We start from the raw sequence: 136,008 nt of genomic DNA, 5'->3' as shown, positions 1-136,008 counted from the left end.
TTCTCACGGCTGACGGCTTTCACCTATAATTAAGGGTAATGGAGGGATTATAGTCTCAGTTGGAAAATGTTCAAACAAACAACGCACTGCTCCATGTCGTGTTATTTCTCTCTGAAATAAGTGTGAGAAGGATGAGACAGAGCTCAAACTGTCAATACTGTATGATCCTGCTCTTGTTATTGTTTTTTTTTTCAGTGTTGAGTAAAATATGTTTGTGTGTGACTGTCAGTGCAAAGACAGAGACCGAAGGCAAAAACAAATTGAGCAGATTAAAGTAGTTTGTGAATACACACTAAACCAAGGCGCTAACTAAATGTAGCTAATTAAAAGTAATTAAATGTCAAAATAAGAAACATAGTAGAAATAGGGCCATTAATGTATTCTTTCAAAAAGATTTTCAATGGACAAATATGACCAAGTATAACCTTTGAGAAACTCACTTTGCATTCATCAGCAGAGAGATTGTGGTAAAGCGGGCAACCTGATACAGCAAAATGACGTTCATGTTTTCCTGTGAGGTGGCCTGAACAAATTGAGAAAAGCAGGTAACTGATTTTAGTACAACGTCATTATGATAGCACAGGACGTCACTCAATATAAATAAAATTCATTGTGTTGAGATGAACAATCAGAGGTAGCCTTGATGACATTATGTAAAAAGTTTACAGAAGAGCAGGGGTTTTACCAAGTGAATTGCATCCTGGCGTAGGGCATTTCATGTTGAAGTTGTAGGTCTCGTGACAGCGACGGCGCTTGGGTCGATGGGAGAGGTCCTTATCTGAGTCTCTGTTGGCTTGATCTTTGGCCTGGCTTTCGTCATGGGAGGCATTGGGGCTAGAGATGTCCAGCTCAGATTCAGAGGAGGGGGCATTTCCTGTGGGTGTCAGTGGTGGAGATTCATCGTGGTCCACAGCCCGCTTCAAGTCTGGTGTATCTAAAGCAAAAGAGTCACACCACCAGTTGAATGAACAGCTGAGTTGAAGAACACTGTATAACCTTTATATATTGTCTAGATGATATGTGGCTGACCCTGAGAACTTTGGCTAAGGCGAGTGGAGGCTCTGGTAAGGCGCTGTCTCTTTGGAATGTTCCCATCGCTTTCTGAACTGTTGGTCTGTTCTCTCTCAGCGGAGGAGTCAGAGTCTTCAGTTCCATCTGAGCCACTCCCAGCCATATGTCTCTGTCAGGGGAAAGAAAATTAACTTAGAGCTATTCTGTACAAACTGAAAATGGAAAACAGCAAGTGTCGGTCATGTACAGTAAATTAAACATGACAACAACAAGGCTCTGTCTTACAAAGCACAATGAGTGGGATTAACTTGCTAATAGGTGTTGATTTTGGAATCATAAAACTAGCATGCCAAAATCTGGGACAACGGGGTGTTTGAATAACATGAACGATTAACGGGTTTGCCTACCGGTATTAATCTAGCTAAATCTATGCTTCGAGGTAAAGGCCACAGACAGCTGACTGCTCGCTTTGAACTATTAGCTCTGATTGTGGCAGGTTAAACGGCTGTTACTAACGTTCCCGGCTAACTATTATTGTATAAGTTAGCATTTAGAACTTTTCAAAGAACAACTAATCAAATTGTGTAACAGGTGCAAGTAACAGTAGTAGCTACACGTTAAAATAGCTAACCTGGCTAGCCCTTCAGAAACCTATTATTGTTGTTAGCTAAGCTGCTCCCGTTGTAAATACGGAAAATAGACTGTGGCACCAGACTGCGCTTACAAATCCCGCAGTTCAAGATAAATTGGCTGTTGTGATGTTTCCTACCTGTACCAATTTACATTCTATTAAAACAATACGATTTAATGTGGTTTTATGGTAAGTTCGGCGCATATATGACCCACTAAGTATCGTTCAATTTCAGTGATGTCCACGGTTAAATTACAGATTTGTCTTAGCTAGCCGTTTGTTACCGCCCACCAAGGTTTATTGAACTTACTCTAACGTTAACTGGAAATATTGCAAAATCAAAACATGATACCAATACATTTTAAAATCTGTGACAGTGTTAAATTGCCATTGGCGTAGTGAAGGGACGTTCAATTAAAGCCATTTCTGTGCATGCTAAACTGTGAGATTAATGAATGGAATATGGTGGAATATTTTACCCTTTCGGAGAGCAGAACACACGATTGCTAATTCAGCTAACATTACCCTTTTGAGCGACCTACATTTGTTCTTACCTGTCGTCTACGAGGCATTTTCTCCTTGATGAGCGGTGCTTCCTGCCGATTTGTAGTCACAAAAAGGAAAATTTCCCAGATAAAAGGACGAAAGACAACTAGTTACTGCTTTTTTCCACAGAGAAGTTCATATGTACACAGCGTTGTCTGGGCCTCTCGCGCCACATTCCCCGAACAGACGGTTTAGAGAATTGCATTTCCGGTGGGGAATGTATGGACTGTGAGCCTCCGGACCAGCAGGGGGCGACTCTTCGCCGCACTCCAAAACCCTGTTGATTGGGTAAGTAAGTAAGCCTAGTCCACGTTCCCAGTAATGTAGTTTACATGAATTTGCAACACCTTGATAATAGACGAAATGCACTGAAATTTGCGTAATGTTTTTTTAGTTAATAACATTACATTCTCTCAGCAAATTTTACAAAAAAGGAGAAGCTCCACACAAAGCTTTTCTGAGAGTATGGTTGAAAGATAGAAAAAAGCTTGCTCGACCTTGTTTTAATACCATTACAACAGTAATTGTCAGTGCTGTGAAACCTACTGTCCTTCATTACACAGAACAAAAAAGAATCCAATTAATCTCCCTCACTTCTCTCAATAAAATGTAGTGATGTAATGTAGTCCAGCCTACATGTGTTGTGTTGTGTAGATTTTAAAATATCCCATTTGTTGACATGTACTTTTCTGTTTTGTGTTTCCCTGCCCCCTCACATTCACCCTCTGAGCAGCCAGTCGGGGGAGGCTGAAGTATTGGAGAACCCAGAAAATGCTTCTGTGTTCCCAAGAGTTCCACTGACACCCACACAGGACAGGGCAAGGGGTTGTGGCAATCAAGTCTCTCAACAGCTGATACCAGCTGCTCTATATATAGCCTCCAGGGCCTGGTCACGGCAATAGAGCACACAGTCTGAACGAAGAAGCCGCATGCTTTTTACTTTCTGTTAGCCCAAGGAATAAGAAAGTAGTTTCTTTTTTAGTTTGTAGAAAAATTAAAATGAACAAGCCTAAAATTGTCAGACCAGAGGAGAGGTAAGTGACCAACTATTTATGAGCAGTTTCACTTTTGAAAAGAAAGCACTACAAATACAAATTCTTGTATATTTGAACCATGATAATACTTTCTCTCTGTCTTAACAGCCAGCCAGCACCTGCGCTGTGGTTTGACAGAAAGAAATATGTCACGGTAAATTTTGTGGTTCAGAAACCTAAAGATGTCCAGGTGGATATCCAGCCAGACAAAATGATTTTATGGTGAGTTTAAACATAGGTAGCATTTTGTTTCACTGTTATTAAAATCTTAACTGTTATTGAAATGATAATATGGACAGCCATTTGTGCTGCAAAACTATTTTTTAATAAATTCTTCCCTCGACAACCATGTCCTGTCTTCACAACAGCTGCAAAAACAACACAGATGATGTGTTCTACAATGAACTACACTTCTTTGACAAAGTTCAGATCCACGTGAGCATTCAATTTTTAGACTTGATGAAACCAATGGAATATAGTTCATTTTATATGATGTATATTAAAATATAGTCAACGAGATACTAAATATCACCGTGCTTTTATCTTTTCAACACCTTGAAAGGACTCCAGAGAAAGAGTTTACGAGCGCACCATCAATGTGATGCTGAGGAAGGTAAAGCCTGACTATGCATGGCCTCGTCTCCAAAAGGATGAAGCTAAGGTAAGTCTGTACACACACACATATATATACTGTGTGTGTGTTAAAATTTATCAGGCACGTTTTCAACACTAACAGTTGTCAACATTGACCTCACACACCACATTTAGGTTTTCATGAGAATTTTACTGTATGTTTGTAATATGTCTTTAAGATTATGGAGGGGCATTTAAATGTACTCTAATAGTAATATTATTCAGAAACAATTCTATGAAGAATCCTATGAAGAACTGGAAGTAACGTGCGTCCAAAAAGTACTATTAAGTTGACTGCAGGCAAATATACTGAACCCACGGCAACTGCAACAATACAAAACAGGGTGCCTCTGCATCATCTGCCAACCTCACTTTGCTAAATAAATTAAAAATATGTTGTTGTTTCTCCTTCTTTTTGAAGCCCAGCTGGATTTCTGTAGATTTTGACAACTGGAGGGACTGGGAGCATGAAGAAGATGAGGGAAAGGAAGAGTATGATAGATATGTGGATGTGAGTACATGCAATGTGTCCAGTAATGAGATCGAATATTCTCATAATCTTCAAGTACTTTAGTATTTTGCAATATTCTCACTGTTTCTCTGACACTTTGGATTGTGTGTGTGATGTGTGTGTAAACAATTGGCTTTCCTTTTTCAGATGATCAGAGAAATGGCTAACAGTAATAAAGGAGAAGCACCAGATATGGGTGATCTTAGTGATGTAAGTTCTGCTAGTTTGGGAGGTTTCTTTTAAAATGAAATATTAATTATTTTTCTTTTGAACAAAAAACTGAACACATTTTTCCTTTCTTCAACAGTAAAAATTGACCTTTGCCTATAGAATAATGGATAAACTTGTAATTATGTAAACCAATCGCTTTTATATGCTTTTACAGCCTTCTGAATGATCATGGCTTTAAATTCCATGAAGTATAAACCATAAATTCACTCAAATACATAGAATTTCATATTCTGATAATATTGGATTGAAACTAGAGAAATGAAAACTCATTATTTTACTAATTATTTAAATAGTGAAACTGCCTGCTTCTTTTCTTCTCCTACAGTCTGACTGAAACCCTCTCTCCTGTGTTGGATGCCACTAGAACTTTATTGCTCAGGATACTGAGGACAACACTATGTTTGCTAAGGCTTGTAATGTTTGCAGATGATTTGATATATTGTCCAAAATACTGTTTTTACATGTGTGATATTTTCTATGTTATCATTGACATATTATTGTCCACTGTACACTTACACATCACTGTCAATTTTAATAAAAAAATGGTTTAATCAACCACGGTTTGAAAGTTTATGATATGGTGCTTGGGGCCTTGTGGCTATTTGGATTTTCACCATTAAATAAAAATGCTTTACATCGGATTATGTGGGAGGGAGGGGAAACACGGTTGTTTATTTTAATAAATCCAGAAGATGGCAGTAAAACAGCAATATGGATGCAAGCTTCGTTCAGTATGTTTTCATTCTTGGAATAGCAGCAAAAATAAAAACAAGAAAGATCCTGTGTGCAGGTTAGTAAGTTACGTAAAGTAGGTTAGGTAAGTTCTATGTTTCGCCTGCAAAACAAAATTATATTTAAAATTATCTACACCTGACCTTTTACATTTTTAAGCGTTTGTGTGATTTTATACCAATATATAATCAATATATATGTTTTAATATATTTCCCTTTTGAAACAGCTCGAAGTCGGTGAAACCAATTTTGGACTGTGTTGCTTGCCATACTTAGCTGATGTTGTCAGCATATGTATGAACTCGTGTTTCAGATAGATCAGTAACACTCCAAAATGGCTTTTCAGTGTCAGCGAGACTGCTACATGAAAGAGGTATGAAACTATTTGAAGACAATTTATTACCTGACGAACATTTACGGTTCATTCCCTGCTGAAGTGATTAGCATGGTTGCTAAACTAGCAGTACGGTCGGAGCACTAGCTTGTTACTCACTGTAATGAATTACTCTTAGCTAACTTACGTCGTTTAAGGTCAGTGTACATTTAGAATATATTGAGGTGTATAAAGTTATGACAAAGAAACAGCTTCAGGGTAGCCAGCGGTGTATTGCTAGCTAGATGCTCACATTCATGTTGTCAACCAGTGTCAAAATGCGGGACTTTCATTTTCATTACCGCATTGTAAATAATCGTATGTACTTCATACTTCAAAATCCACGCATTTGTGTTTAGAAATATCTCTCATTATGCAAACTCAGACTTGAGTAAAGATTTACAAAAGACTGCACCCACTCACTAACAGCTGCGTGCCACTCTCACTATTCCTGTAAAGTACACTTTTTCGTTTCTCGGTTTTCCTGTTAGTTTGTTACCTCTGTGGTATCCTGCGTCCCAGCTGAGCTCAAACAAGAAGTGAACGGGAAGAAAGAAACTCTTAAGGGCTTCAATGTTAAGCTCCAAGACACCATCTTGTTTCCTGAGGGAGGCGGTCAGGTAAGATGTTTCAAAATCGGACTTGTCTATTTCAGTTATAGGTCATGCAAGTCCTATCAATGTTCAATGCAAGTGTGTGCATTAATGATCACCTGGCTTACCTTGGAATTGTTAGCATCAGAGGTAATACTAAGATCCATTCTGTATGATATGACTTGAACAATTTGCATGTTTGGCGTTGTCCTCCTGCAGCCTGATGACCATGGGCTTATTGGAGATGTTCCAGTTTTGAGGGTGACGAGGCAGGGCCCTGAAGCCTTACACTTTGTTAGCTCACCTGTGGAGGAGGGTCAGGAGGTGCAGGTGAAGGTGGACTGGGAGAGGAGGTTCGACCATATGCAGCAACACTCAGGTGAGTAACACTGAGCCAATAAGGCCGGAACTATGAATGCATGACTGTGATTCCATATTTGCTGTTACACACTTGTTCTAAGCTGTTATTTTCTTCCTTCTGCCCCAGGTCAACATTTGATCACAGCTTTGGCAGATATGCTTTTTGGATACAAGACCACATCCTGGTACATCACCATTTCACAGATTGCTTTCCCTGTGGCCATAAAAACTTGTGGGTTTACCTCTCTTCTTTGTTGTTGTTTTATTTTTTCAGGGATCTGGGGCGTCAGAGAAGCACCATTGAGCTGGACACTCCCTCAATTAAGCCTGCCCAGCTCCAGGCCCTGGAGGAAGCTGTAAACGAAAAGATAAGAGCCCATGTCTCTGTCACCGTTCAGCTTCTCTCTATAGATGATCCTGCAGTGGAAAAGGTGCACATATTGATATTATATTTACGGTAATTGTTGCTAAAATGTGGTCCTCTTCCTTTATAATCATCGACTCAAAAGATTCAAAACATATTGTCTGTTGAACATGCTGTATATTGACTAGAGAAAGAGATTTTGCATGTGTAGTATGTTACATGAGTTGCATTTGTGTGAGCCAGGTGAGGAGCCGAGGGCTGCCAGAGGACCATGCAGGGCCCATTCGGATCATCGATATCGAGGGCATCGATGCCAACATGTGCTGTGGAACTCATGTGTCTAATCTCAGTCACTTACAGGTTCAACTTCACACACACAAGAACTTAGGTGTGCCTCATCTGACCTTTGGGTCACTTTTAAGACTTCTGAAGTCATCAAAGTGTACATACCGGTATACTACTTCACACATATTTATATGTGTTATTTGTAAGATTAGATCTTAGATGTAAGGATAAATACATTACTCATTGCATGCTTCATTTCTCTATCTAAACTTTAGGTCATAAAGCTACTGGGAAGTGAGAAAGGAAAGAAAAACAAAACCAACCTGATCTTTCTGGCAGGAAACAGAGTATTAAAATATGCAGAGAAGAGCTACAGCACAGAGCGATCACTGGTGTCTCTCCTGAAGTAAGTTCAATGTTTTGATTCATGAAGGTGTCATCAGTGTGATCTCAGCTCATTCACAAAGTTGGATGTGGAAAAAAATCATGTTTTTGAACAGAACTGGACCTGATGAGCACGTTGAAGCAGTTGACAAGCTGCAGAAGTCTGTTAAGCTACTACAGAAAGTAAGAACATTTCACTAGTGATTTCTTCTCTAGATACATAACAAATTGCAGATAGACTCCCTAACCATCATAAAAATGACTTGGATAGACTAACCTGAGCCTGCTACGAGACATGGCTGTCCTCATCGCACAGAGCTTCATGAACAACCCCCAGAGAGGCAACTTCTTCAGCTTGCACAAGTAAGAGAGTTACTTACAGCAAGTACAGCATTACACTACATTTCCCCAACCTAAAACATCTTGATTCACCCACAGCAATTACCCAAACATCACTAGAGAGAGACCTGGTCAGGTTTAAAGTACAACTGTCAATATGACTATTGCAGAAAGACAATGCTGTCTCTTTGTCTACAGAAAAGAAGGTGACAACGAGTTCATGAACATCATTGCCAATGAAATAAACACTGAGGTAAGATTATAACCTGATGGCTTTGTTCTTTGTATTAGCAGTTAACTGTTTGGTGAGCCCAGTTTTGTCTGCTCTCAGGAAACTTTGGTTTTCCTGACTGTTGGAGAGGAGAAAGGACCTGGTTTGTTTGTGCTGGCTGGACCCAGTGGCCCAGTGGCTGAGCTAGGACCACAGTAAGAGAAACCACTACCTAATTATTTATCCTCTTACTCTAAAAAAAAAAATAACGTAAGCTGGTACTCAGTGATTCTCTGTTCTCTCCAGGGTGTTGGAGATTCTTCAAGGGAAAGGAGCAGGAAAAAACGGACGTTTCCAAGGCAAAGCCAACAGTCTGGCACGAAGAGGGGAAGCGGAGGCTCTCCTGCAGCAGCACTGCAAACGTCTCACCTCAGGGGAAGAGTAAAGCCAGCAATGGATAAATACAAATACATTTTATATGATGGGGAACTATACATTTAGATGTATTGGTATTTTGTAATAAGCACTAAATGTGTTTAAGCACACATACCAAGAATGGATAACTGAAGTAAAAATGTAAATAATTGGGACCTCTGTACAACATGTGCTGTACATATCTGAATGTTAAATGTCATGAACTGTTTTATTAATTTAACTCTTAATCTTGATTAAAAACCTTATCATCTGATTAGTTTTCCATTTAAATCTTTTTTTCTTCTAAGGAACACATGGAGGCTGTATTGTGCCTGATTGAAGGGCAACTCAGTCTGCAATGCAGACACAGACAATAAAATTTCTTGATAGACAAAATCCAATTAAGGTCCTGTTGTGTGTTGTTTTGTACATAGACATGGCATTACATGCATTTCCCCCCCTGCTAATAAATAGGACACCAACGCTTATTGAATTGAATATATTTAAAATTTCTGTGAAAATGTTTCAAAAACTGTTGATGTTGGAAAGTTGTTTTTGCAAGAATTATGAGTGACCAGAAAAAAACAAAGCCCTTGTACATTGTAAAGCGATTAAGCACAACAGTCGTGTACTACCTTGATAAGCATAATCATTTGTTGTTAAATCCCCTCATTTATATACTCTATGCCAAAATATTAGAAACAGCTCATAACGATGTGCAATCCCAGCGCAACAAAACCACAAACGACAGCAACAAAAATTCCCTCCTTTTGCACACACCATCACCAACAAACAGAAATTTGAAGTGCGGATTACAGGACTGTTGGACTGCATTAAAATGTACATGGGGTTCTATCTTCTAATGTGTGTGCGTGAGTATGAAAATAACAATGGTTTAGAAATAAATGTTCACAAGTTTAGCAGTGTAGCTCATGGTAAAATATGACAATACAGTGCAAATGTGCAAGCACCCCTTCCCATTTAACTAGACATCAATAAAATACTATAGGCAGTAAAAAGATATTGCGATTCTTTTGCAGTAGTTGTGCTAAGTGTGAACTGTCCTTTTCAGTTGTTCGACTGCTCCTTGTCCTCTGCTGAGTTATTTTAGAGGTTTCACTATCTTCATTGAGATGTAGTTCTGGAAAAGGCAAAAAAGAACCATGAAATTACTGCTTCTCTGGTCATGACTAAGTACATAAGGCATATTGCATCACAATTTGACATCAACACCTGCCACACAAGAGCATATGTGAAACCACTGAGTGCACTTTAGGTAATACTAGTTGGAGCAAATGACTTCAGAATATATGATCACTACACTCAGGTGGTCCACCTTGTCTGTGCTTACCGGCAGAGAGTACAGCAGGATGGCGAGGAAAAGAATCACTATGATGAGGATGATGAGTCCGATGAAAAGGCACCTGAACCTTCGCCACACAATGAACTTCATGGTTTTACATGGGTTGGTGAACCAAAAGAATGATGTTTCCGGGCGCCTGATGGTTAATAAGAATGAAAGAGGCAAAGCGTATTTGTTAGACAATATGGCCCATGTGTTGACAGCAAAACACTTCTCCTGAATCATCACGATTTTTTATTTAGAGATCAAATGTGCACAATGCAAAATAAGCTACGTTTCACAGTCATACTTGGGAGGGTCCAGTTTTGGGTTCATGTTGGGTTCGTCCCTGCCTTTTCCTGCAGGTCTTTCGTCTGCATGTGCTTCGCTTACAATCTCCAGTGTCATCTCTACTTTTCCCTGAAAATGTAAGTTGAGCAGATATAATGAGCACAATACAACAACATAAAATGAGAATCTGTGGCACATACTCAAAGAACTAATGATATAAACTGTTGTATTTGGAGCTCTGAAATAAAAAGGGTCATGTGTCCAAATTCCAGTTAAATTAGTCTTAATAGGGAAACTATGTGACCAACAATTACAAATTAGAAGGTAAAGTACCGACATTATTCACATTTAAGTCAACATTGTCCTCAATGTTATTCCAAAATTTCTAAAGAGAGTCTACTACAAAAAGTCAACTAATGTTGAATCTTTTTTTCATCCAATCACACTGTTGTTCATTCAGTTGCTCAATAGTACTGGTTTGAACGAGGCTCAATACCTCAAAAACTGTATTCTTCTATCAATGGGTCTTTTCTTTACTCATACTTTACTCATTCATACTTACACCAAGGACCTTCTTCCCATCCTTTTCAATGGAACAGGGCCACCAGCCTCTGACTGACTGCTGAGCAAACAAAGACTTGGCATGCTCGGTCTTGCGTGGGGCTCCGATCTCCAGGTCGTCCATCATCGTAAGAGAACACTTCTCAGGGGTCTTTGAGGGAGCAATCAAGTTACGCAAATCGAGCTCCAGCGTGCCTGGGATCACACAGTACAGTACTGCAATGGTCATATTTTGTGATCGTGGTCTCTGGGTTAACAAAACACTTAAAATAAGTTCTCCTGGTTTAAATAGAGATTTACTGTCTTACCGAGGTAGTCATCCAATGAGAATTTGTCGTTATCCCATATCTGAACAATCAGCCTGGGGGGAATCCTGAACTCTGTTTTGTCAAGACTCCAAAAATGCTCCTGTTGAATGGTGAAAATGTAAAAACACATTTTTATGAACAATTTCAACAATGCTGCCTTATTTTTTCTTATGGGCAGTATTAAAATGGTCTTTATTTTATTGTAAGAAAATTTGCTGACTGGCCCTGACAAGCTTCACCTTCTTGGACACGAGGCAGAGTTGTTCAGCAGGCAGGAAGTCAAACTCGAAGACGAACCTCCAGTTAAAGTTTCCATCTCCATCCAGAGATCTGTAGTGGACATCAGTCTTCTGCTTGTCCTCCTCCATGCCTGGCATCCAGCTGGCAATGGGAACAAAAGTTGTGAGCATTCACTGTCCCAAGTGGTTCCGTAGTAACTTAACTACTGCACAGCAAGGCTTTTTAGAAATTAAGTAAAATTAATATAAATAAACTTAAAGATGATTTTAGAAATGGCTGTTGATGAGCAACAGGATCTTAAAAAAACCCCCAAAAATACTCAAAATTTTAACAAAATAAAGACATGTATGTCAAACAGCGTATATAAATATTCAGAGCCTAAGTTTCATTTGAATGATTCATCAGCCACACCCTTTGACATAAATGTCACTCATGTGTTCTCCTGTGATGCTGGTCTCATCTAAAGTCACTTCTGTGGTGTTCCAGATGATAGCCCGCAGGAAATACCTAAACAATTAAACACAATCAAAGTAAATTATTGTGGGCATCTGATGTGATCCAGTGATGAAGTGCTGAAGAGTTGCACAGCACCCACTTTTTAGGTTTGCGAGGTGTGATGTCAAACGGAGGCCCTGGGATACCAATGCTTTTGGGAAAAACATCTACCCACATCTGAAGACTTCCCTAAATGAATACAATACAGAGGTTTTAGAAAATAGTTGTGTCAGAGAGAATGTGATACAGATACAGTATCTCTGAGCTGTGACGTCTAACCTGAGATAGATTAGGCTGGAAGGTGCTGTATAGGGTCCTGGTCTCCACATGTTCAGGGACAAGTCCCTGTTTTCTGAGCACATGCAGACAGAGTCGTTCTCGGGCTGGGCCCAAGTGCTGATGAATTTCTTTATTGTTCTCTGAATGTGAAAACATAATGCACCTTAATTAGATTTAATTAGACATCGTAAGTCATTCTCACAACCGATTGTCCAATCAAAATCAGATTCTGTCGCTCTCATTTACACTAATATAATTTAAATCATTGACATTACCAAATTCGGCCAGCGTGTACTCTTTGCCATTGAACGTGAGTGATGTGCCGTTGTCTTCAGTCCTGGGTTTGGACAAGCCTTTCATACGAGCCAGGTTCTCCAAAATCTGAGATGGCTTCAGTTGGTCCTGCCACTGGTTGATACCAGAACTAAGATAGCAAAAGTGAATGAATGATTTTCATCATTTAAATGCATTTCTCCCTCAACTTTAAAATTGCCCGCATCCAGATTTCCCTACATGCAGTAGGTTTGTGGCAGGCCACAGTAGGAGTTATATCGGGACAGGAAACGGTTCTCCAGGTCAATCACTGTCTCGCCGACCTTCTCATCACGGGTCAGGAGGTCATGGTCATAAATGGAGATTTTCAGGTCCTTGTCCTGGGGCAGGAAACACGTCATCTCAAACATCCTAAACGAAAAAAGGGAGCATTGAAAAAGTGGTAAGGTGAACTGGATTTACCCTTGAAAGATAATATGGTCCATATTATGCTATCCATTGCCTCTTCAAAACATTTACCTTCCAAACACAGGGTTTGTGGTGTTGGGTAAGTAATGGTCTCTGTCATCAATCGTATTCTTTCCTAGTGATATCTTTATGTATGGATCACACTGAGCAGAAGAGAGAACACATGTTCAAGCTGAAGATGCTGACTGGGCCAACCTGTGTTGAAATCTGCTGCTTTTATTTCTGGTAATAAAAAAATCATTCTCACACTTCCATTGTTGTCTTTGGGCTGCAGGTCTATACCTCGGACCACATAAATCCTGACCAGACACTCCTGAGGTCCACTGTCTGGAAGCTCTCTGAACTGACGGGGAGGAGGAGCAACACTTGGGTCATCTGGCAGAGGGTAGAGCTTGAACGAACCCTGGAGACACAAAAAGATGCACAAATCATATATGACTTTTTCTCTTTAATAAATAATAAGAACCAGACTTGTTCCTGAGTTGAGATTCAGCCCATCTAATAGTATTTAATAAATTAATAAACACATATTAGCAAAGTAAAATCTTTTACACAATAGTGTCAAACTACCTTCAATTCCCCAACCACAGTGGGGTCGTCATCCCCATTTTCATTTTTGCCTCGCTGCAGTTTGAAGGTGTCGCAGAAATCAGTCAGTCCTTTGAATTCTGGGACATTCTCCAGTTCACCGTCATACACCTGAGAATACACAGGAGAGAAGCTTCCATACAATTTCCAACACAAAGTGATGATCATTATTTATGCAGCCATGACATACAGCAATACACAAGTAAATAAATACTGGAAAGTATGCCATGTGGGAAGAAATAAAGCAAACTTACTTTGAGGGTGTCATATCCTTTTTTGAGGTAAGGGCCACATCTCTCCTGGTCTCCAACTGAAGCGTAGAATTTACTCCACCAATCAACCGTCTCTTTTTCCTAAGGATTAAATTCGACATTTTTAATCTCCATATATATATATGGTTCTCTGGATTTGGTATAAGAATCTGAATTCTTGATCATACTCTCTCTTTAGGCTCACCTTCTCTACATTCTTTGGAGAGAGACGATGAGACACAAAGCAGAAAAGACGTCATAGGTACATACACAAACAGAAGTGACATAAATGCAAAAACATAGTAACACGGAATAACAGAGTAACATATACGAGAATCTGAGAAACAGAGTAAAATAAATGGAAAAGAGATTGATAAAGGGATCACAGTTGCAATTTCACGATTGACGGTAAATCTGAAAACAAGGGCGTAACAAAGGTAATGTGCAGAGTATGCAATTGCACTGGGACCCTGGACCTCTAGGGGGCCCACCAACACCACAGCTCCCTTCCCCTGCAACATGAAACCAGTGGTTTAGTGGTGTCCACGCCTACTATGGGTGAAATGTGGCTTTGAGTTACGACCAGTGTAATGATTTTGATCTTGTCATTTATAATAGTAAATTAGAGGAACAATAAATCTCCTTTCTCATATCATATCAATGATTATTAAGTGATTTCTTGTCCGGCAGCTATGACACCCCTGTTTAATTCCTGACCAAAATAATGTTTTCGATCTATTTAAAAAGGGGCTTATTTGTTTTCTTGTCATGAGTTAAATAAGAAGTTTTATACCACTGTGCTCATGTCTGCATGACAAATATGAAGCTACTGTCTGCAGCTGGTTAGCTTAACTTTACACTGGGGGAGGAAAAAGGAGACGGCCAGCCCGTCTCTATCCACAGGTAATAAAATCTACCTTTTTGGCATTTCTAAAGCTCACTAATTAATACATTACACCCCATTAGTTTAATCCATATAAAAATCCATGTTTTGCCCTACTGTGTTGTGTGTTGCAATGGCTAGTCCTAAAAGGTCTCAAACCACGATCTTTTCCTAAACCTAAACCTCTAGTTTTGTGACTGAAAACTGCAACTGAAAACTGAAAGTAAGTCAGTTGCTAGTAAGTATAAAAATAATAAGTCATTGTTTGGTTTCACATAGGACAGAGTCTTTCCAGTCTTGATGGCAGACTGACCACCTGGTAGCAGTAGCTTCACAGTTAGTGCCAGACAGAGTAATATAAATCTTCTCATCTAAGTCTTGGCAGGAAATTGAAAAAAAAATTCCTCTAATATCTAACTTTTGTTTTAGGTAGAATAGCTGTCCTTCCAGCAACATCACTGATGGATTTGATCAGTCAGTTTCCATGTGAGTTTGCTCCAGGGCACATTTACATGTTACGCCCCTGCTGTGAAAAAAAGTTATTAGATGTGCCCATTAAAGTAGCATCAATTAAGTACAATCCCCACAATGATTAGTGACAATGTAACATCATTATGAGGACTTTGGCAAGCACTGCATTGTGGATTAAGTGATATCAGCCTTTCAGTGTCATTGGTGCCCAGCTTTGTGAATTAGAAAGCTATAATAAGTAACCATACATACAAAGTAGGAGGTGGCGGTAGCCATTTTGTTGACAGCAGCTGACATGCTGTACATGAACTGTAAGCCAAAGTAATAAAGTCTTTCAAATTTGACAGGAGTCAAATTATGCACTATTTAGTGGGTTGATTTGGTTTTAAGAAAGAAGAAGAGCTATGAACAACATGAAGCATAAGTCATTTTGTGATGCAGTGGCAAAGTTTACCTGAGCCTCTAGCAAAGGCCTTGTTTCTTCCATATTAATGGAGACATGTTTGGAAGGAGTAGCCATCATCAGAGCCACTGTAAAAAGTGTGAGGACACCATTAGAACAAGGACTTTTGTCTTTCTGTCTTAGCTGCATGAGAATATTGTCACTTTTGCCTCCTTACTTTTGGAAGACATGGCTCCCTCTGCAGTGATGACATATGGGTCACATCTGAACTCCTCCAGACTACTGATGGTGCACTGACCCACCACAGGCTTCCTGCCAAATGGACGGTGGTCAATCACCTTGAGCACAATGGGAGGAGTGTACATCTCATCCTTTGGAAGTAGCTGGATGGAGAGTACAGAAGAGATGTCAGATATTTCTAGTGCAGAAGATTTAATGTCTCCATCCCAGCTTGTGTAACCCTGCCATTACCACTTTGATGAAAAGAACAGAACTGGGGAAATTTGGGCTCTTCTTCATGTTCTTGATGACAGCTGACTCCACCCTCTGCCCCCCACACTCCACCACCAGGCTGGGCGAAGACACTGAGGCCAGCTGGTACGGCTTCATGTTTCTCAGGCCCCATGCTAGAATCTGCATACATACACACAGAGATTTAGAGACATTATGTAAACCATTTCACAGAGACAGTGTGTAAATGTTGTGTGTTACCTCTACAGCAGTGAGCTGCACCACAGGCCGGATACCCTGAGGGACCATGTAGAGGTTCTCTGCTCTCTTTGGGGGCACAATGGGAAGGTCTGACTCACCCGACTACACAGAGACGGAGACAGGAGTTTATGATCATATATTATAATTATGCTTACCTTTATGTTTTTCCAGTATTGTTACATCTAATCACACTGGAGTGCCAACTGAATGAGTATTAGTAAAGCCTCATAACGTGAGAAGATCACCATTAATACGTAATATATCAGTCTATGTTTGATAGAGGTTGTAGTGGGCGACCCGTTGTATTAGTAAAACATCAGGCAACTACTGTACAGAGCATAGCTGTGTTGTTTATATAAAGCAGCCTCACCACCACTACTTTCAGGGCAAACCTTGTCTTTAAGGATGAGTTCAGCAGCCACTAGTGCCTCCCCCGCCTTGTGACCTTTCTGGATGATGGGGTGCCACAGCAGTTTGGGTGTCTGATCCATGCCTGGGTTCAACTTCACCATCGGTGCACAGATGCTGCGACCCAGCAGCTCATCCTTCCCCTGAGCAGAATAGAACATGTCGCAGTTATATTTTTACACCTCTAGCTGACGCTCTCATTAATTATTGAGAATTCAATAGTATTGAAAGTTTCCCAGATTATGCATATTAAAAATGAAGAACACAAAGTCTGCATGATCTTTTTTTTTTAGATTACAGTTCAATTTTATAAGGCAGACATAGGAATATTTCTGCAGTACTCCACAGTTAAATGTATTATAAGGCACTTTCTAAATACTGAAATTACACATACTAGTTGTTCAGATGCTTTCACTACACCACAACCTACCACTTGGTCACTGTCGTAGAACTCCAGTACAACATCAGGGGGCAGGTGAGCAATGCTCTGTGGGTCTCCATAAATCTCCACATCATTGAAAATCAGAGTTTGGTCCCAGGTTGGGTTCAGCGTTGCTCGCAGCTTCTCAGTTGTCTTACTAACATGCAGGAAGGAGACATGTGCATATGGATCTATGAACAAAACAAGAGGTGTTTTAATGGTCATGTGTAATGGTTTTCATCGCTTGTTCAGACTCATTTCATTTGACAAGTAAAACTTTAACCCGTTTGACAGGTTTTATATTGATATTAGAAATTAATCAGTTAATTATATTTTTGACCAGCAATTAGAACCTCACCAGAAAAGCTATCTTTGTCCATAGATGCCAAGTTCCGTGCCTGATAGATGTAGACTCGGAGATGGTATATATGTGACCCTGTGGAGGGGAAAAAAAAAAAAACAAAACAGTCACATATATATGTGTATATATGTTTTTATGTGTATGATGTCACATGCATCTGTGTCACTTTATGCATCACTCACTGTCAAAAGAGCAGGATACAGTGGGTGTGTTGGCACCAAACATCTTGGTGGCATCCACTTTGGAGCCTTTCTCTTTCGCCTCAGTATCAACACCCTGCAGAGTAAACCATTTTTATCTGTTCATGCGTCACACAAACACACTACCCAAATTAAAAACACGCCATGGCACTGTACATACTCTATGTTTAATACATAAGTCAATATTTGAAACCATTTGCTGACTCAGTAAGCTCAAATCCGGTTCACGGCTTTCCTCTCCTATGCGGACAGATGCTATTAAAGCCACAGTCAAACTGTCTTCAAACTGTCATGAACTCAGACTGATTCAAATTAGATTAGATTAAACCCTTCATTTTTCTTTTGTTACTCACCAGCGCCCCCTCCAGTTGAAAGATGGCAGATGCTCCAAGCCGGTCCTCTGGTGCCATCTTTCGCCTCCAGCGCCTTCGACGAAATGTGTCTGATGAACGCTCCTTCCTGTGAAACTTCCAGCCAATCAGGGAAGAGAATTCCCAGCCCTCTGGGTCTCCTTGGTCCTGTCTCTGTGAGCAAAAATGAAAATCAAAGCGATACAATCGTTATTAATGCAAGATTGTACACTGTGACACAAAACTGGAATCCATAGACACTTGAATATCGGTCTAACGATCTTTGTAAACTTAATGTTGTCCAAATTCAGCTTCCTATTTAAAAAAATGTTTATGCGCTACAGTATGAAGATTATCACTGTCCTATGGTCCTGTACAGACCTCCAGAGTTGCTCCTGTAGGGAGTGCTGCTCTCTTTCGAGGTCGAACCAGCCTCCTCCTGCGGTGGACATGGTACACCTTCTCTGCAGGGATCCAGGACCGAGGCTTGTCATCCGGGGGAATGGTGACTCCATATTCCCAGCCTGCAGAGTGCGCACACACAGGGATACAAATGATTTTCCTTTGTTGTATTTTTGTTTGGATGAAAGAATATAAGGTTTAAATTTCACCACATGAGTTTAATTTATTATTATTATACCTAGCAAGAATGAGTCAGAGCCCTGTAAATAAGGCGCAACCAACACAATCAATCTTCTTTTTTGAATAACTACTTGTGCCTATGAACAGCTTGAAAAGCAGATTTTAGCTGCTGAGTCACCTTGATCGTCCACAGCTCTGTTGTCATCTACAGTCCACTCATCCTCCCACACCCAGCCTGGAGGACAATCAAACTCTCCAGGGTTACGGCTCTTCTCCCCATTCTGTGCAACATAAAACTCTTGGTTACACACAAGTTTTTTGTTTTTTTTTTCAAATTGTTGATTTTCTTTTACTCTTCCATCACATGCATGTGGAGAAAAGCTGAGATAATACAAAAACACAATAATGGAAAACAGCTGCTACTCAATTCAAGGAAGAGTGTGGTTACTCATGCATGTGTTTGTGTTGTGTGTCTCAGAAACAAGGGATAATATGATCTGCATTTGAATGTGTGATGTTTGTGATGCTTGTGCACATTATTTGCATGTGAGTGTGCTCTACTCACCACATCAGTGAAAGGTTCAGAGGCAGGTTTCCACTCTCCACCAGGGAAGCGAGCCTCGTTTTGGAACACCTCGTCCATGAATTCAGTATGTCCAGCATCTGCCTCAGTTAAGAGACTGAAACACAGAGAGAAAAAAAAACAAAACACACATGTACCATCCGTGTGTGGAATAGGAAAACACTTTTACCAACTGCTACCACTTACTACTGCCTCAAACCACAATGTTTGAAAAGTGACACCCTCAGTGGTAGCATCAGAAAAGACATCCTGGTACAACATTGCGTGCTGGAAGCCTTGTAGAATACAAAAAGCTTAGATGTTGGGAGGAACCCAACTGTTGACCATACTAATGTTTATTCAGATCAAGCTGTTAAAATGTCTACTCCTTTTAACATTCCACTTTGGCAATTCATAAAATCAAATTTATATATTACAATGTTCGCTTATGAAGTGCAGATGGGCGAGAAATAAAAATAAATAAAACAACATAAAGATGAAAGAATTTGAATTTGTCACGTTTCTCACTTTATTTGACTTTTTCCTTTACTTTCTTATCTGTCTGTGCATAACTGAGGTACATGACATTAGTAGTTAGTGTTTGAGAAGCTCCCAGGCATGTACTGATATTGGCATGAAAAAACAAACGGTTATTCTGGTAAATTTCCACTGATGAGCGGAGTCCAGTTGTACTTGAGTATTTAAAAAAAAAAAAAAAAAGGAAAATCACTTCCAGCTCACTGGCACAGTCTGTTACTTTGTCATAAGTCTTGGTCTATGGCAAGAGAGGAATGTAAACAGTACAGAACGGCCACTTCCTCTGCAGTCCACAGAATGTGCATGTTCAGAAAGAGCAGTGCAACTTCCATGAAATTATCTTCTAAATGTCTGAACTCTAAAAGAATGATTTGCAAGGTCCTTCCTCTTTTGCATTTTAGAGAGCTACTACCATTATACTCACGCCTTCTCTGGGTCGATGAACCAGTCTTCCTCCCACTGCCATCCTCTTGGGGGCATGAAGTACTCTTGTTTCAGCTTCAGTTTGCCCGTTACGTCTGAGAATTTGTGGCGTCCCACCAGTCCTGTAGTACCCCACTTCCCAAACATCTGGGCTTGGTTCTCATACTGTAAAGCACAGGAAGACATGCTTACTTATAGAGGGTGACTTGAAGATCTTTAACATTTTCCAGCAATACTTAATTTTATTTATTATTTATTTAATTTTATTTTACTGTGAGAGACATACCAGCTCAGCAAAGACACTGAAGGTTCCCTCAGCAAAGGAGTTGAACTTCTTCTCATGTGCAGATAAACCGAGCCACATGTTGACTCTAATCTGAACTGGCACTTTTAAGCCCTTGGTCTTGTCCATGGGGTACTGAGGGTAATTGAGAAAAAAAATATATCACACGAGCATTATAATTTTAGAGATATTAATTCTGATGCAGTACCTTTTAAGTGCCAACAGCAAAGTAGCTGTTTAAAATGATACATTTAGCTGACACGCTAAAAGCTGTTCAGACATATAATTCAACAGATTACTACATCAGTTTTTCAAACTTTCTCTTATTCATACATTTATTTTTCTATTATAGATGTGCACCTTGAAAAAGACAGTCTGTGTCTTGCCACAGTGTTGTCCACAGGCCTGCTCACTATACGTGGAGTAGAGGATTTGGTGTGCGGGCATGCGACTGTAGGCCACCCTCTTTTCGCCCCGCAGCATCCAGATGATCACATCAGGCATGCTGTTCTGGGGCTGGACACAGTGAGGGTAAAAAAAATGTGAACAAACTAATTATGGATTATGAATTATGACAGGATCAAGGACAGTATCCTGCCTTGATTTTAAATATTTTTGCATCATTTCCCCCAAATGTAAATGTCAGACTGGTTTCATTTTAGATACTGTGAATAATCTGTGCAGCAGAGTATATTTCTGAACTGCTATCCCAAAGTCAGGTCAGTTCAGAGATGGCTCTCCTTTCACCCCCAAACAACAATCACTGAAAAATCAAGCGAGAACTTTGTCTTTCTGTGTTTGTACCTCCTCAGCCAGCACTTTCAGTTTATCTGCCCAGGACTCGATGTCAGACAGAGTGTCCTGGATCTCCGTGGCCTCCTCTCTCATGCGTCTGGCTCCGTCCTTGATGGCAGTCAAAGTGTTGTCTCGCAGCTTCTTGATTTGGATGTCCAGTGTCGTAAGGTTGGAGCGGCCCTCTAGCTCAGGTAATGGTATGCTAAAAGAAAAGCGAGACAAATATGGGTCTTAGTTCACTTTAGTCATTACACAAACTGAGATTATATTAAAAAATGAGTCAGGAAACTCTTAAATCCTATGGGTTTACTACTTGTTTTGTCTAACTCTCACCATATCCAATAAAGGAATTCTGATTCTGATCATTTCATCTAATTTTTATTACATCAAAAAGGTACAGACAACAGAAATGCATTTTTCCACACCATATCCTCCATTTACCTTTCTAGGTCTTCAATCAGCTGACTGAGCAACTTCAGCCACACCTCTACTAGCTGGTTATCAGAGACTTTTGCAGAGATGGCAGTTTTAAATGCTTCCAGGTTGGATTGCTGTTACAACAACAACAAAATAAGGGTCAGGATTAATGCGCCTACCTTAAACCCTTTTGAGTGATTTTCACATTGGCACAAGCACACAGTACAATAAAGTATGCTGTAACAGCTGCAGACCTACAAGCAATGAATAATAAAATCTGATTTTAATTTTTTAGGATTACAGAGAATAATGCAGTATTACCAGGCGATTAGCAATGTAGAGGATGATGTTGACACTGTCCAAACGGTGGCTGATATCCTCCCAGAATGAGGTAACCACAACCACTGGCTTAGTATTCGCCCAGGGAAGATAATAGTAGTGGTTGCCTGGAGAGATTACACACAAATTAAAAATCATTTAGATAAGAAAGCAGCTTTAAATGTGTCTTCAGTGTATGATAGCTGATAGCAGCTTTCTCACTAACCATCAAATACAGCACAGCCATACTGGGTGGTGGAGGCCAGTGGTTTGCAGGTGGTGTCCAATTTGTTGCCATAGTTACCGATACTGACTTCAAACTGGATTGGCTCTCCAGGGTCCTGTATCATGGAGGCACCGTGAAAGACCGCACACAGACAGAACTTCCTCCTCCTCTGGTACTTCTAATGTCAGGAAGAAAACATGATAAAAAAAGGGAGAGAACAAGTATTTTAACAAAGTAAAATCTGAAATGTATCACTCCACATACAGACATTTTAAAGATTTTTAAGAAAAAAAACTAAGTTCTTGTTTCAACAGGTCCTGAATCTTGGACAAGTGAAACCGCATTGCTGTACATCTGAACCACACATGCAAGTTATCGCTAAGTGGATAGTCACAGTACCTGTGCCACCAGGATGTCATCACTGTGGATACTGTCTACTGTTTTGTCAGCTTTTCCCTCCAACTTGGTGGACAGCTCAACCAGGATCCTGCCCCTGTATGCCACTCCTTCTCCCTGCAAAGACATTGATAAGAAATTATGAGGAAAAAATAAAAGGGATGCAGGAAAAAAAAGTGAAGAGAGAGACCTTAATTAGGTGTACAATTCTCAAATAACAAGTTGCGAAGACTACCTTGCCATAGTTGAGATCCTCATAGGGGTCTGGCAGGCCAGTGAACTCTCTGGGGCTGCCGTACAGATTGACATAGCAGGGCCCAAAGACGGGCAGGAAACCCACCTCAGACTGCCCTGTGTTAGCTGTGGACATACGAAAATAACTTAACCTCTTCATGATTAGACTAACACTAAGCTAAGCAAAGCTTTGATGTTAGTATGTCAGTGTTGCTGTATTTGAGGCGGTGGTGATGGACAGACTGAGACAGGAAACAGTGAATGCTGGGTAAGCAAAAGACAAGGCACAATGGCAACAAAATGGTTAAACATTTAAACCCTAAGGCTAATGTCAAAACAGAGCACAGCACAGCTTTACTGACAATGTGCACACAGAACGAGATTTTTGAGCAAATTAGCGTGCACTACATGCTTAATGTGTTATTCTCATGCGACACGGGGCACAAAAAAAAAAAAAGAAGCACAGTTGAACCTTCAAATGATGGCATTTCCCCATTTCCTGCATGTTCCTCTATTCCAGGAGAAAAAAGGACAATTCAAGTACCAGGATGTTAACACAAACAAGCAAGAGAGTAAGAGTAAGAGTAACAATGGCTTCCAAGTGTTAAATGTACTTTTTTTCCACTCAGTAATTTAACAATAAATATCTTAAATGCAAAAGTAAGACTGAAGCTAAGTTTCAACAAAATATTCATACTCATTAGGCACTTTATTTCCATCTAAATTTAAATGAATTAAATTTCATAATGTTTTATTAAAAAAAATAGCCCAAAAATGATACCTTCTATCTCTCCACCAGAGGAGGCTATCTTGGCCAAGTTCAGGTATGTGGTGCCAATAGCATCATTTCCTGTCAAACGATCCCTGAAATCACACGACACCTGAATGTTAAATAACATATTTAGCATATTTCACAGTGTTGGGGTATTATTATTGTGTTGTTTCACTACCTCTATGAAGGAGGTACATGGGATATAAAAAAAACAATGTCTCAAAAACAATGAATCTATTAGCTCTTGAATCTGAGTGTGTTTTCAACACCTTCTGGGGGCACACAGTTTTTCTAACCTTTCCTTTGACACCTATTTCCCTCCAGCCTTCCTGAACCCAAGTTATCTGACTGTTGGTTCTCTCAGAAACACAACACAGTAATGAAAATTAGCTAAGAGACGGTGCCAACAGGATCCCAGAGCATGTTAGTGAGAGGAAGGGAGGGACCTTCATAGCCTGAGTCATAGGCTTCTATATTATTATTATTCTCCTGTGGCTGCTGACGAGACATTGAAAAACATACTGCACGGCTGACCACACTGCAGAAATGCTGTGGTACACTTTGTCAACACCAAATAACTCTAAGAACCAAACATTGTCTCTTCTTGAACACAAATTGACAAAGACCAAAAGCTTTTAAATGTAAAATTTCAACCTTGTTTGACTTACCAGTCAAAGACTGTCAGTTTGACACGTTCACACATAGAGGGGAACTACAAAAAATACAGGAAACATGTTAAAAATATAAGAAGTACAAGTAAGAAATGATGATAGACGCTGATGATATCTATTGCTTAATTTTGTGCCAGTTCTTACCTTAACTTGGATGTTCAGAACTTGGTTCCACTCTGGGTTGGCATTCTTCTCAATGATCTGAGTACACAGCTGGAGAGGCAGAAAGACCACACGTCAACATTTCTTTGGTAAAACAGTAATTTTATATCTAGCATGTTTACATTTAACACTGCAGCTAAGATGGCACAGATGATCAGGAACCTTTTTTCCGGCGAAGCGAGCCTCTAAGAAGGGATCCACCAGGTTCTTCTTATTTCCATCTCCTCCAAAAATGTCTTTCATGGTCTGGATGAATGCATCATCCACTGAAATAAGAAAACACTGGAAGAATTAAGCAATCATAATTTAACAGTATGGTAACTTGTGGCAGCCATAAAATGGGAAATAATATCAACTTAGACGCTTTTGTGTGTGCTGTGTGGTTTAAAGGACCAATTAGTTTGTTACAGACACAAAATAATTACTACAGCTTGTCCTTGTCTTACTCTGGGGAACGTCCTCAGCTCTGAACACCTTCAGTGACAGGGTGGCCCATCGCAGAGTCACACCAGCTGGCAGCAGCAGATTACTTTCTATGTCATCTTGATCATCATCTGATTCCCTCCTCTCCACCTACAGTACATGCAGAGACAACAGAAATGAGTCTGCGAGAGGGAGAGAGAATGAGAGGCACAGCCACCATATTTAAATGAGGAAAGAGGAAGCAACCAGAGCCAGTGAAAGTTATCTGAAGAGCTGTGGTCTGTCGGTCATACCGGAGGCTCATCTCCAGTCCCCAATACAAAGAAGCTGACTTTGAGGTAGCCTTTAGCACTGGAGCTGGAATCATCTGGGTCGTTCAACAAGAGCCACTTCCTCATCACACAGTGGGCTGAAAACGCATATGCATAAATATACATAAAATACACTACATGAAAGAGTGAAAGAGTTTATGAACACAGATCGTGCCATCAATTAAAAAAAAAAGCACTTGTGCCCGAGCTTATTACATATTATTCCTTCTCCAAATCATGTTCATGAAGCAAAATTAAATCAAGTAAAAAACGCAATGCTAGACCTAAAAAAATGAATTCTCTGGCAATTCTGCTAAGCTAACTATTTGTTTATGTAAATAGGCTGTACATAAACAAATGGACAGTGCTTTTTCTAGTTTAGTAGTACAAGTACATATCATCACTGCCTGACGAAAAAATGTATCTCCATTTTTTTTCCCCCACTTTTTGACATTTTACATTGTATGGCATGTCTGCATTCCTCCCTAGCAATCAGTCAAACTGATGTGTGCACGTCAATCAGATTACTATTTGCCCATGATTTATCTTGATTTCAATATAAAATGCAAACCAAAAGTTTTTGTTAGCATAATGCGTTAAGTGGAGATGTAGAATAGCCTGAAATCAAGTTTGGTGGGACATAAAAATGAGACTGGAGGATTGTAAATAACTGCACGTCATTGAAGCGCATAGCAGAAAACAAATTTTGGAAATACGTTTTTTTCACGGGGCAGCGACGATATTCCACATTCACCTTTCCTATCCACCATACAATTATGTTCAGCCGATTGAAGACCATCTGCTCTCTCCTGAGCCCCAACCTCCCAGTGTAGTGGATGAACAAAATAGGGTTTATTTTTTTTACAATTTTACAGTTTTACCTATTAGTTGGTGTCGTTAGTTTACTCAGTCACGCTATTACTTCACTCTCTTTTAAGTCCTGTTTTGGTCTTCAGCAACTTCTATGAGAAATACCTGATTTTACAGTCCTAACTTTGTCTGCTGTTGGGCGCTGAGCAGGTAGTTTAGTTTAGTTTTTTTAGTTTCTTTAGCTGTAAACGGCTGCCTGTTGTAGTCTAAAATATATGACATGACAATTAAGTTGCAGGATAACCAAAACAGTGAGCTAAAAGATACTAAAAACTCAGTTGTTGCAGTGTATTAAAGTATGATGATGATGACCCCTGCCTCTTCCAGTTAGTCATCTGTGAATCTGCTTTTCTTATACCTGAGTGTGTGAGGCAGCGATCATCAGTGCAAACTGGGAACAAAGGTCTTAATAACGTTCTCTCTCTCGTTCCTTCCCTGCAGGCACCCATTTGGTTATGTTGCAGCTCTTCAGTTTTTCCCTCATTTAAATGCACTTCACAATACTCTGACACACGCTCTACACTACTCTTGTGTTTTTGTACTTATCTTACGTGTTTAATGAAACTCAGTCTAGTCAATAGATTACTTTGTTCAACTTGTGTTTCAATACCATTGAATCTAGAATGTGAATATTGGCACATCCTGACATCCATGAGGCAAACAATAGCATGCTCTGAGTAAATGTAAATGATATACAAATTTGTGGTTTATGAAAAGCTTACCTGGTTCATCGTAGACATAACCAACATCCACCTGTGTGCGAGAAAAAAACAAGATCAGCCAGACTCATGTTATGTTATCTTTAATATATGAACAAGTCTGTGAAGATTAAAAGCAACCAGATACCTTAAATTCTCCCATGAGACTGTCAGCCCTCAGTGAATAGGAATTATACACCTGGAGTGGACAATTCAACAATTCACAGTTTAAATATTTATACATATTGGCAGAGGACAGGACCTCCAACTCAACATATGCGTACTGACCCGGAAGCTGATTTGCTTATCAAAGAGATCCGATGGCAGCATGTGGACATTGTAGAAAAACATCTGTAAAAACACAAAGTCATGTAATTTCAATGAAGACAGGAATCCAAGCTCGTAGTTTTGAATGGCTTGGGTCTAAAAACCGATTAAGTGTGAGACCAATGGAATCAAAACGTGAAAACTGTATTTCCATTACAAATCTGTCCCCTCTATGCTCTCACTGTGTAAGAGTTAGGTGAGAGTACCTCATCAAAGAAGGGGTTGTTTCCCCTCCTTATCCTTGTCCTGTGGGTCTGTCCACACACATTAACCTTCACCACTGGTTTTATGTTGTTGCCAGGCAACTGACGGGCCTCGATGATCCGTACACGGATCTGAAAGACACATAGCATCACTGTTTCAGCGTGGGCGAAGGTATATAATGCATGACAGTTTGAGAGCATCGGACTCTGACAAGGAGTATCTCAATTTATCTAGATACATTTGATTTCTACATACATAACCTTCAAAACAACTGTTGTAGCCACCTGAAACTAACCTAAAATTTTGACTCAAGTGGAAATCAAGTCTTTCGCCTTGCACTTTGTAGGGCATATTCCTGGAGTTAACAAAAAAGTACTAAAACTTTCAAACATATCAAAGGATTACAAGCAGTGAAAGCAGCTTATCAAATCCTTTTGTAATCGAAGGTATGGAGGTATGGAAGGCATGCTTGCTTATAATTTCCTTTCCTTAACCACAAACATCCATTGTAGCGTTATTATAAGAATAACTGTTCAGAAAGGATTGCACAACACATCTCCCCCCACAAACAGTGAGATAAATAGGCTGAAATCAGCACAGACTGCACCTTTTACCCAGTACTACTTAATTTTCTACACACAACGTATGCCATCAGAAGATACTTTAATCACACAGAAAATCCTACATATAGTGACTTGATGTGGAGTTAAGTAACAATGTGTTCTGTTCTTGATTTGGCTCTTATTTTAGATCAATGTAGTGGTTGTTGGTCAAAACTGACCTGGAAGTCCTGCGGTTTGTTGACTAGTCTGCGGCGATTCTGTGTCCTCGCCAGTCGCTGGCGGAGGTTAGCAGACTGGCCAGGGGACGAGAGGGCCCCTGCAGAGCCACCCTGCCCCCCAGCTGGTAGAGTATCATCACCCTCCTCACCTCCTTCTCCACCACCACCACCACCTAATCAGCAGGGAAACAAATTGTTCAGAGATCAAATATGTGACGTAATTCTAACAACATTAAGTGCATCTGATGTATTACTAAGCTAACCATACCAGCATCCACTGTACCATCTCCTGCCTGAGGATCATTGGGGCTTGGTACAGCATTGGCTGGAGGATCATAGCCAATAACAAGGTTGATTGTAGCCTGGAATAAAATGGTTGGATGGTCTATTATTTAATTTTTGTAAAAGGGAGATAGTCTTCCTGTTCCTTAAATTTGTTAAACCAAAAGAAGGAAACTTACTCCAATACCCTGTCCGCTTTCATTGACCAAAGGGACATTTCTGGATGGTAGTGATCTTACTTGACCAGACGAAAGCTCTCTCAAAGAGATTTTGGTTGACCCAAGAAATCTGTTCAGAAAAATCAGAACGGGAAAACATTGAAAACAGAAGCAGAAGGGCACTCATTTTTTTCTTTCTGGGTCTAAAGTGCCTAGTGAGAATCTGCTGGCTGATGTTTCTGCGCTAACTTCCAGATTTAATAGAGCAAAAAACTCAGGCCACAAACATGTAAGTAATCAAGTTACATACAACACTCAAATGAAAGGCTGAATGTGTGCTCAGTGGAGTCACATTCACAAAAGATGCATACAGTAAGTCACCACCCAGAGCCAACAAACCCTCCTCACTCAGACAAATATACGCACCCCATGAGCCAGCAGTCAACACGGCACAGAAGCTACCTGCCAGTGTTTCACAGAGTGCTTAGCTCGTCTGTGACTTTCTGCAAAGACAAATGACCTAATTTCTCCATTTCTTTCTATCCTCTAAAATTAGTGGCAACAAACAACAGAACAAAACAACGTAGACAACCTACTATTGTTCCAGCTGTCAAAAAAATAATAGTTAATGCAACACAGTTGGCTGGTAAACTCTAAATTGTTACCACCTGGAATTAAAATAAGTCATTCATTAATTGGCTCTCATCAACCTTAGCTGAAAGTCACAGGAACTTCCTGTAAACATAGACATTGTCTGTACCATCAGTATAGTATAGTATAGTACACTGAGTATCTACAGCAGGTACATTTTTCATGACAGATGTAAATTCCATTTCTCCAAGAAGTGAAGTAATCATGAACATGTTCATGATTAACCAGTGTCTAATTAATCAAACAGCTGTCAAGGGAAGGCTGTGAGTAAAGGATGCACATAAAGTTTAATCAGAGTTGCTTTATAGGCTTGAAATGTAACAGTCACAGTCCTCTAATAATCGTGTAGATATTTCAAGGACAAATTAAAATGAAACGAATGGACTATCTCTGTGAGATCTAACTACCATGAATACTGTCACGCAAGGACAGAATTGTTGACCTTCCATGCTGTGTTGGTTGAAAAATTGCTCTGAACCAATTTGTTATTGCTTGTGGTTGATCATTGAATGCTTTGGAGTACAGCCAAAAGCAACACAGCTTCATGTGCTCATGCTCAGACATTTATGAGTAAGCATGAAAGCAACAACATACTATTATCCCCTGAGAAAAGATGAACCATTTGACAAATCCAAAAATGTTGCTGACCCATTAGAAGCCCGGATTTCTGAAACTTAAACAATCGGTTGCCATTAGGTACATTTAGCTTAAACTAATGCAAGGCAGGTTTTTTGGAGGTTTTTGACTATTGCCTTACTTGTTACTTAGTTAATGACACATGTTCTCAGAAATTTCTCTTTAACATGTCTAAGGTGTGACCTGGTAAGGTAAAATGTCATTTGCTTGAGTAGAAAGTGTGTGTTCTAACATTTCCACACCTGTGTTTGTTGTCTGAACAATAACAGTGTCTTTTTCCGAAGAGCAAACGTGAGCTATTGTGTAGGAGACTGAAGAAGGTTGTACAGGAAGATTGTGCAAATGTGGAACTGGAGGAGTAGTTTGCCCTTTAACAGGAGAGGAGTGATTGTCCTAGGAGGAAGGTGTTGTTTCCTCTGAAACCTCTGGTTCCTCTTGTGAGAGGGGAATCCGTGATACAGCATCAGCGTTTGTGTGTTTCTTTCCTGCTTTGTGTGTTATTGTTCCTTGGTAAGAATCCAACTCCAAAGCCCAACGACCTTGTCCGCCTGTTGGGTCATGTGTGACATCCAGTTTGTGTAAACTGAGGAGTGGACGATGATCAATGATGACTGCAAATGAATTACAACTCAAGTAGTGTCTGAACTGTCTGACAGACCAGACAATGGCCCAGAGTTCTTTGTCACGTGTGGACCATTTCTTCTCTGTGTGGGTCAGAACATGACTTGCATATGCTATAACCCGTTCTTTTCCGTTTTGAACCTGGGAGAGCACTGAGCCAATAGCATGGTGAGATGCATCTGCACTGAGAAAGAATGGTTGATGAAAGTTGGGAAATGCCATTATTGGGCGGTAGGTGAGTGCATCTTTTAATGTCTGAAATGAAGTTGAACACTCTTCAGTCCATTCAAATGGCACATTTTTGTGTGAGTCTGTGAAGAGGATGAGCAATGAATGCATACTTGTGCACGAAACGTCTGTAACAAGAGCACAATCCCAGAAATGCTATTACCTCAGTGGGTGATTGTGGAACAGGGCATTCGCTTATACGTTGGCTAGTGACTGAGTCCAGTGCCAGTCCATCACGTGAAGCAATGTGTCCCATGTATTTGATTGCAGATTTGCAAAATTCACATTTCCTTGGATTTAGTTTCAAACCTGCTTGTCTGACTTTTGAAGTCAGGTTTTGAAGGTGATCATTGAAATCTTGCCCATGCAAGTGATGTCATCAAGGTAAATGAAACATGTTGTCCAGTGGAGGCCTCTCAAAACAAGATCCATTAGTCTCTGGAAAGTTGGTGGTGAGTTTTTCAGACCCACCATCGCCTGTTGCAAATGCTCTTTTGGGTCTCTCTGCAGGATGCATTTCAACTTTCCAGTATCCACTTGACATGTCCATGGTGGAGAAGAACTGAGAGCCAGAGGGTGCGTCCAAACTATCATCGACTCTCGGGAGAGGATGTGCATCAGTGATAGTAACTGAGTTCAGTTTTCTGAAATCGATGCAAAATCTGTATATGCAATTTTTCTTTTTCACCATGACCACCGGTAGTCTAAGGGTGATGGGCTGTAGCCATGTGTGTAGTGCTCAGATGATCCAGAACGAGTGTAGGAATCCCTTCTGCCATAGCAGTCTCTTTGAAACTTTGAAATGTAGAGATAAGCAGCCTGTCCAAAAACAGCTTTCAGATTTTCATTCACAGGGTTGTAGTCAGATTTAGCTGCATCAGGTGGGCTATCACAGTCACTAAAAGCAGCCCACCAAGGCGTGTGGGCAGCAGTTTAGCCAAACTGTCCTCATCATAATTAGGCATTGCTTCGACAGCCACTTCAAAACGTCTGCACCATTTGGAAAAATCCTCTTTTCCATCGCCCATGAAAACATAAGGAAATTCCCCTTTACAATACTGTGGCATAACCTGGCTAGAGCTCAGAGGAAAGGGCAGTTCGTTCTAAAGGTTATTGTGATTTGTCATCTTTATTTTCAGTGCCCACTGTATGGATTGGCAAGGGCACAGCTCATAAAAGCACAGTGAAAGTTCAGAATGGGCCTGTACAGCTTAACAGTCTTAGCTTGGGTGAGCTAGGTGAGTCCACTTTGCAGTAGAAGTTTCCAGAGTGACACATAAACAACTTTACCACGCAACCGTCCCACGTAGAAAAGTTCACAAGCAGTGTTCCCACATGAAGCAGCATGAAAATCCACGAAGAGAGCAGAAAAAGTTATATCCACTTTGTCAGTCTCTGTAACTCACTGTTGTGTTGCTTTGTTGTTATCTTGAAGACTTAATGTCCACCAGAGTCCGTTACATTCCACCAGCACACTGACTGAGTCGCTAGCTTGGCGTTAGCCTGAAGCAGGAGCAGTTCACGGTAAGGAGGGAAAAAATAGGCGCCGTCGTCGCGCAGGCAGTCGGCTCGTTAAAACTCTGCAAAGATTAGCAGTCCACAAACCCGCTGCCACCAGTGTAAGGCAGTGTTTTGAAGGTTTTTAATTATTGCCTTACTTGTTAGTTAGTTAAGCTATGGAAGGGCTGTGGGTGAAGTCAGAGCACGGGGACGACTTCTTCTATTTCACTCAATCCACCTTTTTTTAATGTCCGAAGCCAAGCGTAGGACAAATGAACACTGCCAACCGAAAGGGCCTATCACTCCGCCAATTTTAACCACAACTCACATTACCTGTATGTAAAGAGCGCCATATTACATAGTTCCCGATGAAACTTAAACAGTAAAATACAAAAGGTATAAATGTAATAACAATTAATTAAATTATGTAGACTCAAAATAGTAAAGAGTGAAAAATAAGACAATCTACTGAATATGTCTTCACAAAAATAAATCTCATCTTACACTAATGCAGTCTAATACCACAGTCTTAAACTAAATAACAGAAACGATGATAATACAGTTGAATCAACACCGCTCTAAAAACAAACCCAACATTATAATCTTCATGTTGATCTTTTAAGCTGCATAGTAATGTTTATTGACTGCTTTATTGGACTGTATTACTTTTAGCTGGGTATTCCAAAACTGTAAACTAGCATCTCAGTGTATAAAATGTGGATAAAATAATGTTCAATGTAACTTATCCAAAGCACACAGTGTACCAAAAGGAATGCAGCACATCATGTAAATTGTACTGTTCTTTGGGTGGACTGAGTCATATCATTTTGGCAGCGTCCCTGAAAGGAGGACTTCTTCCAAACCCACAATTATTCATTGTGGATGCTAGATTAAAATGACACCACTGCAGGTTCAGGATGAGATAAATCCAAGACTGGCTGAGACTAAAAGCTTTTGACTCCCCCCCCCCAATCTTGTCTTAAGACTGAGCAGCAATGCATTATAAATATCATTAAAACAGTAAAATATGCTGAATACTACATAATAGTGTTTTAAGATTATGTGCCAATTACTCACACACCTTCATATTAGGTTACAACACTTTTAGTCACAACACGAAAAGTTTTGTGAGTAAGAGTTTTGTTCGGAGGAGAAAGGATGGAGTGCTATTGTTTCAGTTGCCCTGAGTGCTCTACACAAAAAAAGCAGGCTGACACTGGGACTGACTCCTGGGAGTCAGTGACTTTATAAGTCTGGTATGTAGCCTCATATCTGACTGGGTAACCGGACCACTTATGAACACTTTTCCAATGGCCTCTCAGCAATAAAGTTAACAGGATTTGGACAGGAGTGGCTTCAGGTAGGATGTGACTCATCCTCTCTCCTATGAAAGTGCATGGTTGAGAGTTTTTCCTTGTAGGAAGCTGCCAACTCCTCAGTTTTTCTCTGGACTGCTCTCCAACAAGAGGATTTAAATGATTAAGTCATACAGTACATATCACAGCATGGTATCAAACCCTGACTGACATGTTCCAAAAGCTATGGGACAGTTATTACAACCCAGTACTGTATATGTTATGAAAATAATCTGAAAGACTTGCTTTGGCCGACAATTTCTCTATTGTTTTCCATGCAAACACACAGTGAATTGACCCAAACAGGATGAGTCACAGGAAACGTCCCACTATAACTGATAAAGTTCATATATCGACTTGTCACTTGTCAGGATGTAAAGCCTTTAATAGCCAGTGAACGATCAGACAGTAATGCTTCTTACTTTGTGGTCATGCACAAACGAGCTTAAGTTTTTGGTCTTTCCACATTTCTTGCTATGATGAAACCCTCACACATCCAAACCAAATAACTATGATCATATCAGTGAAGGGAAAGGAGAGACTTTGAGCACAAGCAGCTTCATAAGAGCGAGAGAGTCCTTGGCTGGGTTTCAGCTCAAAAGGTTAAGACCCTCCCTAACATAATTAAATTCAATTCACAGATCTGTGGGATGAGGATGATGATGCAGTTCATCTCAGATCTGACACTAGGTTGTGAAAATCAATCACGGTCTGCAGTTATTGCTATAATTAATTCATAATTAATAAACAAGCATCAGTGAAAGTATCCTAGCTGAAACATTCCTACAGACCCGATGATTTTTGGTGCTTTGTGGTTCAGATGAAAGAATTTTTCCAACATCCTATGCAGAAGCTCACCGTGTTTTTCTACCCACATTCTATCGCCAATATATTTGTGCAGAACAAGTTAATATTTAATGTGAATGATGATATTTTAAAGTGGCCACTTGATTCTCATGTTAGCATTACCAAAATACTAACCAAGCAATGGCCTCCTAAAGTCTTTTCTGTGTCATCCTCAATAACTCATGTATAATATACTGTCATCAACTGTTAAATGGATTGCCAGGAGATCTTGTACTGTACTGTGATCCTCCTACTTTTACACTAGTGGCACCATGAGGGCGACATCACTTGTACAGGATTTCAGTTTATGACTAAATTACTGTAAAACTAACGTCAGTCCCATCAGTTAAGCTGTACTTGTTTAACGCTAACTGACAAATGTTAGCATACAAGCATTACTAAGATCAGCATGTCAACCTTGTTATTTGTTAGCATGGGAGCATGCTGATGTTTGCATATAGCATATAAAGCACAGCTGTGTTGCTATTTACAGAGGGGAACACAGTCCTACAGTCTTGTGATTCCTTTCTAAAATCTAGTTAGTTGAGAAAATACTGATTGCTTTTTTTCATTCCCTCTTCAGTTGCCACGACGACAGGGGTTACCCACAACAGCAGCTGGAAAACTATTTGAGAGAAAAAGACAAGTCCCTCTCTGCTCCCACTGTGGAGATCTTTAGAGAGTGTGTCAGACGGGCCAGCCCAGTGGAAAACTTTACTCAATTTAACATGTGCTGGAAACACACATTTGAAAAGCTCCTCCTTCAGTTATGACTGTCCTGTGCTCTAGGGGAACTTTTACTGGGTAAATATGAACAGAAATGAACAGCTTGAAATGGTAAAAAGGTAAGTGGTGAACTGAGGTTAAAAAAAGTAAGGTTACCCAAAACTGAAAAATAATGTACATTTTAGAATTTCAGGGAACAAGAAATGGGTTAACAACTTAAAGCTGTTCTGCAGCAAGGGAAGTTGATCAAGCCCTGAAAGTTGGCGCTACCAGTTCCTACATGTGTCCCCACTTTTCTTGATTACTTACAAACCCCTCTGTTTGCATAAAAGTACTGTTAGAACACACTGTGGTACCATACCCTCATGAGCATTATTTGAACAATATTGTACAGAAGAAAGTAGAGTGATGCTATTGAAATGGAGAGAAAAAGGCAACAGAGTTGGGAAGAACTTTCTGAAGAATATTTGATTTCCATTGAAGAAAGAATGCCACGAGTGTGTTCAGCTGATGAGTCAAAAGTTTAGAATACATTTTGGTTTATAAATTGTTTTCATGATTTATTTTTTAACTTCAATTGTTTATTCGTTCTATGCTTTCACTTGAGTGTACAATGAGACATTAAACTGAAAAAATTAGTGTGTGTGTGTGCGTGTATATATACATATATATATATATTTGTATATATATATAGATAAATAGATATATATAAGGTGTGTTGGACATAAATTGTAAAGACAGACAGACTGACTCTTTGTTTTCTTACTGCAGACAAGACTTTGATGGCAGTAATTAGTGATGTCGAGGAAACATTCTTTGAGGCTGCTGTAGATTGGTCCCATATGGGACTCTGGTGCTATATTTGGGAGTAGCAAACTGAACTGTTCTGGAGCAACATTTTGCAGTGCCTCAGTATCTCTCAGCACACAGTGTTAAAGCCATTCATACATGCAGTATGAATGTACTGGAATTACACCACTACCAGTTTGGCAAATAACTGCCACATAAAATATTTTACTCTCGTATTTACCCCTGTCCTCAGTTACTGAGTGCCACATAAATCCCAGACTCAGAAGGAGAGAGAGAGAGAGAGAGAGAGAAAACAAACAGCAATTCATCCATTCCCATTGTTGCCCAATCAGGAGCAGCCATCCCACACAGCAAAGCAAGTCTGAACATGGCATGCAGGGTGTGAGGGGGCAGAGGCAGCCAGCTACATAACTCAAACACTGACTTACGAAAATATCTGACTTATTTCCTTGTATATTACTGTTTCACTGTTGATAATGGTGTGGATCCCAACCAGTGGGTGGTAGCCCTTGGCATGTACAAATAACTGTTTTGCACGCATTTCACATTGAGACTTAACTAATGACAGATCACCTTGGACTGTGCTGCAACTGACATTCATGTAACTGAAAAAGACACCTCATCTATTGTTGGCTGTAAGGCTTAAGATTAAACGGATCTATTTTCCTAGAAAAACTTCACTTAGACAGGAAGAAGTCTGCAGTGTGATTCAGTGAGGTGAGACACGCCGCTTCTCTTTCATCAGCGTGAGCTGTCTTGTTGCACAAAGCCGAGGCTCACAGGGTGCTCAAGTCTCAGGGGCCGCATTGCACTTACTTATCTTTCCCAATAGTTTCATAGTCTTTCACAATCACGTCTATGTAGGAGCTGGAGTCCAGCGCAGTGCCCTTCAGATCGAATTCAAGCACCTGTAAGACAAGGTGAGGGTCACAGTCCGTCAGATACGGTACTTCAGCTGTCATCATGTTCTCAAGAAGCAAAGCTTTTTATCTGAGACCTGACTAAATAATGATTTGCCAGCTCAGCTAGTAGGAGGCAAGACAACAAAACAGTCACCTCAAAGTGTTCTACATCAGTCAAACCTGGTTAATACATACTGTGACAAATGATTTTCACGGCACACAATCACCATGTGACATCTACTACTGTGAACTGTGGATAGCTTGCAATGAATCTGTTATTCATTCTTTCTTGAGCTGCTGGTCTAAACTGTCATTGTTTTAATCACTGTTAAAGAGATATCTGCATGTTTGGTTGTGTGTTGTTTGTGTAATGGATTTACCTCATTCCACACAGGATTGACCTCACTGTCAATCGATTTTGTTTTCTTCCTCTCATCTGAAAGTGAGGTTATTTTTTTGTGAATATTTTTTGAAAGCTGTTTCCCGTTCCTCTTTGCCATTTGACACTCAAACAAAACAAAACATCAGCTTATTCTACACAATGACAATGATATATGCTGCATGATTTCTAAAAGAACAGGACACATATAGGTCAACCAAGCACCAAAGATTCACCAACAATCATTTTACCAACTGCTGAATTAAACTTTTCGTGTAAACTGGTACAGTTGTGTGTGTGCTTCGTGACAAGAGGGATGTTGATGTCAGTGCAGTTCCTGTCTTAACAGGGAAGAAGGAACAAGGACAGAGGCTGCCACACCTGTGGGTGATGATGATCTCTGGTGTAAAGAAACAGCTGAGATCAACTAGGGCTGATTGTCATTTCCATTTCAGGAAGAAAGACCATTCTGTGTCTGATATCCATTTAATCCAATGGCTGCAGGCTAATTTCCCTGAATTTTCTAATTTATCTTTTTTCTTCATTACACCTTTCTGTTTTTTCTGCCTGAGCTGTTATGTACTCACCGTATCCTACAGGTCCTAGCATGGTCCCTATCCAGCTGTCTTTGCACTATAGAGATGCTGTGACATGTTAGGAAAGCCTTGGGTGGTGCAATATGACTTTATGCTTATTTTGTCCTCAAGCACACTGTAATTTATAACCTAAACCTTTCACACTATACTAACTACTTCCAGTTAATGCACAAGTACTGTACAAGAAAGCAAAATATGAGCACTGCTGCATAATTAATTGTATGGGCTACCATATAAATAGACCTATCCCAGCAAAACTACGAAGTAAACTGACTGTTTAAGTTTAAAAGACACATTTTACACCCTTCCAGGTAATTTCTCTGCAGATTGTACACAATTAAAAACTTTGCCAAACTTTTAAAATGACACTTACCTTTAAAAATCACAGAGGTAATTGGATCAGGATTTCCAAGTTTCTTTTTAGGAAGACCTTTAGCCGATTCTACAACAACCCGCAACATGGCAACAAACAGGTTAAAAGAATAATCTTGAAAAGGACTAAAAATTGGTGAAGTGAGGAAAAGAAGCGTTGGGGAGTCTAAACAGGAGTGTCGTGCTTTGGCATCCTCAGTGCCCCATCACTGAAGCACACAGGGGCAGGGTTGAAGGAGTATATTTCCATGTCCCGATGGTAGGAAAGTGGGGGGAATAAGGGCGGGTCACGGGTGTGTAATTATCCTGAATGGAGGATAGTGAGCTGCTGCTGCCACCGTGCGAATTTAGCTCAGTGGAGATGGTTGAACATTAACACTAAGAGAAGAGCTCGCAAGAGTGAACAAGAGAGTACAGAGTCATACACCCAGTATAAAGAATGAACCCCCTGAACGATTGTTACTCGGTTCTAAAAATAAAAGTCGTCAGATATTTGATGTATATTAACTACTTTTAGTTTGAACGTGAGAGCGCTGATCGTATAGTTTTGTTGTGGCTCCATCTAGTGGCTGTACTGAGTAATAACATGTACTTTGATAGTTGACGCTGGGGCCAGTCAAGGGGCCATATCAGGGTCTTTGGAAAAAATGTCTTACTATTGATGCTGGTGTAGGGGCTATTCCACTGGTAGAATCTTATTCAGTCAGCCAACATTTACTTTACTTTCTTACTGCACTTAAGTACTATTCTGAGTTACATATGACTGTCATATCTTCATTTTCTGCTACTTTATACTTCTACCTATGTTTATTCAGGAACTCTAGTTACTATAACTTTGCAATTTCATGTCCATGTAATCAATCATTTAGTTTAATTATATTATAGTACATTCATATAGTTCGTGGTTTGTTGATCCCATGGAGTAAATTCAAGCTACCCTGTACATAAAATAAATAAAATGAATTCCATCCAATCCAAGATATTCACATAAAGATAGTGATTAACATATTATGATATATAGCCTGTGTGTTTATGATATACATTATTCAAAATGGGTCAAGGTGCATAGTGAGTACTTTTACTTTTGGTTCTTATATTTTGATGCTGATACTTTTACTTGAGTAAAAGTTTAAATGCAGGACTACTATTTCACTTGTAAAAGAGTACTTCCATAGTGTGGTATTGTTACTTTTCCTTAAATGAAATAGTACACTATGTCTTCTGCCACATTCTATTTTAGTAGACCTTATTGCAGCAGAAATTTTGATCTGTGCTTTCCTGCCTCTATCACAAATTGCCTTCAAAATGGCAATTAGTGTGGACCCGTGCTGTTTTCCATTGTATCCCATATTGGCTGAACTGTGTAGAGTTTTACCACTGATGGTTATACAGTAGTGGTCTAATATTAGATCAGGTGCAAGAAATTGCCCAGCAGACCGGCCTCCACTGGGACTTCAGTACCTTCATTAAACATAGTGGGAGGCCACTCTGGATAGTTCATGTTCATTGAAGTGGTAAGGTGATTTGGGTTGCCAGGCAATAATTAAACCACATTAGTTAGAGGACTGTAAAGCCATAAAAAAGTATAACTGCTTGTTGATTTTCTCTTTTTAACTGAAAATATATGTGTAGAGGAAATATTGCTGTATAAATAAAATGTATAGGATTTGTACGTAACTATTATTATGTTGGAACAGTTGAACTGTCTTGGTGCAATTTAACAAATTTTAACTCTCCTGGGTCTTGACTAGCTTTGCTTCTTTAAATGATTAATCCACTGAGGGCTCGTCTGTGGGGTTTTGCAGCTCTGTTACCTCCAGCAGTTATTTTGGAAACTCCCATTTCCCCATGGTCTTCTCAGCAGTGATGTATTGACTTTCCCTTCACAGAGTGGTCAAACACTTGTGATGAATGGCTCATTGATCCGTGGACCTGGACATTCTTTCCCTGTTAGGAGACAAGAAGCTTTGTTTGAGCCAATCAGAGGGGAGCGATGGAAACAAAGGCCCCGTTCGTTTGGACTCGGAGCATGGTGCGGATCTCAGACTGGCGTCGGTGCTTTTGAGGGGAACCAATGCCCATTCTAGATTAAAACTAGAAAAAATGGAGCAGTGACTGGCATTTAGAAGACTTTAAAGAGGAGTTTACTGAGGTTATCAGTATGAATACCTTTAGAAACAACAAAAATCCATGGCTGTGTTATGAAACAGAAGTGCCACACAGCAGGTTTTGGTGAGTTGTGTCTTATTTATCTGATCTTGATAAATGTAAGTGATCATTCTCAGTTAACTGCGTATTACTGCATATAAAAGCCTGTTTGTCAATCTTGCATTCAATATCTAGACTGTGTCTGATAATATTCTTCTGTTGTATTTATCATACAAATACCACTTCTTACATTTTATCATCCCAAATATTGCTGGTTTCAATTTTCATCCTTCCATCCTTCATCTGTCAGCCTGCGATTCCATCCTTACATTAAAAGAGGTTCTGTCAAGTCTTCTATTAAGTTGTACATTTGCATTTCTCTGATTCAGATTCACATATTTTCTTCAGTCTGACACTGACAAGGATTCTTTCATCCTGCCCACACAGTTTCACTGACTATTTCAAATACAGCAGCCTTTAACACTCCTTTTTCAGCACCTATTGCACTTTTGTGACTTAATTATTTTACGGTTCCATTAGTGTTAATTGTGAGAAATGTATGTGATGCAAAGGACCATTCATGCATGTCTTGATGGACCAGGAAAGAGCTCACAATGGTGAGATATGCGACTCATTGTTACAGTTTGAAGTCTCCCTGAGCAACAGGGCCACACAGAAGCTGCTGGTGGTGAGGGACACTTTGATCTTTTAAACACTAATTCCCCACAACACTTACACTCATTAAGACCCACTATTCAGTTTACACATATTCTTATTATTCAGCACGTGTTTCAGATGAGTATGGATTATAATGAATACAATGTCATTTTAAACTTTTTTTTTCTTTGGATGAGCAGTGTGTTGTCCCAGTGCTGCCACTTGGGAGCGCTGCATTCATTCTGCATCAAGCTCGATGACAAAAACTGAATATAGGTGATACTAAGATAGATAGATATTACAAGATAGATAATTGTCCCTGATCTATCTTTGGAGTCCTAGTGGCACAGTATGTTTATTTCATCCTCAGTCTTTCCTTGCTTTTTGTACACATGTATACACAGTCCACCTGAGGAGCTGGTCATGAAACCAAGATCAGCTGCTCACTTAAGAGAAACTCAAGAATTATGGGAATTCTATTCCTAATCTCATGTCTCCTAAGAGTAACTCACAAAATACTTTAGTAGTAGCACCATATCCTAAAACTGTGAAAAGTCAGGATTAATACAATGAGCTCTTAAATCAGTAAGTGTGCTATACAAACAACACAGAAAGTGGCTCCTGATGGCGGTCTTGCCCGTGGAGATCTCCTCTACCTTGCGTTATCAGGTGTTCAGTGAATGAGTAAATCTGTTGTTTCCCAATTTCTTTCCCAAATTAAGATTTTCATCGTATGATCATAACGCTTCTTTGCGCAGCAATCCAGCCTGTGGAGTCAGTCCTGCAGAGAAACTCAGTCCCGAGCACCTGCAGCTTCTGAGAAATGCATTCACCTGTCCAAAAGATGGAGTACAGATGTATGAAAACAGGCTAAGAAGAAGCGGAAGGAACAGAGGAGGAAATGAAGAGCGTGGAATGAAGTTTGAAGAGTTTCGGGTTGTTCTGAGGTCTCTGATTGGTCCAGATATTAATGACATGTGGGTTGAGAGATTCTTCAATGAGGTAAGGGACAAAGAGATGAGAGTAGAGTACCGATAAAAAAAAAAACAAGAAAGCTCAGACGCATGCATCTCCTCAGCATCTCACTGTGCAAGAAAATTTTTTAGGATGTCTTCCGGGTGATGATGATGGTGATAGGACCACTGTGAGACTTTTAATTGTTTTGTATCCAGGTAGATATCAGTTGTACTGGACAGGTGAAATGGCAGCAGGTGTGTTCATACCTGCTTCTGGAGTACACTGAGAGAGATCGGGCGTCCGTCCCCAGAGCAGCTCTTCATGACTCCCAGCCACAGATCAGACACTGCGCTCACAACAAGGTGGGTGAGATGAGAAGGAAAGGTGCTCCAATGTTTAAACAACAACCCTGGAAGGCCTTAAGGGGGTACAAAAATAAAAGTGAAAAACGTTGCTTTGTGTCTGTAGAAAGTAGTAAGTTGTCAGTTGTATGCTTAGATGTTAGCTGCATTAGCTAGCTGTGTGTCTATCCGCCTTCTTGGAGATTTCTTCAATAACTGCTGAAAATGAGAATTGTGCTCTGTACTTGTTCTGTGAATCTTTTCATGGCCTCCTGCATATTTCCCCCCCTAAAATTAATATTCTTATAACTCGAAAATCCTTTTTCATGAAATAAACTTGTGCTGATTCCTCTGTAGCGGGAGCCAACAGTGCGTGTGGTTGCTCTTTCCCATCCTCCTCCACTCCGCTATGTTAGTGTCAGCAAAGGGGGACAGATCACTGTCTGGAACAGCAGCCTACACATCCTCAGAAGTCTGGGGGTGAGTGACATCATGGTACTGCTTTTACATTCACGCACAACTACAACACACTCACTTTTTCGCTTTAATCCCATTTAATCCAGCTGGCTGGAGACCCTGCAGAGGAAGTGGCCAACACAAGGAGATTCAGAGGCTGGACCACTGATGCTGTCTCTATGGGCAACGTCCACAAGATTGCCATAGCAACCGACTGCAGGGACTTGCACTTTGTCAGTGTCTCCACAGCTAGTGCATTTGAGGATGTTCACCTGTTTGGTATACATCATTGTACTAAACTGTATTAAGCTCAGTTTGTCACACTAAAAAAACCTAAAAATTACTGTACAAAAATCTAATGTTTCAAATGTTAAATATTTGTCTTCAAATTGTTCGAAAAGGGTTTCGTAGTGTTCCAACTGCTCTTTGTTACTGGCATGACGTTCAGGTAAGACCTATATTCCTTTGTGATGTTCTTATTAACTGGACAAATTCACTCTGACAGCCATGAATTCATTAGTTCATCTATGTGGTTTTTCCTTCCAAGTGTCCAGAGCAACCCTCCCTGCTGCTCATAGGGGATGAAAAAGGAGGAATCCATCTCATGTGGTTCTTGAACCCATCTAAAGGTCTTTTCAAGAATCCATCCAAGGCAGAGAATGGCCCACAGAGGATCTTTTTCCCAGTAAGCTCGGCCTCATCTATTGAATTACTGATCTCTGCTTCCTGCAGAGAAATGTGTTATGGAGACCACAGTGGTAAACAGTGTAGCAGCAATGGCAAGCTGCTTGCTGATTACGCTCCAGTTTCACAAACAGCAATTGAGCATTTATTGTTATCCATCATGGTAACAGGACCTGGGTGAACACAGCAACATGGTCTCCTACCGTCACATCCCCAACATCCACCAGGAGCCAATCAACAGAGTGATGTATGAGGCTGGCACCAACGTCATCATGACCTCATCAGAAAGTGACACAACCTCTGTGGTCTTTATGAATGTGATACTGAAGCAGGAGCCTTACATTTGGAAATTTAAGCAGGTGACTGACATCACAGTGTAGTTTTGCCTGTTCTGACACTATTCCCTTATGAACAGTAGTATGAGAAAGTAAGACGAGAGAGACTGATTGAGAGATTGAGAGATCCATTTGTGATGTGGATCGAGGTCAGACAGACATGCTACTCTGGTCTGGGTGACACTCACCTAAGTGCATCTTTCACTCCATTAAAATCTATAGTTGTAGAAATGGTGTGATGTCCTTACATGGCAAAGGCTTTCTTACACAACTTGTTCTGTGAATTATACGCATCAGGTTTTATCTAGAAGAACAAATACGAGAATCGAGTCAAGTTACTCTTCCTCAAGTTGGCTCCCACCCAGCATGCTGAGGCAGACTGTGGCACTGACTGTGGAGAAAAGAAGTAACGCTGTTAGACAAAACATTAAAGAGGGTGGTGATGCTTCCTGTTATTCACAATGACTTTTTTGCACAAGCACACTAATTTAATACTCCAATTAACTGTCTGGACATTTTAACAATAAAACCACCCTTAAAAACTCCCAAACTCATGAGACCAGCTAACTTGATTTAGAAGAAGTTTAGAAGTATTTTTCACAGCACGCAACCAACACATTCTATATACTGTCTTTTTGCCTCATTTCAGGGAGCTAAATGTTTTGACTACAATGCATCGCTGCAGTTGATGGTCACAGGAGGCTGTGACCGAGCAGTCAGACTTTGGACTCGATTTGTGACCACACGCCCTGTAGCTACGCTGCTCGGACACCACACCACTGTATTGGATGTTGCCATTTACCAACCTGTTGAGCAGATCTTCAGCTACTCCAGAGATGCTGTGAGTCATTAAGGAAATGAAGTTAATTATATTATTTATTATTTATTATATAAAATCATATTTGGGAATTGTTGCCGTAGTCATATCACAACAGAGCTCATTTTCTAGTAAATGAATTGATGTTTGTTTCTTGGGCAGGAGCTGAGGGTTTGGGACATTTCCAGCCATCACTGTCTGAAAACCATCTGCCTGCAGTTCCCCTGCCAGCAGCCAGGTCGAATCCCAGAACATGGCAACTTTCCCTTCTTGCTGCTGAGCCCACCTCTGTCTGAGCAGGCTCATTTGGTGGTGGGATGCAAAGATTACCTGGCACTGCTCAGTCTGGCTGAAATGAAAAGAGGAGGAGGAGGTGGATGGCTGACAGATGAAGGAAGGGAACTTGGATCAAAAAATCACCTTGTTCCTCCCCTCTCGTGTGCTCTGTACAGCTCCACTCTGAGACAGGTGGTGACTGGTCATGCCGACTCATCTGTGTCTCTGTGGGATGTTGAGACAGGGAGGAGGAGGCTTCAGATCTTAAATGCACACGGAGAAGATGAACTCATCTGCATGGCCCTGGACTCGTTCCAGAGAAGACTGATCACTGGGGCTCGCAGTGGCACTATTAAGGTTCAGTTTGTGTGAAAATACTGTCAATTTATTAAAGCTAGTTTACATATTTATTTGACGTTAAAAAGTGTGTTAATGAGAGAACCTTCCCTTACTGACCCCTTCCCAAGCAGGTGTGGAACTTATTAAACGGCCTCAACTTGCACAAGCTGGAGCCTGCCACCGACTCTGAAGTCACAGGACTGACCTGTCTCCATGACAACCAGCTGCTGGCCGTGGGGTGGAGCCAGCGCATCGTTCAGTACGATATTGCAGCAGCCAAGGTAAAATTAAAATTGCTTTAAACTGATAATCCACAGCAGTTTCACAGAGTAACTTAACACAAGGCTGAATCAAATACAAATTCATACACAATGTACACTGTATGGCTGTCTGTATGTAAGTATTGGGACATCTGACCATTACACCACCAGGCACTTTATTGACATTGCATTCTAAATACACAGACAGCTTTGCAGCTATAACAGCTTCCACTCTTCTGGGAAGGCTTTCCTCAAGATGTGTTTCTGTGGGAATTTTTGCCCATTCATGCAGTAGAGCATTTGTGAGGTCAGGCACTGATGTTAGACTAAAAGGCCTTACTCACAATCTGTGTTCCAGTTCATTCCAAAGGTGTTAGATGGGGTTGAGGTCAGGGATCTGTGTGGGCTAGTCAAGTTCTTCCACCCCAAACTCAAATCCAACCATGTCTTTATGGACCTTGCTTTGTCAGTTTCCTAAACTGTTGCCACAAAGTTGGAAACATAGCATTGTCCTAAATGTCTTGGTATGATGAAGCATTAAGATTTCCCTTCACTGGAAGTGAGAGGCCAAGCCCAACCCCTGGAACGCAGTCCCATCCCAATACCTATATAACACAAATTTTGTCTACATAGTGTAGCTATATAAAATCTAAAGTGTGGTCATAGTTGTGGTTTCACTTTTTCCAGTGCAAGAGCAATATACAAGAAAATAGTAAAGAGTCATTGTTCAATGAAATAATGTTTGGAAGGCAGAGGAGGCCCTCTCTTAATAATTTTGCCTCATACTAGTGGCTAAACCTTCCGAGGATACCTTACAGGAGAACCTTCAGTATGATTTAGACATGGAAAATGACATTAATGAAATGAAACAAAAATTCAAGACATTCTTACATTTTTTGTGCATGTCTGGTAGGCCTTTTAGCAACACTACCAACTGAAACAGGAAATCACGGCATTAAATACTTTACGAAAGCTTTTGATTGGCAGGTGATTCTGGGAAGCGCAGCACACATCAAGAAGTTTTAGCCTTCGCGCTGTTGCTTGCCCACAAGTTCTTCCCCAGATGTTGAATGCTGGATGATGAGTCCTACACAAACAGCTGTCACCATAGTGACTAATCTGGTACAGATTTAAAACACTGAATTTTTCTTAAGAATGCTGACAACAGTTTGAGCTTAAAAGTAATTTTCACCCCAGAAAATATTTTCTGCAATGGTAGCACAAAACACATCTGATTAAATTTAATAAATATGTAGTTAAATCTCAATGTAGGTCCTATTTTGTCTTTTGTCGCTATTACAAAAACTGACTTAAACTTTTCAGACTATACAAAGACCATATTCTCCTACACGCTTGTACGTGCTGATGCTCAGGTCTCAAGAAATAAAGGTGAAGTATTGCTAGTGCCAGTATAAACACCAGCATGAACTGCAATGCAGAACAAAAGTCAGGGTGTGCAGACGTGCATATTTTCACACCTCAAGTTCTTGTGTTACATTTTACCTCTCACCCTTTAACTGCCATCTGCTCTGCGGTCAGATTCATCCCCTGAAGAGTACAGTAGTAACATTCAGTATTCATGCTTCTCCAGCAAATTCTCAGTTCCCCCTCAAAATGTTTCTCATTGTAAAGCCTCCTGTGTTGTCGACAGAGGCAGACTTTTCAGAAAACATTTTGAATGATATCAGAGAATGATGTAGATTACATTTACGCACACACACACACACACACACACACACACCTGGTGAGATCAAAGAACTCTGTGCCATGAAAGACATCTGTACCAGTATTTCTCTGACATCCACCATGCTGAGCTTCCAGCATTTTAAAGAGCTGACCACAACATCGCAGCCCAGGGGTGTAAACAAAATCAGCAAAGCAGAGAAGGAAATAGAGCTGCTTTCCACAAGGCAACACAAACAATTACATGTTATTTCAGACCATTTGTAAACTGTCAACCAGTAGGAAGTGATGTGGAAAGAGTTTCACAATTTCATCAAACAAGCTCATGCACACAGCGGAGCCTGAAGACAACATAGTACTCTGTGCTTTCTGTAAAAGCTTTCCTGTGTTAAAACAAATCTGCTATAAAACTGGTGTTTTTCAGTATGAATACTGATAAAGGTAATATGTAAAGCTTTGCTGTTGCTTAATATTTACATTTGTGCATATACTGCACATATAGGATTTGTATGTAAGAGCAGACATGTCATGGAAGTCCAGCGGTGTTCACAAATCAGACATCCTGGCTGTAAGTCATTGCTCTGCGCTGGGGGTCGTTGCCACGGCGAGTCATGACGGAGAGGTCATTATCTGGAGGCTGGAGACGCAGGGACCGGTGCTCCACCTGCAGAGGCCAACACAGAGAGGGTGAGAGAATTGAAGCAAACATTTGTAAATCTCTGAAGCTTAAGCACCGCTGCTGTGATATTGGGCCATTATAAACTCATTATGAGTACAACAAACATCGCCTCATCACTTCATCCATCACTTGTGATGTCAGACATCACTGAACAGATGTGAGGAAACTTGATGCATTTTACTCCCGAGCAATAATTTTGTTTGTTTTGTCTGTTCATTTGTTCAGAAGTTATGAATGGTTCCCTGGTTAAAGCATGACTCATTTATTACAAAAATGTCCAAGATACTGTAACACGATGAAGAAGCCTTATTTAGATTGGGATCCTGGATGCAGAATCCATGCAGTGGTGGAAAGTAACTGATTTACTTAATTGCTGTACTTAAGATTTGCATGGTCAAAGTACTTGTAATTATTTTAAGTATTTCCAGTTTATCCTAGCTTATATTGCTACTCTAAAACACTTCAAAGGAAAAATTGCACAACTTCTATAATGTATTTCTAAAACACAATCCATTGTTAAATATTAAATCAGGGTTTCCCAGTTGTTTTCTTTTGTGACTTCTTACAAAAAGAAGCAATGTCTATTTAAGGCCCGTTGTCACATTAAGGATTCAATATCCCCCATAAAAAAGGACAAAAGTAAAGAAAAGTCATCTTTCAGTCCCCGTTAATTATTTTACAACTTTTCAGATTTATCTTGTAACTCTTTGGAGTGTTACAGCTTGGCTATGTTCAACTACCAAACTGCGTCTAAACTGATCAAAACTAGTTCCACTCTGACCACCTACAACAGTAGCATGTTTCTGACACATTAGTGCAGTATCAGTATTACAGACCTAAAAGTGTCATGTATATATCAGTGACAGGGGCCGTTTAAGCTTATTGAGTAATTTTTGATACTTCAAGTACTCTGTGCTCATTCTGTACTTCTATTTAAGTAAGATTTTGCATACAGGACATTTGCTTGAGTATTTTTACATTAAATAAATGTATCAGTCTTAAGTCAAAGTGGTGGTTATTTCTTATTTTATTGTATTGTGTGTAATATTACCTGTTTGTTCTTTCTTCTGCTTGTGTGCCTATAGAGTGGATAGAGTTGGGGCCCCTGTGGACGGCCTCTTGTTCTTGCAGCATCGAGCTGGCAACAGAAAACTGAGAAACAGAGGTGTTCTGGTGTCATCGCAGGCTGGCCATCTCTGCTTCTGGAGCATCACTGGACAGACGCACACGTACGGTGAGTGGATCAGAGAGACGACGGATGGATGCAGAGAGTATCACTCAGAAGATCTGCATGCAAAGGTTAAAAGACATGAATTTAAAGCAGAACTCTCATGGCATGAGGCAGATGGCAGCAACAAACTGTTGTCAACTAATGATCCCTCGTAAGATGGATTTGCAAACAGTCAGAGCAGTGACAGTCAGACTGAACTGTCGACTTGGCCTCCTGTCTGTACCATTCCTGGCAGCCCACAACTATGTCTCTTTCCAGATCCCATCTGTGTTTAGTGGTGTGGGATTCATGCACTGTGGCTGCTGCATGTGTACGAGCATGCAGGGGTGTATGAGCCAGAGTACATTTGTGTGTGTGTGTGTGTGTGTGTATGTCTGTAGGTCTGTATGTGCATTTTTGTAGCATAGAGGAATTTGAGAATGTGATATAACAGGGATGTGTGTGACATAACGCAAAGCAGTACAGAGTAGCAATTTGTCTCAAAAGTACGTTTAAGTCAAGAGGGTAGTGCATTTGGCACAGAATATGACTGTAAATAGATTTGCTCACATGCAACTTTGAGTGAAACATATGTTCTCCATGTAGACCCTCAGGAACCCAAACCTACAGGAAAGTATTATTAAAATAAAAGTCCAGTTAGATTTTACTTCTTTTGTTTGAAAAACTGCATGAGTACAATTCAGTTTTTGTTTCCTCACTCCAGGCCAGTTCTATGCTCCAGAGCAGCCAGGTGAGCGTGTGTTGAGCCTGAGCTCAGATCAGCCTGAAAACACCATCCTGGTCTCCGGAGACACAACAGGCTGGCTTCAGATCTGGGACATCTCTCACTTTGCACTGCACATCCAACACAAGGTGAGAAGGTTCTCGCCTTGCGTTCTATATGTAGTATATGTGCTGCATGTCCTCATATTTCTGAGGTGTTGCTTTTCTACACAGCCAGTCTGTGAGCGGCCTCCTCTGCTGCAGCGTTGGGAGGCTCATAAAAGAGCATTAGTGAGTGTGGAAGTCCTCGAGGTGACTGACAGGCTGTTCATCCTCTCAGCCTCAGCTGATGGTTCTGCTGGACTGTGGACCAAAGACGGGGATCACGTGGGCTCATTTGGGCAGGAAATGATGTGGAATATCACTGAGTTCGCTGCTTATCAGAGGTGAGGTTCAAGATCTTGTGACAGAGGGAGCTTAGAAATGCTAGCGCGTTCAGGACTAAATTAATTTAAATTTGTAACACAAAATTGTAGTGAGGAAACAAACAAACAAACAAACAAACAAAATCTGACAAAAAAAATGATTTTCTTGACTAATTTGCTGAAGCCACTAAGGGTTAACAGATGAACTCAGTGGTGTGCTAATGCTTCCAGGTTTGGTGCAGTGGAAGCCATAAATGCTAAAAATGACTGCACATAGACTGCTTGTGAAGCATACTGGATTCTACAGGCCAAAGTTTAAGGGTGACGTGTACAAATATGACAGCCTCTTTGAGATTATATTATTCATTTCTGCCAACATATAGTGCAGTGTACGAGACATGTCCAAACAAATAGTGATGTCAACAGTGAGGCCTGAATGGTTTGTGCCAAATCTAATATAGAAAATGTTCTGAGGGGAGTACGTCATGGTTGTGAGCTTCCTCCAAAAGAAACTTCCCTCGTTGTTTCCACAGACTTTTGAGTCTTTAATAGAGACTTCAGTTTGGTTAAAGGTCATAAACTCTGACTTGGCTTGGCTTGGCTTGACTGTATCACTCTCACATGTTGGGTAAATACAGAACACTGCTAATTTGAGAGGATGAAGTGTAGGACAGTCTCAACACATACTAGACACTAGACTACTAAATATCTGCATACGTGTATATACTGTATATTCCTGTATTTTTAACATTATGGTATAACTCTTGTCAACACATGCTGCTGATGGCTTCCTGTGGTCTCTTAATTCAGACATACCACAAGGAGGATTGTATTGAAATTTAAATGACAGGTTATGGTCATTTGGTCCATGTGTGTGTGTTCAAGGAAGGGAGAAAAAAGTTAGTGGTCTAAAAGTCAATTATATTGTTTGCATCAGCTTCTGCCCTGCTCTGCTCACTCTTTGACTGTCACTGCCTCTGTGGCTTCTGATTGGTCAGCTCCCACAGACCACTAGAAAGCTTTTTCTAGCTAAGCTGGCAGAATGGCTCTAGGGATGCCAAAGTCAGGCGATCAGCCATCATTATGTTGGTTCAGAACAAATGAACAACTATTGAATGAATGGCTATGGAATTTGGCACAGACATTCATGCCCCTTTGAGGATGAAGTTTAATAGCTCTGCTGCTCACTTAACTGCAGCATGTTAGCTTAAGCACCGTGCTTACGTACACCCTCACAGAGCCACGAGCAAGGCTGCAGACTCTTAGTTCTTGTTTTATTTTGATAATGCATAAACAAGTGTACATCCCAAACACAGAGGCCAAACATTCCCTTTTAAACCCTTTTTTTAAGTCTTCCATCATTTAGTCAAACCACTCAGCTAATCAGGGGGAAATTGCTCTGCGGTCTCCTATTACCTTGTACATCCATGAAGTTGAGATCTTCCATATGTTGAAATTATAATCAGTCAGCTTTAATTTACCAAATAAAGCAGTCCTGAAATACACACAGAGACGCACACAGTGAAGGAGCACACGGAGTACTAAAGAGGAGGCCAACTACACCACAGAAATGGAAAACAGCCACAGTTCTGGTTTAAATCAAGTCTAACAACAAAACACTCACACAGATATCAGATAAAATATCTAACAGAGATCACTGATCTAAGTCCTGTCTAGTTCACTGACATGAACAGGGGTGGAAACCTGTCTAATCTAATGTAAATAGATTTGCATTTGCACAAGTGAATTCCCTTCAGCAAAAGAGCAATGCCTGATCCCTGACATCCATAGGAAGACACAAAAGAAACAGACAGAAGACACAGAAGAGGGGACTCAGAAGGACAGCATGGGGCTCTGCAAGGTTAAAAGTCAAGTTCCTGATGCCACCAACAGGGGTCAAACTTCACAGGAAAAATGCTGTCCTCAAGGTAACCATTCAGCCCAAACAGGTGTTTGATGAGCTGTGCACACACACACAAACAAAGATGGCCTCTCCCTGACCTGGGCCATCATTTGGCCCCTTCCAGTAATTACCACTTATGTATAATCCTCATACACATGTGTATGTGTGTGTGTGTGTGTGTGTGTATCTGTTGCTGATACTCATGAAAACTGGTTATAAGTACAGGTCAGAATAGCCTTCCAATCTAATTAAAGCTGATACGCTGATTAAATCATGGCCAATTTCCCCATTTTATGAAGAGAAGAGTCAGAGCATTCTTCACATTCTCCTCCCCTGAAGCCTGGAGCTCAGCTCGGGAACATTTGGGCAATGTTCTGCTCCAGAAATGCAAGCCAGATTAAAAAATATGTTTTTTTTAAGCGCACAAATGCTCAAGTTTTTTTGTGTGTGTGTATCTGCAAGACATTTCCTACTCTTTTGTTTCACTGTCTGCCCGTTACTCAGAACTTGCCAAAATAAGCGATTAGCTGTGCTCTCAGCAACCACACCCAAGCAGACATAGTCATGTACGTGCACACACACACACACACACACACACACACATATTAACTACTGTTGTCTCCTGTCATCCACTTCAGCTTCATCCACCAGACCACCAGAGAATGACTGCGAGCAACCTCAGCAACCGCTGGTACACATAATCAGCAGATGATGAGTGTACACACTGTGGATGGTTAAACCATTCACACACACTTGTATTTTCATCTCATTTGTCGTCTTTCCTTCCATGAACGCACACAATCCACTCAGCCATAATTAGCATATCTGTGTGTGTGTGTGTGTGTGTGTCAGTATCTGTGTCAGGACTTTTGCCAGACGGTAGCTTTGTGTCGTGAGAGGAGATGTCTGTTTGATGACATCAGCAACAGCGATCACTGCTGACTGGCTGTTTTTGTCCCATAAGACTCAGGTGAGTTTTGTGAATCACTGGATCCTTTTCCCTTCTCTCCTCCTCCTGCTTGCTGGCCTGATGAATACCAGATCATTGTGTTCTGTTGATACTGCAATAAATAACATATTTTTTCACCGCACTATTGTTCAAAAACAATGCCAGAAACTGTGGAAATGAACTTAACCCAAATCTGTCACCAGTAGCTTGTCTATTTAAAATAAGGCTTGTTCCAATCCAGACACCAGTGTTGGAAATACCTCTCATACAGCCTAATATGCTGGATCAGGAATCGGTAGGTACAGTATGTGAGTCTATGAGCCAGTCTGATGCTATGTGAATTATTAGTCATGAAATGGAACTCTGATATCTTCCAGCAGTGTGTCATTCACCTGTAGGCTTAACATGACAGTAGCCCTTCAAACACATGCAAGAAAGCTTATATTTGTTGATATATTTGTTCTTGATAGCCATAGTGTTTCCTACCAGTGTGAAGGATGCTGCAACTTAAAGTGACGCAGCAGTATGCAACATCTGGAAGAATGTTGACACATCCGCCCTTCCTTGCAAATGATAAGTTTAGCTCCTAAACAATAAAAGCACATTTCAGTACAATGGAATCTAAATCTGTGCTCTTTTGAAACATCCCTTCTGAGGAGAAGTTGTGCTGCAGGCAGAGGTCGAGCTCATGTAATAGGCCAGGCTATATAAATAAGCTGGCTTTGTAATGTTTCTTTGCAAATGCATTGGATATTCTAGTAAAAATTTGATGAATTTCAGCCAGATTATGCAAACTGCTAATATTCTACTCCTTCACTTGTTGTTAGAAATGTTGCAGAAGTGGTAATTAAATTTTTCTGCTCTTTGCTGCTGCAATGGTTGATGTTCCCCTGAGCAGTCAATGAACTTCATCATTTCATCAGTTCTACGCCTACAGCATTTCATTCAGTCATTTTGCCTGTGTGCTGTGCCTTATTCTGGCCAGCGCAATTTTATTTTCAGTGTATTATGTAAATGCAGTGAGAGTCTGTTGTCGTCTGTGGGTTTGTGGACATGCAATAGGGGCCAGCAGAAAAGAACTGGTCAGCACATGCGACTATAAAAGGCTCGATCAATTCTGGAGGAATGTGAGGGCACAGTTCCACTTCCTTTTGTCCCGGAGCTGTGGCTGTAGCACTCCGCAGTCAGTCTGAAGTTCTCCCAAAAAACATGATTGATGGGAAGGGATAATGAAAGAGGGATAAAAGACAGAAGAGAGGAATTCTGCTTTCTATTTTAGATACATCTGATGGGAAAAAGCTGATTTCTGTCATTTGAGTGTTTGAATAAATGTTTGTCTTTCTCACTCCCTCCTTTTCTTGTTTTGTCTTAACTGCTCTAAATCTCTCTCTTCAGCTGTCTCATGTTGAGCGTCTTCATCCTATTTCTCTCTCCTCCCAACTGTGACCTCATCCCTTTATATTGTGTGATGCGCTTCCACACTCTGCATTTGTGGCCTAGATATGAAAGACGCTTTTCCTGTAGCTGCCACTTCATGTGGAGTGAGTGCTGAGGGGTCAGAAATAAAGTTAAAAAGACTTCAATTGATTCATCTCAGTGCTTTAGATGTTTGTTGAAGGAAGAATGTCAGAAATGCCTTCATGCTGCTGCTCTGTAAACTCTGCTTCATATTTATGAAAACTGTTTTCTGAACCTGAAGCTGAAAAGGCTGTTCTTCATTTCCCTCTTTTTACTCATATTCCCTTTCCAGGAGATGCCCCGTCCACTGAGGATTCACCCACAGTCCCCTGGGTGTAGTATCAGAGTTTGACTGGCAGTAAAAGGCTCAGCTCACAGAAACTGGAAGGAAAAGTGAGCTCCCTACCTGTCCAGTCAGACATAAGCAAAGATTCAGGCATCTTTTAGTTGCATTCATTCCAAACTCTACTCACATGTAATCTTCTTTAAAGGAATAGTTTGAACATTTAGGCAAAATAAGCTTGCACACAAAATATGAGATCTAGCCTGCAGTCAGTTAGCTTAGCTTAGCAAAATATTGAAAACGGGGGATCAGCTTGTCAGGCTCTGTCTAAAAGTGAAAAATCCACTAATTTAACATATTATTAGTAAGACCCCACAGGTGTTGGTGGGTGGACTTTTTGACCTTCAGACAGTAGGACATTTCCCAAATTGTGTGCTTTAAAGCTATTTTTAGCTGTGCACATTCCCCTTTTTGTTGTGAAAAGTCAGTTTCACATTATACGGATTGTTGTAGTTCTTTTATCAGCACTGTGAAACCTCCTGATATTTCACGGTCATTCAGACAGACATCTAAGCTACATTACCCAGTTATCCCAAGGCAGCCCACCCTGTACTTATCATCACAGGACTGCTGAATCACACAAATTGATGATGCAAGACTCACTTTCCTATTTTGGTTGTTTTCTTTCCATTTGATTTGATTTTGCACTTCTGTGCATTTGCTTGCCTGCTCATCCCTAAAAACTAAGTTATTTTAAGCACTGGTCTGGATGTTTTAGTGGGGGAGGAGGTGACAGCAGAGCTCTTTCTGGAGTTTGTTTCTCAGGGATAAATACAAACAGACACAGCTGGGACAAGCAGTCATCTAGTGTGCACTTTTGCCTCTGCAGGCATTTGAAAGCATTGCTGAAATCCAACAAATGTGTTGTCTTCTCAAATGGTTTGATATCAGGTGATAAAAATTTCAACCAAAAGTACATGTTTTTATTTTCATTGTGTTGAATAAAAACTAAATGACATGTTCACACTTTTCTCAGTTTGTTGTCCTTGATGGTCTACAGTGGGACTTTCATTTTATATTTATGTGGTGGGACCATTTAGCAAATCATGTGGCTTCTGCTTGTCTGAAACCAGATCTGTTTTTACAACATCTGTTTGGATCAAAATAACAACAAAAGTCTCTTTTTGTTTTTGTAGCTGTAGTCCTTCTCAAAAAGAAGCTGTCACCCATTTAGCCTGTGCGTGTGTGTGTGTGTGTGTGTGAATGCAAAACAGAAGCTCTTCTGCAATCTGGCTGAATGGCAGGTTAAAGCTGCTTTTCACTCATTTCCAACATTAGACTTCTCTCAGCCTGTTTTCTCTTTAGAGAGGATAAAACACCCTGGTGAACAACTCCCAGACATTAATGCGTAATTTTGCCAGACTTCCACACACCAACACACACACGCACGCACACACACCCAAACAGACGACAGATGTTCCAAAATACCACAGTAACAACAGCGCAGATGCAGGCTGGGAAATGCCCTCTGAGATCTTCATTGCTTCAGTATAAAGCCGCTTAGGGCTTTCAGAGCAGAAACGGGCAACAAGCTGTGATCGTAATTTATATGCTGTATGTTTTCACAGGAATCAGAGAGGGAGAGGGTAAAGAAAAGGTGGCCTGTGAACGCAGGGAGGTGTTATTTTCCCTGCGTGTTTCCTCATTTGAAGTTGAGCAAGAACTTTTTTTTTTTTTTTTTTTTTCTTTTTGCAGCACTGCCTTTCCTGAACTTGCGTCTCTTTGTAGACCAGCATGACAGGGAGAAAGTGAGAGATTCATATGTGGGAACGGCAGCACGAAGGAAAGCACAGCTGGGAATTCTTGTCTGGAGTGAAACAGACTGGAGGTCTGTGGTGAAATAAGGCGGTGGGAGGGGGGGTGACAGAGGAGCAAAGAGGTTAAAGCAGGGATAACATGAAGCGTAGGATGGGAGGAGGAGAGATGATTTGCTGAGATTAAGGAGGAGTGACAATGGACTTTACTTCATGAGGTGGAGCAAGAAGGAGACTTGGAAGATGACAGAGGGAAGGGATTCTTGTCTTGAAGCCTTCTTGGAAAAAAGGGATGTCAAGGCAAGTCAGATGCACTTACACACACTTTCACACAAACACCTGTATATCTACACTCAAAATCTGCCTGCCAATCTTCTCCCTTCTGCTACCGAGCGCGTGTTTATGTCTTTACTCCACCCCCTTTGCACTCACTCTCAGTCTACTAACCTGTCATTTGATGATTGCGTACATACCTGCACATACACACCCACACCGTACACATACACTCCCTCTCTTTTCTCTCTCACACACATATACACAAACACTGTTGTCCTCAGAGCAGCAGGTCCCTGGAAGCAGCCAAACTGTCAGTGACTGTTGCAAACACATGCTCGCTCTCAGCTCGGCTCTCTCTTCAGTTGTTGCCAAGGGAGGAGGAGGAGGAGGAGAAGTGAGGCTGGAAGGGACAGACTGAAACACATAGATAGAGAAGAGAAAGAGAGAGAGACAGAGATTTGGACCAACCTCTGACTGCTCACCTCTCGCCTCTGCCTGGCTGGCTGTGTGAGAGATTGGAGGCAGCCGACAAGTGATGCCTCGCACTCTCTGAAGCAGCACATAGTTGGGACCTTCTTCAGCGTTTTCCTCTCGCTGTTTCGATGATGAGGAGAGATCGTCTCTTCTTAGTCGTGACCCTCACAGCCGTCTTCTCTGCTGACCTCTACTTCATCCTCCTGCCCAAGCTGCAGAGTGTGGGGCAAGGATCAGGGCACTTGTGCTCATGTGGTCCCAATAACCTCACCCTTCCCAGGCTTGAGGGTCTCGCCACCCCCGAGCTCTCGAACTGGACGTCTTTGCTGCCCCTGGACGATACCACTTCTGAACCTGAGGATGTGGGCTCAAAGCTGGGGAGGCTGTTTGCTCACCCTCTGTACAACATCCTGACACCGGTGCTGGGGCCAGAAGAGAGGCTGCTGCAGGTGGAGCAGCTGATGGATTACTACAGGAGGAAGGTGTCACGCTGGGAAAGGTCAGTTTCTGTAATTTTCATAATTTTTCTAGATTCTTAAAAACATTTAGATACTGCTTATTTTGTTCACATTTCATCTGATTTCGCAATGGCTGACTTGAAATCAAATGTAACTTTGTCACTGTGTTACTCAACTTTATTGTGAAAGAAGTTAACTTGAGCTGAAAGATCTCACGTGTTAGGGCCTGACTGTGGATAAGAGTCACTGACACTATGGCCAAACCCTCAGCAGATGCATGCAAACACACATCCATGCACATCATGATAACAGATGCACACCCACAAAACATCAGGATGTGTATACACTTCTGTGTGTCACGAAAGTCTGAATGTAGAGTGGGCTGGTGGCAGAAAAACCCTCGCAAACATGTCATTCTGAGAACTTGCATCTGGAACACTTTTTAAGGTAAACAAGGATTTAAAACTGCTAAAGCCCATCTTAATCTGTGGGAGCCGTAGCACTCTTGGCTCGTGAGACTGTCTGCCTATCCTGACACAGTGCACTCCCTCTGAAAGATATACACTTTGGGCTCTTATGGTGGAAAAAAAGAAGAAATATGAGCAATGGATCTCCTCTCTCTCTCTCTGTCTCTCCCCCCTCTGCTGCCTTGTAAAGAAAAAATAAAAACAATGGAGAGCCCAAAGGCTTGTTTAAGACTTGTAAAATCTTGCAGCAACATCTCAACACAACAATAAAAACAGCTAGGAGAGCTTTTTGACTGATTTTGCTCAAATGTTCACAATTTACTTTCCTTGTTCAGTATGCAAATTTATCAGCATGTTTAAAGTTAATTTTCTAATCAATCTATATTTGTGTGTGAATGTTGCAAAAATTAGGCCTACCACGGAAACTCTCCATTAAGCTGTTTGATATCTCCTGTGTGATGCTACACTCTGATTTGTCGTTTGGTAGGATGACAGATAAACACTTTGTCCACTTCTTGAGGGAGTTTGTTTGGGTTGGGAGATGACTGTGCCACTCAGTGTGGTCAGCTCTTGTGATGTGATGCCCTCTACAGTCTTATTTGTTTTGGTCTCAGATTGTTCCTGCTCAGGCTTTAATGTAGCAGAGGGAAAATAAAATAAGTTATAAAACAGAGGATAATTAATTTAATGACTAGCTGTGTTCCTCATATCCTCTTTTGTTTTAAACACATTTTTGTAAAAGCTGCTTGCGAAGGAAACCTGTTGAATGCACTTTGCCACAGATCTCTGGCAGCATGCCACTGTGGTCTTTGAAAAATAAAATACTGCTTTTATAAAATGTTGTTAGAAGTGCTGCCCAAAGCTCGACAATCTAGATTTAGTAAGACCACAGACAGAGCCCTGGTCTCTTTCAGTCAGTGAGTTCACTGTTTATGCAACATGGCATTCAAAATGTAGGAGAGCACTTTGCATGTCCAAGCAGTTTCCTACAGTTAACCTCTGTTCGACTTCTCACTCCTCAGGCACATGAAACTCTACAGTGTGGCAGCGGCTGTGTCCAACATCACCGTGACTGAACACGAAGTGACCTTTGACCCCGATGCCAGCTGGCTGAAGTTCCACCTTGGAATAAATCGCTATGCTCTGTACTCCCGCGCTGACCCTGCTATCCCCAAACTTATCAGGGAGATGCAGAGCATGATGGTCATCAGCGCAGGTGATGGATGGATACTCAAAATTGAGACTATAATTATTCCATATTCTTCTTTTCCCCTATAGCTTTTAAATACTTACTTACTTAATATTTACTTAATACTTAAATACTTAATTCTGAGAAACTTTAAAGGTTAGTCTCTAGTTTGCACTAGAACTTTGATTTTTGTGTTTTGTGCCATACAATATGTTCCATTTGTGCCATAAGGCAATTTTTAGTCCTGATCACCATGTGACAAATGAACACACACTCACTCTCTTACAGATTACACTCAAGATGAGAAGGCCCTAAAAGGAGCATGTGATTGTACACAAGGTATGGCCAATTCACCACTGAATTAAATGTGGCTTCCATGGCTTTTAAGGTTTTGATGCTCTTTACCTCATGTCCTGTATACTTTGCTTACAGCAGTTATCAGCATGACTGTCCGATCGCTGACTACCCCCTTTGTTTCTCTGTTTTTGTATTCCACTGTGCTCAGTGGTACCCATCAGAGAAAAACACACTGCAGCCTTTGTGATAGTGAGGATTTAATTTTCTTTTGGCACTAAAATTCAGAAGTCGGTTTGTATGAGACACTTGCTCTGGGGCAAAAGGAAAAAAAAAGGCATTTGTTTGCGTTCAAAGGCAGAGCTTTTAATTAAATGTTTGATGTCTGCATACTCTGAGGCAAACCAGCTTTTCCAGGTCTTCAACCTACACACCAGCCTCCACCTACACTGTCATGTCCTATTGTATCTCTCAGCAGCATGCCTTAGCTGCCAATGTATGGATGGATAATTGAAAAGGCTACTGTTGACAGATGCTATAGTAGCAAGAAACTAGCAGATATGGTAGAAGGATCAGAGTAGTGATGCAGCTAGCTGTAGGCTAATTGGCGAACAAATACATGTGAAGAATGTAGTATATTGTTTCCTGCAGATCTATGGACTTTGAAGATATTTTGGGCTCCAAAAAGCTCATATTTTTTCAGTAATTCAGTCTGACACAAACATCATTCACTGCCAAAAAGAAATGCAACAAAACAATCCGTCTGGTTTAAATATAACCTAAAAAGACCTTCTCATTATTGCAGTATTCAGCGAGCAACGTGTTCATCAGCCACAAGCACTGTGTATATCAGTTTGCTCTTCTTTTCATTCATTTTCAGTAAAAAGAGAGTGTAAGCCTTTACATGATTATTAACTCTTAAAAACCCTGGAGTTTCACAAGACTCAGCAAGAGGGTGGCTTGTGTGTGGTTAGTCTGGCCTACTGCTGTGACATAATATGCAGCCAGACAGAAAGAGAAGAACACAAGTCTGCTGAGAGAGCAGAGCAAAAGCAGTGTGACCAACCCCTCGGTTACTTTATCACAGGGAACAGGCAGAACTAGAAAATATTTCAGTTTGACCTGGCCTCTGGGGCATTTATCTTAAAAACCAAACATTTACTCAGTTACTGACTCAGTGTTTATCTTTGTCAAAAAGAAGAGCTGACAGACAGTCAGCTGGGAGTCAGTTTGGACACAATATGTGACAAAAAGTCAGTTCTTCCTGATAGTGCTGACCTGATGTGTCTTCTGTCCCTCTGCCCCAGTTGTGAAGCCCAGTGGACATCACCTTAAACTGGCTCTGAAGATGCAAAACTATGCCAAAGCCATGTTCAAACCCATGAGGTGAGGACTGAATCCACCTTCAACGAGTCCCTGTTTCATATCAAATGCCATCACATCATCATTTATTTTAGATTTTAGGACAGCACTGTGGTCTTGCAATCCATGGTCTCCATGAAATTGTGGGTTACATTAGCTCACGTGAAGTCCTATGTTAACTTATTTATCAGGCTTAATCATACAGTCTCTCTTAAAATGATAGTGTTTGTTGTGTTGATTATACGCTACAGATTATTGTGCTGACAGTTTTATCGCTGTGTGCGTCGTGTGTGTGTGTTGTGTGTGTGTGTCAGGCAGGAGAGAGACGAGGAGACTCCAGAGGACTTCTTCTACTTTGTTGATTTCCAGAGACACAATGCAGAGATTGCTGCGTTTCACCTGGACAGGTGTAGCCCTCCTCATTACATCTCCACCATCCTCTTTATTACTTATTTTTCCTGTTTTGTTACACATTTCATGGTCTCTCAGTGCATTAATGTGGCAGTGGTGCTTAGGGGTAATTTTAGTTTTTGCTGCACAGCTGTCGTTTTATTGCTCCCTGTTATGGTTTTGGTGCATAGTGAATTGCTGCAGCTTTAATGTTTTTCTTTGGGCCTTTCATTTTAAAAACACAATCTGTGATGTAAAACTGAAAACAGCGAGTGAAAAAGCAAGTAAGAATTGGTTATGTGTGGTTTCCACTGTGGTTAAATAACTGTGAACAGCATTGCAATATGCCTATATTTTAAATTATGACCAGTTGTAGACTGAAGTGGGAAAGGCGCTTTTGGTCTCTCCTTCACATACTTTGGTCCAGACTGAAATATTTCAACAGTTAATGGATGGATTGCCATTAGATTTTGCACACACTTCCACGATCTCCAGAGGAGGAATCCTACTGACTTTGGGTATCCCCTGACCTCTGCTGTGCCAGTATTTGTGATTTTGAGCAAAATATCTCAACAACTCTTGGAAGTAAGCCTAAGCACAGCCTCAAATGCCATTAGCGTGGTTGTACAAGTATGTTAAGATTTAGATGGTAAAAAGTTACTGAAATAATCAAAAACATTTGAATTTATTGTATCTCAGAGGTGCCATGATGAAATAAGACTCTATTCTTAGGCAGCATTCTTGTAGTAGCATATCACTATTGCACAGAAGTCAAATGCAATCATTTAAAGCAATCCTGAAAATCCTAAATAGTCTCCAAAAATAGATATAAATTAGACCTACTTCTCCTATTGCCAACAGATAAACCACCCAGCCTACACTATGATTGCAAAATGTTTGCCCAGCCCTGGATTTCCAAACTAGCTGATCAGCATAAACCTCAGACTGTGGACTAACACAAGAACACACACACACACACACAGCGGGTGAGGTGATTCACTCTCATCTGAGCTAGACAGTATCATTAAGAAGCCACACTCTGTGATAAGTCATCACTTCACCACACGAAACAGAAAAACAGGAGTGGCACGTCAACAACTCTAATCCACACTGTTGTTATTATACGGTGCATCTGCTGTTAAATATCTACAAACCTTGGAAATATATTAACAGTTTCAGTCACCAAACACAAAAAAGACAGCTCATGTCTCTGCTCTCTTCAGTTTTTCATTTGTGGACGTGTGTAGTCTCTCTTGCTGTGTCTGCGTTGGCTGCCAAAAGCCCTCATCATCATCACCAGCAATCAGCAGTTGGTGAATGGAGATGATTTGGGAAACAGCCATTTAGCTTCACACACTGATTGTTGTTTGATTACTGTTTGTGAGACACAACTGAAATATGGCTCTCAGGGAGGCAAGAGCTCCTGCTAGCGTAGGCCATATGAACACAGCCAGTGAAATTACACAGCATTGAGAATGACAATAGGGTACGTTCATTGATGATTCATTGAACGATCAGTAAAATGTGAGCTGCAGGCTCATGTGCACTTCAGACTGTCATCTTCATCGGGTTCATCTTACATTTACATTGAATTTAAGTGTGTGTAAACTGTGTGAACGTTCCTTACACATGAAACCAAAATGGCTTACATCTTCTTAATTTCATCAAACTTTCTGTTAGGATCCTGGACTTTCGGAGGGTCCCGCCAGTGGCTGGCAGGCTAGTCAACGTCACGGCAGAAGTCCTCCAAGTAACCCACAACGAAGACCTACGAGCTGTCTTCTTCACCTCACCAGGTGCAAACCAGCAGGCCTCTCTGAAGGGAATAGTCTGACATTTTGTGAAATACATTAATTTGATTGATACCACGCTAATATCACTAAATAAGAAGCTAACAGGTCCACAGTAAGCTCAGCTCTCTGTAGTTGTACTTTTGGCTTTTCTGCTTTGCCATTTTTTATTTCCCCTTGTCATCTCTGTTTCATACTAAATAACTATAAATTTAGCTGTAGTTTTTATTCTTGGCAGTGACAAGGTGACACGTTTATTTTACAGCATTGCAAAATTACACGGCTAATATCAGTATGAAACTAAGCCTTTCCGTGAGTCATTTTGATTCTGGTTTGATGTTTTTCTGGCTGGTGACATAGCATACAGTTGGCGGAAATGCAGCTCTTGATCAAAAACCATGTAATTGTGTGTGAGCAGGGAACTCATTTTGTATTCCACCATTTTGCTCTGCTTGCCAACAGCGAACAACACATGTTTCTTTGCTAAGTGCCTGTATGTGTGTAAGACGGAGTATGCGGTGTGTGGGAACCCAGACCTGCTGGAAGGTTCCCTGTCTGCCTACCTGCCCAGCCTCAGCATCGCCCCCCGCATCTCCATCCCCAACCCCTGGATACGCTCCTACACCTTCACCGGACGAGAAGAGTAAGACCACAGCCTCTCTGTACACTAGGAATAATGTTTTATTTTCTAGTTCAGTACTTGAAGATTATTGTCTAGTGAGGCTTAACTGGAAGCCTGAGGTATTATAATACCTTTTATTGACTATAATCAGACTGTGGTTGATGCTGTTGGTGACCTGCAGTTAGAATCTAGTTTTGGCTAAATAAAATTAAAGACCAGATTTCCCATAAATCTTGATGATGCTGAATCAAATTAGATGCTTCACCTCTTTGGTGAAAGGCTTTTCCAGTTAAGGATAAAAGAGGTGGAAGAATGCTTTTTAAAAAAAAAAAAAAAGAAAGAAAAATTCATCCTTTCTTTCTGTGTTACACCATCCCTCTATTTTTGTAACATCAACTCAATTTGCCACAAACCTCCTGTTTGGATGTCTAAATCTACTGAGTTGGTTTCTCATGAAATCCACCGCAGTGATACACAGTATGGGTGTTAAAAGTGTAATGAATGTGACAGTTAAAGTCAAATTAAAAAAACATTTAAACAAACAGTGCCATAAAGTGGCTGTAATCGAAACTGAAGGGTAAGTTTCAGATGTCTGGTCAAAAACAACATGCAGTGAGCTGTTCCTGGGTCAGAACTTTTGAATTTGTCATTTATTTCTGTTTTCATAGATGGGAAGTGAACCCCTTCTTCTGTGACACCATCAAGCAGCTGTATCCCTACAACTCAGGCAACAGGCTTCTCAACATCATAGACATGTCCATATTTGACTTCCTCACAGGTGTTTTATACCACCACCTACTTCTGTCATCTATAGCTCACATGAGCACTAAAACTTCTAAACAGAAGCCATCTTTCTATATATTTCTGTAAAGTGTTTGGTCCTTCATTACAGGCAACATGGACAGACACCACTATGAGATTTTTACCAAATTTGGGGATGAAGGATTCCTTCTCCACTTGGACAATGCCAGAGGGTGAGACAGAAACATCACAGAACATTCATTATCCTGAAATCACACTTCGGGCTTTTGTTTCATTATCACATCTTTTGCTCAGATTTGGGAAGCACTCTAAAGATGAGATGTCCATCCTGGCTCCGCTATCTCAGTGCTGCATGTAAGTGTAATGTCTCAGAGTCCAGTTTGTGGATTTCTGATGCAGATTGTTTTTAACGAAGCGAAGAAGAAAATGAGTTTCTCTCCTCTCCCTCTTCAGGATAAAACACTCCACACTGTTGCGGCTCCAGCTCCTGGCCCGACCGAAGTACAGGCTCAGCGATGTGATGAGGGAGTCCCTGGGTGGAGACCTTTTACAGCCCATCCTCACGGAGCCCCACCTCTTAGCGCTGGACCGCAGATTACAGAAGGTCCTGCGGGTGGTGCAGCGCTGTGTCCGGAGGCTGGGCGAGGACGAGGTGATCACCAAGGACTTTGTCAAATCCACAGCAAGACCTCAGGATGTCACAGAGATGGAAAAGGTCAGGTGACAGAAGATGAAAGGGCCTCCGCTCCTCCTCGTACAAAGTAGTAAGACTTCATGAGGAAGCGCAGTCACCTTGTGAGCAAGCAAGGCTCAGGTGGTTTCTATTTAAGGAAGAAGCCATAAATGGAAGAGGGCGTGAAATCTTCAAGAAGGGCTTGTCAGAGCAGAAAGGAATCTCTTCGTGGAGACTGGAGAGATTTCCTTTTGTTTCTCTCATGGTCATAAATTCTCTAAAGGGTGCATTTTATGATGGGGCTCTCACTTTTCATGAGCACCTACACCATCAGTTTGGGGCTGGGGTCAGACATACATACAGACATACTCTTGTGTCAGACATCTAAATGAAGATGTTTTAAAGAATAATTAAAGGCAGATTTCATCTGGAAAATTAGGTGGTAGAGCAAAAACAAAGCAGTAACTTTAAAAGTGAATATTCCATTGACAGATGAAGAAAATTCTTAAGTGAGAGCTGTGATGCACTGGATCAGTTATTTAGCTAAGCAATCCTGGTGAATAATGTGATTATGGAAGGAAAATTTTTTGTGTCCATGTCATGTTATAATTATAAAATAAAGTTATTTTATGTGATGGTACAGTGCAAGTTTTAATTAGAAGCTATCACCTGCAAGTAAGAGAAGTGTAAAGAAAGTGTGTGAGAGAAAAGTGCTACTTCTTAAACAGCTATTTGGTTTACTCCACCCCGTTTTCCAGACTTGTAATCCTTCTGTCTCATCAGAGTGTTTAAACAGCTTTACGATGTCACCGTCAACCAAAACAGGCAGAGAAAGACAAATAACTAACCTAACGTAATAAATAAATCTGTTAATGTGCTTTCCTCTGTAAACATAGCTGAGGCCTTTATTTTCCTTGTTCTTATCCAACAAACCATCTATGTTTCAGTCCTCTGTTTGATGTTAAATAAGACAAATAAGTCCAACTGTTTTTAAAAGAACTTTGAGTTTTCAAGCTGTGCCAAATAAAGTCAGATATCAGTTTGACAAAGCGGGTAGGGAGACTTGATAAGCAGCAAGATCATAAAATGTAAATACCTTCATATCACAAGATTTATGCAGTATATCTTCCTTAAAACAACAGGAAAAAAACTTTAAACCACTGTGGAAAATAAGGAGCGACAAACTGTGAAATGAAGAAACAGACTGACCTAACCTTTGAAACAGATAATGTTACTGCTTCCCAGAGCCAAGTGCATTTGTTAATAATTACACTTAAAACTAGTGCTCATTATTTGAAAATATCACTGCATTTGAAAATGGCCTCGGTTATCTAAAGTCTGAAGTCTAAACTTCATAAACAGATAACCATCATCATCAGACGACAGCTGATGGGTTCTGAGATCGTCTGAAGTTGTAAAAATCAAGGGGAAAAATGGAGTGATGTTATCGACAAGACAAAGCATGTTTAAAAATAACGGCTGTTCACAAAAGAAGATTAACATTTCAAATGCGACTATAGATTAACATATAGTCAGCTTTTTATATATGTTTTGGTACAGGAATCATACTGATTATCTGAAAGGCTTCAGAGCAGTGACATATCTCCCCCTAGTGGACAGATGTCATGTTGCATGTTTTTGGAGCCATTGAACACCCTTTGTACCCAAGGTTGCACACCATTTAAACTAGTTAAACTTAAACATATCCAGAAACAGGGGGGAATGGCTTAACTTGGAGCCTAAACTTAAAGCATCATTACAAATACTGTAAAACAAGTCGAGGATGAAAGGATGAAACCTTACGCAAATCTGAATCATTTTTATTTTTTTATTGCTTAAACTGCCATCTGGAACAATCTATACCAAAAGGATAAACATCTTTGCACATACAGGAGGTCAAACTGAACACAGGGTAGAATAGAAAAAGAATGGTCCTCTGAACACCTGCAGCTCTCTGCACTGCAGGCCTAACAAACTCACTGAAGGTTGGGCTAGCAGGAGTGACTGACTGACTACTGTAAGCCCAGGTTAGGTAAGCTAAGGCAAACTGGGACGATTGCAGTGTGGTTAAAAACATCTTTGACTAAAACCGATGATGCCCCTATTATCATGAAAATGATAATGATCAAATCGTCACCCCTAACGGAGTCATTTCCTGTAGATGAGGATAAACAGGATGTGTTGTCGACGGACACAAATCCATGTGTAACCAAATCCACGAGGATAACCTCAAGGTTAAAGGGGGGAGGGACAGGTGAAGATGACCAATTAAACACGAAAGAAAAATACACTCATGTCCATTCACAAAGAACCTTCTCACTAACCTCACTACCCTGCAATCGGCTCCAAAATCAAATCTTTCCAGACATACAAAAATCATACAGAAATCATAGAAATCGATTCTAAGCAAGTGCTCTGAATGAGACACAACAGAAACAGACACATGATTGGCTCTATGTCATTTCTGGTAACAGACAGTGAGGCAGGAATGACGAGCCTATAATCCAGAAGTCAACATTGTGTGATTTGGTAGAGGTCTTTTTTTTTTTTTAAAAAAGGGACATATATAACATTTTATGCCATCTAAATATTCATGAAGCAGTTAAGCTAGGGAGTAACAAACCAAATATTTGACAAAGTTCCTGCTTCTGCACGCAGCTGCAGGGTACGCTTTTTTTAATACACGCTTCCATTCATACCGGATCACTGGATGCCTAAAAACATCATGCCAAGTAAGCATAGAGAAGAGATCACAAGCTACTCTGATGAAAAGACAGCCACCTTTTCAATAGGCAATAAGCAATGACACTAGTTTTAAATAAATATCTGCTCACTCTGCCTGTCAGCTCACCTGTGATACTTTGATACATAAATACTTCAGATGTCCTGAAATCCATAAACCACCTTTTTTCCAAGACTTCACTTTAATAAACCTGTAATTATCCATTTGATCTATGTTTAAAAGGTTTAACCCATGACACAATACAATTACATACTGTTTTGTCAGTTGACAAGAAGAAGCATTTAGTTACTTTGTGGCACTGGACACCTAAAATAGAATTTATGGAAAAATAAGTGTTTACAAAAGACAGTTAAATGTATTATTTTTAAGATCACCATCACTCCAAACCATAAATTTATCATTTATTCAATGATAATAATATAACTATGATCATTTTAACTATACTATTATAACATTCTGATTACAAACCATAGCAGAAGTGACCAAGTTATTTGGTATATACTAAAAAATTGAATACTGAAATACACTTAATACTCTTGTTTTTTTTCCTTTCTTGTTTTTTTTCCTCAGAGTAGTCAAGGCAGTTCTTGTATGGTCGTTCTACTGGTTAAGAGGACATTAAGGGCAAGAACTACTTCCTGTTTGGAGCTCCATATAATCAGGGGAACAGAACACGCACTGCATTTCCACGGCTATGCATCTCTGCGTTGTGACAATAATTAAACATTTGGCACTAGCCTGGTAGCTGCACAATTAAAGAAAAAACGTAAGTTGTACAAGCTCTCTCAAAATAAGTAAAACACTCCTTGTTGACTCATCATACTGATCAAAAGTATCCAAAAACAACAAAAGGAGCACAACCATCGTACAGATGAAACCTAAAAATGCCTGACAACATTTGATGCAATCTTCCTGCCTTCTACATTTTTCTAGATTCTGTTCTATGTTATAGTTTTAATCAAGCTAACTTGTGTCAAAAAGGAAACTCTAACAGGGAAGAATTAGTCCTCTCTTCACTTCAATTTACAACATAAATCTCTCACACCAAAAGCGCCATGTAAAAGTTGATTGTCCTGTCTCATCAGTCTGGGACTCAAATGTCTTTCAGATCTCCTCACAATCCTGCTTTGTGTTTAAGTCTAAAAAAAGAAAGCGTAACCAGCAAATACATATGCAACATAGGTAACGTGATGTAACTGTGCCTACAAGGTAGCATACAGCAGCTGGTACAAGCGCTGGTGAATGGCTGAAAGTCACCTCTGCATAATGGGTGGTAACAACAAAATCATATATGTGTGTAAAACAAAAAGGAGAGAAAAAGCCAACGGAAACAAGAAGAAAGTGACAAAAAGCAAATTGCATTGGTGGACCCTGGGTCTAAAAGGAGAAAAAAAGGGACCAGGTAGAGAGGAGAGGGAGGGGGTGAGAGAGAGAGAGAGAGAGAGGGAGAGAGAGAGAGAGAGAGAGAGAGAGAGACGTCCCTTCAGACAGACAGTGAGACGAAGCTGTTGTACTGTTGGATGTTACGTTTGAGAATGTCTGAACAGGGACCCAGGACGCGCTCAAAGCGAGGCCGGTCCAGCTTGACGCACTTCAGGGGCCCGCGGGCGACCACAGTGGCAGCACGAGGACGGTTCATCAGCAGAGCGATCTCACCTGGAGAACACGCACACAGTTTAAAACCTCAGAAACAACATCAATCACTCAAGAACACAGAAACAGAAATACACGCAGAGCAACCTCAGATGTATTCTGAGTGCAGTTTATTAATTAATTAATTTGTAGTCACAAATAGCGAACAGCATGTAACTCAGATCACAGAAATTAGTAACAGAAAACCCATTTGTCATGTTTTTAAAATCTGTCCTATATATCGTATAATCTTAAAACAATACAGAAATATAATAATGAAACAAAAGACTGCTGTGATGACATGCTTTTAATTCTTACCAAAGTAGTCAGACGGTCCTAACCTCCCGACCTCAACAAACTCTTCGTTCTCTGAGCGACGCTGCAACACAGCTGCAGAACCCTGAGCCACACAAACACACACATCAGTTTGCCTAAAGTCGCTTCATCTTTAGTTAGATTTAGCTCGAGGCAAGCACAATTAATACTCGTCACAAAAAGTCTTGATCATTTCTTAATAACAAGAAACAGAATTTTGTTTTCAAATCACCACAAGGGGGCGTGAGTGCTTCTAACAAATTGGTGGTAATGGTTTTAAGATCCACGGCTGAACAAAGTCACAAGGTCACAAGTGGCTCTAACATCTCCCGAACTGTTTAATGTAACTATTCAATTATACAACCAATGAAGATGGACAACCCAACGTGGGAAAACTGAAACAGGTAACTTAATCTGTCAGTGTTTTCTGTGACACTTCAGAGTTCAAGGGCAAATACAGTCTGTACGAAGGCAGGTGTACGTTGGTATATACCTCTAAGATGATGAAGAATTCATCTCCAGGCTCTCCCTGCACTACAATCTTCTGTCCGTCCTCAAATTGGACGGGCTCCAAGGCATCAGCGACTGTCAGACGCTCCCATTTGTCAAGAGACTCTGAGAGGGGGATACAGAAGAAAGGATTCAGCTGAAATGATGGACAACCTGAAAAATATCTCATCAGAAAGCTGCTGTTGGTTGAGGTGAGATATTTTTACATGCTCTTGCAGGTTATTTTAATCTCAGCAACAAACACGAGTAATGTGCATCTCTTTATTCTCTCTATTTTTAAGTTGTGAGATGAAGTTGATTTAAAGAAAATGAACTCACCTAGAATGGACACTTTCCTGAGGAATTCCTCGTACATCTTCCTCTTTCTCAAAGTGCTTCCCTAAAGAGAAAAATAGCTCTATTACAGCAGCAAAAAATTAGAATAGATACAATCAATGTTTCTTTTCTTTACAGTAACCACAGGTGCTGCAATATCTCTCCTCACCATAAGTATTCTCCTGTAGCTGTCTCTGTCAATGCCCCACAGCTTCACATTGGTCTTGGCTCTAACTGTGGCTGCCCTTGGGGTGCCGTATATCAGGGCCAGCTCTCCAAAGCTGCCTCCTTCCCCGATGCTGGTCACCCATTCATTGTTCACATACACCTGTCAGATCGACAGGGGAGAAACCAAGGTGGTTAACTGAGAAGACTTTCTGTCTAAGGAAAAAAAATACTTTTGTTAGTAGAGAAACACTGCTTTCTAAAAATCAGTGAGACTCAAATACGTACATCCATCTCCCCTTGGTCGATTACATAGAAATTGTCACCTTCATCACCTGGGTGAATACAACAATATTGTTAGCGTCACACATATACATGCTATGATTTGAATAGATGTTTGTTTAACTCTGAAAAGGTGTAATCATACCCTGCAGGATAACCGTTTCTCCAGCAATGTAAGTAACTGGAAACATTGCATCAAATATGTCACTGAAAACAAACAGATTTGAGAATTAATCAGCTGAACAATGTTAGATAATCAGAAAAACTTTATTTTTAAAAACAAACACTGTTAAAAGGCAGGTACCTCCTCTCATTGTCATCCAGGTGTGAGAAGAGCACGTTCTTTTCAATAGCTTTGGCCAGAGCTGCCATTGTCTTGTAGTCTTTTGGAATGACCTTAGAAAACAACACATTAGGTGTAAAGATGTTTTCACTCACAAGTTTCAAAAAGTCCTCACTTTTCACAGTACTGATACAATCTGCAAGTGTTGCAACACTCCTCACAGCGGCTTGTCTACCTTTCTGACATATGAGGCTGCATCCTCCTCTGTGTAGACTTCTGCGCTAAAAGCTCCTCTCCGCCGGCGACCCTTTACCACAGGGTTCATGGGTGGAGACACCTCCTCATCCCGAGAATCTGAACGGGAACTGCTGGCCTTCTGCTGGTTCTGAATCTGCTTGGCCTCCTCCTGGAATGGAGAGAGGGGACAGAGTCAGCCAAGAAGGTTATTAGTTCCTGTAGTGAAGCCAAAGATTATTTATATAGAGCTTTTTGTTGAACTAAGTGTTTCAAAATGTAATTCTCACCACATAAAGACACACATAAAACTCACCATACAAGACAAGAATAAAAACTAGATTCAATCGGGTTATCAAATAAAAAAACTACCCAAACTAATGTCTTATATTCCTCCGTATACAGTGTGTTTGCAGAGGCCACAAATATGTATATGAAAACTATTTTCAGCATGTCTTTATTTTGGCAATTTAACATGCCACTATCAGATGAGCATCTGAAAACAAATCGGATTAATAAGAGGACAGGAAACTTTGAAAAAGACTTAAAAGAAGCATAAAATAAATCCTATCTTAAACTGAAAAGACAGCTATGCACCTTTTTTGGCTATAGACAAAAACCATTCAGAAAAACTTTTGAAAACAATTCACAGTGGTGGAAATGTGGAATCTGTATGCATGCTTGTATATTTTAATTCCAATTTAATGAAATTTAAATCAAGCATCAATATTTTTGCCTAAATATTCTCTTTTGTTTTACTGATATGTATAAAGTACATGTATCATCTGATTTTAAATAAGGCTTTAGTGCAACTGATCCCCAAGTACCCTATCCATATACACTCTGAAAGTCCAAAACCTTATCTGAAGAATGTGTATACGATAAACAAAAATCCTGTGGCTTAGTTTTGTGTTCACTATCCACAGTTGCAGCAACACAAAACCTAGAAACAACTGCCAATAGAAAATCATAAAAAGTTCTGCACGTTATGTGATGTTATGTGTTTTGAAACACAACAGCTATCATTTAAATGGGGTCAGCATGCCAGTTACACAGTTAATTATCTTGCTTTTAATGTTACCAACACTTTTTGGATGTTGCTACTTGTTTCTTAACTACTGTTCTCAAACACAATAATCAAAAAAGTTAATGTAAATATATATATATATTTTACCCATAACATGATTAACAAACATACAAATTCTGATTATATCATTCAGTGCAAAAATGACAGAGAAATAAACAGGAAACATAGCCAAATGTAAATAAATACATCTTATGATCACAAATACCAGCGGACTTATGAGAAAGTAACTGCCTGAAACATGCGCACACACACACACAAACCTTCTCCAGTCTCTCGAAGTACTCCCTGAGGAAGGCCATGGGCCTGTCTGGCCTGGAGGTGCACAGCTGGACAATGCAGTCCTTCAGCAGCTGTTGAATGTTGTGTTTCTGCACGTACTGCTCACACTCCCTCAGGCTCCGCTCCTCCTCGCTGCTTGTACTTCCAGATGCCATGATGACAACTGCAACCCCGCTCTGTGACCTCTAACCTTTGTGCTGGGGAGAGTGGACAGTAGTAGGGAAAAGGAAGCATGACTTCAGATCGTCACTGTACAACACGGATGCTCTGGAAGAGCAGAGAGCCAAGAGTCGGGTTGTCTGTGTGTCGTGATGAGATATGGACAGACAGAAAACGTGAGAATGTGAGAAAAATAGGACCAGAGTGAGAACGCACTGAGAGGAGGGGTGCTGTTTTGGAGCCTGGGTGCTTCAAAGTGTCAGGAGTGAAAACTGGTCATATGATGCGATCACACACATCTGAACCCAGACAACAAACTAGGACAGGCACACTGTCTGACTTGGGTTTATTTACTCAAAACAGTTTAAGTGTTTCATAAATCTGAATGAAGCCTTCTGTAAGAGAGACTGCATCACACAAAAGGTCTAATTTTATAGCACTGGTGAAATGAAGGCCGGTGAATCAATCCACTGTCTAACAGACCAAACCATAAAAGCAAATGCTCTTGCTGGGGTTTGAACATTTCAGGCCACAATGCTGCCACTGAGCAAAATAGCCTGACAGATCTCAGATCAAGTGATCAGCCTCTGTGATATAAGCTTCTTCAGATAGCTCTGAGCTTGATCTAGCTGTAAGGTCTAAAACAGGAAGGCCTCTAAAGCCTTGCTGTAGCCAACATGTGCATTTTAGATAAGTAAATGGATGAGGATCTTCTGGGGAGCAAACAGGCTGATCCACCCAATCCCTGCAAATGCATCATGCATACACACCAGTATAACAGGATTCGGATAATTTCTAATCCGACGTTTTTCAGAGAAAACTACTAGTCATGTTGTCAAAGATGAAGTTGGCAACTAACTACACGCAGGGTGGAAACTTGGCAGGCTTGCATTAAGCTAAACCTATCACAGGGATAACTGAATGATAAATGATACTGTTTTCAGGCTAGGTGGTCTTAATCATGAGCTAAGATTACAAGCAAGACCCAACATGGCTCTTCAGCCTTATATTATTAGTAAATCTTATTTAGTGTGAAGTATCTGAGAGAGTTGGAGTATATAATTAACACGTTAATTCTCTTATTCAGTTACTGAGCTGCAGCATCACCTCTGCTGTCTGCTACGAAGCGGGCTGTCAAATAAATTAGAGAAAACAGTACGATACAAATGACCTTGCGGAGCCAGTGACAACCTAGTATGCTGGATGATACATAATAATAACGCATATAATGGCCTACAAATTGAGTAAATGATATCGTCTTTAAATGCAGTATGAAGCAAATGCCCTGTCTGTAACGCCGTCTAGGTCAGGAAGGCTTCATGAGGAGGCTGACGGCTGCAGCCGAGCAACTTGCAGCAAGAAGGCTAATGCTGAAATACTAACAAGCCTAAATTACGATAAACCAGTAAATTCTAAATACAGATGAGTAGTAATGGTTTTATACTTCTGCTTGACTATCTTTGGCCTACGTTTCTCTGGAGAATGTGTCTAGTTTGATGTCTAGCTGAGTAGCTCCGTGCAAAGGCAAAGATCTCCTCCAATGACGCCATCTTGAGTTCTATCATAAACAAACGAGAGACGAAGGAAACAAATTTCACCTATCCCGAGGTCATATAATCCATGAACTGAAAAAAGCGCAAAATACTCACAAGAAACTGTGAATTCCTGCCGAGCCCTTCGATAGTGACCCGGGATGGATGATATTTCTCAAAGCGTTCCGTTAACAGATCCTCCTCGCTTCGATTTTTTTCCAGAGCCCTGGACCGCTGCCCCACCGGATACGACTGAGAACCAATCAACAGCCGTCACTGACGTCAATTCTCCTCGTTCTGACATGTGAGCCGGTAACCCATGGCAACCTTAAAGGAGACCGCACGGAAACCGTGACGTCAAAGAAATGGTTTAGAGATGAAAAAAATCGATTTATATCTCTATTGAAAATAAGCCTAATAACGGGAAACTCTGTGTGTTTTTTATTTAGTGTAAAAGCTCTACTACAGTGTACATGAACCTCTGTCGAATTTTCGACATGAGGGTATACTTTCAGGGACACTGGGAACGGATATCTTTGAGGAAACTGAAAAGTCAGATGTGGGCTCCCTAGATAAATTCTCAGAAAAGTACAAAGTTTTCTCTAAAAACGTATTTATTTAAATTATGTAAGTCTTGTACTGAGATACTTTACTTGTGGAAAAGTAGTACCCAAATGTAAAAATGTTGATCAATATAAAAATACAACTAATTTAATTGTATATTCATCTGGCTAGTTTAATCTATAGTAAAGCATCGCATTTAATAAACTTTTCATGTGTGTATGTATCTAAAATATGCATTTATAGTGTAACAGATGTCAGATAAATGTAGTACGGAGAAAATATAATATATCCCTGAAAAGGCTTCTTACAAGTTGTAGTACAACCTTGTCTATAGGTTAATAAATATTTCACTTTAGGGGGGGAAAGTTTCAGTATACAATGTCTCCATGTGGGTTTTATAATATAACTTTAGAAAACATACACGTAAAATAACAAACGATAACATATTTGAAGTTATTTAAGTAAACCTAAGCAAAAAACAAACAAACAAAAAGACAATATTCTTATCTAAAAATGATTAGTTATAATCAAAGTAGCTTCGTTAAGCAGTTTAAATTCTCTTCCAGAGTTAGGCGGGCAGTTAAAAAAAAAGCTTGACGTGTCTTTTATCCAATGAAATCATCAAAACAATTCCTCGTGACAGGACGCGAAGTATAATTGGCCAATCAACCTTTATTTCATCTCAATAGGCGGCTCTTATTTGATTTGACATCTATGGTATCAAATGAATCAGAAGCTTTAAACAGCTCGACCAATAGAAACCCCGGAGCAGAACGCTTGACATATTGCAGCCAGCCAATCATGATGCACCCCTGAGTGACGCATACACCCATCAGCTGTTTTTGTTTTGCTGTGTGGATGTTGAAAGTTAATAACGCAATAACAACAGTGTCGGAGGAGTGAAACGGCTTGTTAAGGAGGTGTTATTGTTATCCTGTTCAGTTTCGGGATAGGTCACTCGGTGTGTGATGTATGCCACTTGAGCCAGCCTGCCCGGACATTGCTCTCCCTGAAGAGTGTGAGCGTGGCGTTTGGAGTCGGGGAGCAGAGGAGGGGAAGCGGGTTCCGGCGGGGATCGACCCGAGCCCAAAGGCCTCCGACCTCAACCAGCTAGAGGAGAAGGGATTTGGCAGCTCGAATGGAGTCTCGGGACGCACCGAACGACCCCGAAGCGCAACGAGGCTTCATCTGTGCCTCGTTTAACCAGGACACCACGTAAGCGACGTGCGGGCTGGGCCCAGCATGAACTCAATCTCCTTGATGCACCTGACTGTTGCATAATTGTTTTCAGTCGCACATACGTTCTCTGGATTGTTTTATGTTACTTAGTAATGGTGCCAACAATCAGGCAGTGTGTGCGGGTCCAAAATGAAACTATAGGCCAACTAACTTGTAGATTTGTCCCTACCAGCTAAAAGTGAAATAGGCCACTGTGTTGATCTTCAGTTCCTGCTGCACGTTAAACTAGTCAGTTTTAGTAACCCAACTTCAGGCTGTTGTATAACAAAACAAAGTTTAAAATTATTAGTTGAAAACAGGAAAACGGGCCTTGTTTTTAGTGTCTTATGTGAGTTCATGCTTCATTGAACCGGTTAACATACAATATTACATGTTAATAATTAGCATCTAACAGTAATAGCAAAGTGTGGCATTTTCTGAAGTCACACCAAAATTACTGAAAGCATTTTACAGACATAAGTTCCTGTGTCATCACCTACATACATCTACAGCACAGTAGGTGTTCACTGTACCTTGTTTAGGGATTAGAGGATGAAATATAACAGTCAGACAGCAGAACTCACTGACTTCTTCATTTACAGGTGTGACGCCTTACGTAAACAACTCTTATGCCTCCGACTGTAAAACTAACCAGGTGGCCAAACAGCCCACTGTGCCTTCTTATCTGTCTGTCATCATTGTTCTTTTCAACTCCAGCCATGATAAGATAAGGCAAGCTTCTTTGGGGGTAATTAGCAGATTTTAATGGAACCTATAATATGGCTGTGTTGTTTAAGAGAGATAAGAAATTGTGTAATCATGTCACAGGGCTCACCAGTCACCTCCTCGGATGATGTAAAGACATGATCTGACCCGATAACTGGCCATACTTTGACTTCACTCTATTAAAACAGCATAGCCAATTGTGGTATCACAGTGATTCTGCACTATATCCTCGATGGAAACTAACAATCGTAAAGCCAGTGACTTAGAGCATCCTTTACTTAGATTTTATTTCACCTCAGTACTGTACTAGTGATTGTACAGTTGTGTGTGTGTACATGGATAATCCTATGCCTTTCAAGAGTAAGATATTCCTTTTAACCAAATCCTTTCACTAATCTGTTCTAGTAATACCAAATAAACAAACAAGAAGCTTTAAAATTTTATGGGATTATTTTACTACGACAGTAGTAGATTAGTAGATTATGCACCAAAAATGTTTATAAAAACTGTGTTTTATGTTGTTTTATGTGTGTGTGTGTGTGTGAGAGAGAGCGAGAGAGAAAGAGAGAAAGATAGTGTGTGTGTATGTATGCAAACAGCAAATATAACAGATTTCATGTTAAATTGTTTCAGGGTATTTTTTAATCACATTTATAATTGGAATTGAAGTGTTATTTAGGTATTTTTAACTTTAACAATGGTAGATGTGGCTGGTCAAGTCAGTTTGTTTTATAAAGCCCCAAATCACAAATCACAATGCCTCAGTGGGATTTAGAGTTTATCCACAGATATACAATAGATGCTGCATGAACAGAAAAAACAACAACAAACAAAATACAGAATATGCAGAATAAAATGACAAAATTTCTAATGTGGAACAAAGATGACAACTGAGCCACATGACCACTACTCCACCATAGTGACCTAGAAGAAAACAGGCCTAGCAAAAAGAATCATAATGCTAATGTTGATGACAAAAATGCAGACAGGGTCGGGTCTCGTTGCTTTGAAATATTACCAGTTACTGAATTCAAATTACAAGACAATTTTTCTAATTAGCAACGTAATCCATCTGATTACTAAAAAATCAGAATACTTGTCAATAACTTTAGAATCTTGCACTTCGTACTAAAAACATGGATGCCACCACAAAAATCTGATAAGGCTACTAACATGTTGTCTGTGTGTGTGTGTGTGATGTTATTGTAGGTCTCTGTCAGTGGGCACCAAGACTGGCTACCGGCTCTTCTCAGTCACAGCTGTGGACAAACTGGACTGCATCCACGAGGGAGGTAATAAGAGTAACACTGTGCTTTATTCCCTGCTGAGTTGGCAGGAAGTATGTGATGTCACATGACAGCCACAAATGTTGAGAAAGATCCAGTCATCCCTCCAATACTTGAAAGACACTGTGACACACCAGCATCCCCTCCCAAAGTGACATACGAGCAGACAGATAGAAGTCTACACAGTTTTATTTGAGCTGTGGTCAGGTTCACCTTGGTCATACAACAGCTCAAACATGTTTGTCACGCAGCAGAGCCTCAAAAGCACAACAAAGGGGAAAGTTTAGAGTCAGTTTGACCTCAGCAGCCATCAGGCTGTTTGTAACTAAAGAAATTGTCAAAAATTGACAACAAAGAGGATTTTGTATTTGCCTTAATGAATACAGTGTACATGCACTGGTGGTGTGAGCTGACAGTAAAGCTTCTGATGCATTTCTGAAAACAAGTCTGCAATTCTTGTCCAATCACTTGTCCTTCCCAGTGGAGTGTACAGATGTGTATATTGTGGAGCGGCTGTTCTCCAGCAGTCTGGTGGTGGTGGTCAGTCTGTCCATGCCACGGCGAATGAACGTCTACCATTTCAAGAAAGGAACAGAGATTTGTAACTACAGCTACTCCAACAACATCCTCTCCGTCAGGCTCAACAGACAGGTAAGGATGGAAAATTGATCTTGACCGATCTGTAATCCTCAAAGTTGTGCACACAAACCAGAAGCAACAACTTTGCTTAAATTGACTTGAAACGTTCTATTTTGTTGTTGCTTTTTTTGGTGATCTGTCACAGCGGCTGGTGGTTTGCCTGGAGGAGTCAATCTACATCCACAATATCAAAGACATGAAACTACTCAAGACTCTGCTCAACACACCCACCAACCCTTCAGGTACACTCAAACTGTTATGCAGATATCTAAAGTATATATAGACTGTATAAAAAAGAGCACACATTAATTCCTATAGACCCTAATTACTTTACTTTAAAGCAATGATATGTAACTTTTACTGAATAGAGGCCTCTATGAACAAAAGTGACATTCACAGGATGATCACATGTACTTTAACAATAGAGCAAGCAGAGAAGAGTCATATAAAAAAAAAGAAAAGAAAAAAAAAGAAGTCAAACTGACTCAGTAAAATCAGTTTAGTAGAGCAATATTTAAAGTTTATTAAATTTAGCCACCAAAACCTGTTGGTCCTACCAGAACGAGAAAGGCTATAATAGCAAAACCACCACCTGTAAGGAATTGAGGAAGGGTGTATTTTATTGCTTATGAATTCAACTTTCCATCTGAAAAGTGACGAATGTGCTGTTTCTTCTCTCAGAATGTGTACAGCATTGCTTGAAGGCTTCTTGTCAGGGTGCACAGTACCGATGTAGTTTCTCAGTATAACTGGATGCTTCAAATGCAAAAGTACTCATGAATTTGCAAAACATTGCATTGCAAATAGTGCATTTTTCCATATCATTTCCATTGTCTTCTTTTTACTCACATGTTACATTACTTCGTGAGCAATAATTACTCAAAAAAATACATGCATTGCTTGTTTGATTTTGGCAGTTTTTCTCAGCCCAGCAGGACTGTACTAAACAAATAAAGAACTTAGACAGATAATGCTGTGTAGCTCCAGTGAAAAGCAATGGGCAAAAATTGGTCCTTAAAGAAACAAAAATGATGGTAGACTGCCTAAATTATACTCTGTACTCTCTTGTAGGTCTCTGCGCTCTTTCTGTCAACCACAGTAACTCCTACCTGGCGTACCCTGGCAGCACCACCATCGGAGAGATCACCGTCTACGATGCCAACAACCTGGTGAGGCTGTACTAAACTCTGAACATAACAATAAAGGAAAAAATGCAGCTGTTGTCATGTCTCTTGAAAAGCTCCATGGGGACAAGCAGCCCAGTGTTGGTGCTGATGTCATTAGAAAGCACTTGTTTGCCCCTTTAGAGCTCTCTGACGCTCATCCAAGCCCATGACAGTCCCCTGGCAGCCCTCACCTTCAACTCCTCTGGTACCAAACTGGCCAGCGCTTCAGAGAAGGTGAAGACTTGATTGTTTTTTGTTGTTTTTTTTTTAAATCCCTCCTTCTTTGGTATTAACCATCAACATCTGTCTGACCACCTTCTCCTCTGCAGGGCACAGTTATCAGAGTCTTCAGTGTTCCTGAAGGGCAGAAACTGTTTGAATTCCGTCGAGGGATGAAGAGGTTAGTGCTAATACTTTTGTGTAGTTCAGTCAGAAAGTATAAACAAAAAGAGAAACAGTGGAGAGGATGATTCATGGTTGGGGTTAAAGCCAAACAAAAGGCTCATGACAGGAAGGTGAGCAGTTTAAATGACTCTTCTGTTACTCAGTAGTGTTTAGGTGAGTAAGAAAGTTGCTCTTCTTTAGCCAGTGTTAGTTGGTTTTGGATACACTGTGCAGCTTCCAGTGTCAGTGACCAAATGCCTTTGATTAAGACAGAAATGTAAGTAGGTGAATAGTGGAATCAAACACACTAGAGAGGCTGATTTCACACACAATTTTCTAGCATTCAGAGTGCCACACTTTAAACTAAAAACACAGACAAAAATCAATAATTTGGCTGATTATTTCTAAAGTATCAACTGTGCCATGTTTTTTTGTACACGGTATTTTTGTTTTAATTGAAAATGTACACGTAATCTTGACTGTTTTGTCCTTTCTGTGTGTGTGTGTGTGTGTGTGTGTCAGATACGTTAGTATCAGTTCATTGTCCTTTAGTGCAGATGCCCAGTTCCTGTGTGCCTCCAGCAACACTGAGACGGTCCATATCTTTAAACTGGAGCAGCACAGCCCCAGGTAAACACACACTTGCGAGTCTTTAGTTGTGAGGACAATTATTGACATGATGCATGCTCCAGCTCCTAACCCCAAACCTTAACCATCACAACTAAATGCCAACTAAATTCTAATCTTAAAATCAAGTCAAGCTTTGAACAGTGACATTCATTTTTGCTTTTTTGACTTTTCTGTATTAGCCATTGTCCTTTTATGAACCTTGCATGGTTGAGAGAAGGACAATGTATGGAATAACCAGCACCCTCTACTGTGTATATAATGTAAAGCAATCCAGTAATATGAAAATCAACTAAGTGACTGACTGTGTGACATTGAGTTTTGTAGAAAAAATCCAGATGCCTGCAGAAATTATTTATTAATGTTAAAATATGTCACCGTGTTGTTTCCTACCAGTCAAGAGGAGGAGTCTCCTACATGGTCAGCGTATGTGGGCAAAATGTTCACTGCAGCCAGCACTTACTTGCCTACCCAGGTATCCGACATGATGCATCAGGACAGAGCCTTCGCCACGGTGCGACTCAACATGTTTGGTCTGAAGAACATCTGTGCCCTGGCCACGTAAGGCAAAGAGCGAGAGACGGGAGTGGGTTGTGTATTCATGGTGAGAGGTGTATTTATGTGTAGTTTCCTTCACATTGTGTGTGTGTTTTCTTTTTGTCAGGATTCAGAAGCTCCCTCGCCTGCTGGTGGCATCCTCAGACGGGTTTCTCTACATTTATAATGTGGATCCACAGGATGGAGGCGAGTGTGTCCTGGTCCAGAAACACAGGTGTGTGTGTGTCTTAGTGGGTTATATGCTATAACTTATATAAGATACAATCATTTTTGTTATGTTTGAATTCCAAAACATTTCTAGTGAGCTAGGAGGGAATGGATTTGGAACAATATTGGCACTACGGCAAATTCATTGAGCTGAAATGGAAATGAAAATGCTGGACATGCTGAACATTTTAAGTAAACTGTTCACAGCACAGGGCTGTTTACCTGCCTGGCTTAATGTTATTATACAGTTTTTCAGTTAAAATACTAAAAGTACTGAATTCACACTCACGGTGTCACTGAGCGGTGGGTGTCATGCACCTGACTTTAGAGTAATTGTTTACACTTTGTTAATATTTTACACTTTTCTCAGTTGTAACCCACTTTGTCAGTTACTGTGTTTTTACATTAAAATCTTGCAGGTTGCAGCTTTAAAACGTAACACTGCTTCATGCTTGCTCTGTCACAGTGAGTTGCGTGTTTTGAAGTTATTGAATCATTGTCTGTCACTTTCCTGTAGGCTGTTTGACTCCAGCGAGGAGCAGGTGGAACAGAGTGAAGACGACACACCAGATGATGTCGCTCCCCAACCAGCCAGCCAATCCTATGCTGCTACTGTGGCTCTTCCTTCAACCCCACCTTCCTCCACAACTCTCATGGGTACAGTATTTCTGATCATAAACTGATGAAAAGCTTTCCAAGATTCAGCACAGGCCTTCTAAACCGATTACACAACAGTAACTCCTTAAACTCCGCTGTGAACCTGCACCTGCTGTGATGATCTGAGTTTGGCTTCAACTGTTACGCAACTCCTGAGACCTGTTTTAAACATGGAGTCCATTTGCTTAAACTTGGTGCAAACAATATCAGAAACATGTCAAACTGAAATCCTAATTGCTCTTAAGGCATTGTTGACATAGTTCTACTCTAAGTACTATTTTTCAAATTCAGGATTCAAAAAACAGCAATAGCTATATATACAGTTATTTATTTACATATACACATAAACACCCAGGAGATAATTCTGTCCATTCAGGTCTCTGTAAAGATGTGGACACAACAGTCTGATTTTCAGTTGCTTAGTCAGACCCTGAGTCCCATTTTGGCCACTTCATTTTCCAGTGACTGGACATTAGCCAGAAACAGTCCAAGTTTTACATGTTATATAATACAGTTTAATGGATAAATAAACAAAGGTTATTGGTATTACTTTCAAATTAAAACCACTTATGCACGTGCTTGGGGCCTGTAAGTTCAGTTTTCCCCCCTCCCTTCTTGTCCCAGGTTACTCTGAGGATGGTGGAGCCCAGAAAGGCGAGGTCATCCCAGAGCATGAGTTCGCAGAGGGCCCCGTCTGTCTGGATGATGAGACTGAGTTCCCTCCAGTCGGCAACCAGACTAACTGACCAACACCCTCCCCCACAAACCCTGCATAGCAACCAGACTCCCTTGTTTGAAGCAGGGAACGTAGACAAAAATATTCCTGTGTTTGGGATATTGTGGCACCTATACCTTTCCACATGTACCCCTGCCGGCCTAGGGTCAAATCTTTCAAGAACATTATGTCCTGGTGTTTCTGTATAGCTCGTCCCTCTCACTTTTTGTAAGGAAACAAAAATAGTGGAAAGTCCACTCATCCTTAAAAAAAACACAGACACAGATCTTAAACTCTTTTAGACAGATTCAAAGACTGTCTGAGTATTCCACTGTAAACTCCCATATTAACAAACAGTGTTAAATCTTTTTTTTTTTTTTTTTTTAAAATACTGACTGTCCACAGCAAGAAACCCTGACAGCACAGTGACATTATTGTTGCACAATATTATCGTGGTAGCAATCAAATGTGCATGTCATTGGTTCAGCAGAGTATGAATTTAACAAGGTAGTACAGGAGACAATAGACAGGGATGACCTGCAGCCGGGCCTGATTCACAAAAATGCTCAGTGAGGGATGATAAGATGTCACCTGACAGGTAATCTTAGCAGCTTCTAAATAAGTGCAATCAGACAATGACGTGATAAAATTAGAGTCATGTGTGGTTTTCTTTCACATATCTAAGGAATTAGCAGTTGAAAATCTATCATAAGGGCATTTTTGTCAATCAGGCCTCAGAAATGTGGGGAGCATATCAGTGGGCATTACTTCTAAATGAGGAGCAGCAGTTCACTCAAGAAGGAAAACGTGTTGTACATGTCATACGCTAGATACATGCAGTAAGTATTATATGACTTGCCGATGCAGCTGTCATAACTAATCACGGTAGCGACAGATGAGACGACAAACCTGCAGAGTCACAAATGTAACTTGATAGTTTATCTGGAAGAGTCGGCTCTGCGGGAGGAGCAGTCTGTAGCTGAATGTGAAATGTTTGACGGTGAGCTGTCCAGGTCAAAGGTACAGGTCCTTGAATTTCAGTGACATCCTTTCCTTCTACATGATGCAAAATACAGTATGTCAACATGAAAGTTATTAGTCATTTTTACTTTGATGTATTAAATATTCTTTTTGCAAAATGTTTTGAGTATTACATATCAAACGCATAGACTTACCGTGCGTAAAAAATATATATTGAGGATTTTTACTGTGTGTATAATGTATATATAACATTTATATATAGTACTGTTGTAATAAGTAACATGGTAATACCATTTGATTTGCCAAAAGATGGCGCTGTTAGGATACTCTTACGCTGCATTGAGCTGTTCAATACTGGACATTTGTACCGGAGACTCATTAAAGCTGAAAAGTAACTCAGTCTCTGCATGGGAGATTTTTGGTTTATGTGACATTTATGCTAATATTTAAATCCTGCATTAAATCCAGCAAAACAAAAAAAGCAAGCAAGTTTTACACATTTTAGAAGTCTGTCCCACAAAACCTCAAATGTTCCACAAACATTAAAACTTTCCAGTGCTGAATTAAACTGCAAAATCAAATACAACTCAGAAACATGAAGTATTACATTAAATTTATGTCTACTTGTGACAACAGATATTATATATAGATATTATAAAATCTGTTGTCAAATTATTGACCTCACAATATCAACTGTCCAAAGTTCGGCCATCTGCATCTCTTTTGCTCTCTCTCTCTCTCTCTCTCTTGCTTGTTTGCACGTCCGCTGCTGCATGTGGACATTGAACTTCCCAATCAACAAGTTCTACAAACAAACAGCTGAGTACAACTGAAAAGGAGACAGTGGACTCCACATCTGTCAGCCTGACTTCCCTACCCTCAGCCCAGCTTGTGGCAGCGGCAGACAGCCTGTCTAGGATCACAGCAGGGCACTGCTAATTCGTCTGTGCTGTAGTCTGCCGTGGACACAGACTTGTCAGTGGCAATGTCCCATAATAGCTCCTCCCTCCTACGGGCGATCCTCTCCGCTACCGACTGGTATTCTGGAGCCTTGACCTCCAGGGGTGTTTCTTCACCCTTGTCATGCTCCAGATCAAATATCAGGGGCGGGTCATGGAGCTGCTGCCTTCCGGTTGCACCACCACAGGCCTCAGCTGCACCTGCAATTTAACAAGGATGTGTGTATTTCTTATTAGCCTTTTTTCTGGACAAAATCAAATACAACTCAACTCAAAATATGTAATATTACATTAACTTTATGTCTACTTGTTGTGAGCTGTTATCCCATTAAACTGTGCTTAATGAAGATGTATTGGGTTATACGAAAAAAGCATAAAACAAATGTGAAAATAGACTAAATTAATTTACCTGTTATTAGCTAAACCTAATGTTAAGGTTTAGAATATGACAACAAAACTGCTGTCATGTAGACTTCTGAGTTATGCTCACACCAGTGATGTTATCACTACCCTCACTGTTAGAGAAAGTTACCTATTTTGCTGACAAATACTGTGTAACTGTATGTGTTGTGACTGGTTTTTCCACTGTGGGCACATGTGACCTGCACATGGCCCGTACCTGTGATGTAGAAAGCTTTGTGTTTCCCTGTTCGAACTGTCTGCAGGTCACCAAACTCCCCTGCAGCACCGCTGTTGGGATGGAAGAGAAACTAGAAGAAAGCAGGGAAGAACTAATGTCTGCATTAAGATCCCAGTGCAGAACCCTTCCATTGACAATACAGGGAAAGATGATTATGTAAATCAAAGTAAGATTGACGAGACCCATTAATTAATACCTCATGACCACTCTGTCCACCATGCAAGAGGACATCTGTGGCATCAATGCCATCGTAACGTCTGTCTAAGGGGGGAGTTACATTTGCCAGGGACAGAAGGGTTGGGAAGATGTCCATACCACTGCAAGAGGGCATAAAGAGAAGAGAGGTCTGTTTTGCACCTTCCGTTGGATTTGATTTGATATTACTGAATTCATTTTTGCCCCCTTAAGGGACACCTAGAAGTGGGTGTTTGATAAAACTGAGGAAAAAGACAGAGATGAAAGGAGAGAAAAATGCCATTTGGTAACACTTATTTCTGTGCAAACAAAACTGTGATAGCATGGTGTACAGCTGTGCTGACAGTTCAGTGTGTGCACAGAGCTACATGTTAATGTCAGCATGCTAAAACTCTTATGGCGATTTGAGGAGGGTCGCCATCTCTCTTGTTAGCAAAATTCAACATTGATGCTAAATATGTAAGCCATATTTCATAGTAATCCATTCCACAGATTTTTCCATAAAAGCAAAGAATTGAGTAGTGATATTTCAGTCTGGACCAACATGAAGGACCAACCAATCAATCCATTTGCTAAAATGGGTAAAAATGCTTTTGAATGTATCCTCCAGCCTGTGTGACCTAGTAGTATGCCTCAGCGCACAGGGTTAGATCCATCATTTTAAATAGGATCTGTAAAGTGAACACTAGCAGTTGAAGCATTTAAAGTAGTCCCTGCTTGTTGGTAAAATGTGAGAACCTGAGCAGGGCAGAGCTGGTGGTGTTTGTAGGGACCCTCCCAGGCCAATAGGCCACTGTTGGTACCCTGTGACCTCCCTCCCAGGTGGTCTTCTTAGCTGAGCCTCCACCTGACACACAGGCAAAACATGACCTCAACAATAAAATGTACAGCCACACACACACACATACACACCAACCATCTTCATAAGGCATGCACGAAATAAGTTTCTAATTTTTCTGACAATTTATTTATTTATTTTTTTATACCTCTGCTGACCTGCCACTTTCCCACAAATGGTCCAACACTTCCTGTGTACTGGCACTTCTGTTCCCAAGGGCCGTTGTCGCCTAAACAGGGGACACACAAACAATGCAAGATTAGAGTTTTTCAGTATACACTGGTAGTATGGAAGAAAAGACGGAACCCACCCAGCTGACTAACCTGTGAACCAGATCAGAGTATTATGTTTGTCTGTCTCATCAGAAAAACTCTTTATCGCCCCCACCAGGCTGTCCATCTCTCGCAGACTGGCGCTGTACACTTTGCCATCATCTGGGAGACGGGCAGCGGCAGAAGCATCTGGAGGGAGCGGAGGGGCCAGGGGAACGTGCATGTGAGCCAGCGCTATGTAGAGGAAATAGGGCTGTCCTCGCTCCCTGCACAGACAATTAAGACAACTTATATTGAGAAATGTCTCTTTGGATTAATTTCTGTACACAAACAGATTGTCTAAACCAAAGACACAGATTTACGTCTAAACCAAAGAATGGGCTCTAGTATCCAGTCGCATCCTGGTTTCCATGTCAACTTGTGCTCACAGCCTGGAAAAATGAGGTAAGAGACATGAATGTCTGACACTGATTTGAACAAAGCAATAACTGTATCTCAACTGTTTGCTTCTGCTCAGTGACTTGCTAGTGTATAATACTGGCACCGCTAACATGATATTTGGAATTTTTAGTTTTGAATACTATTTGAATTATTTTGATGGATCTTCTTTTCCATTCAACCTTTATTTACATAGAGCACCCTGGTGAGAATAGTTCCCTCTCCTTTTCATGGCTGCCCTGTGTGCACGGGACAATAAAACAAGGCAAAAATACACACATAAGCAACACTCCAAGCCAGCCAACAGAGACTTAAACCGAGCAAATGGGATCAGCCTGTCTAACCTCACAAAATCTCTTAATTGTTCCACTTACGTGGAGCAGAAAATTTAACAGCCTGTTTACCAATCTCTCTATTAATATGCTGATTTTAAAGTACTAAATAATCTTAGGACAGAATGCAGTGCATACTTGAGCTGTAATTTAAAAAAAGACATGTAGTTTGTCAAGAAGTGTTTTATTTTAAGTTATACAGTGTTTTTAAAAAAATGAACTCAAATACATGTTTGGAGATAATCTGTCTGGAATCAATGCGTGGCATTCATTGGCTATGAATGTCCACAGTGGAACATGTTTCCTACTTTAGAGTCCATGTTGACACTTCCCTTTTGCAGGAATGTGGGCTTTCCAACTTTCGAACAAACCAGGAGCACACTATTCATCACTTTAATTGACTTGACTGAAAAGAAGTCTGCATGCTGTTTGGTCTTGACAGCACATGGCCAACAGCCGCTGCAATGATTCACATGACCCTGTGCTATAGCATGAAGACCTGTTGCCTTTCACAGACAGCTGCAAACAGCAGGGTTTACCCTCCCCCCGTCCCTTCAACACACACACACACACACACACACACAAACAGAATCCAGACTACTACTACTGGGTTAGGACAGGTTACTCCTTTTCCAAAGCTTCATGCTTTACTGGATCCATCTTGCATTTTTGGTGTCAACACACATAAATAAAACATAAAATTTCAGAGTCCTACCACTGCCTTTGTGTGACATAACAATAAACAGAATGGTGGTCAAAACTTTGCTTTGTACACCGAAGTGTCCTGAGATACTGCCTGTAATAATTCGGCACTACATCAATAAAACTGACTTGGCTTGAAAAAAAAAAAAAAAAAAAAAAAGCTTGTTCTCATGTAATGGAATGGAATGAAACCAGAACATATGTAGCTCAGACACACAGGCAGGTTGCACAACATGAGACTCAGTCAAAGCTCAACTCAAACGCTGAGCGACTATTCATTCACATTCATGTTTGCACTCCAGCAACCTGTCAACATTTAACACAGCATTCAGCTTTTTATGTCCCATGGTTCTGTCAATGTGACAACAACTGTATCTAGCATGCTCCTTTTAATCTAATATGAATAAACTGAATCGGTGCAACATTGTGATTTACAGTATTTACGTATGCAGGCATTATAGCCTCAACCTTCTTCAGTTCTGTACCTCTGATTAATTTCTGAACACACACACATCCATATTACTTAGTAGTCTGTGGAGGGGGAAATATGAGCAAGAGTAAGTGACTTCTAATCTGTGTTGTATAAATGGTTTGTCCCATACTTGTTGTGTATCATACATATCAACAGCCTAATATAAATTTCTACTGTACTTTCTTCGTTTTCGCAACTGTATTGTACCTTGCATTCTGTATAATCCTGATTGCAGCGGATTTGTATTGTTCTGTTAGTGTCCACAGGTCAAGCGGCTGCTCCACAATACTTCTGTTTTCAATCAGAGGAAGGCCCACTTTGGAATAACAGCCCCCATGTACACTCCTCTTCAATCTGATGAGAGCAGAGCATAAGAACATAATAAATGGCATACGTGAATAAGGCTGTCAGGTAGTTACAGTTAGGAATTAATTAGGAAGGTGTGGTGTCAGGGCCTGTCAATACTCTCTCCATAATTACTTGTGTTCTGCTCTGTTTCCCTTTCATAGTGTTTTGGTTCTTCTTCCCTGGATCTCCAACTTCCCCACACAACACTATGTTCACCCGACACACCAACACCTCGGGATTCAGGACTCTGGATTTTGTATTTCTTGGATGACAGATGCACTCATCATTCCTGGCTTTACTTAGATAACAAACTGAAAATTTTTACAATACTTTCCGTATCTGTATGATTTTGTAAAGTCAAAATCTCTTAAAGCTTCTCTCTGTAGATTGACTAAAATATAATGTTCCAAGTGGAACAAATCCTCTGATAATGACATCATCCACTCAGTCTTATATTACTTAAGAAATGCCTACAGTTTCTGTGGTGCCTTGTACCTGTAGAAACAACTGCTATTATAGCCTGAGGGTGTCATAGTCATTAAAGTAGCAGCAAAGAGCCATACCTGATCACCTGAGGTCCAGATGAGTCACAGGGAAGGCACTGTGGCAAATTGTACCCAGGTACATCAGTGCAGCCCATGTCATTACTGTAAGGGATACCTAAGTAGTAGTCAAAACCTGTTGAAGAGACAATTAACATGCAAATATTCATAAATGCAAGTGTAATGACATGTTGGTACCATGCCCGGCAAACAAAAAGCATTATGTATATACAGTCACACATACACGAACATGAAGAAAAATACCTCACAAGCAATGACTTGTTCTATCAATGTAAGTAAATAACTGAGCATGAAATCTTCTTCTTGATCTTGGATATGGTGAAATAATAACGTATGGATGGTACACTAACTATTTTTTTTGGATGTAGCTACAGTTCAGCCTTTCCTCTGGGCATATTTTCTGGAGATGGTCAATAAGGTTAACATCCAGTGAAAGAAAGCACAGTGCAATACAGGAGATTACAAATGTTCCAAATGTATTTTAGCTTGGTTCAGTGACTCTTCTCATAAAGGGACACACCTCGTTCTTAATTTGGTGTTTCCTTTTGGTCTGGTTCAAAATCATTTTACTATAGAAGACCCCTCGGTCCCTAGTTTACAGGTACTAAAGCTTATAAACCAGTTTTTATGTTTTTGTATAAGCACAACAGATGACATGTCCATTTATCACGAAGAACTCCGCCTACAAGGGGCTGAAGAAGTGACTGATGGGCAAGTGATAGTGGGGGTCAGGTCTTAAGTCGGCTGTAGGAAAAAATTAGGCGCAAGTCTGTTGTTTCCCAAGACACAGCTGCAGAAACTTGTCATGTGTTCTCTGCTCCCTGCAGCGTGGCCAATGGATTGGCGCATGAACTCCGTGTGGCTGGAAGGGCCTTGAAAAAACTGATGGATGCCACAGCACTGAACCGGAAAGATACAGTGTTGTGCAATAAAATAGATGACTAATATCTCATTGTTTTAGGTGGTGTATATAAATAATAATAAATATTTTTCCGTGTTTAAAGTGTTTCAACTGTTAAACTTCTGCTATTTTAGAGATCCTCAAGGTTGGACTATAACCTTTGAGGAGCTTCATATTTTGGATTTTTCAGCATATATAAGAAATATTCTTTCTGTTCTGACTGACATCTTGCTCTTCTATGAATCAAATTACTATAGTTTGCATCTGCAGTGAATAACTTTCCTGATAGGGTTTAGGGTCCCTAGGAGTTTGAGAGGATAAATGTCAAACTTCCACTCACCTCTGTTAGTTGGACCATATGGTCCATTGTGGCCGAGATGCCACTTCCCGATCATGGCGGTGTAATAACCCGCACTCTGTAGTAGCTGAGACAAGGTGACTTCGGACAGAGGCAGACCGGCCACTGAGCCCACAGCAAAATTATGTGTCACCCCGTTTCTCAGTCCGTAGCGGCCTGTCAGGATGGCAGCACGGGAAGGAGAACAGGTGGAGGCAGGAGAGTGGAAGTCGGTCAATCTGGAAAAAAATATTTTTAAGGAGAAATGACACGTTACAACGGGACAATTGGAAGTGAATATCACAGAGGAAGAAAGCAGGGACAATATTCTGACAGTCATACTCAGGTGACAGTATTTAACCTTTCACATGCAGTCTCAATCCAACATGTCACGAACAGAAATACAATGAACCATAATCATAATTCCAAACCTTTCTTTACCTTCATGTTTCCACTTAAAAGTAAAAGCCCTGAAGACGATACTGAAGAGGTTATAGAATTTACATCAGATTTGGATGATAACAAATCAGTTGAAATCACCTTAGTCCTTGCTCAGCCATCAGGTTCAGGTAAGGTGTGTTGTTTGCCTTCTCATCAGGCTGATTAGCATCCAGGTCACCCCAGCCTATATCATCTGCCAGTATGACAATGAAATTGGGCTTCTGACTGGACTGATCAACATTGGCTCCATGTTGGGACACCATGTGCAGAAGCAGACCACAGATCAGCATCCCAGACAGGAGGAATGAGGAGAAACTCACCACCATTTTGGATCAAAATCTGCAAACGATTACATAGGTTTCATTTAAACCTTAGCTGACATGCTGCACCGTTCTTAAACTAAGAGTAGTACAGGATACCAACTCACAGTGAAACGATAAGTCTAAGTATGATGTGAGTGACTAAGTGGACAGATGTTTGGCAACTGTAACCAAATCAGTTCTCAAAATGTGAAACACTGTTCTATAGTTAAATGACTGCATTGTCCCCCTCTCCTGCTACATCTGCTTGTGGCACATAAATAAAGAAAATGATGTAGGAATTATTTTTGTTTTGGAACTATGGTACATCATCCCCACAAAACCCATTTCTGTTGAATTGAAGTAATAGAGCCCGTGTTTGGTCTGGCTACTATAGAAACACGACGGTGGAACGTGACAGAGAGAGCCACTCCCTTTGTAGATATAAAGGGTTTGTTTTAAGATAAGGAAAAAAACAATGCCTCTTTAGGCAATTATACACTGATGAAAAACATCATAAACTCTATTTCTGCTGATATATGGATCTTTATATACCATGTAGAGAAGAAACGTACCTATTTTTTTGCCTTAACCCAGTTTCTCCCATGGTGACCGAGGTAAAAAGAGGCAGCTAAGTGTCTCTGGTGAAGACACTTAAAGTTGTTTGCCTCAGCCAAATGAGCCTGTCTCCTCTCCTCACACCAGTATATCAAGCTAAACTTGAATATCAAACAATTATTGTATAACCGATCAAAATCTCTCTCCGAACAAGAAGCCAAACCTCTGTAAGGAAATGTACAGTGTAAGCACATTCAAAACAGAGAGGCAGCTGTGGCTTTAAATCTCACACCAGACTCCCAACCACTTCTTCAAGTCTAAATATTGACAAATATTGACAAGATCAGCATTTATAGCTACAGATGAAACAAAAACTGAGAGTTTATGCAGGGAAATTATCACATTTGAGAGTAATTTAAAAAATGATAAAAATTTATGTAATTTTTCCAGTCTGACAGAGGTGGAATATTTAGGTTTGTGTATATGTAAGGTCTGTTTGGAATCCAAGAACAAAAAACTACTTAACATACTTGTTATCTCTTAAAAATTAACCTTTGAGGTTTGTATGTCTTTTATTGTTTTTTTAATTTTTAATTAGGTAATAATGTATTTGACTAGAAGTTTTCACCACACATTACAGCTTGAAACCACAGCGACATCCATACCCAAATTCACCCTGTCGTTCAGTCTGTCACACACCAGCAATGAACACAACAACTCCGCATCCCAGAGCTCGAGGAGGGGGGAGTCAACAGACCGACATGGGGCAAGAACTGGCTGTAACCAGATCTCTTTAACCCCGTTACCTCCCCCCAACACGCAGACACACACACATACACACACACGCACACACACCCCCACCCCCCCCCCCTTTACCGAAAGTTAGGGAGGGAGCCGTTCATAAATGCGAACTAGTGTCAGGCAACATGCTACTTTGTATTTTTTTTTTGCGTGTCCGTGTTTCCACGTGTGCGTGGTTGTGGATATATGCACCCGAGAACACGTGCAAAGTCTTTAGTTGACGGAGAGCGCGAGGGGATTATAAGGGAAGGAAGTACGGCCACTTCTCTCTGAAACTTGCTACACACAGGTGAGGCAGACTACTTAAATACAAGCTATGTGATGGCTTATGACTACGTTTACCTTAGTAAAGTATATGTACATGGCAAGACATATTTACCACGCCTTGAGTTAAATGTATGGCTCCTACTGGCAACGTATACGCAGGCTACTTACAAAGTTGCTCAACGACCACACGAGCCGCTGCTGGACTGACTGATGGCGTTGCGTCAGCCGCATGAGGACGCACCATATAATGATTGTGGCCACTCAACATTACCAACCCCCCTCCCACCCATCTTAATTAACGAATAAAGATAGTGCATTGTCGTGAAATGTAAGTCAGGATTTTAATGGGAATGGTCTTTTTTTTCTATTTAATTTCCACTGGGGAAAAATAAACGTGATGATGATTTGATTTTGCTGCGTCAAGTGTTCCTTTACATCTGGATAATTTGATTTGGAGCTTGGCGCATCTCTGTAGCACCACACTGCTTTATTATAATATTAAGTTTTGATACATTTTATAGGTACATGCCTTTATAGGTATAGTGCAATATTAGAATCCCCTGCGGTTTTGATATAGCACTTGCAAGTTTGTGATTCCGATATTTCGATCAATTTTTCAAGCCCTATTTGCAAGTTGGTTTTTCTTTTCAAAAATGTGTTAATTATAAGTGGATTGAATTTTTTAAATTAAAATAATATGTCCACATTAATGCATTCTATGTTGAACATTACATTACAACATTGAACTGTTCATTATTGACCTTGGAAATAGTAATCTAACATACAGGTAATAATCTTAACTTATGATCCACTAAGTTGATATTTACGTCATACAGTAAATAGTTCTTGTAATGTTAATGTTTAAGAGCAGAAGCTGCTGTAGTTTAACATGAGTTCTGGCCATAGACTTTATTTTAAAGTAGGTTAGTAAGTGTCAGTACATGTCTTAATTACATTGACCTGGGTGACTTAAATGTACTGGGCAGGTTTGATTGGTATTCAGAATATGTTAATTACACTAATCACTCTCTATAAATAGACATTTGTCCATGGCAGCTGGTCTGTTTGTGTATTTGTTAATATTTGTGTACATGATAACACACTCATCCTTGTCTGCACCGCCATTCATCATTAATGTCCACCTGCTTCACAAAATACAGGTTGTATTTAGTGTTTGAAAATGACAAAATACCATTCAGACCAGTTGTGTTATTGTAAACATTACAGCAGTTGACACCTCTGCAGCTTTAATTTATCAGCAGTGCAGCTGAACTCACAAAGCTGTTGTCTGTTTTGGGTTATAAACATCTAAGAATTACTAATAAATGTGCTGGTTGTTTCTGAAAGTGAAATTAAAGATTAAAAGTACTGATTTGTAGGTAATCACTGGGGGTGTTTTGTTGTGAGCCAGGCTGAAGGGGGTTAACATTTTCATGTTTCTTACTGTAATAATAGGCACACTACATGACTTAACAGGTTCTTGGCTTTTTGCAGCCACATTGTGCACAAACTTTGTTTTTCTTCAACTCAATGAACCAGTAAAATATACATTCCTTCTTGTTGACCATTATATCATTTACGAAAACTCTCTTTTCTGTTTTTCAAGGCATGGCACTGTGTGGGGTGAAAGGGACACGCTTCCTGGGGCCTAATGTGTACCCAGAGGCCCCTGATGGAGGCTGGGGATGGGCAGTGGCTGTGGCCTTCTTCCTGGTGGAGGTTTTCACCTATGGCACCATCAAGAGCTTTGGCATTTTCCTCCAGGACCTAATGGAGGAGTTTGGGGAGACCAACAGTCGGGTCTCCTGGATTGTTTCCATCTGCGTGTTTGTCATGACCTTCAATGGTGAGTACAGCTGATGAGGTTAAATGGGTGCAATCTTGTAAATCCACATAAAGTACACACTAGAAATTGGAATGAAAATGGAGTTATGAGAATGTACTATAGTCCACACTAAAAAAACCTGTTTGGTCTCCATATGTCCTCAGCTCCTCTCTCATCCGTGTTGACTAACCGCTTTGGGTTCCAGTGTGTTGTTATGGTTGGAGGATTGCTTATTTCTTCAGGTACCATAGCCACCAGCTTTACCAGCTCCGTCAATCAAATGTACATCACCTATGGATTAGTTGCAGGTATTGCTTTCTTCTTCCTTTGTCTCCCTCTCTGACCATCATATAGTGTTATTATTCTTTGAATTAGTTTATTAGCAGCTTGTGCAACAAAATTTTGTTTTAATTAATCATGTTTTTCACTGTGCAGGCCTGGGCTACTGTCTGGCCTTCCTTCCCACCGTGACAATCCTTTCGCAGTACTTTACCCGTCGACGGTCTCTGGTCACAGCTGTGGCTTCCACTGGAGAGCCCCTGTCATTGTTTGCCCTGACGCCAGGTGAGTGCAAGAGCTTTCACTAACGTTTCGTGCATACAGTTGGAGAAGACAAATTTGATGGGGGTTTAGGGAAACCATGTGAATGTGTGTTTACGCTAGAAAAATGCATTTTCTGTTGAACAATTTAAAAGGGTCACTGTAACTTCATACTGTCTAGGTAGAAAGAGTATAAGACCTTGGCTCAGTTACTCGGGAAATGCTTGTTTTGGGTAACTGGCTCTGAAGTGATTCTGTTGATTAGATTAGATAGTTCAGAAGTTGTCTCACTTTTTGAGTTTATTAAACATATTAATTTTTAAGACAGTGGAGAATAATGAAAGTGTTAACTTTTTTCAACAAAATAGAGACTGACTTGAAAGTACTTTTTTATTCATTCATTTTTTAGTATTGACAAGGTGACTTGCATAACTTAAGTGGTGACTCGAGGAGGGTAATCAAATGCAATGTCTAAAGAAAACATTGCAGGGGAAGATTCAGAGATTCTTCATGGATAGAATTTGTAAAGACAAGTGTGACAATATTCTGTATTCTTCTTATTGTCAACAATTGCCAAGGAAAGAATAAATAAATTAACAGTAAATTGATCTGCATAGTAGTTGTACAAAAACTATCCCACATACACCGCCCTGCTGCTGTAAATTGCAGCATGTGTCACTATGGTGAAAATATAGTCCCCAACAAATAAACTATTTACTCTTTATTTTTTAAATCAAACTATAAATTTGTTTCCATTGAATCTGTTTTTAAAGATTCAGTGGGAACCAGTGAACTTGGGCTAAGGGCCACAGATGGGTGTTGAGAAACAAAGTTGTTTTCAGTGTTGTCATTGGACTTACCGACAGCAGCAGAGCTAAACAACATTGATTTTATGTCCATCCTGAACAGGCTGTAGAATGTTTAAAACCACATATGCAACTTTTGTGATGAACACTTCCTAACAATCTCCTCCTGCCTCTCAGCCTTTTCTGCACTGAAGGGCCACATTGGCTGGCGACACACCATGGCAGTAATAGGTGCTTTGCAAAGCATCATCATCATCTGTGGTGTTCTGCTCCGGCCGATCGTTATCAAACCAGGAACGACCCGTGAGACAGAGACTGACAGACTGTCTCCAAAGGAACTTGAGGCCCTCGGTACAAAAAAGAATGTAGAGGGCACAAACCCAGAAGACTCTATAACAAGCAATACCTCACATACACATAATACTGCCCACAGTCTGGACAACGAGCTAACCAGAGGCTCCGTGAGCACTGGAGACTCTGGTGTCCAGTCTTTGAAGGATGCAGACAACAGTAGCCCACACACGTCTGTGGAAAACAGTCTTACAGAGATTACAGAGTCAGAGGAGAAAAAGAACAAAGATGCAGAGAAACCAGTGGTGAAAGACCAGGAGCTGAAATCAGGTGATGAAAAGCTGCTGGCCAAGAATTCGAAACTTCTAGATTTCTCCATCCTCAGAGAGTGCAGCTTCATTTTCTATTCACTGTTTGGACTGTTCGCCACACTTGGCTTCTTTGCCCCTCAGCTCTACATCATTGAGCTGAGTGTGAGTCGAGGTGTGGAGCGGGACCGTGCCACTTACATGCTCTCCACCATGGCTGTGGCTGAACTCTTTGGCCGATTCTCCATTGGGTGGATCCTGACGCGGAAGCAGCTCATGAAGAGGAAGCTGCTTGTGCTTCTGGTGTGTGTCATTACAATGACTATGGATCTAGTGGGATTTACTTTTGTCACGGAGTTCTACGGCCTGGCTGTGTGCTGCGCTTTGTATGGTTTCTTAATGGGTACCCTAGCGTGCACCCACATCCCCATGCTGGCTGAGGATGATGTGGTGGGCATAGAGCGGATGTCTTCAGCTGCTGGTGTCTATGTGTTCATACACAGCTTTGCTGGGCTGGCTGGACCCCCACTTGGAGGTAAGAATTTTCTTGTAGTGCTGTGGTTTCACTTTATGGATGATTTTGATATAATGTGCCACTGACCATATGCACTTACATTGTATATACTGTAAAATCCAAGCTGAAAGACAAAGAGCAAGACAAGAATTGCAGACACTGACTTAAATCACAGCAACATACATAGATGCCATTTTTAGGTCTAGTTTGAATACACGTTTTACCTGTAAAATAGATCACATATATTTTACATCTAGTGTTAGTCCTATGAGATAACATCCCATATATAGAATAGCATCTTGCTCTGAAATCATAATGAATCAGTCAGCTTTATCATATTTTTAAGGCTTTCTAATGGAGTGGCTCTTTAAAGCTGTCTGCTTTATAGGGCCACTCCATCTTTTTCGAACTGCACTTTGATATAGTTGGACTTGTGAGACCGATTACCAAAAAGAGGTCTCCTGGCATCTGGTGCTCAGTATGAGTCACACTCCAAAAACACTTGATTCTTCGTTTCCCATAATGCAACAGAGTAGTAGACAGAGTAGCAACAGAGTAGATTCTCTCATTAGACCCTTGCTGTCAAATAATGTCTCGTAAACTCTGCACAAGACCACAGATGATGATAAGCAACCTTTTCCACAAGTTTGTACTCCTCATGACAAGTGAAGTTGATGTGTAAAATTGTTGGAGTGCCCCTTTAATGCTTTCTTTTGATCCTCCTCCATCACTTATCAGGCGTGCTGGTGGATGTGACTCAAAACTATGGATCAGCCTTCTACTCCTGTGCGGGCGGCATGGCAATTAGTGCCGTGTTCCTGGGTCTGGTAAAACCTGCCAAGAGAGGATTACTCTGCTGGAGAAGGAACTCAAAACGCTCTAAAGATATATATGAAAAGAAAGGGGACTGTGAGGAACAGAGTGCAGTTCATAACCTGGACAAAAGATCTGACAGTCTGGAACATTGTTCTGAAGTAGATGACAGCTTGATCCCCAGCATGGCGGAGGCCACAAGAGATGTCGAGGAGGTTATACGTTTTGCTTGAGCTGATAACACGATAATAGGGAAATAAGAGTGCCAAGCCATATGAGGGTAAGAGGTTATCTAAAGACAGTTGCTGGGAAGTGCTAACATGACATGAATACAGTGAAGAGAAAGACCACTTATTAAGTGTTAATCATCATTGTAGATCTGTGCTCTGAGAGCAATCTCGAGAACTTTTAGATCACAACATGAATGTAGCATTTGTGCCTTACGTGATCACGAGTGATCTAACATTAATGAAGGTGCCTCAGTTTTAGATACTACAGAAACGAAACGCAACACTGATACCTGATGAACTAATTACCTGCTGGTGATCAATGATAACCAGAAAAACTGACACAAATGTAGCTGCAAGACCAATTAATTGCACAGATTCTGTAACGTGTGTTATAGAAAATACCTAAAAGCTCAGGAAATAACATGATTAAAAGTCTTTATTTTTAATCAAACTTTAAGCTGTTAATGTGATATGAGATGTCAGACTCAAACTATTTTTGTAATGAAAATGTGTTCAATCGCAATAAAGCGACAGAGTGATTTGAACCTCTAAACAGATGTAATGTTTTTTTAATACATGAATAGGTTGAAGCTGTTGCACTCACTTCCTGATCTTATTTAGAATTATAGGCAAGTACTACAGTTCATCTTTTTTTCTCAGAATGTCCAGGCACCTGCGGAGCCACAGTCTGGATGTAAGAAAAGCTTCAGTGGGTTTCGGAAAGGGCAGCGCAGAGGCCTCCTCTGGTCTGGATGTCTGACTCTGATCCTCCTCCATCCAGTGCAGTAAAGCCTGTTGAACACAGATAAACATAAACTTAAAAAAAAATTATAAAAAATAAACCTTAGTAAACTGAACTTTTGGTGAGCTTTGATAAAAACTAATGGGAGGACAAACATCTCATATCCAAGAGTGGCTCCTAATGAGACAACAAAAGAAACAAAAGAAAGGACATATAGAGACCAAGTGTAAAACAAAATATATGTTTACTGGACATGAAATACATATAATTACAGTTAAAATTCAATCTAATTGTGAAACAGACAGATTCTTTGTGAAATATGTCTTTTTTTCCTATGAAAACGTTGTTTGTTTTACCTCGTATCTTTCAGCTATTTTAAAGCCGACAGCGACTTGTAGCTTTCGAAGGCAGACAGGGCAGAAATCCAGGGGCCGCCGATCAGACTCCTCCAGGTGGTTGGAGCCCTGCATGACACAGCTCAACCACTGGCAATGCTTAATTCCAAACATGTGGCCAATCTCATGGGTCATTGTCTGGAAATAAATATTTAACATTAGGTTTCTCTGATAACAAAAAGAAAACCAGCAATATTGAGTGTTTTTATCAGCAGTACTGATAAAAGTTAAAGGAGGGAAGACCTCTGGCAGGGCTACTCAAAGGTTCTCAGTACCAAAATTGAGTGAGTGGAGTGTTTGATAGAAACCTTGCAGGATCGAAGCAGTAGAGTGCTGGTGATGGGGGGTGTGTAGTATCCGTCAAACACAGAATAGTCCCCCTGTTTTGGCTTAAGCGATTTCTTCAGCCTGCCAGCATAACTTCTGCTGTAGAAGTTGTCATCGTACCGAGCAAAGCTGAAAACACCCATTCCTGTAAACACAGCAGAAAAACAAGTCTCAATCTCTGTCGCCATCTAATGGCAGCTCAACTACATTACATAATCACAGACCATAGTGATGATCACCAGTGAAGCAAGGTAAACAGACTCTGTGCTTGTCCTCTACATACCATGGCATTTTAAGCAAGGATTTACTATATGTTGAAATGCAGTGGACTATCACTATCATTATGATTAGGCGTGGTAGCATCTAGTCACAGAAAATGTTATATTTATTTAGCTAAGATTTTGTCATAAAATCTCACCCATGCTGAGAGAAGCCTGTCCAAAGACAAAGTTCCAGGAGTCTTTGGGGTAGAGGTCAATCATTGTGATTCCAACAATACAAAAAGCATCTTTTGGTATCCTATTCTGCAGGAATCGTAGCAGGTCACCTAAATTTCAAGAGCAAACAATAATGACAAAGGAATATCATGCACCGTCCAGTTGGAGATCACTGAATTTTACGATTCATCCTTATGCAAGAGAAATGTTGGATAGTCTTAAGTAAGTGTAAAGAAACTACTTACCGGTGAGGATCTGAAGGTTGTGGGAGTTACTGTTAACCCTGAAAGAGCATCTTGTTTCAGCTACAGTAACAGCCGGTAGTAACTTAACAGAAAGCCCATAGAAGAAGGCCTGGCAGTACTCTCTGAGCCACTCCACATACTGTTCTGTCTGAGCCCTTGCCTCCCCAAAGGAACCTACACAAAATGGGCAGAATTAAGGCCATTGTATACCATATTGCACGTTTCATCCATCTGTACAGCCCACAGTGAGTTTCAATGATGTTTCATGCATGTCAAGAAAGTATGGTGACATGTTTATTGTAAGTGTTCATGGTTGCCTTTGAGAAATAGCAAATATGCACGTGGTTACATGCTATTTCTTTAAAAACAAAACAAAAAAAAAACAGAAATCTTATCAGGGCTAATGCTGTGAGAACATTTTCACAAACACACCCACACACTTCACATGGACTGAAAAATACAGAGGCTCTAGCGGCAGTATGCACAAACATACTCACCTATAGTCTGAATATATATAGTATCGTGACTTGCACTGGGGGTCTTGCGGTAAGGGTTTCTGTAGAAGCTCTCAAAGTCTTGAGGCTCCTCAGGGTGCGCGGAGATCCAGTCTGAGTCAGAGTGGACTGTGATGGTTTGGAAAAGAGAACCGGGCTGCCCTGGGTGGAATCCTCCCTCCAGAAGTTGCCTTTCTTCTTTTGTGTACTTGCTGTAAAGTTTGGACAAGTTGTTATGATTGGAGACCAAAGCAGTTTGTAGGGTCTCCACAGAGTGCTGGATGACTTTCATCTGCAGAAGAAAGATGCAGCATCAATATGGTTACAGGTGAATTGAAGGTGAAATTTGCAAAATCATTTTTTTGTTCCTTGCTTTGTGCAGTTTGAGTACCTGACAATCTACAGCCACTTCAGGATGCTTATGACAAACTGAACTGTGAAAATTCAAATTTTAATTCTGAAAGTCTAAATGTGTGCCTTTGTAGCAGTAAAATAGGCAGCTACAAGCATATTGAACTGCATAACTTGTTACAGAATATATTAGCCAATATACTAGGCCTACAGTTTGCTTAGAAATGTATAAATGTTTATAAAATAATAGACTACAGCACAATGAGGGTCTGCAAAATAGCGAACAAGTGTCCTAGTAAAAACCTTCCCGTACTGTAGGTCTATTTCACATGTCGCCTCGTGAAATTATTTAAGAGATACCTGTGAAATTTCTTAGAACATAAAGCAAGTCGCAACAAAGCCTTATGTCGACAACTTTATCAGCTTATTCATTCGCAGAAAGCTGAAACAATGATAATTTTCCATAATGTAGACACCTAGTACACCAAACTGTTGACGCTGGAAGTCATTTCCGCTTCGTCCTTATTGTGATGACGTCAGGTAAACAGAGGGGTGGAGCTCTTGACTTCAAGCGACACACAAACGAAGAAGACGAGCACTCTGGTATGGCACTGTAAACCTAAAGACTCCGGCGCATCGACCGTCCTACCTCGGACAACATTCAAATTTAATGTATTATTAACGTTACTATCCTATCTATTTGGTTTTTGGCGCAGGGCTGCTGCCAAGCACACGCAACAGTTAACCACAACTAACGGCAAGTGGATGGAATACGAAAGCGGAAGAACTTTCTATTAGCCTACAGCAGCATTAGTTAGCTAAAGTAGTTAGCTTGATAAGTAGCTGACATAACGTTGTTCGGTAGCAGCTAGCAGGCTAGCTTGCGCCGTTTGCTGTCATGCCCGGAGTTCTTCGAGATTTCGCTACGTAAACGAGAATACCTTGTAGCTAGCCGGTTAGCATTCAGACGCCCAGCTGCAGGTTTGTACCACCACCTAGGCGTAGGCAGCGCGGACGGGACTTGGAGCAGTGGCAGGTCTTAACTAACACGGTTGAGGTTTGTGCTTCCCTACGGCTACCTGTGTTTTAGCCTCCTTGAGACTGCTTACTCAAACATCCTAGACTTTCTGATGAGCGGGAGCTTGCCATACTAAGTGTCTGCGAAATGGTCGTTCAGCTGTAACATAGCCAAAGCTTTAAAATAAGACATCTCAATCCGGCTCAGCAGGAGTGCCAGCCTTTCGTTTTGCCATCCGTCAAGACTCCAGAAATGCTGACTGACAGCAGGTAATGAGAATAACCATTTCTGCACATCTTTGTCATTACTGCTGCCCCATCATTAAATGTATTTCATATTACACATGGTATTAAATTTAATAATTGTTTCACTTTGTTGTAATACAACATTGGTGCTAAATTACATTGCACATCATCATTACCACTACAATATCCTTGGCGATTCATTCCGTCAACGTACTATCAATGTAATATTCACTATGTTCAGTCTCTGTAGTCCCCAGTGAAGGTATGTTAATCAGTGCGTTCTCATAATGGGAGTGCCACATGTCTGATCATGTAACTGCCCGAGTGTGAGTTGCTATTTTTGGTTCCTCTTGATGTTCTCTCGTTCACGTACTCTGTCTTTCTCTGCCCAATCTCTCTCACTCTCTCTCCCCTGTCTGCAACATTTCTGTCACACTTATCTCTTTTCCTCATGTCCACTCCACTTGCGCCTCTGCACTCACAATACTCTCTGTTCCTACCATTTCGGATTTACGTAGGAAACGACACCGTAGCTGTGACAGTGAGGAGGACCAACAGCTGAGTCCTCAGGCCAAGAGGTCAGGACGAGGTCCCAGCCTGCTTGTGTCAGATTTGGACTCAGAGGTGAGACTGACTTGTTGTTTATATTCAGCTTTAGACCATCCACAGACAGAGATTTACCAAGATTTTATCTGATTGTGTGACGAAAGTCATCTTTGCTGACAGAATAAATCTTCCAGCTAAAAGCCTTCATTCTCTGTCGTTGGGTTTGTAATGTAAATCCCACCGATGTTTGTAGATAGAGCAAGGTTGGCACCATGCATATAAATACACACGTCTCAGCATTGCATATGCAATGCACCACTATCAACAAAAGCTTAGAATGTTTTATTTAAAGCTTCTGCATCCATCTGTAAAACTACACTTCAGAGCCCATCTCTGTTCTGTATTTGCAGTCTTCCAGCAGTGACAGCAGTAATGGGATCAGTAGTCCAGAGAGAGCTATAGTGGTCAGTGCCAGGCCGTGCATACATAGCCAGAACAACTGCATCACCCAGGAGTCCCTCAGCCCAAAGCCTGAAGATTCTGCTAGCTCCTTGCAGCATGGTTTCCATGGTGACAGCAGCAGTACCTCCTATGATTACATCAACAGAGTCTTGAGGGAAGCGCACTTCAGTAGTCTGCAGACCAGAGGGCGTCCAGGCTCGACATGACCGTGACCTATGACCCCTCTCCTGACCTTTTGTCCCTTGCCCATCAGTGCTGACACTGCAGGCACGGTGGCTCCTCCTCGAAAGCCTCAAGTGACACACTTGGGTCAGGGGGAAGGGGATGATGTGTGGGGAGGTTTACAGATTTTGGGCATAAAGGCTCATCCCCACCTCACCATGTACCATTTGTCAAGACCATAAGCACATCCACCTTTCCATGGCCCAGCCACTGTGGTTTTCTGTGCAGTATTGATCTGTGTGTGTGTGTATGTGTGCGCGCGCGTGCGTGTGTGTGTGTGCGTGCACGCACCCTGTGCACTTTATAAAGAGGTATCATTCTCTTTACATGCGTGCGTTGATATGTGGACATTTTCATTGGTGCTAATCACAAGAAAAGTGTGATGATCCAAAGTGCTTGCAAAACTAAATAAAGCTAAGCACTTTACTCAATAACTCCTCATTCTGTTTATTAAGTCAGTCACGTTTGTGTCTGCGAAGTGGGAGTTGTAGTGATCCCATTCACAGAGGAAGTTCATGGAGACCAATGGGGTCACTCCCAAGGAGCATAATTAAATCAGTCCAATAAAATAGTGTTTTAGGCCTTATTTGTTTTCTCTAACCAAAGTGGTAAAATTTAATTATAGTGTATTTGCAGTTGCTTTCACTATCTAAATGAATCTCTAATGATTTTGGTGTGGCAGGTCAGTGGGTTCAAGGTAATGGAACAGAGATTCCTCATGTGTCTCACCACCAAAATCCAACCTGTAGGATGGACCCTGGTTAATTGTAGACCTGTTCGAGCAGGCAGTGTCATACTCAGCACAATGCTTCAAACAACAAAAGACTCTAAATCACTTTGTAACTATGTGTTTACTTCTTTAAACATTTTACACATTATGGGAGCGTTGTAAGCCTGTCAGCCATACTTGTTTACGCATGGTTTAAAATGACCAGCACACTGTGTTGCAAATAAAATGAGATGTGAAAGCGATTCATATTTTATGTAATTTTTCCAGTCGTTTGACATAAAGTGACAATAAAGTGCTGCAGAAAGGGATGTCTGCCAACATGTCACTGCTGTTGTGTAAATGTAACAAGAATCGTTTATGCAGTGATTAGTGCTGTAGCAAAAAGACAGCATGTTTTATTGTCCTTCAGCGTGTGCAACAGCGTAGCACATGTTCACTGAAACAAAATACATCAGCCGCGTTCATTGTACGCATCACTAGGTTGGAATACCATCTTGGCAAGTAGTTTGTACTGCATTCCACAGTCCTCAACACCACAGTACAAAATGTAATCACAATAACAATGGTGAGACAGTGAAGGTAATCTTTTTTTTGTTATATGTGCAACCATTCATTAAATTGTAGATATTTTGCATTATGCTGTTGCAGATGTTTTATCACACATAACTGATTACACACACAGAATATCTCAATGATGAATTCTTCCATTAGATCTCCAAACAGGTTTTAATTATAGACATGCACTCTAAAACCACTCTCAAAGTATGTCTTAATCAATACAGGATGGACATAATAAATATTTTGTAAAATGACACTCAGATAACATAATAGCTCAGTACCAAAGAATATGGAAGACAACTCTCGTGTAGGTTTATGAGGCAATAAGAAAAGCAAGTGTAGTGCAAATTGCAAATTGAGGGATTTTACCCCTCCGAGGTTTTAGGGTGTGCTGCAGAGGCTTAAGAGTTGTTTCAGTTAGCTAAACAGAATCCTGAGATAAAGCAACTGTCAATAATAACATGTAATTCAAGACAGCCATTCTTGGTAAAATACTTTTGAGAGATTAGACCTCAGCCAACAGCAGCACACATCAACATGGCTTAAAGATCAGGCCTCACTTGTGACAATGGCAGGGTTTCTCAGACAAACTGTGGATTTCACTTATTCATACCCTGGTTGTGTCCTAAATTTCTGTCTCCTGACCCAGTCTGCTCATTAAATACAACTTCTACGGAGGCATCATACAGATAAGAACAGAAAACCCTAACATGATGTGAACCATTCATCTATACATAGTTATAACCTCACTGATTTGATCTTAGTTTATAAAATTAAATTGATTTCTGAAGGGATATACAGGATGACATCATTAGTTCACTTAACAGTTCCAGCTGTAAAATGTTGGTCAAAAGTTAAGAAATGTAAAGGCTGATATTGGTTGGCTGTTATCGGACACAGCTGGACTGCAGATTGCAGGAGTGTCATCACTGGTTTCACTGACGCTGATACTGTTATGCATGACTGGATTTCCTCTTGTGTCCGACTCTCTTTGACAACGGGGCCTCCCCCTGGTCACCAGCTCCATACCGCTGAAGAGGGACGGTCTGCTCAAACAGGGCTGCTCACACTGGGGCTCAGCGGGAGGGGAAGAGCACCTGTCTGTGTTCAGCTTTGATTCTTCAGCAACCAGTTCAACCTCAGCAGTCCTGACCGGCTCTACTGGATTTTGTGCTAACTCTTGCTGAAGGGGAGAACATTTCTCCTCATCCTCATCATTCCTCGGCTCCCCCGAGCAGGCCAGGCTAGAAGGGGATGATGGGTGATTTTGTGGTGGGGTGGCACTTGTGTGTGAGATATCATGCTGATAATGGTTGAGACTGGAGCCATCAGGAGAGTGGTTTGGTAGTAAAGGGTCTGAGAATGTAGATGTGGGAAGCTGATTAGTCAATGCATGATGGCTGCTGTTCACTGTGTCCTGCCTGGGAGTGTGTGGCGATCCAACCATCAGAGCCTCAAATTGGCGCAGTATCTGGTGAGAGGAGATGAGAGGAAAAAAAATACATCCTCATTCTGACAAAAATCGAGTTCAGAATTCACTGTATGTAACTTTTCCTTTGTGTCTCTTACCTTGGTGGCCTTGTTGGCCACAGGTCCCGGAGGCCCCTCACTCAGCTGGCGGAGTCTTCGTTGAGTGGCTCCAAACATTTGCTCCAGAGAGAGGAGGTCAGAGGTCAGGAGGCATGACACAGCACACAGTGCCCGCTGCAGAATCAGAGAAAAACAAAGAAATGCACATTAGAATTGCATGGTATAATAAAGAACTGGATTTTAAGTCAAATCTAACCCTTGTTACCATTTTAGCAGTGCTTGAGGGATCTTGAAGCTTGCATGACAGCAACTCTAGCACGACCTCACAGTTAAGAATGGAGCACCTGACAGATTAAACGAGACGGAAATCAGGCCATGTCAATCCCAGCAAATACAGCCCACAGTTTATAAAGGGTCGCCCAAACTGCTCTATTATTCTCGGTCTGACTATAGATATACTGACTCTTTAATGAAGCGCTGGCTCTCCTCTCTGGACAGGAAAACTCTGGATCCTTCAGTCAATCTGCTGATCAGCGCCATCTCCTGGACACAGTCCCCCAGCTGCAAGGCTTCCACCCTGGACACCAGACCACTTACAAGTCAATAATGACAGCGATATGCTGAGAGTGAGAATATGTGTTTGGCTGTGTTTAACTTAGGCTAACACTGCCACTCACCGTTCTGATAGGTCCGCACTGCTCTCTCTGCTGGCCCCCGATTGGCTCCCAGTGCCAGCTGACTTGCTGCCCACAGAGGCCCTGCTGTTGGCAGCGATATCCTGAGAGGAGTTGTGAGAGGAGCTGTTGCCACTGTCAGTCTCTTCCCAGCCCCCTCCTACCTGCCCTGGGCACCACCGGGTCAGTGCTGTGGTGAAGACACACGGTAGTATCAGGTGTCAAAATGAACAGAATTCAGACTTGCAGTCAAGAAACCTAAACTCACGTTTCTGCAATGCCAGCAATGTATCACCTTTTGGTCTGTGAGCAGGCAGGTTATAGGCACAGGCAGGCACAGCCACCTCTATGGGCACAGATGGTGCAACTACAGCCCGGTAATGGTTTTCATGGAGACGGATGCCCTGGTGTTCAGTTGGAGGAAGGACAGCACTGGCCACTACCTCCGCAGCTTTCTGGATCTTATCCAGCAATGAGTCACTACCTGCTAGGGAGCACAGGTACAGGTACAAAAGGTTATGGACATGTATACAGAAGATGAGAGTGACTGAATTTGTGTGAAGTGTGTGGATGTACAGGTGTGTCACTCTCACCTGCCCCCTGCTTCCCTGGACTGTATCCAAAGCCCTGCATTCCTGACCTATGGGAAGTTCCTGAGCCCATACCTGGACAGAAAGACATGGAAAACATCCTGTACTCAGAGATTCACAAAATTCAAAGAACCTTAAGGAGTAAGTTCAGACAATTTTGATTTGTTTTCAATACATAAGCTACGAGTAGCTGGAATACTGTAAGTATAATTAGCTCATATATGTTAAGTATGGTCCTTGTTATTACTCACCCATTGTTGGGGGGACCAGGTTGAGCGGGGTGATACCGCTTTTGGTGGAAATTGTGTCTGTGAAAAGCAACTTGGCTACTTCCTGCAAGTACAAAAAGTGAAAATTGAATATGTTCCAAGCTATCAGAGATATATAATTGACATGAAGGTTAAATACAACCTGCATCTCACCTGCGCTGTATTTCTCACTTTCTGGTACAATGCTGTGCCATGAATTGGATCAGGAGGGCCGCTATAAACTAAAAAAGAAAACCACCCAACAGTGAGCGAACACTCAGGTGACCAAGTGACGATAGAGTGAAGACAGTTAAATGGAGCTAGAGGAACTATTACCTGACGCTTGCTGGATGAAGGTGGAGTTCCTTCGAAGTTCTGTGAGGAAGTGGTTTGAACCATGACCACAAAGGTGGACAAAGATCTTCAGTACCTGAAACACCAGAAGCGAGAACAGAACCCTGAGTTACTCCCAGAAAGAACAGGGGAAATGACCAACACTTCAAACATTATGCCTACATGACACAGTTTCACACTGCAAACAGAAACTTGGATAATAACACCATTCTTACTTTGAGTTTGACATGGCAGGACTCCACCTGCAGCCTCTCCAGAAGGTACTCCAACAAACACTGACCACAACCTGAAGATTCATGGGAGATTTCTACAGTTTGACAATTATTAAGGATCTTACCATGGCATAACAAACTCAGGATGCTGGGTTACAATTAGTAATTCCTTTGTGTGTGTGTGTATGTATGTATATATATGACGTATATGATGTATATATATATCGCTATGCGACATATCATTGAGCAATTAATAACCATAATATTCACAGTAATATCCTTACATTTACTTTTAATAAGCTTAAAATTTAATTAAAGGATTGTTCCACTCTTTCCCTGATAACATACGATATTTTGAACAATCCAGTAGCTGTCAGCTAAATCAGTATGTCATGTGAGCCACATATCATATGTATATCATCTTCAAAAGTTGCAGTTGTTGGCTGAACCATAACAGAACCTGCCAAAGGATACTTCCAATCTCTTGGAAAAGATAGCCCGGACAGGGGTTTTCATCATCTGCAGTAGCCTTCATCAGAGTCGGTACCTTCAGTATGTAGAAAAGATAATGAGGAAAAAAAGCTGACAGTAAGCGAATCTGTTGCACCCCTTTAGAACTGTATAATCGACATATTATCATCTGATTATGGCCCAACATGTACTTTACAATTTAATTAACGTTGAAACAAATACTGACATGGAGACAAACGTGGCATGTCCCCAGAATCTGAGTAGCAGGTTAGTAATGGACAAACAGGCAGTTATACGAGTGTTACGTGTCTGCTTCCTGCATTTAGACTTAAAAAACAAAAACAAAAACAAGCTCGCAGGTCAGTTGCAACATGGAATGAAATGCAATTACCAAATTTGCTTCTTCTATATTAGCTAACATGCTACTAGCAAGCTAGTGATGGCAGAACTTAACAGATTCAAACAGACGCGTTAATATACGGCGCATTCGTCATGCTCCTATCACCTTAATAGTTTTCACAACTAGTAATGACTGTTAACAGCACTTACTTTCTGAAGAAAAGCTAATCGTTCCATAAATGTTGCCATGATTTAGCAATCCTGGCTGCGGGTTACTCATCTTCCTCCTAGAGGTACGAAGGGAAGGCGGGGCTCGAGGTGACAGCTGGCCAATCATGGAACAGCAAGTAGCAATCCTAAAGTCTATTGGTGTTCTGCTTGCGCTCAGACGCTTTGATTGACAGAGAGATGAACGAATCATTCATCATTCCGCAGGACGTTTCCTTGATGACAGGGTCAACAATATGGCGCTGTCCATGAGTTACAGAAGTGCTTCATCTGCTGGTTGGTGTGTATTTGTAATTTAAATGCTTTATAAAAGTGGTACAGCATTTAAAAAACTGCGAGGCAGTGTCGGTTTCTGAATTATCGGCCTGTCTCAGTCTTGCTCGTCAGTCGACTTGAAAACCTAAAGGACATTTTTTAACGCCTGGACGGCAACAATGTCTGGGTCAAATGTCTGGACTCGCAGCCGAGAGAAAATAAGACTTTTCCCCGAACTTTTTGCACAGTGTGCAGGAGAGGTAAGCGCTGTCAAAGGAGAGATGTTGCCTGTTGTTATGCGTAGTAAGAGAAATTTTGCTGTGCAATTCTATGGATGTGTGAGACTCAGAAATAGTTCACTTCACATTAAAGTCCATTTCGACTAGATATGTTTCTTGAACTAGTTGTCAAGACTACAGAGCGGAGTTTACCGCCATAGCTAGTAAACGACGCAGTTCCCTAGAAACATATCACTCAGTCATCCACGTGGTTTGCAGGTAGACATCCATTATTTTGTTTTCTAATGGGGCTGATGGGCTGCTGCCACGATACTGCGGAGCTCAGGTTGAAGAAGCACGTCAGTTATTGAACTATTAGCACCTGGTTATCTGTATGTTTTCATTTGATTCAGTGTTTGTCAATATATTTAAAAGTCTATGTTGTCCTTGTATGTATGTCACCTTATGTGTCATTTAGGCAGCAGCGTATGGGAAGTGTGTGGCAGCTACCACAACAGGCCGACAGGAGCTGAAGAAGGACCTCTGTGCCAAGGAATTTGAAGCACTGAAGACCTGTTTTATAAGTGCAGTAAGTAACAAAGTCTGTCATCCTCTCCTTTGACTCATGTAGTGGTGATAGACAGTCATCACTGAAAAGTTTTTATTCTTTATTACAGGCTAAGAAGAAAGCTAAATGAATGGAAACTGTCCTGGCTGTGTGAGATGGTGCCAACCTCAATCATACAGTCAGCTGTTCATTGCTGTGAGAGAAGATCCAAATTTTATCTGGATGATAACATAGCAGTTTTTTCTCTGGTCATTGTATATTAACCAAAAATTTGTTGTTATTTTGTGATGACATTGTTGAAATGTAGCACTGCTCCGTTCTTTAACATGCAAGACTGATGCAATTCTGTTATATACAGAGGCGAATAAAACACACCTTATCTGTTGTTATTGTCTGAAAACAGTCCAACAGCCACAGATGTCATGAAGATATTTTTATTTATTCTTGTCAGCAAAATGTACAGAAATACAATGCACTTAGAAAAATAGTCATAAAAATAGCCTCTTTTACAAAGCAAAGGTCCAGCATGTGTTGAAGTGCTACTGATGGAGGAATTACTAAGAAAGACTACAAGCATATTCCATGGTTCCTTCCAATGTCTGTAACACATTGTACACATCTTACTTTCTCAAAGTTGCTGTAATGTGTGTAGTAAGAGGTCCAGCAGAGGCATAAAGACCAGAAACTGAGAGGAACTGCTGCATTTTAGTTAGATAAAATATCATTACTGCAGCATATGGCTTAGAAGGCACTGATATATTAAAAAGGAAGCGATGCTGAAGAAGGAATGATTAGTAACTACAGTCATGGACCCAGATGGATCAAGCTGCGTCATTTTCCATGGTTTATCACATGGTAAGGCTACACTATATACCTCGCAGCATCAATATGAGGTTGCATTCAGTTACTTTCATCTGAAAGTATACTGAAAGACATATTAGGGCGCTTGAACACGCATTACATCCAATATGTGGTAAATCTCACATTGATCACACAACGGATTTGCAGTATTTACATTGCAAAGTAAAAACACAAACTGACCAAAACCTTAAATACAACATCTGCACAGGAGACGACAACACAGACTCCACAGAGCTGCAGACTCCACAGGGCTGGTAAATGAAAACGAACTAAGGGGACTCAAATACAGTACAAATATTAATATGTTTGTACTGTATAAACACAGCACAGAATGGTATTTGCATAGGGTTATATACATTTCAACAGTTACCTCTTCAAAATTCTCCCCTCTAAAGACAAAAATAAATTAATATTTACATACTTTGCTCTTCAATAATAAGACTTTGGGTTATTTCCAGAGTACACATAGACAGAGAAAAAATATTTCTGAAGGCAAGAATGAATGTAAGGCAACAAGTCCACAGTATTAGAAATTTCTGCAGTTGTACAGTGTGTGCTGCTGTCCAATGACTGATATGCGTTAGTCTGCTCTCTCATCCTTTGAGGCCTGTTTAATCTGCCGTGAGTGCACCATGGCCCCAGCCAATAGGTGCTCCTCCAGGGCAACATGCAGGTCTGAGCCCCCCAGGTCCAGCAGGGGCTCCAGCCCTGGCACATTCCTGTTCTCCTCTGGAGGCCCTGCAGCCTCTCCAGGTCCCAGTGCCCTGCGCCTCCGCCTTAGATCCATCTCTCCCTGCTCCCTGACCTTCTCGTGGGAGCCCTGCAGATGAGCCTCGGCTCTGACGGCCCCATCTTCCACACCTTCTCTGGGGTCCGCCTGAGCAGCAACTTTCTCTTTGAGGTCTCGTCCTCCTTTCTTCAAAGCTTCACCGTCTTCTCTCTCAGGAACCTGTGCCAGCCTCTCCTGAGCCTCCACTGCATTTTGCTCTTTCCTTTCTCTCTCAAGAATTTCATTGTCTGCTTTCTGGATCTCCTGCTGTAGTCTCTCCTCTGCAGCTTTCTCCTGTGCGAGCTTCTTTTCTACCGCTCTCTCTTGTTCCAGCTTCTCTCTTCTCTCCCTGTCCAGTCGCTCTTTTTCCACCCTTGCCTGCACTTCTTTCTCTATTCTTTCTTTCTGGGCTTTCTCCTTCTCCAATTCCTGTTGTCTAGCTAGTTTTTCCTGTCTCTCCTTTTCCAGTAGTTCTTTTTCTAACCTTGCCTGGACTTCTTTCTCTATCTTTTCTTTCTCTATTCTTTCTAACTCATGTTCTCTGGCCAGTTTTTCCTTTATCTCCCTCTCAAGCTGTTCTTTTTCCAGTTTTGCCTGAACCTCTTTCTCCATCTGTTCTTTTTTAAGATGTTCAATTTTCTCATTTTCTCTAACCCCCTTTCTTTCTTCACCCATAAGCTGAGCTATCTGATCATTTTGAGGTACAGGCTGATGGTCATCTGGTCTTTTGTTTCCCAGTGGCACTCCCCTCGCCCCCAGTTCACTCTGCTTATGGGAGTCTCCTCCCGCCACCACATGGCCATCCTCCTTGTAAGGCGGTTGAACAGCTACGACTTCAGCACCCTTATCCCCAGCTGGAGCTTGATTCTGGGCCACGGCATGATGCTCAGCTAATCCACCCTGTGGAGCTCCAACGACCTCCTTGGGCTGTTTTGGGTCTGATGCCAGGCCAGAATCTTTGGGCTTCGCTGCTCCACCTTCCATCACCTCCAAATGTTCCTGGATACCTTTCTCTGCCTCACCTTCAGCAGCAGGCCCTTTAAGTTATAAACATTTTATCACTTTTATTTCTTAAATTGAACACTACGGCCAATCATTATGTCTGCATTACATCTATGTGTATACACACCAGCAGGTTGTTTCTGGTGGATTTCCTTGTGTTGCTCTTCTATGACAGCTAGTAGTTTCTCCTGCTGGTCAAGAAGTCTCTTTTGTTGCTCTTGCTGCTCCTTGATCACCTGCAGTAGCACGGCATGGTCCAGCTGGCCCTCTACATGACAGAGACATTGCATTAAAATAAGTCACAACCTGCTCAGAGAGCACTGATTGAGTTAAGGAGCTTCACTAGGCTGATGTGGGACCAGTTTTTAAGGTGAGAGGAAAAGGGAAACATTTCATTGTGACCGAGTAGTGTCTCACTGATCAATTCAAAGACACGTTTCTAGGTTGTAGTCTTAAACATGAACAGGGATGGGCAGTTATGGGCAGCTGTAGACACACACAAACTATGTTAGGGGCAAGGTGAGTGAGTAGATGCTACACTGACACAATATTTAGTTTTATGATAAAAAACACATATACTGTACATATATGTTAATATTTACTAATTCTTCAGAAGAATAGCCCATTGAGTGAATGACAGAGTGACAGACAGAGAGAAGAAGCAAGCGGGAATTCATACCTGCAACCAGCTTTTTTATCACTGTGATAGGAGTCCGGCAGAGAGAGAAAGAAAGAAAGAAAAAAGGGGGTAAAGACAGGGCAAAAGTAAAGAGAATGAGAAAGCTAAAAAAAAGGCAGAAATGACTGTGTGGTGTATCAAGCTGGGTCAATAAGTAGGAGAAAGAAATTGAGATTAGAGTATCTCTGTTTTTTTTCTTTTTTAAACCATTTGTCCCATCAGAAATAAGCAAGAACAGATCACAGAGATTAAATTACATGAGATAAAACAAACAAGCTGATATGGGGAAAGGAAAGGCAGCGGCATAAACAGCATGCAGCCAATCACTGCATATTTAAAGTAGCATTTTGTGTTGTATTTTTGTTCCTTCTTTCTGGCAACCTGCACCAATCTCTTTTTGTATTTAAGCTCCTACATTTTCAAGAATAGCTTTAAAGTACTGCTGTAAGGCTGTGTGTACAGCGTACATGAAATTGGAAAGTGGTACAGTTGATTGAAATGATGGTATCCCCACCTCTTCTACATGAAGTACTCGCTGTATGATAGTTCAATGTTGATATAAAATGATATAAATTATGCAGCTATATTGTAGTTTACATCACATCCAATAAACTGCAGAAATTAAAAAAAATGAAAAATGTATCAGCAAAATAATTTCTATACCACTGGAAGTTCTCTACTCCACTTACCGTCCAACTTCTCATCTGCTGTGTCTTTGCTGTCTGCAGCAGGATGATGTTCTCCTTCAGGAAGTGGAACTAAAGGACCAGAAAATATCACAAAGTCAACATACGCAAAGTTTCACACTACAAGGCTGTTTTCACATTCATTGTTGTTCAATGAAGGTCTTTCTTTATGAAGAAAGCTATTGGGGGCAGCCGTGGCCTACAGGTTGGAGATCGGATGGTCGCTGGTTTGATTGTCCCACCGGACGGGCAGGAAAAATTTGAGTGTGGTGGAATGATAATGTCCCCACCCCCCATTAGCTGGCTGATGTGCCCTTGACCCCCCACTTAACCTCCCAATATGCTCCCCAGGCGCTTGATGCAGCCCACTGCTCCTGTGTGTTTCACTGCATGTTGCATGTGTGTGTGTTTCAATCAGTGATGGGTTAAATGCAGAGAAGTAATTTCTCAGCTTGGGATTAATTTAACAAAAAAAATAAATAAATAAAAAAAAATGGCAGGCCAGAATCAGCGGGCCTTGGACATATGGACCCAGGCATATGAGCATGATTTGTGACATCTCAGTCCAGTTTACAGTGACAAATACTCACGTTTCCCTCCAGCATCTGGGGCTTTGGCCACTTTATCAACTTGTGCAGCTTCATTTTCCACTGCAGCCACAATCCCTGCAAGAGGATCTTTAACGGGATCGAGCTTCTCAACTTTCTGTAGTAGGGGATCACCCTCCTTTTTGCCTTTGTCTGCAATCGGCTTCTCCGGCACCTCATTGGACAGGACTTCACCTCCACCCAAATCCACCTCCTCTTTTTTCACAACAGCCTCTGCAGGTTTTGGCTTTTCTTCAGCCTTGTCATCTACTTTGTTTTCGACCTGCACTGCAGGAACTTGCTCTTCATCTCTTTTGGGCTCTTCTCCTCCTGCAGGAAGAGCAGGCTGTTTCTTGTCTTCCTCCAGCTCTGCATCATTCTTTCTTGTGTCTACTTTGACCTCGTCATGAGGGATGGGTGGTTCATGGCGATGGGCCTCTACTTCTGGCACCACGACACCTGTGTAAATAGACAAAACATCACCGTTTCTACACATTTCATTTAAGAAATAGTTAATATTACAGCACTGGTTCATTTTCCTTACCAGCACCAGGGCGGTCCAGTTGCACCTCTTCCTCTTTCTTTCTCTCAGGTGGTTCCACTGGTCCTTTAATTTGGGGAGGCTCAGCCCTCTCTACAGGTTGTACCACCTTCACAGCTGGAAGGTCAGGTTCTTCTATCTCCACTGGCTTCTTGTTTGCAGGATTGTCTATTAGCATACACACAAAACAACATCTATTACAACACAGTCTTTCCAAGATCCTCTGTGCTCCAAGTTAAAGAAAAATAACTGAGTAAATAACTCCTTCAGTATCAGATTTATACAACCATAAAAATAAAGTTTTCACACAAGGATGTTTCTCAGTCTTGTTTAGTACTGCTGTTGGCGCGCACACACACACACACACACAGCCAGTATATACAGTCAGTCTGAAAAATACGAGATGCATTACTGCAACTAAATTAAGAAACCATAAATCCGACACCTCATTTATTCCACTAAGTAAAACGACTGTATCACTATTTAACACTGGCCCTGACATCTACTCTTTATTTTCTTGTACAGTTATGTTTCTTACACACATTAACTACTGGCATTAAAATAAATGAACACCTCAGCCTATCCTAACATGAACTGTGCATACTGATACATTCAGCCGTAAGTGATTTCATTAGCCATTTTTAATGAGTCAATCCACTAGGTGGCAGCAAATACTGACAACGGCAAAACTGACACAAGTGGTGCTGGGGTGATAAAAGAGCACGACATGAGAGAAGAACGGAGATGAATTAAAACTGAAAGCCACAACCAGGAAACAGGTGTGGAAAGCGGACCACATGGTTTTCACCTCAGTTAAAAATGTAGGAAAGAATGAAGTAAACTCAAAGAATTCAGACTACCACAAAGAATGACAAGGCTGTATGCAGAGACTTTGGTGGTGTTGGTGAACTGTTTAGAAGCAGATGTTAGTGTCGAGCTATGTGGTGAAGAGAAGAAGTGTAACAAAAACTGACAACTTCAGCTCAAAGGGTTGCTCTCTATCTCATCTCCATTTGTTCCAATTGTACCCCACTACCCTCCACAAACCCATATCGCAATCTTTCTTTTACACAGCGAGAGCTTGCAAGCATTTTATAGCTGCCACAGGAGATACTGGGGGAGACGAGGGGTGCAGACAGTGTATTTTGGGGGGGAGGGTGGTGGTGGTGGCAGGAGAAATGAAACAGAGGTACAGGGGTGGAGAGAGATTACTCGAGTTTGAAGGGCATCACTTTCACTCCATCAATGTCAAGCATTCAGCAGTGCTCCCAGATATTATCAAGAGGTTATCTTCTCACCCTGGCTGTCTGTCTATCAGTCACTCTGTCTGTCTCCATCTTCTCACTGAGATGAAAGAAACTCTTTTTCTCTGGCTTTGTGCTTTTGTTGTAGTCACACTGGCCGCCTTTGGCTACAGCCTCATATTCTCTTTATGTTGCTGTTCCATGACTTCAAAAATAAAACAAGAAATAAATACGTCTCCCACGCTGCTGGAGTCTTTTGCATGAAATAATTACTTGCTGCTGTCCATTCTCTGAGGCAGCAGACAACCCTGGCTCCAGCCCGTTGAGGTAAATGTTCATGGATCATTAGTAAACCACTTTAATCTACATTCCATCAAGCAGATAAGTGACTGCCAGCCATGTCGTAATCTTTACCGTGCAGTTCAGGGAGGTCTGGCAGAAGCAGGTTGTTCTTGTCAGGTGCTGGGGCAGGAGGAGCTGGGATCTTGGTGCCAGGGCTTCTGGCCGAAATTGAGAGGGTGGTAAAGGTGCTGACCAACAGGATGCCCAGACCAACCCAAAGCACCAGCTACAGGACAAAGAGAAAGAGGGAACCGACCAGGTCAGAGACAGTAAATTAACATATTTTCACTGATCAAATCATTAATAAAGTACTAACTGTGACTTTGTCACCTGAGCGATGATGCCATTCTTCTGGATCTTTCTGTAGATGAGAGCAGGGCATATGAAGCAGATGAGGCTGCCCATGGTGGCTCCAGTCAGACCCAGAATAGTTTCCACTAAAGTGAGAAAAGGGAAAAATAAACACAGGGATTACCTCCTGGTCCTGTAGTGAAGTGATACCCAGCCGGGAGTACTTGTACCCCTGGGGTCATTCAGCAGCTGTCTGGGCATATGTGGTAGTACTAAAAAAAAACTGCTGAAAACAGAACAAAAATTGAATGACTAAACGGCTGAAATAGTTACAAGTAATAGATACAAGTAATGGATAGACTACATTAAAATCAAGTGAAATGAAGACATTTGAAAACTGGCTTGTGGTGTTGATGATTACTTGAGCTCATTTGACAAAGATGTGGGGGTACATGAGAAAAATGGTTGGGAATCACTGCTGTAGAGCTCACTGGGAGAAACACGGCACCAACACTGAAGGATTTGAGTCCCGCTGAGCGCACTGTTGCCCCATGTCCCCCCATGTTTTTCTCTTTATCACTAGCTCCATTCATATCTGCCCCTCTGCCAATCATAAAAGGTACTGGCCCAGGTCCAGGCTCAAATCCATGGCCCCCTTGTCCTGGCAGCAGCAAGCTCTGGCCCCACCCCTGTCTCTGTGGACCGGGGCTGGCTGGGTGTCGGGTCTGGAAACCCATCGTTCATCCAAAAGACGGACACCATATTGTCTCCCTCAGATTTAGTGTCCATTCTCCCCAGGGTCCTTACCTCCCTTCTCCTCAGTCTATTAGTCTGATTAGATACACAAGAAGGCAGCCAAACCAGCTCTGTGCATGTACTTGTGTGTGTGTGTGTGTGTGTGTGTGTGTGTGTGTGTGTGTGTCCACCTAATCCAAAGTTTAACAAACAGACATCTTATAAAAGGATGAATAAAACATAAACTCATGCTAACCTTTACATCTCCACCATTTTGGAGCCATTTGTGAGAGGGACGGACAGACTCAAAGAACCTGACAGAGAGCCAATATTGGTGTGTACATAGATTTGTGTATATGAGAGAGCAAGAGAAAGAGAGAGAGAGAGTCTGTGAGAATAATAGCCCTATCTTCCCGTCTGCCCGTCTAAGAGGAGATAAAAGTTAGGGCTCTGATTTAAGGACTGTGTTAGAGTGTGACAGTCACTGACTCGTAAAGTCACATTCACACACGTCGTAAAGCTCCCCAGATACTCCGCCCACATAAAGGAACACATGCACCTTAAAGACCTCCCGTCAGCAAGCTGCACACGTACGCACACACATCCAATTTCAATCCATGCCTGATTGTTCACACTCACTCACTCACTCACACACACACACACACACACACAATGTACCGTTGGGGATGAGAATGCCTCCCAGCATGGTGCCAAACACAATGCAGAGGGTGATTGCTTTAAAGCGCAGAGGAGGCATGTATCCCCCGGCGGCAAACGTCCCGTCCTTCTGCTGAAAGACAGAGACAGAGAGAGAGATTGAGATGAGAGGAAAGACTAAATAAAATCTCACAAATGTCAGAGTTACAATTGGATTTTGCAGAATTTGGTTTTTGTTGGTAGCATCTGAGCTCACCTGCTGCTCAAAAAGCATGGTGTTGATGGCCTGGCGACAGGGCAGGATCATCATGGGGAATCCGACGGCCACAGACATCATGAAGCCCACACGGATCATCTCTGTCACGAGGTTGGATGGGAAGTTCATCAGCACGTTGCCTGCAATGTTCTCTGTGAAACTGACGTAGCCAAAGAAACCCACCTGGTTCAGAGAGAGGCGGAGGGAAGCAAATACAGGGGTGGGAGGAAAGCGCAAAGAGGGTGACGTGGATATGTAGGAGAACAAGTTCTTGTTGTTTTCTAAATGAAACTGTGTGCACATGAATAACGAAAAATTGGATACATGTTGGATTTTTCAACAAGAAGGAACAATATTCAAAAACTTTTTAAGCATTGATTTGAAGATATTTGACAAAAAAACGTTCAGAACAAGCAGATATTCTATAATATCACCAGTAATTAGTTTAAATGGCAGCGGCTGGTGTGCGTGGACGTGTGTTTCCACTCACAGTGATGTAGAAGATGGTGACCACATGGAGGGCCGAGGTGAAAATGGTGCTCATGTGTTTGACGGACGGCTCTTCCAGGCTGTCGTATGTTGGCAGCACCTGCCTGTGAGAGACAAACAGCCCAACAACAACACAATCTGCATGCTGCAAAACAAGTGACTACATGGGTGCTACAGTTGTGCATTCATGTGCTGTCTGGATTGTCACACATACAATTTTTGCTCTGGGAAGTGGCACTCCCAAGTCTTGCAGGGACAGTCAGGCAGTAGTCTCAAAGATTTCTTTAATGTGCAGCCATATGGAGGCCTATTTGTGCTACTCTGTAATCAAATGATGCATCTCTCTCCTTATGTCCTTGTCAGCATCCAGCTCAGACAGATGATTTATTTTTGTTTGTTTAGCCAAATAAAGTTCAAACACTATAAGACATTCACGAGTAACATATAAAATTAAGATTCATAGTGTCTAAGCTGTAGTCAGATTCCTTGTTTGACATTCACGGTGAGTCACTAGTGTAAATTTCCAGATTACCTTCATTGCTTGTTAGTGAATGTTGTTGACTGCCAACTCACACAAAACTTGCCCTCAAATAATCTTTTTGAAGCAAATAAGAAAAAAAAATAAGTACAGCCAGCCAAATTACTTTGTTTCGAAATAATAAAATATCACAGTGGCTTAAAGGAACAGTTCAGCCTAAGATTAAAACTACGTATTTTCCCTCTTGCCAAGATAATCCACAGACCACCATCTATGAGCAGATGCACACTTCCTTATGCACAGTGATACGGAAAGAAAATAGTTCCTATATGAAAGTGCTCACAAACAGGTCTGTGGATTATGTTGAGTAACCCGATCATGATTTCTAGAAAGAGACCTTGCTATTGAGTTTTTTTAAATATATTTTTTTGGTGCTTTTGAGCACCACAAGCGTCATCAAGTTCCCGTATATTCAGGAGAAATCGATATCTTCAAAACTCAGCAGCTCACACCAAAACAATCCAGATGGATAAATAGCACTACAGGTAAGAGGAAAAATGGATATTTTTGATTTACAGGCGAAGCATTTAAAAGTAAATGCAATCAGCAATCAGTAATCATTAAGCTGATGAATTTGTACAATGAGCGATTATTACCTTAAAAATGGGCCTCCACATCAATTCAGCCGGACATAATTTAGATGTTTGTCAAGCACATCAATATACAAGTTGTCTGCACATCAGACACACACATGAATGCACGTGGACATTTTTCATATTATGAATACAGTGATAATATTAGTGAACTAACAATTCATGATGTTTTAATTGCAGTACAGTTTTTAGCGGTAGATGGTCATAATGTGACAGCACTGGGGCTGAAGTGTTTAGGAAGTGTTTGTGGGTGTGTGTGAGTGTGTGTGTGACACAGAATGGGTGACAGCAGTCAAGGCTGGCTGAGGCTGAACCTGAGACTGTCAATCTGTCTGTCTGAAAGCCCAGGTGTCTTTCTCTCATTTTCTGTCCTGTGTTATAAGCCAGCGAGACGGTGTGCAGAGGGGACCATCAGCACATTACCCAGTGAATTTACAGGCTTTATATATCACAGCGAGTGCCTGGCAGGTTTTAGAGCATTATAAACTTTCCTGGCAGACTCTTTGTGCTTGCCTCTTCTCTTTCTCCCTCTTCCTCATATATATATATATATATGTGTGTGTGTGTGTGTGTGTCAAAGGAAGGGACGGAGAGAAGAAATGAGAGAGAGAGGAAGAAACCATAACTTTTTCTGCCTCTCGTTTTCTCTTTGCCTGTCTCTCTTTCACACACTCTGTTTTTATGAGCAAGCACTGTCCCATGGTGCTTTTTCTTGATGCTTGTTTAATCTGCAAACCAGTAAATCTGGTAGCCAAGGTTAAATAAAACGACATATTGTAAGTGGGGAGCCAAAGCATCTAATGGTCACTCAATAGTCCTGACTCAGAGGCTAATGTGTTTTCACTTTTAGGTTGCCCTTAAATAGAGGAAATATGACGGAGAAGATCTGGCATGTGTGTGTGTACATGTGTTGAGTGGGCTCGAGCTGTAGATAATATCATTAACTTGGAGTTGAAAGCATGCTGACAATAGCATCACAGTGGGACAATTTCACTGCACATGTTTTTCTTATGTCCCTCTATTATGAGCTAACTGCTCCTCGCTATTCAGATGTGCAGCCAAAAACCGACGGAGCCAGCTCCCACCCCGTCATAATGGTGATGTTAAGTAATGTTTTAACTGAAAGTAAACACATTTCATGAATGTAATAAAAATCCAATGTGCTGAGAGCTGTTTAATCAGCCTGTGAATACATCAGTGTGTGTCTGTAAGATGGCGGTGGTCCAATGTGTTGATTAGTGGTTTGGCTTAAGCTGCTTGCCGCCTAACGGAGCGCTGGCCTCGCTCGGCCTGACCACAGGCCAAGAAATCACCCTGCCAAGTATCACTCAGCGCCGCTAGTAGGAACCGACATACAAAACACACAAGCGTAAACATACATACAGGCGCACACTTTCTTCTTCTTCAAACATGCGCACACCTCAATCGTTAATGAAGGCGCCCACCATACCACAGTGTTCTGTTGGCTTTGTGTGATTACATTAATTAAAGTCTCGTTCAGTCTCAAGGCTACAGTCACCCACTCCTGCCACTTACCTCACGCTCTCTCGCACAAACAAACCCATGCAGTACAACCACCCAAACATAGGGCTCCTAACGACCTCACCGTAACACTCCCTGCATCCTTCCCCAGCCCTAGATCCTACTGGGCCTTCAAGCGTTTCCCTTCACCCACTCAACTCGCCACAAACCCAGAGCAAGCAGTGAAGCGTAGAGGACAGAAATGCAGTAACAGAGCATGCAGATGGATGAAGATTGAGAGATGACTCAGAGAAGCCCTGATTAACTTGTAAGAACTAACATGTAGTAGTCTGAACTCTGCAATCAATGTGGGGAAAGTTAATGGAAGACCAAGATTAGCCTGAAAACCTTCTTACTATTTGGTAAAAAGAAATTTCTGCACAGTTTTTGCGACACTAGTTAGGTATGCAAGTATGTGCTGCTTTCGGACTTGAATAGCTGAATGGAAAATGAACGCAAAGTTCATTAAAGTTTTACACTCTCCTTTTTTGTTAGCTAACACTGAAGAATTATATAATCAAATTTTGAGTAGTTCTCTTGCAGCAAATTCTCACTGTGATTTTTGTATGAATGGCACTTTTTTCCAACAAATGTTTGCTTTCTGTAACGGCCAAACTTAGTTTTAATTCATGTCACATCAAAAAGAACACAGAAGCAGTAGTGTGGGCAAAAAGCAGTTTAAGTCTCAGTCCTCTCAGCCCATCTAAGGCTGAAGAAAAAAACAGATGAGCTGACTGCAAAAGCACATTAGAAGAAAAAAAAAGGCAGCCTCCCTTTGTAGCTAGAGATCCATCAACGACTTCATCTCCACCGCAAATTTGTGTGTCTCAAACTCACCCCAAATCCTCCACTGTGGCTTCGAGGAATGATGCAAGTACTCATGCACTAATTGTGACGTTTGCTCAGTTTCCACATGCAGCAATGAAAGATTCAATTCACTCTGCTGTTGCAGGAGTTTGAGCCACCACATGAATTTAGGACTACCGTCAGATTTTCCGTATTCTCAATCTTGTTTGGTGTCGTTCTGACATTAGTTTCATTACTTGGTCCCGTGCGGGTGGAGGGGCGGGAGGAGTACTTACGACTGACAGGCGAAGGCCATGCCACAGATGGGGAGACAGCGAAACACACCCTCCAAGCGCACCACATTGACCTGCCCTAGCCACCAGCCGCTGAGCAGCCCATGTTTGAACGAGGACAGCACCATCTGAGGGGAAGGAGGGGGGGGTGGAGGGCGGGTTACGGCACAAACCAAATGAAGACAAGTGGGGGAAGAGCACAAAGAGGTGGAGGGGTAGGTGGTTGCACCCAGGCTGACGGCTCACAGAGAGATAATGATAGTAATGAATGAGGAGAGAAAATCAGAGAAAATTAAGAAAGGGAAACAATGAAGAGACAAGACAAGAAACCCTATACTGAACTAAAAACCTGTCATAGCTGAAAAAACTGGGTAATGAAGGTGATACATAATGAAAAAAGTGAAATCATAAGTATGATAAAAATCAGAGGCTTATGAAAGGGTTATCTAGACAAAAAGTACCCCACAGGTTTTTGATCAGTATGTGTTTGCTATGTCTCGCTCCTTTAATTACCTGATTAAGTCCAAAAGCACAACAGAGCACTCCATAACCCTCTAGTCGCCCACTCCCACACACAGGCCGCTTGCCCTGGGTGTGGGGTGGTGCTGGGAGGGCAGCAAAGTCGAAACTTTCACTTTAGGTGCACTCCTCTGCCTTATAACCACTGCCACCAAACACAAACACACACACCAACACTCACAGAGCTCAAATGGCTCAGACCAAAACCCAAAATAAAAGGTGAAAAATAGGGATGACTGAGAGAAGGGGGCTGAAGGTTCAGGTAGGCGGGAGGGCAGGTTTAGGAGCATAAAGTTGCAGGGGAAACATCAGGCTTCCTTCACTCCCCACCCCCCCGCCACTGCCCTTACAGTGGTATTATTTTGGGGGTGGTTTCCGTGGTTTACTTACGGGTGACAGCAGAAGGTTGTGGCGATAATGGGCAGGCACTGAATGACGCCCTTGAAGCGCCACAGGTGAACCCGCTCCACCCAGGAGCCCGAGATTATGCCGTAGCGCAGAGACGACAACACTATCTACAGCACCGGCAAAAGACACAGCAATGGGACAGATGGGAGTGAACAAAGGGTGCAGAGGAGGACACGTGGTGGTCAAGGAGAGTGAGGGAGGGCAGAAGGACACAAGGGGGGGAAAGGAAAGGAAATTGATACAATGAGCAGAAAGGAACAGGATGAAAGGAGGGAGGGAAGATACATCACTGTTAGAGGGTTTAGGGGTCTGGACTGGGCCGGGCCTGGATCTGAAGCCAGACACACACCACACCTACGTTCCAGGTTATCGCCATGCTACGGAACTACAAATCACATCACACAGAGAGACTGTAAACAGCATTGAGGAGTCTGTGGAAGCAGCACTGCAGTTCAGAACCACAGAAATATGCTCATGCACACAAGCTCTGTGTGAGTGTGCATTTAGAGATTAAATTAGTTGAATCATATGAGGCAGAAAACTGCTGCTGGACCGTCAATGGAGCAAGTTTATAATAATGATAATAGTAAAAATAATAATACCTACACCTGTGACAAATGCCAGTTCAGTTGTTTGGCATGGAATAAATCGGTTTAAGCTTATACACTGTGCTGGTCTCTAAAAAAAACAAAATCTAGAATAAAATATCTAAAATAAATCAGACATATTCATAACTGGCAACAAATCAACAAATATAGAAAGATAAATCCTTAAAGTTGCAACAGTGTATGATTTAGCACTATTGACTATGTGAGCTCAATTTACTTTGCACTGGCATTGCTTAAAATGTCTAGTGGTCATTTCCAAGTGGTGTTTCTTTCCCAGGGGAGAGTCTTGTCTTCAGCCTACAAAAAGCAGCGCAGCAACTGTTTTCTGCCTGATGTGATTTAGAGCGAATTAACTCTTAAAAAAACGAGGAGCAAGACAATACTGTGTTGGTAAAGAAGACATAGTTCTGTACAATGGAGCAAAAATGGAGGGATTAGACACAGAATACAACAAAATAACATTTCCCCCAAACAATCTTCTGAAAATCAAATAAGTTTCAAGTTAAAATAGAGAGAAAGGTCAATGAACTATGTTGCAGGTTCTAAATTAGTCTGTAGTATTTCTGTCTACCATACCTGAGAGAGAAGATTACAATTTAGAGCGCTCTGGCTTCAGAATCAAGTCAACAAATTTAATATTCAAAATGCCACAGGAAAAACTCTTCTCAATTGATATGCGTAAAAACAGAAATCCACTCTGATCCGTTTGTTTGCATTAACATACTTGAGTCCACTTTTACTCCATTTACTTTGCACTTATAAATTTCCACAAAACAGTTTTTAATACTTTTTGTACACCTTGACAATTTCAAAATGTGGCAGGAATAATTTAGATGTGCAGATTATCCCTGTTATTATTTGTATGACCTATTGTCATGTGTTGTGCAACTGCATCACTAACTTAACTTCCCATTGTGCTCTATTCAGATGCAAGGCCTGGAGTGTGGCTGTCTGTACGTTGGTGGGCTCACCGTGAACATGAAGAGGGTGTAGAAAATGAGAGCCATCGCAGAGAAGGACTGGATGGAGGACATCATGTTCCTCTGCAGACTCAGAGGGAGGACGATGAAGAGAGACACAGCAATCAGCAGCAGCACACGAAAACTGAAGGTCACCTTTAGAGGACAGTGTCACATGATAGTTTCTTAAAAACTTTACTTAAACTTTTCAACTGTTTAGGTTGCAGAAAGAGAAAAGTTAAGAGCAATGCACAAGGTAGCAGTGGAGATGAAACACAAAACTTGATTAAAAAAACAGAGAGATATGTATTTATACATATATATAAAAGATCACAAACCTCTAAACCTAACAGCTGAGCAAAGAAATTTGAGCCCAGATCAGCTATCACAACGTAGAAGGCAATACAGGTTCCCAACATCAAACCGATCATACTGCAGGGACAGAAGGAGGGGTACAGGCGAAATCACAATTATTATTAGTGTCTATGATTTTGCGAATAAATTCATTTTATTTCTTATTTGTCGAAAAATCAAGTCATAACACAAACTTAAACACAACATAACGTAGTGAATTAGTAGCAAGACTTGCCTCGTCTCCACCAGTGTTTTTCCTGGTTTGCCGTAAGCATGGAAGGCTGCAGAGAAGGGAGTGACGTCAGTGTGAACGACAGGTGAACTAACAGATGGCACTGTCCTAAAAATAGTTTCTGTTTTAATCATACCTATACCAGTATATAATCAAATCACCATGAATAAGCTCATATGGCATTCCTGACAGACTGGTCTTTCACTAATACAGCAGAGTAGCTTAAACTTAAAGTCTGCAAGATTCTTGTTTATGGTCATTACGGGCAGTGATGTGGTTTTCTGTAAAATAAGTTTAAGCTTCTGCTACTGACGCAAGCTTCTGCTCAGCCATGACGGCTATCGACGCTACTAAAATACTTCCTCTTTTTTGGAAAGGGCAATGCAAATCATTTCCTGTACAGCAGATGATTTATCAGTGAACGTGTAAATACAAAGCAGCAAGTTTAATGTTTAGTGACATACAAATGCCACTAGTTATTATTTAAGCTCACCCAGTCCTGCATAGGTCCTTCTTTTGGTATTGCTTGCTGTGTGGACCAGGAACATGCACGACTTGTGGGTCATCCACGAACAGAAGAACAACAGGAGAGTTCCCAACACTATTCCACACTGGAAGAGGACATAGGCACACTTAAACACACGATATCATCACAAAATCCACTAACCAAAAAATAGAGTGACCATGAAATCACACATGTTCAAATAAAAGGCACTTGATGCAGTCACAGAACATAACACAGTCAGTAAATAAATAAATGCCCCTTCACACTGATGTCCTTATACCAGACCTGGGCATTTTACGGCCCGTGGGCTACATACGGCTCTTTGGGCATCCCTGCCCGGCCCGCGGCATGTCAGTCATAAACACAAATGAACAAGTATTTATGCTGCGCATGCAATACAAGTGTGTTTCTTTTATTTTGAAAAGCCTGGCATTTTTATTACTTATGTATGGACGCATGTAAAAATTAATTGCCCAGCCCTGCCTTACATAATGTCAACAAAAAAACACAGCAAGGCAAATGTGAATTACACAGTCATCAAACTGAAGGTTAAAATGTACATTGTGCAAATCTAGCAAGCCGTTCATCCAAACATTTTTTTATTTTATTTTTTGTTATTTTCATTATATTATATCATTGAGGAACAGACTACTGTGTTGTTTTTTTAATGTTTACTGATGATGTGCTGGAGACCAGATCAGATATACAGTGTTATTTCAACAGGTTGCAACAGGATGAGTATAGCTAACGAGCTGTGTGATAAAGGAATGAAATAAAAGCTAATATTGATGCTGTTAGAAACACTTCCCTATACTTTGACTTTGTATTTGTGTGAAAGATATACCAACTCAATAAGATTTCAGTTTTCAGATTTTACATACAAAAATATGATCAGGTTATAAAATATGCTACATCATTAAAGACTAAACTACCGCATGCAGCTAAATGATCTCCACTTTGACACATATAAACGACATTAAAGTACTGCTTACACGTTAATGCGTCAATAATGATGGACCACTAATTGGCCATTCTGCATAATGAGCAGTTTTTACTTGTTTGAGTACATTTTGTTGCTAAGACATCGATTATAATAAGCTGTGAATGTTTGACTTGAAACTACTTTTATTTAAGTGAATGATTTGAAAATGTACTTCTTCCAGCACGCTCAATATAAAGGGTTGTATTTCTGTGAAGGATTTTGCCACAGTATCGTTAGCAGGTACAAGAAGACCCACCTGTTTGAAGCAGAAGGGCATGGTAAGGACACTGACTCCGACGATGCTGTTCACCACGTTCATGATAAGACCCCAGTTGGACGCCGTCATTTTGAACCGCTTGTTGACACGCTTTGCTTCGCTAAAAAAAGTGTTAAACAATACGGAAACAATAGCTCATTGAAGATGCCTAACGGTGATGTTTAACTGTGATATCTGGTGTAAAACGGGGACTCCGATTGTGCTTTTCTGATTCCTCCGTCGATCAATGACGTGGCGCTCTGTGAAAACAGACACAACCGAGTGTGAGGGTAGACACACTTGAACCTTTTGTCTTTCTATAAACTTCCAACTAACCAAACACGAACATAATTATAACGTGTATTTAAACGTAGCAAATTACCGTTGTCTCTTGCTAGCAAACTAACATAACTGTTAGTAATTTCATTAATTCACCTTTCTCTGCGACTTCTGCGCCCACCGCCTCGCTGCCTTGTTTACGTGATCATCGGTAATGTCGTGACCTTAGACGGTCTTTTGTCGTTAAAAAAATGTGTCTCTGTATATGTGTAAATTGTTAAATCACAGCTTAAGATGATGTATAAGATGATGATGACAAAACCTTGCTGTTTTTTCTGAGCGCGTATCCAGGAAGTAGGGATTGTAGACGAGGAGGCGATCGAAGACAACACGACCTGCTGGTTTCATTTCCGTTCGAAATACTTGTGCGCCCCCTAGTGGTCTCGTGAATTTGTTGCTATAGGAAATACAGTACCAGCCCTTAACTTCTTCACTGGTTTCATCATTTCATAGAACTTTCTGTTACTTGAGTCTTTCCATTTCATGCTTATTACAATGAGCTATTAAAATATTAACCAGTGGCTCTCAAGCTTTCCGCGTGTGACCTCCTTAGGGTCTCTGTCATTTTTCAGATGAGTTATTGTCAGTCATACCAAAGAGTGACTTCCCCACTAAACTTTTCAGATGGTTTCTTTTGAATATAACTGCTCAAGATGCAAGGTAGGCAAAACCTAGAGGGGGAAAATGGATTACAAATGTAAGTAGCATTTGTCTATCATTTATACTGTATACATGGCAGCCATGACCTAGAGGTTGGTACTCTATCTTTTTAATTTCTGATAATACTGTTGGACAAGTAGTATTTTGAACCAAGGACTTTTGCTTGTAACTGCATATTTTTTTTTTTTTTTACATATTTTTATTCCTACTTTTACTTAACTAAAAGACCTTACTAGTTTTTCCACTGATGACCAGCTCTAAAATCATAACAATAACAATAGAACTGCAAGAATCCTGTTTTTCCAGATGCTTCAGATTCCCTTCAGGAAAGGGAAACGGCAACACAGGGATGCAAGGGCTAAAGGTGTGAGTGGGAACAAAAAAGACTAAAACAAAACTGGCAAGTTGTGGATTACGTCAGAGAAAATTGTCATTCAGAGCACCTGAATGTAGCCGGCAGCAGCCGGGTTTATTTCTGTCAGCCAAAGCGCCTGCCCTCTCTGATAGATGACTATTGTGTTGTTTGACCAGGAAAGAGAAGAAGGAGTGAGGGGCTGGAGGGGGAGGTGAGGAGGGTGGTGGGGCTTGGCCTGGGAGCTTTGCCCCCAGCCGGGTGTGCTTTCCCTCAGGGACGAAGGATTTTCAGAAGGAGGGATGTGATGAAGGTTTGAGAGGTGGAAGATGGGTGGTGCAAGGGGGAGATTTTGAATTGTTTGGAGGTGTGTGTTTGTGTGTGTGTGTGTGTGAGAGAGAGAGAGAGATGTGTGTGTGTTTTTGTGGCAAGTCCTGTTTGAAAAATCTGTACAATCTCTAAAATTCATGTTATGTTGTTGTATGTTGTTATGTTATGTCATGTCAGTTATTTTTAATCTCAGAGATTTATATAGATTCTACTGTTACAGGATTTCTTTTTTATTCTCATTTGTTTTCATGCTGTCATTCATTCATTCATTCATTCATTATTCTTGCATTTTACTATTCCTTAAAGCACTTTTTTAGCTCTGACTTTTACGCCAGTGATATAAATAAAGTTTATTGTCTGTGTGTGTGTGTGTGCATATGTGTATGATCAGAGAGGTTAAGACAGGAAAACCCTGGCCATTGTGCACCAGTGACCCTTCAAAATCAATGTGACAGACCGGTTGATTGGCTGGAGGGTCCTGTCTCTCTGCACCTAATCCCTCAAGGTAGACCCTCGGCCAGGCTTGCTGTGCTCGTAAGTGTGTGTGTGTGTGTATGAGTATGTGTGTCTTTCTGCACCTAATCCTTCAAGATAGACCAAAGGCCATGGGATGGGGTATTAGTGCAGTTACAGGGGGTCAGGCCAGTGTGTCTGTGTGTGAGAGAAAGAGAGAGAGACGGAGAGCATGACAGAGTTTGAGTGTGAGCACGACTCCACAGTAGTCCAATTAGAGTGCAGAGTACCCATATATTTCTATGGCACTCAGTCATGTGTGGAGGTAGTAGTGGGTTTTAGGGTGGAGTAGAGGGGTGCAAATTTTAGGGCAGATTTGGACGGATAACCCAGTTGGGGCGAAATTAGACGCAGGCATCTGGATTTGACCTCGGGCCCTTGCTGTGACCCTGGGTCACTCAGGGGTCACGGGGCACAAAGCAGAGCGCTGACCCTGCACAGGTCAAGCATGCGGGCAACTGAAAGGACGCCTTTGTGGGGCCTGGCATGCTCACTATTTCCCATGAGCACCAGGGGACTGTGTCTGCCCAGGAAACAGGATCGGAGAGAGAAAGAGAGGGTCAGACAAGGTGTGTGTGTGTGTGTGTGTGTGTGGATGGAAACCATAATTAATTTTTGTTTATTTTTCTGCTTGTTTGCTTTATGATTATCACTGACTGGAGGTCATAGTGGAACGTGATTTTTATTTACTGCTACGTTACTCAGTATGTGTTTGTTTTTGAGCTTTTTGAAGAGACTTTGGTGGGTGACAAACTGTCAGGCAAAACCTTGCAACTCCAGTTCATGTTTAAACTTTGCTTGAAGGATTACACATCCTCTATTTAAAAAAAAAAAAAAAGAAAAATCCTCCCACCCTTGGGTTTATTCCCTTTCAAATCCAATCCTGCTTTTCCTAGCGCCTGAAAAGTTGACATGTTGGAGATACATGATTTTTCACTTCTGTTTATGTTTGTGCGTGTGTGTGTGTGTGTGTGTGTCAGGGAGAGAGATACAGCTTAGTTTTTAGGTATGCCTGTGGTCGTTGCTTGTGTACATCTGTTAGCGCCTCCTTAATGAGCGCATGCATGCTGCCTCCAGTCCTGTGTGTGGCCCTCAGAGAGGGAGAGAGAGAAGCCCTCTGCTCCAGTAATCACATTTAATTACGTACCAGCATTAGACGGCCTATGAATAGGGTTTTTAGGCAGGCCTCTCACACAGAAATTGGCTGCATCCAGCTGAACATTGCCTACCTTTGTCCCGCTGGTCCCACTATATTCTATTAAGACTTTGTCATTTGACCATCAGCAAAGCACTATGGTCTAGCACTAACAACTAATGCTACACATTAAAAACGGGAAGGTAAAGGGAACAATAGGCGTTGTCTTGGCTGAACAGCTTGCGTCTGCCCATTAATGAAGCAAATGGACCACACATTAGGCTCCATCCACAGCATCTAGAATCACAGATAAAGGATGTATGTTCTGAAGAAAATCCTCCCTGTCTGCTCATCTGAGATTTAAGCAAAAAATCTGAGGGGGTTTCTTTTGGAGAGAAGAAGTGGAAATTTACTTTGTTAATCTCCAGAGGGGTTCTTGCACTGTGAAATCAATTTGGAGCCAGAGCGTTTTTTAAGATGATGTGGGATTTAGTGTCACAGCGTGAGAGACTGAGAGATGTCAAGTCGCCATCTGCAACGCGCAGCTCTGTACGCAGGCATGTGCAACGTGTGTGTGTGTGTGTGTTAATATCAGCATCCATCACCATGTTTACATACAGGAAGAAGAATTCTGTCCTAACTTACATAACCTGGTTTTGGGTCAACACATGTAAACATCACAACTCTTATAGTTTACAGCCCAAACTAAACATCTGTCTGTGAAATTATGAAGACATTTTACTGCTTTTACAGTCCCATAGCATTATGGGTACATTATTTTATTTCATTCCCTCATGTGCTGTATTTACTTTTACGACTTGCTTTGTGCACTGGGTCACAGTCATGCTGGAATAGAAAAGGGCCCAAAACTGTCCCCAAACTGTCGCCACAAACTTGGAACCACAGAATTGTCTATCTATCTATCTATTCTGATTCTGATCTATCTATCTATCTATCTATCTATCTATCTATCTAATAATAACTTTCCCTTCTTCCAGTGATGGGAAACTTAATGCTTCAGCATACCAAGACATTTTGGACAATGCTACGCTTCCAACTTTGTGGCAACAGTTTGGGGAAAGCTTTTCTATTCCAGCATGACTGTGCTCCAGTGCGCAAAGCAAAGTCCATAAAGACATGCTTGGATGAGTTTGGTGTACAAGGGCTTGACTGGCCCACACAGAGTCCTGACCTCAACCCCATCCAACACCTTTGAGATGAACTGGATTGGAGATTGTGAGCCAAACCTTTTAGTCCGACATCAGTGCCTGACCTCACAAATGCTCTAACTTATGAATTGGCAAAAATTCTCACAGAAACACTCCAAAATCTTGAGGAGAGCCTTACCACAAGAGTGGAAGCTGTTCTGGCTGCAAAGGAGGGACCAATTTCATATTCATGTCTGTGTATTTAGAATCCAATGTCATTACAGTCAATGCTGGTGCAGTGGTCAGGTGTCCCAATACTTTTCTCTATTTTGTGTATCTGTCTAAAGAGAGAAATTTTCTACATCACTGTCAGTGTTGACACTAACATCTTTTTCTCTCTCTCTCCCTCACTTAAACGCACAGACACACACACACAGACCGTGTTTAAGATAGCGCCCAAACTGACCATAAATCCAATGTGTTTTTAAAAGGCCAGACTCATAAAGAGAAGAGGTGACAGAGCACCACTGATGGGTCAATATGGCTTCCATCCTACCACTCTCTCTCTCTCTCTCTCTCTCTCTCTCTCTCTCTCCCTCTCTCTCTCTCCCTCTCTCTCTCTACCACAGATACAGCACATAGAAATGTACCCACATGTATAATCAAACATGTAGCACACACATGCAGTATGTTATGTTTGCATGAGAGCACACATTCATATATGCATATTGTATACATATCTAACCACACACATACGGTGCATACTGAAGCACATGATGTACAGTATGCAGGGACTTGTATGTGTGTGTATTAACACACACACACACACACACACAGGGCCAGTGTGTAGTGAATGGTGTGTTTGACTGGAACAGAATGACTGTGGGGATTCATGCTGGCTTTCCTCTATTAAACTCTGCAATAAGGCTCACTGTGTATGGGAGTGCTGACGTCCCTGCCCACCTCAGTGATATACAGCCTATGTGTGTGTGTGTGTGTGTGTGTGTGCACATGCTAAACTCTCTACCTGTTCTCAATGATCTATAGCTCCAGGGGATTTTTATATACCATTTACGAACATTTGTGTGCATTTGTGTGTGTTTAAATCAATGTTTGCGAGTGAGCGTGTCCACATGGGCGTGCAGCTGCATGCTCTGGAGCTCCGGTTTGCAATGGTTTTGGGGTTTGGCACACAGAGGGAGGGAATTCCTTCATATTTGGACCGAGACAGAGGAGGGTCTCACTGGTGACTCCAAACTACTGCAAGCCTTGGGAGAGGGAGTGATAATTTAGAGTCCGAGTGGGCTACAACTGAAGGGGACTCAGTGAAGTGGTGGAAATGGGTCGGCCCGTATATCTCCCAGTAATTGACGGCGTTGGAGACCTGTCCAGAGTTCAAAGTCAGGAGAGATGGTGTTATCCCCAGTTCTCCTCGGGCTCCTCCACTGCTACTTTCTCTCTCTCTCGCCGTCTGTGGCTGTTCAGCCAGAAAACAGGCCTTTCATTTGAAACACTGCTTTATATGGCTCTCTGGTGCCAGCAGCATCGTTAGGATTTTAGGAGTGGCACTTATCACATGAATAGCCAGGTCCTTTACACAAGGAATATTAGGATTATTCTTGTTTTTTTCATTATTATTCTTATTCTTTTTCTGATTTATTATAGACAGCAGACTGAAAGCCCTCAACAAACCCAGTAAAGCCTTGTATGATGCCATCTCAAACAGAGCAGGCTAGAAAGCTTTTAGGAAATGTTTGTGAAATGCACTTAATGTGAGAGGAATTTTCTCAACCACAAAAAAAGATCACACAGAAGATGCATGACAAGAAACAGACAGCGGTTTGAGTAGTTAGGTGAAAGAGTCTGGACGTCTGGGGAGGACAGTGTGCCACATTTGTTTCCGACTTCGTTGACCATTTCCAAATCCTGCAGAGACATTTTTTTTTGTTTTTTGTCAGTGCAATAAGATTTTTTTTGTGAGCCTCTTGTGGATCTTCCTACACAGAGGTGCAGAACGTTGTAGGTTCAACAGAAGGAGTGAAATTAGAGTTGTTAAAAGTTCATTTAAATGACAAACCTGAACTTTTGAATGATTTTGTAGCCATTTTTTCCCCTTTCTGTGCCAAGAAGACGTGCACGACTCAATGCTTGTTCTTGCGCTCCGTGTGAAATGGTTTGATCCAAATTTTTTGAAAAGGTCAGCTCACCCAAATTAAGATGGCATCTGGCCATGCAGTTGTGCTTTTTTTGTCATTTGTTTG

The 136,008-nt window shown here is 41.1% G+C and overlaps 15 protein-coding genes and 2 long non-coding RNA genes across 30 annotated transcripts in view; 8 read left to right on the top strand and 9 right to left on the bottom strand.

Moving 5' to 3' along the window:
- The window catches only part of kat7b (K(lysine) acetyltransferase 7b), a 6,493-nt gene extending 4,127 nt beyond the window's left edge, over nucleotides 1-2,366 (bottom strand). Inside the window, exons 1-5 of the mRNA XM_046376312.1 lie at nucleotides 2,197-2,366; nucleotides 1,030-1,180; nucleotides 686-934; nucleotides 441-523; nucleotides 1-23 (exon numbers count right to left, since the gene is read on the bottom strand). The exon at nucleotides 1-23 is cut by the window's left edge and continues 61 nt beyond it. Coding sequence (XP_046232268.1) covers nucleotides 1-23; nucleotides 441-523; nucleotides 686-934; nucleotides 1,030-1,180; nucleotides 2,197-2,214 — 524 coding nt within the window. The 5' untranslated portion in view covers nucleotides 2,215-2,366. The remainder of the gene's footprint in view (nucleotides 24-440; nucleotides 524-685; nucleotides 935-1,029; nucleotides 1,181-2,196) is intronic.
- Nucleotides 1-6,298, bottom strand: part of LOC124052274 — a 21,371-nt gene extending 15,073 nt beyond the window's left edge. The window contains exon 1 of the long non-coding RNA XR_006841980.1: nucleotides 6,202-6,298. This is a non-coding gene — a long non-coding RNA (uncharacterized LOC124052274). The remainder of the gene's footprint in view (nucleotides 1-6,201) is intronic.
- Nucleotides 3,055-5,122, top strand: ptges3l (prostaglandin E synthase 3 like). The gene is made up of 7 exons (XM_046376314.1): nucleotides 3,055-3,222; nucleotides 3,331-3,444; nucleotides 3,591-3,657; nucleotides 3,785-3,883; nucleotides 4,277-4,366; nucleotides 4,514-4,576; nucleotides 4,923-5,122. The coding sequence occupies exons 1-7, from the start codon at nucleotides 3,188-3,190 to the stop codon at nucleotides 4,929-4,931; spliced, it is 477 nt and encodes a 158-aa protein (XP_046232270.1). The 5' UTR covers nucleotides 3,055-3,187; the 3' UTR covers nucleotides 4,932-5,122.
- aarsd1 (alanyl-tRNA synthetase domain containing 1) lies at nucleotides 5,544-9,053 on the top strand. The gene is made up of 12 exons (XM_046376313.1): nucleotides 5,544-5,702; nucleotides 6,194-6,322; nucleotides 6,515-6,674; nucleotides 6,783-6,840; nucleotides 6,930-7,086; nucleotides 7,263-7,379; nucleotides 7,580-7,710; nucleotides 7,805-7,871; nucleotides 7,960-8,051; nucleotides 8,226-8,280; nucleotides 8,359-8,453; nucleotides 8,545-9,053. The coding sequence occupies exons 1-12, from the start codon at nucleotides 5,664-5,666 to the stop codon at nucleotides 8,681-8,683; spliced, it is 1,239 nt and encodes a 412-aa protein (XP_046232269.1). The 5' UTR covers nucleotides 5,544-5,663; the 3' UTR covers nucleotides 8,684-9,053.
- A 261-nt stretch (nucleotides 9,054-9,314) lies between these two features.
- Nucleotides 9,315-38,291, bottom strand: myof (myoferlin). Of its 2 annotated transcripts, XM_046376310.1 has the most exons (55): nucleotides 38,012-38,291; nucleotides 37,044-37,099; nucleotides 36,578-36,669; nucleotides 28,410-28,518; nucleotides 28,217-28,310; nucleotides 27,949-28,121; nucleotides 27,170-27,298; nucleotides 26,925-26,987; nucleotides 26,785-26,835; nucleotides 26,661-26,691; nucleotides 25,051-25,166; nucleotides 24,781-24,907; nucleotides 24,497-24,600; nucleotides 24,317-24,385; nucleotides 24,170-24,213; nucleotides 23,511-23,593; nucleotides 23,202-23,240; nucleotides 22,731-22,855; nucleotides 22,499-22,612; nucleotides 22,100-22,277; nucleotides 21,877-22,001; nucleotides 21,580-21,689; nucleotides 21,148-21,340; nucleotides 20,704-20,859; nucleotides 20,347-20,478; nucleotides 20,062-20,225; nucleotides 19,104-19,218; nucleotides 18,717-18,819; nucleotides 18,338-18,480; nucleotides 17,960-18,130; nucleotides 17,589-17,682; nucleotides 17,404-17,481; nucleotides 17,055-17,236; nucleotides 16,609-16,767; nucleotides 16,217-16,318; nucleotides 15,977-16,138; nucleotides 15,723-15,888; nucleotides 15,557-15,633; nucleotides 15,355-15,411; nucleotides 13,954-13,965; nucleotides 13,752-13,850; nucleotides 13,480-13,608; nucleotides 13,157-13,312; nucleotides 12,961-13,052; nucleotides 12,682-12,852; nucleotides 12,444-12,592; nucleotides 12,169-12,308; nucleotides 11,990-12,078; nucleotides 11,806-11,901; nucleotides 11,394-11,535; nucleotides 11,155-11,254; nucleotides 10,848-11,041; nucleotides 10,305-10,414; nucleotides 10,004-10,151; nucleotides 9,315-9,793 (listed from the first exon to the last, which is right to left on the bottom strand). In XM_046376310.1, exons 1-55 carry the CDS (start codon nucleotides 38,097-38,099, stop codon nucleotides 9,755-9,757), a joined length of 6,240 nt encoding a protein of 2,079 aa, XP_046232266.1. In that variant the 5' UTR covers nucleotides 38,100-38,291; the 3' UTR covers nucleotides 9,315-9,754. The 2 variants fall into 2 exon arrangements, with proteins under 2 accessions (XP_046232266.1, XP_046232267.1); XM_046376311.1 differs by lacking the exon at nucleotides 23,202-23,240.
- Nucleotides 38,292-40,085: 1,794 nt separating this feature from the next.
- Nucleotides 40,086-56,287, top strand: LOC124052307 (WD repeat-containing protein 49). Of its 3 annotated transcripts, XM_046376388.1 has the most exons (19): nucleotides 40,086-40,242; nucleotides 41,574-41,817; nucleotides 41,988-42,134; nucleotides 42,471-42,593; nucleotides 42,677-42,848; nucleotides 42,971-43,017; nucleotides 43,117-43,254; nucleotides 43,424-43,612; nucleotides 44,238-44,429; nucleotides 44,568-45,038; nucleotides 45,152-45,301; nucleotides 47,466-47,650; nucleotides 48,728-48,876; nucleotides 49,577-49,725; nucleotides 49,810-50,021; nucleotides 51,792-51,928; nucleotides 52,542-52,594; nucleotides 52,756-52,873; nucleotides 54,603-56,287. In XM_046376388.1, the coding sequence occupies exons 1-18, from the start codon at nucleotides 40,172-40,174 to the stop codon at nucleotides 52,843-52,845; spliced, it is 2,919 nt and encodes a 972-aa protein (XP_046232344.1). In that variant the 5' UTR covers nucleotides 40,086-40,171; the 3' UTR covers nucleotides 52,846-52,873; nucleotides 54,603-56,287. The 3 variants fall into 3 exon arrangements, with proteins under 3 accessions (XP_046232344.1, XP_046232343.1, XP_046232345.1); XM_046376387.1 differs by lacking the exon at nucleotides 54,603-56,287 and having other exon boundaries at nucleotides 52,756-53,323; XM_046376389.1 differs by lacking the exons at nucleotides 51,792-51,928; nucleotides 52,542-52,594; nucleotides 52,756-52,873; nucleotides 54,603-56,287 and having other exon boundaries at nucleotides 49,810-50,129.
- LOC124052310 lies at nucleotides 47,492-57,304 on the bottom strand. Its single transcript, XR_006841984.1, has 3 exons — nucleotides 57,166-57,304; nucleotides 48,694-48,929; nucleotides 47,492-47,627 (listed from the first exon to the last, which is right to left on the bottom strand). It is a non-coding gene; the product is annotated as an uncharacterized LOC124052310 (long non-coding RNA).
- On the top strand, nucleotides 56,423-66,042 carry fam20a (FAM20A golgi associated secretory pathway pseudokinase). The gene is made up of 11 exons (XM_046376391.1): nucleotides 56,423-57,656; nucleotides 59,105-59,298; nucleotides 59,560-59,610; nucleotides 60,873-60,951; nucleotides 61,242-61,334; nucleotides 62,998-63,113; nucleotides 63,570-63,750; nucleotides 64,398-64,507; nucleotides 64,622-64,703; nucleotides 64,786-64,845; nucleotides 64,945-66,042. Exons 1-11 carry the CDS (start codon nucleotides 57,286-57,288, stop codon nucleotides 65,213-65,215), a joined length of 1,608 nt encoding a protein of 535 aa, XP_046232347.1. The 5' UTR covers nucleotides 56,423-57,285; the 3' UTR covers nucleotides 65,216-66,042.
- Nucleotides 66,043-66,968: 926 nt separating this feature from the next.
- Nucleotides 66,969-74,974, bottom strand: LOC124052309 (cAMP-dependent protein kinase type I-alpha regulatory subunit). The gene is made up of 11 exons (XM_046376392.1): nucleotides 74,818-74,974; nucleotides 72,991-73,206; nucleotides 71,645-71,815; nucleotides 71,431-71,522; nucleotides 71,272-71,333; nucleotides 71,133-71,179; nucleotides 70,849-71,007; nucleotides 70,683-70,743; nucleotides 70,348-70,469; nucleotides 69,858-69,939; nucleotides 66,969-69,563 (listed from the first exon to the last, which is right to left on the bottom strand). Exons 2-11 carry the CDS (start codon nucleotides 73,162-73,164, stop codon nucleotides 69,391-69,393), a joined length of 1,143 nt encoding a protein of 380 aa, XP_046232348.1. The 5' UTR covers nucleotides 73,165-73,206; nucleotides 74,818-74,974; the 3' UTR covers nucleotides 66,969-69,390.
- A 1,111-nt stretch (nucleotides 74,975-76,085) lies between these two features.
- LOC124052856 (WD repeat domain phosphoinositide-interacting protein 1-like) lies at nucleotides 76,086-83,823 on the top strand. The gene is made up of 12 exons (XM_046377590.1): nucleotides 76,086-76,479; nucleotides 78,418-78,500; nucleotides 78,976-79,145; nucleotides 79,279-79,375; nucleotides 80,205-80,302; nucleotides 80,441-80,533; nucleotides 80,629-80,699; nucleotides 81,206-81,313; nucleotides 81,707-81,871; nucleotides 81,975-82,082; nucleotides 82,593-82,732; nucleotides 83,357-83,823. The coding sequence occupies exons 1-12, from the start codon at nucleotides 76,403-76,405 to the stop codon at nucleotides 83,476-83,478; spliced, it is 1,332 nt and encodes a 443-aa protein (XP_046233546.1). The 5' UTR covers nucleotides 76,086-76,402; the 3' UTR covers nucleotides 83,479-83,823.
- A 15-nt stretch (nucleotides 83,824-83,838) lies between these two features.
- arsg (arylsulfatase G) lies at nucleotides 83,839-94,087 on the bottom strand. Its single transcript, XM_046377589.1, has 11 exons — nucleotides 93,960-94,087; nucleotides 91,966-92,205; nucleotides 91,429-91,664; nucleotides 90,188-90,302; nucleotides 89,484-89,630; nucleotides 87,384-87,598; nucleotides 87,209-87,289; nucleotides 86,961-87,069; nucleotides 86,224-86,344; nucleotides 86,007-86,097; nucleotides 83,839-85,588 (listed from the first exon to the last, which is right to left on the bottom strand). Exons 2-11 carry the CDS (start codon nucleotides 92,190-92,192, stop codon nucleotides 85,308-85,310), a joined length of 1,623 nt encoding a protein of 540 aa, XP_046233545.1. The 5' UTR covers nucleotides 92,193-92,205; nucleotides 93,960-94,087; the 3' UTR covers nucleotides 83,839-85,307.
- Nucleotides 93,604-99,671, top strand: LOC124052853 (monocarboxylate transporter 7-like). The gene is made up of 6 exons (XM_046377588.1): nucleotides 93,604-93,813; nucleotides 95,398-95,637; nucleotides 95,781-95,924; nucleotides 96,052-96,180; nucleotides 97,140-98,096; nucleotides 98,814-99,671. The coding sequence occupies exons 2-6, from the start codon at nucleotides 95,400-95,402 to the stop codon at nucleotides 99,119-99,121; spliced, it is 1,776 nt and encodes a 591-aa protein (XP_046233544.1). The 5' UTR covers nucleotides 93,604-93,813; nucleotides 95,398-95,399; the 3' UTR covers nucleotides 99,122-99,671.
- Nucleotides 99,539-102,626, bottom strand: LOC124052857 (archaemetzincin-2). 2 transcript variants are annotated; one of them, XM_046377591.1, is made up of 7 exons: nucleotides 102,470-102,626; nucleotides 101,762-102,050; nucleotides 101,265-101,438; nucleotides 101,001-101,129; nucleotides 100,564-100,727; nucleotides 100,217-100,393; nucleotides 99,539-99,910 (listed from the first exon to the last, which is right to left on the bottom strand). In XM_046377591.1, the coding sequence occupies exons 2-7, from the start codon at nucleotides 102,048-102,050 to the stop codon at nucleotides 99,755-99,757; spliced, it is 1,089 nt and encodes a 362-aa protein (XP_046233547.1). In that variant the 5' UTR covers nucleotides 102,470-102,626; the 3' UTR covers nucleotides 99,539-99,754. The 2 variants fall into 2 exon arrangements, with proteins under 2 accessions (XP_046233547.1, XP_046233548.1); XM_046377592.1 differs by lacking the exon at nucleotides 102,470-102,626 and adding an exon at nucleotides 102,150-102,402.
- Nucleotides 102,627-102,639: 13 nt separating this feature from the next.
- On the top strand, nucleotides 102,640-105,574 carry si:dkey-21c1.1 (uncharacterized protein LOC100150256 homolog). 3 transcript variants are annotated; one of them, XM_046377593.1, is made up of 4 exons: nucleotides 102,640-102,712; nucleotides 102,826-103,396; nucleotides 103,891-103,996; nucleotides 104,329-105,574. In XM_046377593.1, the coding sequence occupies exons 2-4, from the start codon at nucleotides 103,380-103,382 to the stop codon at nucleotides 104,584-104,586; spliced, it is 381 nt and encodes a 126-aa protein (XP_046233549.1). In that variant the 5' UTR covers nucleotides 102,640-102,712; nucleotides 102,826-103,379; the 3' UTR covers nucleotides 104,587-105,574. The 3 variants fall into 3 exon arrangements, with proteins under 3 accessions (XP_046233549.1, XP_046233551.1, XP_046233550.1); XM_046377595.1 differs by having other exon boundaries at nucleotides 102,643-102,712; nucleotides 103,338-103,396; XM_046377594.1 differs by having other exon boundaries at nucleotides 102,658-103,166; nucleotides 103,338-103,396.
- A 116-nt stretch (nucleotides 105,575-105,690) lies between these two features.
- Nucleotides 105,691-110,638, bottom strand: tepsin (TEPSIN adaptor related protein complex 4 accessory protein). 2 transcript variants are annotated; one of them, XM_046377586.1, is made up of 13 exons: nucleotides 110,519-110,638; nucleotides 109,973-110,045; nucleotides 109,502-109,593; nucleotides 109,269-109,362; nucleotides 109,107-109,174; nucleotides 108,936-109,017; nucleotides 108,688-108,759; nucleotides 108,390-108,581; nucleotides 108,098-108,284; nucleotides 107,884-107,997; nucleotides 107,686-107,764; nucleotides 107,460-107,594; nucleotides 105,691-107,361 (listed from the first exon to the last, which is right to left on the bottom strand). In XM_046377586.1, the coding sequence occupies exons 1-13, from the start codon at nucleotides 110,555-110,557 to the stop codon at nucleotides 106,738-106,740; spliced, it is 1,851 nt and encodes a 616-aa protein (XP_046233542.1). In that variant the 5' UTR covers nucleotides 110,558-110,638; the 3' UTR covers nucleotides 105,691-106,737. The 2 variants fall into 2 exon arrangements, with proteins under 2 accessions (XP_046233542.1, XP_046233543.1); XM_046377587.1 differs by having other exon boundaries at nucleotides 108,390-108,578.
- Nucleotides 110,639-110,689: 51 nt separating this feature from the next.
- ndufaf8 (NADH:ubiquinone oxidoreductase complex assembly factor 8) lies at nucleotides 110,690-111,962 on the top strand. Of its 2 annotated transcripts, none has more exons than XM_046377596.1 (4): nucleotides 110,690-110,816; nucleotides 110,924-111,051; nucleotides 111,488-111,598; nucleotides 111,687-111,962. In XM_046377596.1, exons 2-4 carry the CDS (start codon nucleotides 110,971-110,973, stop codon nucleotides 111,705-111,707), a joined length of 213 nt encoding a protein of 70 aa, XP_046233552.1. In that variant the 5' UTR covers nucleotides 110,690-110,816; nucleotides 110,924-110,970; the 3' UTR covers nucleotides 111,708-111,962. The 2 variants fall into 2 exon arrangements, with proteins under 2 accessions (XP_046233552.1, XP_046233553.1); XM_046377597.1 differs by having other exon boundaries at nucleotides 110,749-110,812.
- A 33-nt stretch (nucleotides 111,963-111,995) lies between these two features.
- On the bottom strand, nucleotides 111,996-129,938 carry slc38a10 (solute carrier family 38 member 10). Of its 6 annotated transcripts, none has more exons than XM_046377580.1 (18): nucleotides 129,706-129,938; nucleotides 129,271-129,530; nucleotides 128,021-128,138; nucleotides 127,531-127,576; nucleotides 127,280-127,373; nucleotides 126,954-127,097; nucleotides 125,357-125,481; nucleotides 120,718-120,820; nucleotides 120,228-120,410; nucleotides 119,993-120,104; nucleotides 118,619-118,725; nucleotides 118,361-118,514; nucleotides 116,706-116,870; nucleotides 116,165-116,620; nucleotides 115,578-115,646; nucleotides 114,889-114,909; nucleotides 114,337-114,477; nucleotides 111,996-114,244 (listed from the first exon to the last, which is right to left on the bottom strand). In XM_046377580.1, exons 2-18 carry the CDS (start codon nucleotides 129,358-129,360, stop codon nucleotides 113,019-113,021), a joined length of 3,354 nt encoding a protein of 1,117 aa, XP_046233536.1. In that variant the 5' UTR covers nucleotides 129,361-129,530; nucleotides 129,706-129,938; the 3' UTR covers nucleotides 111,996-113,018. The 6 variants fall into 6 exon arrangements, with proteins under 6 accessions (XP_046233536.1, XP_046233537.1, XP_046233538.1 ...); XM_046377581.1 differs by lacking the exon at nucleotides 125,357-125,481 and adding an exon at nucleotides 124,451-124,575; XM_046377582.1 differs by lacking the exon at nucleotides 125,357-125,481 and adding an exon at nucleotides 124,451-124,575 and having other exon boundaries at nucleotides 119,993-120,101.
- Between the last annotated feature and the right edge of the window lie 6,070 nt (nucleotides 129,939-136,008).

This window comes from Scatophagus argus, chromosome 21, assembly GCF_020382885.2.
Source record: "Scatophagus argus isolate fScaArg1 chromosome 21, fScaArg1.pri, whole genome shotgun sequence".
Taxonomy (NCBI): domain Eukaryota; kingdom Metazoa; phylum Chordata; class Actinopteri; family Scatophagidae; genus Scatophagus; species Scatophagus argus.
This window is presented reverse-complemented; position numbering and strand designations above follow the sequence as displayed.

Excerpts from the sequence above, each read along its gene's own strand:
- ptges3l (XM_046376314.1), top strand. The coding sequence starts at position 3,188 with ATGAACAAGCCTAAAATTGTCAGACCAGAGGAGAG. Across the intron at positions 3,223-3,330 it reads ATTGTCAGACCAGAGGAGAG|CCAGCCAGCACCTGCGCTGT; the intron begins GTAAGTGACCAA and ends CTGTCTTAACAG. Across the intron at positions 3,445-3,590 it reads CCAGACAAAATGATTTTATG|CTGCAAAAACAACACAGATG; the intron begins GTGAGTTTAAAC and ends TCTTCACAACAG.
- aarsd1 (XM_046376313.1), top strand. The coding sequence starts at position 5,664 with ATGGCTTTTCAGTGTCAGCGAGACTGCTACATGAAAGAG. Across the intron at positions 7,087-7,262 it reads ATGATCCTGCAGTGGAAAAG|GTGAGGAGCCGAGGGCTGCC; the intron begins GTGCACATATTG and ends TGTGTGAGCCAG. Across the intron at positions 8,281-8,358 it reads CCAATGAAATAAACACTGAG|GAAACTTTGGTTTTCCTGAC; the intron begins GTAAGATTATAA and ends GTCTGCTCTCAG.
- myof (XM_046376310.1), bottom strand. The coding sequence starts at position 38,099 with ATGTTGCGGGTTGTTGTAGAATCGGCTAAAGGTCTTCCTAAAAAGAAA. Across the intron at positions 26,988-27,169 it reads ACAACCCCTTCTTTGATGAG|ATGTTTTTCTACAATGTCCA; the intron begins GTACTCTCACCT and ends GTGTTTTTACAG. Across the intron at positions 12,309-12,443 it reads GTACACGCTGGCCGAATTTG|AGAACAATAAAGAAATTCAT; the intron begins GTAATGTCAATG and ends TTTCACATTCAG.
- LOC124052307 (XM_046376388.1), top strand. The coding sequence starts at position 40,172 with ATGAATACCTTTAGAAACAACAAAAATCCATGGCTGTGTTATGAAACA. Across the intron at positions 45,302-47,465 it reads ACGATATTGCAGCAGCCAAG|GATTTGTATGTAAGAGCAGA; the intron begins GTAAAATTAAAA and ends CTGCACATATAG. Across the intron at positions 48,877-49,576 it reads TGGACAGACGCACACGTACG|GCCAGTTCTATGCTCCAGAG; the intron begins GTGAGTGGATCA and ends TCCTCACTCCAG.
- fam20a (XM_046376391.1), top strand. The coding sequence starts at position 57,286 with ATGATGAGGAGAGATCGTCTCTTCTTAGTCGTGACCCTCACAGCCGTC. Across the intron at positions 60,952-61,241 it reads GCCATGTTCAAACCCATGAG|GCAGGAGAGAGACGAGGAGA; the intron begins GTGAGGACTGAA and ends TGTGTGTGTCAG. Across the intron at positions 64,508-64,621 it reads CATATTTGACTTCCTCACAG|GCAACATGGACAGACACCAC; the intron begins GTGTTTTATACC and ends CCTTCATTACAG.
- LOC124052309 (XM_046376392.1), bottom strand. The coding sequence starts at position 73,164 with ATGGCATCTGGAAGTACAAGCAGCGAGGAGGAGCGGAGCCTGAGGGAG. Across the intron at positions 70,744-70,848 it reads GCTACAGGAGAATACTTATG|GGAAGCACTTTGAGAAAGAG; the intron begins GTGAGGAGAGAT and ends TTTTCTCTTTAG. Across the intron at positions 69,564-69,857 it reads AGGACCGTCTGACTACTTTG|GTGAGATCGCTCTGCTGATG; the intron begins GTAAGAATTAAA and ends CGTGTTCTCCAG.
- LOC124052856 (XM_046377590.1), top strand. The coding sequence starts at position 76,403 with ATGGAGTCTCGGGACGCACCGAACGACCCCGAAGCGCAACGAGGCTTC. Across the intron at positions 78,501-78,975 it reads GGACTGCATCCACGAGGGAG|TGGAGTGTACAGATGTGTAT; the intron begins GTAATAAGAGTA and ends TGTCCTTCCCAG. Across the intron at positions 79,376-80,204 it reads CACACCCACCAACCCTTCAG|GTCTCTGCGCTCTTTCTGTC; the intron begins GTACACTCAAAC and ends ACTCTCTTGTAG.
- arsg (XM_046377589.1), bottom strand. The coding sequence starts at position 92,192 with ATGGTGGTGAGTTTCTCCTCATTCCTCCTGTCTGGGATGCTGATCTGT. Across the intron at positions 90,303-91,428 it reads ATATGGTCCAACTAACAGAG|GTTTTGACTACTACTTAGGT; the intron begins GTGAGTGGAAGT and ends TCTCTTCAACAG. Across the intron at positions 87,070-87,208 it reads AAAGTGGCAGGTCAGCAGAG|GTGGAGGCTCAGCTAAGAAG; the intron begins GTATAAAAAAAT and ends CCTGTGTGTCAG.
- LOC124052853 (XM_046377588.1), top strand. The coding sequence starts at position 95,400 with ATGGCACTGTGTGGGGTGAAAGGGACACGCTTCCTGGGGCCTAATGTG. Across the intron at positions 96,181-97,139 it reads ATTGTTTGCCCTGACGCCAG|CCTTTTCTGCACTGAAGGGC; the intron begins GTGAGTGCAAGA and ends CCTGCCTCTCAG. Across the intron at positions 98,097-98,813 it reads GGCTGGACCCCCACTTGGAG|GCGTGCTGGTGGATGTGACT; the intron begins GTAAGAATTTTC and ends ATCACTTATCAG.
- LOC124052857 (XM_046377591.1), bottom strand. The coding sequence starts at position 102,050 with ATGAAAGTCATCCAGCACTCTGTGGAGACCCTACAAACTGCTTTGGTC. Across the intron at positions 101,130-101,264 it reads CAACCTTCAGATCCTCACCG|GTGACCTGCTACGATTCCTG; the intron begins GTAAGTAGTTTC and ends CTTGAAATTTAG. Across the intron at positions 100,394-100,563 it reads TACTGCTTCGATCCTGCAAG|ACAATGACCCATGAGATTGG; the intron begins GTTTCTATCAAA and ends ATTTATTTCCAG.
- si:dkey-21c1.1 (XM_046377593.1), top strand. Across the intron at positions 103,997-104,328 it reads TGTCAGATTTGGACTCAGAG|TCTTCCAGCAGTGACAGCAG; the intron begins GTGAGACTGACT and ends CTGTATTTGCAG.
- tepsin (XM_046377586.1), bottom strand. The coding sequence starts at position 110,557 with ATGGCAACATTTATGGAACGATTAGCTTTTCTTCAGAAA. Across the intron at positions 107,998-108,097 it reads AGTGCGGACCTATCAGAACG|GGTGGAAGCCTTGCAGCTGG; the intron begins GTGAGTGGCAGT and ends TCTGGTGTCCAG. Across the intron at positions 107,765-107,883 it reads AGCCAGCGCTTCATTAAAGA|GTGCTCCATTCTTAACTGTG; the intron begins GTCAGTATATCT and ends TTAATCTGTCAG.
- ndufaf8 (XM_046377596.1), top strand. The coding sequence starts at position 110,971 with ATGTCTGGGTCAAATGTCTGGACTCGCAGCCGAGAGAAAATAAGACTT. Across the intron at positions 111,052-111,487 it reads TTGCACAGTGTGCAGGAGAG|GCAGCAGCGTATGGGAAGTG; the intron begins GTAAGCGCTGTC and ends TGTGTCATTTAG. Across the intron at positions 111,599-111,686 it reads AGACCTGTTTTATAAGTGCA|GCTAAGAAGAAAGCTAAATG; the intron begins GTAAGTAACAAA and ends TCTTTATTACAG.
- slc38a10 (XM_046377580.1), bottom strand. The coding sequence starts at position 129,360 with ATGACGGCGTCCAACTGGGGTCTTATCATGAACGTGGTGAACAGCATC. Across the intron at positions 120,105-120,227 it reads CCATGCTTTTTGAGCAGCAG|CAGAAGGACGGGACGTTTGC; the intron begins GTGAGCTCAGAT and ends TCTGTCTTTCAG. Across the intron at positions 114,245-114,336 it reads CCACCAGAAACAACCTGCTG|GGCCTGCTGCTGAAGGTGAG; the intron begins GTGTGTATACAC and ends TATAACTTAAAG.